This window comes from Heterodontus francisci, chromosome 40 (assembly GCF_036365525.1).
Source record: "Heterodontus francisci isolate sHetFra1 chromosome 40, sHetFra1.hap1, whole genome shotgun sequence".
Classification (NCBI taxonomy): domain Eukaryota; kingdom Metazoa; phylum Chordata; class Chondrichthyes; order Heterodontiformes; family Heterodontidae; genus Heterodontus; species Heterodontus francisci.
The window spans coordinates 2882895-3027073 of NC_090410.1; positions in this window are offsets into that span (position 1 = coordinate 2882895).

Genomic DNA, 144179 nt, shown 5'->3' on the forward strand with positions numbered 1-144179 from the left:
ATAAACTGCCAATTGGAGGTATAATATATAAAACAGAAAATGCTGGAAATACTCAGCAGGTCTGGCAGCATATGTGGAGAGAGAAACGAAGTTAACGTTTCGGGTCTGTGACCTTTCATCAGGTTATCGAGCGGAAACGTTAACTCTGTTTCTCTCTACACAGATGCCGCCAGACCTGCTGAGTATTTCCAGCACTTTCTGTTTTTATTTCAGATTTCCAGCATCTGCAGTATTTTGCTTTTTTATTTGTGCCAATCACAGGTAGCAAGTTGACATTTCAGGTTGGCCCAGCTGTGTTCTTTGCGAGATACGGCTTTGACCCCGATTAAACTACAAGAAGGTTGACAGTGAGAGAGGTCAAAGAGGACAAGATGATGGACGGAATTGTAAACTAATGGGAACAGTTATCTCACAGAGTGCTTCCCTCGGCCGTTAGTGTTTCTCTAAAGTCAATGTTTGGATTTGATGGGAGGTTTCCAGAGAGCGGGCAGGATGGGAATGAGAAAGAACAATCGGCTCTAACCCTATCTCTTGTCTCTTTGCACATACCCTTCCCTAATTGCTTTTCTGGAGGTGCTGACTGTCACTGGGGTACAGTTCCACCACTGCTGTTTCCTGCCTGAGCCTAAACTATTCATGTGAACAGACAATCCCACAGGCATCACAGCAACAGCCAACTATTCTCACCCAACATCCAAGGACACTGACTTACCGTCCGGATGAAGATCCGCAGCGGGAATCACCCTCAACTTTTTTCTCTCCTAATCCAGTTAATTAGGTGGGGAGGTGGAGGGGAGGCAGAGTAATCCCAGAGAAAGCATGGTTGATTAACTCTGCTCGCAAACCTGGCAATTTCCTGGTCTGAAGAGCTCAATACAGGAACGAGTTTAGAAGATTAACGGGAGATCTAGTCGAGGTGTTTAAGATGATTAAACAATTCGATAGGGTTGATAGAGAGAAACTATTTCCTCTGGTGGAGGGTGAGTCCAGAACAAGGGGGAATACCCTTAAAATCAGAGCCAGGCCATTCAGGGGTGATGTCAGGAAGCACCTCTTCACACAAAGGAGAGTGGAAATCTGGAACTCTCTCCCCCAAAAAGCTGCTGAGACTGGGGTCAATTGAAAATTTCAAAACTGAGCAAATTACTGCGATGCTGGAACTCTGAAATGAGAAGAGAAAGTACCAAAATACTCAGCAGGTCTGGCAACATCTGTGGAGAGAGAAACAAGGTTAACGTTTCAGGTCTTTGACCTTTCATCAGAAACACCCTTTTCCCTTCAGCGATAGATCGTGGGCTCCAAATTCCAATAATATTTGATTTACAGAATTAGGATCTGCAACCCTGAACTAGCCCTGGACTCACCATATACTCCTGTACACCCTCTGACAGAAAGGGAACTCATCTCTCAATGCTGGCGCTCAGCAATTCTCATGAAGGAATTATTGTGATATGAGGTCCCCTCTCACCAGATACACATTGTGCCCTCTGCCAATGTGTGTGTGCCTAGTTTGAATGTCCTTCATACCAACACACAACATGCCTATGTTGGGAGATGAGTTCTTATTGGTCGTTGTCATGCAGACCCCTACCTGCCAAGAATGAGGCACATTAATTTTGTCATGTGAACATTGATTTGAAAACTGTTGCTGAAGTGAAGACAGGACTTGTTTAAAAAAAGAAATCACCAGGCCCTTAGCTGGAAAGACATTTGCATATTAACAGACAGTGCTTGTGGAGACAAAGGGGTTACTTCACTTATCCAATTTAAATCACAATGGACTTTGAGCACCAGCCATTGAAGGTGAGGGAGCTCAAATTTCAGGATGACTGCTGGGATGGCCGAATCCATAAACAGACGTGGTCCGATCAGCTGGTCACGTGACTAGCCTGTTTGGCAACCTGGTTTTTCTGAATTGTACAAAGAGTTTTGAACAGAGAGATTGCAGTATGCCCCAGGACTGAAGATGACTTCTCCTATCTAGCTCTCCCTCTCTTTCTCACAGAACTCCAAATCCACTGAAGACACATGAACGCCAAGAGAGAAAGTCTCCTACAGCGAACAAGGTTTAAGAAGAATAATGGGCCCCAATGAAAAGCATGATCTACCTACAATCAAGGACTCTACAGTGAGCTTGAAGAACCGTAACAAAAACCCTCTTCAGAGATTGCCTCAAACTTTTCCACTATTTTCTTCTACTCTTTTCTGTCTCTATCTGCATGTGTGTATTGTGTATGCATGCTAGCATGGGCCGTCATGTATCCGTAGGCATTAACTGAATTAGAGTTTAAGTTTAGTTTAATAAATTTCAGTCTTTCTTCTTTAACCTAAGAAAGCCTGTTTGTGCTGGTTTCTTTGCCTTATAATTGGAAAGCAGTGAACAAGGATTTACCAAGGGGGAGCAAAAAACACTGTGTTTAAAATTAAACCCTGTTACGGTAAGACCAGGTGAAGGCTGAGAGGGAACCCTAGACCCCTTTCTCACCCGGTCGTTACACTCATACAAAGAACAGGTTTAAAATTTTGACTAGGCTGATTTAGACCCAGATTTATATAGATGCTCCAACTTAGGATGCTCCTTCACACCCACCTCTTTGACGAAGCTTTTGGTCACCTTTCCTAATCTCTCCTTTGGCTCAGTCCCTCTTTGCTTCTATTCTTCCTGTTCCTTTTTCCCAGACCTGCCAACACTCCTTTTTTTGGCAGGAGCCTCATGTTTGGGATCATGATCTGTCAACTTGGATTAGTGTATGGATAAGCTGCCTGGTACAACCCATGCGATAGATATAGGTTGGTGTTTTCATTCACAGAAAGGAAGGAAGGAATGTCCTCTGTTTATATATCAAAGTGTTTCATGTAGAGGGAGGTTTAATGACCAAAACATTGAGACTACTGAAAACTGAGCATGCTGACCTCCGTATGATTCCCCAATCCATGCTACCATCAGCCGACTGCACGAGGAACAGTAAGGATGATTTTAACTTGGAAGCAGAGATCAGGGGCGCGCAGGCTGCAGCAAGAGACAATCCATCGGGTCTCTCCAAGCCTCAGGCCCAGGAGATTTTAACTCCCAGGTGCAAAGTTACTCTAGGTGAGGAAGGGTTAAAATCACCCCCACAGTCTTTGAATATTTACCCTTACAGTGAATTATTCTGGAGTGCAGTCAGTCTTATGTAGAGAAATGCACCAGCGAGATCCAACAAGCACCAATCATAGCAATGTTTAGTAAATTTGGGATGGTTTGAAGAAGAATGTTGGCCAGATCCCCTCAAATTCTCCCTGCTCCTCTTTAGGAGTGACAACAGATGTCATGTGTACATAAGGATAAAGCAGTTAATGTAGTCTCGATGGACTTCAGTAAGACTTTTGATAAAGTCCCGCATGGGAGATTGGTTAAGAGGGTAAGAGCTCATGGGATCCAGGGCAATTTGGCAAATTGGATCCAAAATTGGCTCAGTAGCAGGAAGCAGAGGGTAATGGTTGAGGGCTGTTTTTGCGATTGGAAACCTGTGACCAGTGGTGCAGTGCAGGGATCGGTGCTGGGCCCCTTGCTGTTTGTAGTGTACATTAATGATTTAGACGTGAATATAGGAGGTATAATAAGTAAGTTCGCAGATAACACGAAAACTGGTGGTTCTGTAAAACTTGAGGAGGAAAGCCTTAGATTACAGGACGATATAGATGGGCTGGTAAGACGGGCGGAGCTGTGGCAAATGGAATTTAATCCTGAGAAGTGTGAGTTGATGCATTTTGGGAGGACTAACAAGGCAAGGGAATATACAATGGATGGTAGGACCCTAGGAAGTACAGAGAGTCAGAGGGACCTTGGTGTACTTGTCCATAGATCACTGAAGGCAGCAACACAGGTAGATAAGGTGGTTAGGAAGGCATAGGGGATATTTGCCTTTATCAGCCGAGGCATAGAATATAAAAGCAGGGAGGTTATGATGGAGCTGTATAAAACGCTAGTTAGGCCACAGCTGGAGTACTGTGTACAGTTCTGGTCGCCACACCATAGGAAGGATGTGATTGCACTGGAGAGGGTGCAGAGGAGATTCACTAGGATGTTGCCTGGGCTGGAGCATTTCAGCTATGAAGAGAGACTGAAAAGGCTGGGGTTGTTTTCCTTAGAGCAGAGAAGGCTGAGGGGGGATATGATTGAGGTATACAAAATTATGAGGGGCATTGATAGGTTAGATAGGAAGAAACTTTTTCCCTTAGCAGAGGTGTTAGTAACCAGGGGGCATAGACTTAAGGTAAGGTGCAGGAGGCTTAGAGGGGATTTGAGGAAAAAAATTTAACCCAGAGGGTGGTTGGCATCTGGAACACACTGCCTGAAGAGGTGGTAGAGGCAGGAACCCTCATAACATTTAAGAAATATTTAGATGAACACTTGAAATGCCATAGCATGCAAGGTTACGGGCCAAGTGCTGGAAAATGGGATTAGAATAGTTAGGTACTTGATGGCCGGCACGGATACGATGGGCTGAATGGCCTGTTTCTGTGCTGTATAACTCTATGACTCGATGACTCTAAATACCCATTGGCGTCAACACAAATCAATAATCTTTATCATTCAGATTTCCTAAATGAGGAAAAACTAAGGTACCCGGACTTCAGCTTCATGCAGAATGTTAAGACCATAGCTAAGGCTTTACGTTCTTTTGCATTGCACTGATACCTGAGATAAACCAAAGCCAGAGCACTGATAATAAAATGAGAGGGAGATGTGATGAAAGGAATGTTAGTTTTGCTGTGAGATGGTGTGACACTTACTATTACTGCAGGCTCTCATCATTAATTAGTTAGATTTATTAGATTTTAATTAATTAGACAAAACTGCAACATTTTAATAACCATTTGCAACAGTTCACTGTAACCACTCTGTAATTTAAATTGGTTAGTTCAGTTTTTAATTGTTTCCCATGCACTCTAGGCTGTATCAGAATAAATCCACTGAGTAAGATTTCACTTCCCAGCTGTCCTGTTACACAGTCAAGAACAATCAAATTAATTGAGAAGTAGTCCACCTCCCATCGTGTTGCTGAGAGGGAGTGTAGGCCAAGTGCAATATTCAGATGAGGCAGGGTTCGTGGTCAGGCCAATAATTGGATCAAGACGTACAGATTTAATTCACTTCCCATTTCAAATTCATACATTTTGCAATCATTTTTGTCATCCCATTAGGAATTCCATACTTATTATTGACATTCTCCAAGTAAACCTGTCACACTGCAATTACACCATCCTGCCAGTGGTGTCTGTGTAGCACCCCACTGGTGAGAATGTGTAATTACAGTGTTACATGTTTACATAGGCTGTTTCTATTATAAATTTGAGGAATTTGTACAGGGGAAAAAGTGACAAGAGGTGTGCACAGACATAAGGGGCTGGATTTTGTGTAGGAGGCTGGGCTCCCAGCGCCAGTCTGAAAAGGTGGAGGGAACCCCACCTCTGCACTTTCACAGCCCCCCAGTGCAATCCTCCGGTGTTTTTCAATTAAAGATTCATGAACCAGGCTCTTCGTCCCTTTAAAGATGGGGATCCTGCCTCAATGAGCTGCCAGCCAATCAGAAAGCTGGCAGTTCAGTAGTTTCAGCAGCGCCACTGGGAGTGGTGGCTGCTGCCAGTACTGCAGAGGCCTCAGACACAGGCCCAGCGTTGGAACCCCAGACAAGAGGTAGGCATGGCAGGATCGCCAGGGCCAGTCTGGAAGACCCTGGCGAGGGCAGTTGTGGTGGGGGGGGGGGGGGGTGCGGGTGGTCATGAGGTCCAAGGGAGTTGCCCACAAGTTGCCCAAGAAGGAGGGTCCCCCACCCCAAGACCAAAGGGAGGACGCCTCATGTTGCAAGACGTCCTCCCCGCATGGTGGAGGCCCTCCCACTCCCACCCCGAGTGGCGGCGGGACCAGGTCATTAATTGGTCATTGATAAGCCACTTGAAGGCCTCAGTTAGCCTCTCCCTCCCCCAGGAAGATCACTGGCTGATGGGCAGGTGACGGGCTTTCCCCCTGCCACCTGTCGCAATACTCCGTGTCCCCCCACTTCCAACCTCACCTTAGGTGGGCCCATAAAATCCCAGCCAAGATTTTTAATACATCTAGATATCTAGATATCTAGATATAAGCTGCCAGGGTCCAACACTGGTATGTGGAGCAGTGGTGAGGGAGGGGTCATCATTAGTATGTTGGGAGGGAGAGTAAGAAACCAGCCAATACCCCTGCAGCTGGTCACTGCTGTATTCTTATATTGAACCTCCTTTCAGGTTGACTGTACTCAAGTTTCAATTAAAAAGAATACATTCATTAACAATATGCATTTATAGAGCCCCTTTAACATAATAAAACATCCCAATGTGCTTCACAAGGGCGTTATCAAACCAAATTTTACACCGAACCACATAAGGAGATATTAGGACAGATGGCCAAAACCTTGGTCAAAGAGGTCGGTTTTAAGGAGCATCTTAAAGGAGGAGAGAGAGACGGAGGGGTTTAGGGAGGGAATTCCAGAGCTTAGGGCCCAGGCAGCTGAAGGCACAGCTGCCAATGGTGGAGCGATGGAAAGTACATCATACCCAGCATAAATACCATTAGCAGCAAAGACTGCTATTACATCAGCTAAAGTTAGGGATGCCAATTCCAGTTGGAGTTTTCCTGGAAGTCTGGTCACGTGAGATCTATAAACTTTATTGTATTTACAGTAGAACAGTTGAGTCACCTATAGTTGAGTATTTTTGTTTGTGGTCTTGTGCCAGCAGCTGCCATGTGACTAGTTCCAAAAATTATGAAGAGGTTTGATAGGGTAGACATAGAGAAGATGTTTCCACTGTGTGAGGGTGTCCAGATCTAGGGGGCATCAATAGAAGAGTCACTAATAAATCCAATAGAGAATTCAGGAGAAACCTCTTTACCCAGAGAGTGGTGAGAATGTGGAACTCACTATCACAGAGAGTGGTTGAGGTGAATAGTATCGATACGTTTAAGGGGAAGCTGGATAAACATATGAGGGAGAAAGGAAGGAAGGGTATGCTGACAGAGTGAGATAAAGAGGGATGGGAGGAGGCTCGTGTGGAGCATAAACACCAGCATGGAGCAGATGGGCCGAATGGCCAGTTTCTCTGCTGTACATGCTATGTAATTCTATGTAACCTCTTCACAAACGGTTAATTGAAGGAGCATTTGGATTGATTTCAGCTTGACCCACTCTCTTTCTGGCCTCAGGAGCACTCACTGTAAAGCAGCTAGAACCACACTGTGTAATCAAAGCCAAATCCCTTCCTTTCCCATCAAATCACTCTGGAAAGTGCACAATCTAAAGGTTAGTTCTGTGACAGGTGAGCTGTGCTATAAATGATATAATACACTCTGAGACAGAAAGACCCTCCAGTCATTCCAAGCAATAGGTTAATATTTTGAATTGTAGTTTAACTTTGGAGACACCCGCCTCTCACCGTTCCTCACAGACGCATGAGGTGTGTGGTAAACTGTCACCATCTACTGATGGCAGGAGAAGCCTCCAGAAAGCAATAAACAGTACGAGCCTAGACCTGAGCTCATCCGTCCTGCAATATGTTGTGTTAAACATAATCCCAGTTTACCCCCCCATCCCCATCCCCATCCCCAACCCCGGCCTCGATAGACCCTCCCCACCTGGGATACAGTCCTAAACCTGCCTTTCCGCCAGCTCATCCAGCTGGCCACTCTTCATGTGTAAGTGAGTATTCGACTGTGTAATCCATCAGAATTCAGCCCGAATTTACTCCCACCCGGCCCCTACACATAAGCACTGGCAGGCAGCAGTCACTAGAGGCAACCAGGGAGAGCTACCATTGCTGATATTCTCTCCTCGTTAGTCCATTGGTGCCGTCAGCTGGGGTATAACTGCAGTGCAGGACAAGGCCACAAGTGCAGGGTAATGTTGTGCATCGTGTGTTCTCCACTCCTCTGGTACTGGGATGTTTGAGAAACTACTCACCTTCCTAACTCCCTCTGACTCTCACTGCTGATCTAACTCCTCTCTGTATCTCTCCTGCTCGGTTCTTCCTAATTTGAATTCAGTAACAGGAGACAAGACTGAAATCAGAAGTTGGAAAGCATGCTGCTATTTACATCAGTGGTGTCTCCAGGTCAAGTCTGGCCCCCATGTTCCTCTTACCAGAGACTTCACCACAGAATCCAGGACAACACTGTCAATGCTGTACTGTGCCCAGGCCCGAGACTTCCCAGGGACACTCTCAGGCGGGTGAGCTGCCCATGTGTCCTGCTGAGCTCCCTCACCCAGGAGTTACAATTCTCCCTTCACTGTTTAGGCTCCTTCACGAAGAAAGGCCCCTTTGGAACTCAAGGCCTTGGGATCAGACAGTGTGTACCCCAATACCATACAGTATGAACCCCAATATCAGGCAGTGTGAACCCCAATATCAGACAGCATCCCGAGACTGGGGAACAGACAGTGTGAACCCCAATATCAGACAGCATGAACCCCAATATCAGACAGCATTCCGAGACTGGGGAACAAACAGTGTGAACCCCAATATCAGGCAGTGTGAAGCCCAATATCAGACAGTATGAACCCCAATATCAGGCAGTGTGAACCCCAATATCAGACAGCATTCCGAGACTGGGGAACAGACAGTGTGAACCCCAATATCAGGCAGTGTGAACCCCAATACCAGACAGTATGAACCCCAATATCAGGCAGTGTGAACCCCAATATCAGACAGCATCCCGAGACTGGGGAACAGACAGTGTGAACCCCAATATCAGACAGCATCCCAAGCCTGGGGAACAGACAGTGTGAACCCCAATATCAGACAGCATCCCGAGACTGGGGAACAGACAGTGTGAACCCCAATATCAGACAGCATCCCGAGACTGGGGAACAGACAGTGTGAACCCCAATATCAGACAGCATCCCGAGCCTGGGGAACAGACAGTGTGAACCCCAATATCAGACAGCATCCCGAGCCTGGGGAACAGACAGTGTGAACCCCAATATCAGGCAGTGTGAACCCCAATATCAGACAGCATCCTGAGACTGGGGAACAGACAGTGTGAACCCCAATATCCGGCAGTGTGAACCCCAATATCAGACAGCATCCTGAGACTGGGGAACAGACAGTGTGAACCCCAATATCAGGCAGTGTGAACCCCAATATCAGGCAGCATCCCGAGACTGGGGAACAGACAGTGTGAACCCCAATATCAGGCAGTGTGAACCTCAATGTCAGACAGCACCGCCTGACTGGGAAAAACATAAACCTGGACGTAGCTGCAGGACTTCCTCACATGTTCCATACATGGAAAACTGCAACAAATGTCTGCCAGCTCTGCTGAAATCAAGGAAGAGACAATTAAACTCTTACAGTGACCTTTTAGCCCCTTTCAGATAATTTGCCTAACATATCAAACCAGAGAGTGAATTCATAGTCGCCCTGATTGCTGATAATTCATTTTTTGACATCAAAAAAAGGCCTTTGGGTTGTGACTTGAGAAACAGTTTTGAGAAAATTAAATTATTCCTATCACAGCCTTGTTTAAAAGATGCTGAAGCATTGATTTAATGTCATTTCCACTTCATAAACCAGTGAGATAAAAACCGCTCTGATTCCTCACTCCAACCAGCTTTAATTTGCCATTCATCACAATTAAAGTCTTTTGATTGTGCTGATAAATCATTTGAATAAAATAAACACTTAAAAGTGAACAGACGGAAGACTTGAGATATCAGCAGGATCTAATCTGTGATGTAAAAGTGACAATGAAGTTGTTGGATTGTTGTTTTTTGAAAAAAACTTCATCAAAATTGTTAAAATACTTAGTGTTTCAGATAAAAGCAACGACTTGTAAAATAGTCTGTTGTGTAGCCATTTTGTACACAACAATATCCCACAAAACACATCCAGGCTGATACTCCCAATGCAGTACTGAGGGAGTGCTGCACTGTCGGAGGGTCAGTACTGAGGGAGTGCTGCACTGTCGGAGGGTCAGTAGTGAGGGAGTGTTCCACTGTCGGAGGGTCAGTATTGAGGGAGTGCTGCACTGTCGGAGGGTCAGTACTGAGGGAGTGCTGCACTGTCGGAGGGTCAGTACTGAGGGAGTGCTCCACTTTCGGAGGGTCAGTATTGAGGGAGTGCTGCACTGTCGGAGGGTCAGTACTGAGGGAGTGCTGCCCTGTCGGAGGGTCAGTAGTGAGGGAGTGCTCCACTGTCGGAGGGTCAGTACTGAGGGAGTGCTGCACTGTCGGAGGTGCCATCTTTCAGATGAGACAATAAGCTGAATGTGGCCTCTCAGGTGGGCGTGGCACTATTTGAAATAAGAGCAGGGGAGTTCTCTCTGGTGTCCCGGCTAATATTTGTTCCTCAATCAACATCACACAAACAGATGATCTGGCCATGATCACATTGCTGTTTGTGGGATCTTGCTGTGTGCAAATTGCCTGCTGTGCTTCCTACATTACAACAGTGACTACACTTCAAAAGCCCTTCATTGGTTATAAAGCACTTTGGGACATCCTGGGTTTGTGAACATCACTATATAAATGCAAGTCTCTCTTCCTTCTATCTCTGTCATAATTTAATTTCTCATAATGTCACAAGTTGGTCCTGTACTGTTGGAGTTTACAAGACAATGTGAGTGTGGGTTTTGATTCTGCTCTGTGTTACGTCTCTTGTCCCTGCACTCGCCTTAATGCAGTGGAGGGGCCATTGAGAATAGCCACTGCTGAGAGAGAGAGAGTGTGTGAGCTAACACTTCATCGATTAAAGCCTTGCTGTTTCCAAGGTAATTTCACAGAAAGAAAGCTGGTGCTACCTCTGAGCAGACAATGAGGAATCACAAATCTCGGCCGACAGTTTAGTGTTGCTTCAGGCAGAGCTTCCTTGCTGCCCGCTCCTTCATATCCAGCTCCAAGGCTCTGAAATTCCCACTAGTCCACGTGGTTCAGCAAGAAGAAATGAAGAGGAAATGGAAAGCTGGAGTGAAATGTAAATCATTCAATCATTTTCCTATATTCTCTAGTGCTCGAACCTCCCTCCAACCCTGACCACCGCCATCCCCTCCAACTCCCCGGCAGTTTCCTGGAGCCAGTTCACAGGAGAACACAGACCTGTCATACAGGCACTATCCTGAGCACACTCTTATCATAAATTCATAGAACTTTACGGCACAGAAGGAGGCCATTCAGCCCATCATGCCTGTGCCAGCTCTTTGAAAAAGATCTCCAATTAATCCCACTCCCCCTGCTCTTTACCTGTAACTCTGATAATTTTTCCTTTTCAAGTATTTATCCAATTTCCTTTTGAAAGTTACTATTGAATCTGCTTCCACCGCCCTTTCAGGCAGCGCGTTCCAGATCACAACAACTCACTGTGTAAAAACAAATTCTCCTCATCTCCCTCTCCGGATCTTTTGCCAATTATCATAAATCTGCACCCCTCTGGTTACTGACCCTCCTGCCATTGGAAACAATTTACTCTATCAAAACCCCTCATGATTTTGAACACCTCAATTAAATCTCCCCTTAACATCCTCTGCTCTAAGGTGAACAATCCCAGCTTCTCCAGTCACTCCACATAACTGCAGTCCCTCATCCCTGGAAAAATTCTAGTAAATCCCCTCCATACCTTCTCCAAGGCCTTGACATCCTTGGTGCCCAGAATTAGACTGAGGCTTAACCAGTGATGTATAAAGGTTGAGCATAACTTCCTTACTTTTGCACTCTGTGCCTCTGTTTATAAAGTCAAAGGTCCCCTATGCTTTATGACAACTTTCTCAGTGTGTCCTGCTACCTTTTAACAATCTGCAATTAAACCCCTAGGGTTTCCTGAACACCTTTTAAAATTGTGCCATTTAATTATTTTATATTATGTTACATGCAAATTAGGATACAGGCAACAATGTTTTGGATGGAGACTGGAAGATGAGAGGCCGACCAGGAGAGTCTGGAGTTAACAAAAGGATTAGGTTTTCAGCAGTAGGTGAGCTGAGGGAGGGGTAAAGATGGGTGATATTACTGAGGGAAAAGTAATAGATCTTGCTGGTGTTGAGGATTTGGCCCTCTGTTCTAAATATTTTTACATTTAACCTTCTACCAATTGATACTCGTCTTGACCCCACAGCAATTGGAAATAGTTTGCTTTTCTTCACCTTATCCCATCTTTAATCATTTTAAACAAGGAAGCCTGTCTGATTTTCCCCTCCCACTAATCACGAACTGTATCCCCAATCGACAACCTGACTAAGATTAGTTTATTCGCAGAGCCATGAACTTTTCTCATGGAGCTGGCTCCGTCTAACTCTGAGAAACACACTGACCGGGAACTGGCCCTGTGTTTGAAATTCTGTCTCACTGTAGCAGAGTTTGAAAGGCATCCGCGAACCTCTGAGAGTTGCGACTCAGCACTGAGCTGATTATACACGATGGATTAATTGTCTGCCAAAACGTGCAGTAGATGATCTGAGGACACTCTTTTGGAAAAGCAACTATTACTGAGAGTGCTCCAGAATCAAGCACACTGCAACAGGAACAAAACAAAACCAGTGGGAACCATGCCAATAGTTTCTTTTCAAACATAATCCCATGGGGAGATCTTGTAGGTAGAGGTGGTGTATGAGGTGTCATGGGGAAAGGCAATCAGGAGAGGTGGTCAGTTTTCTTCCTAATCATCATTGTTACCCCTCCACTGACCCCTCCCACTAGGTAGTTCCCATAATGGATAACACAGGATAATGGTAAACATTAAATTTGGATGACAGCTCCCAGATCCAATTCACAATGTGATCATGTTGTCTAATTCCAGCTGTCGCAGTAGTTTGGACAGTAGATTAGACTCACCACCCTTAGTTCAGAAAGGGAAAACATCAGCCAGAAAGAAAAAAAGAACTTGCATTTCTATCATCTTTCATAACCTCCGGATGCATCATGGCCAAGAAAGTACTTTTGAAGTGTCGTCACAAGGAAGGATATATTAGCCTTGGAGTGAGTGCATTGTAGATTTATCAGAATGATACCTGGACTCCAAGGGTTAAATTATAAGGGAGATTACACAAGTTCGGGTTGTATTCCTCGGAATTTAGAAGGCTAAGTGGTGATTTGATCCAAGTTTTCAGGATATTAAGGGGAACTGATAGGGTAGATAGAGAAAAACTATTTCCGCTATTTCTCAACTACTCTTCCTCACACGCTGCCTCCTGTAAAGGATTACATTCCATTCTCTCAGTTTCTCTGTCTCTGACACATCTGATTATGCAACCTTCCACAACGTGCTTCTGATATGTCTTCCTTTCTCCTCAACTAAGGGTTACACCCCCCACCCACTGTGGTCGACAGGGCCCTCAGCTGTGTCCAACCCATTTCCCACACTTCTACTCTCACCCCTTCCCCTCCTTCCCAGAATCACGACAGGGTTGCCCTGGTCCTCACTTTCAACTCCACCAGCCTCCACATCCAAAAGGCCATCGTCCTCCATTTCCACCACCTCCAGTGTGATGTCACACCAAAAACATCTTCCCCTCCCCTCCCTGTCATCATTCCAGTAGGACCATTCCCTCCGCGACACCATGGTCCACTCCTCTGTCACCCCGACACCTCGTCTCTTTCCCACAGCACCTTCAGATGCAATCACAGGAGGTGTAATACCTGCCCTTTTACCTCCTCGCTCCTCACTATCCCAGGCCCCAAACACTCCTTCCAGGTGAAACAGCAATTTACTTGCACTTCTTTCAATTTAGTTTTTTTTTATTCATTCATGGGATGTGGGCGTCGCTGGCCAGGCCAGCATTTATTGCCCATCCCTAATTGCCCTTGAGAAGGTGGTGGTGAGCTGCCTTCTTGAACCGCTGCAGTCCATTTCGGGTAGGTGTACCCACAGTGCTGTTAGGAAGGGAGTTCCAGGATTTTGACCCAGCGACAGTGAAGGAACGGCGATATAGTTCCAAGTCAGGATGGTGTGTGACTTGGAGGGGAACTTGCAGGTGGTGGTGTTCCCATGTATTTGCTGCCCTTGTCCTTATAGTTGGTAGAGCTCGCGGGTTTGGAAGGTGCTGTCTCAGGAGCCTTGGTGCATTGCTGCAGTGCATCTTGTAGATGGTACACACTGATACCACTGTGCGTCGGTGGTGGAGGGAGTGAATGTTTGTAGATGGGGTGCCAATCAAGCGGGCTGCTTTATCCTGGATGGTGTCGAGCTTCTTGAGTGTTGTTGGAGCTGCACCCATCCAGGCAAGTGGAGAGTATTCCATCACACTCCTGACTTGTACCTTGTAGATGGTGGACAGGCTTTGGGGAGTTAGGAGGTGAGTTACTCGCCTCAGGATTCCTAGCCTCTGACCTGCTCTTGTAGCCACGGTATTTATATGGCTGCTCTAGTTCAGTTTCTGGTCAATAGTAGCCCCTAGGATGTTGATGGTGGGGGATTCAGTGATGGCAATGCTGTTGGATGTCAAGGGGAGATGTAGATTCGCTCTTGTTGGAGATGGTCATTGCCTGGCACTTGTGTGGCACGAATGTTATTTGCCACTTATCAGCCCAAGCCTGGATATTGTCCAGGTCTTGCTGCATTTCTACACGGACTGCTTCAGTATCTGAGGAGTCACGAATGGTGCTGAACATTGTGCAATCGTCAGCGAACATCCCCACTTCTGACCTTATGATTGAAGGAAGGTCATTGATGAAGCAGGTGAAGATGGTTGGGCCCAGTTCACTACCCTGAGGAACTCCTGCAATGATATCCTGGAGCTCAGATCATTGACCTCCAACAACCACAACCATCTTCCTTTGCGCTAGGTATGACTCCAGCCAGCGGAGGGTTTTCTCCCTGATTCCCATTGTCCTCAGTTTTGCTAGGGCTCCTTGATGCCATACTTGGTCAAATGCTGCCTTAATGTCAAGGGCAGTCACTCTCACCTCACCTCTTGAGTTCAGCTCTTTTGTCCATGTTTGAACCAAGGCTGTAATGAGGTCAGGAGCTGAGCGGCCCTGGTGGAACCCAAACTGAGCGTCACTGAGCTGGTTATTGCTAAGCAAGTGCCGCTTGATGGCACTGTCAATGACACCTTCCATCACTTTACTGATGATTGAGAGTAGGCTGATGGGCGGTAATTGGCTGGGTTGGACTTGTCCTGCTTTTTGTGTACAGGACATACCTGGGCAATTTTCTGCGTTGCCGGGTAGATGCCAGTGTTGTAGCTCTACTGGAACAGCTTGGCTCGGGGCACGGCAAGTTCTGGAGCACCGGTCTTCAGTACTATTGCCGGAATATTGTCAGGGCCCATAGATTTTGCAGTAACCAGTGCCTTCAGTCGTTTCTTGATATCACGCGGAGTGAATCGAATTGGCTGAAGTCTGGCATCTGTAATGCTGGGGACTTCAGGAGAAGGCCGAGATGGATCATCAACTCAGCACTTCTGGCTGAAGATTGTTGCAAATGCTTCAGCCTTATCTTTCGCACTGATGTGCTGGGCTCCCCCATCATTGAGGATGGGAATATTTGTGGAGCCACCTCCTCCAGTTAGTTGTTTAATTGTCCACCACCATTCACGGCTGGATGTGGCAGGACTGCAGAGCTTCGATCAGATCCGTTAGTTATGGGATCGCTTAGCACTGTCTATCGCATGCCACTTACGCAGTTTGGCACGCAGATAGACCTGTGTTGTAGCTTCACCAGGTTGGAACCTCATTTTGAGGTATGCCTGGTGCTGCCCCTGGCATGCTCTCCTGCACTCTTCATTGAACCAGGGTATACTGTATTCGCTGCTCACAATGTGGTCTCCTCTACACTGGGGAGACCAAACGCAGATTCGGTGACCACTTTGCAGGATATCTCTGCTCGGTCTGCAAGCATGACCCCGAGCTTCCAGCGCCTGTCATTTTAATTCACCACCCTGTTATCATGCTCACATTTCTGTCCTTGGCCTGCGGCAGTGTTCCAATGAAGCTCAGTATAAACTTGAGGAGCAGTACATCATCTTCTGATTAGCTAGTATACAGCCTTCTGGACTCAAAATTCAGTTCAACTATTTCAGAGCACGACTTCCATTTACATTTTTTTTTAAATTGTTCTTATTTATTTTTATTTTTTTTTTAACCATGTGTCTTTAACCTGTTTGTGCTTTTGGAAAGAGCTGTTCATTATTCTGCCATTAACACTCTCCCTGGACACATGTTTTGTCTTTTACTACAAGTATTAGCACTCCCATTGTCTTTTATTCTGTGACATCTCTGTTGTTAATCTCTCCTGCCCTCTGCCTTATCACACAGCTTCCCTTTTGAACTTCTACACCCACCCACACCCCACCCCCCCCAACCCCCCGCAACCCCTTTCACTTGCTCAAAGCCTATTCCATTTCTAAACTTTGCCAGTTCTGATGAAAGGTCACAGACCTGAAACGTCAGCTCTGTTTCTCTCTCCACAGATGCTGCCAGACCTGCTGAGTATTTTCAGCACTTTCTGTTTTTATTAACTATTTCCACTGATTGGGGAGTCCAGGACCACATTTTGCAGTGATATGATGGCAAATTCTGGAGTCCGCACATGCGCAGCTAAATGTGGAAATCCAGAAGTTGCTGTCAGTGAGCCCCTGCTCCTCCACAGGGTGCACTGTTGAAGTCCTTGAAGATAGAAATCAATTAGAAATCACTGATTTGAAGTGAACATACAGTTGTTTACTGTTTTCGATGTAAAAAGCCTTGAAAAAGTTACACCTTGTTGAATGAAATGTAACTGGGTTTTTAACATTGTACTAAGTCATAGGTCTTGCTGAACAACCTCTCTGGCCTTGAAAAGCTAAATTTATATTTGTGGTATATCAAATTTCTCCATTTCTTCAAAAAAATTCTTGGAATTATTAAAATAAAAATGTACTTAAATAAATTGTTTCTGATATTTCAGCTTCTACCTGAATCACATTTGTACATCCCAATCTTTATTTCACTTTCTGTAAAATTATAAAAAGTGAATGATAAAACCTGCTTGTTATTTCCTGATTTGCTGTCTGTGAGAATTCTTCAATGTGATTGGTTGCTTAGCCTGTTTAATGACATCACTGTTGCTGAACATTGGAGATCCCTTTTAATTGATGCCAGAATGAAAGTAAGGTTGGGAAAGATAAAACACACACCACAGAGATCGCTAGATCTTTGTGGGCAGCTTCCTTCGAGGTCAGTGGTGAGCGTTGTCACTTTGCCACTGACCATCAAATCGGAGTCAATAAATCTGTTTTTGTGATGTTGGTTGAGGAATAAATATTGGCCAGGATACCAGGGATAACCCCCCACCCTCACCCCCACCCTCACCCCCACCCCCACCCTGCTCTTCTTCAAATAGTGCCACAGGATCTTTTACATGTATTTAAAGTCCCATCCAAAAGACAGCTCCTCCAACATTGCAGGACTCCTTCAGTAGGCAGTCCCGCTTGCCATTTACGGCATGGGTTCATACATCAAAGACACTCATTAAAGAGGCAACAGCACCTACATAACTTTCCGTTGGAATATGGGTACACTGACCCCAATAGGTACAGTTGCAAGGGTGCTTTTGATTGAAAATGACAATGGGTTGTTTAACACTCAGCTGCAATCTGTGACCCTCATCAACATCAACACATGAGCCCTTTCCAGCAAGACTCACTCTATCGATGGAAAACATCATTTCTGGTTACTGAAGGAGTGCTGCACTGTCAGCGGTGCTGCCTTTCAGATGAGACATTAAACCAAGGCCCCGCCTGCCTTCTCAGGTGGATGTAAAAATCCCATGGGACTATTCGAAAAAGTGCAGGGGAGTTCGCCCCAGTGTTCTGTCCAATATTTATTCCTCAACTAACATCAATAAAAAACAGTTACCTGGGCATTATCACATTGCTGTTTGTGGGAGCTTGCTGTGCACAAATTGGCTGCTGGATATCCTACATTACACCAGTGACCACATTCCATAAGTCCTTCATTGGCTGTAAAGCACTTTGGGATGTCCTGAGGTCATGAAAGGAGCTATACAAATGTAAGTCTGTGTTTTTAAACAGATGTGAACAGCTACATATACAGCAGGTATGCATATATAGCAGGAATACATATACAGCAGATATACATATACAACAGTTATACATATACAGCAGGTATACATATACAGCAGATATACATATACAGCAGATATACATATACAACAGGTATACATATACAGCAGGTACACATATACAGCAGATATACATATACAGCAGGTATACATATACAACAGGTATACATATACAGCAGGTACACATATACAGCAGATATACATATACAGCAGGTATACATATACAACAGATATACATATACAGCAGGTATGCATATACAGCAGATATACATATACAGCAGATATACATATACAGCAGGTATACATATACAGCAGATATACATATACAGCAGGTATACATATACAACAGTTATACATATACAGCAGATATACATATACAGCAGGTATACATATACAGCAGATATACATATACAGCAGGTATACATATACAACAGGTATACATATATAGCAGATATACATATACAGCAGGTATACATATACAGCAGATATACATATACAGCAGGTATACATATACAACAGGTATACATATACAGCAGATATACATATACAGCAGGTATACATATACAACAGGTATACATATACAGCAGATATACATATACAACAGGTATACATATACAGCAGATATACATATACAGCAGGTATGCATATACAGCAGATATACATATACAGCAGGTATACATATACAACAGGTATACATATACAGCAGATATACATATACAGCAGGTATACATATACAACAGGTATACATATACAGCAGGTATGCATATACAGCAGATATACATATACAGCAGATATACATTCACAGCAGGTATACATATACAGCAGATATACATATACAGCAGGTATACATATACAACAGGTATACATATACAGCAGATATACATATACAGCAGGTATACATATACAACAGGTATACATATACAGCAGATATACATATACAACAGGTATACATATACAGCAGATATACATATACAGCAGGTATGCATATACAGCAGATATACATATACAGCAGGTATACATATACAACAGGTATACATATACAGCAGATATACATATACAGCAGGTATACATATACAACAGGTATACATATACAGCAGGTATGCATATACAGCAGATATACATATACAGCAGATATACATTTACAGCAGGTATACATATACAGCAGATATACATATACAGCAGGTATACATATACAACAGGTATACATATACAGCAGATATACATATACAGCAGATATACATATACAGTTGGGAGAGCCAACTGTGTGACAGCCCCGACAAACAAATTTTTTTGCAGCACCTGTGGAAGAGTCTGTCACTCTGGAATTGGCCTTTCTAGCCACTCCAGGCGCTGCTTCACAAACCACTGACCACCTCCAGGCGCGTATCCATTGTCTCTCGAGATAAGGAGGCCAAAGAAGAAAGGACATATACAGCAGGTATACATATACTGCAGATATACATATACTGCAGATATACATATACAGTAACTGACAGGACCGCCAACTCATACACCTCATTTTCTGGTTCAGCTTTGAACTTGGAAGTTTTTCAGTAACAAAACAGCAAATCACAGCAAATCCTCTGCCACAATAATGACATTAATGATACTCTCCACCTGGCAGCAGTGAGAGCTCCCCCATTACCTCCACCTTGTAACTGTCTATGAGTGATTCTGACAAACCCAGGTATTCCACTCCCTGTAGCTAAACTTGGTGGCAAATCCCAGCTACAGTATAAGAACAAGCAAATAAAGGAGATCTTCCAATGAAAAATTAATGAGGCAGCAAAATACATCATCCCCACAAGCAGTATTTAAGACATTAGATACCCCAATTAATGCTCTCATTCTATATGGATCAAAACCAGAGACTGCCTGAAGCAGTTTGAGAGTTTACTGCAGGTTGTGATCAACAGACTACACTTCCAACATATGTACTTTGCATGATGTAGAATAATTTAATCTAATTTTTAAAGATGCAGTTTATGCAGCCCTCAAAGATAATATTATAATACAATTTAAGCATTTATTAAATGTGTTAAACAGTGTTATCTCTAAAATATTTCACCTGTGCAGCAGTGGGGGCCCTCTTTGAAAACAATTCTACAACAGCACATGATCTGAATCGTCTTGGCTCATCTATAATTTCCTTGTCCTAGCTCCCTCTTTCAATGCTTGATCCACATGTTTATGCTGGGTCAGGGAATTTGTTTCAATGGGAATCACTGACTCTAGATTCGACTAGTCCAATATTCTGTTTCCAGCCTCCGACCTTCCACACTCTGTAAACTTCAGCTCATGCAGAACTCTGCGACTGGTATCATCCATTACCCCTGTACTTGCTGACCTACACTGGCTCCCACCTGCAATGCCTCGCTTTTAAAATTCTCACCTTGCGTACTTACTCGACCCAAATATTATGTATATTTCTGTGACCTGATTTCTCAGTAAGAATTACCACCTTCAGAAAAGGAGGGAAAAATGTCAAACTTTAACAACTTCTCCCTTAACTGAAAAATAATGTCAATATCTTCTCACCACTACGAATACAAAAGGTTGACGAGGAAAAGCAGGGCTGATAGAAGTAAACAGCACAGGATAATAAACTTGGAATTGACACTATGTGAAATATCATTGCTGTGGAAGGAGAAATTTGCATTGAGAGTTATGCTTTGACATGTGATCCAAGGCACTGAAAGCAATTTAATGGCACTCCATAGTCTAAGGGCATCAAGATAATGGACTGTGAAATTGGGAGGTTATTTAATCGTTAGTGTTAATAATAAGTCGAGGGAGCTGACACTGTGCCCATTGACCCTCCATCTGATTTGTTACAGCCGGTTGTTAAAAGGACAGAAAAACAATCAGACACACAGCAGGTTTGATTTCCTCTTTGTGAAATTTGTGCTCATCAAGCTGAAGACATCAGTGCGGGGGAACGGAATGCTTTCCAATTTCAACCACCCAGTCTCCCCATCAAACACTCCCAGGACAGATACAGCACAGGGTTTTAATAAAGTTATTTTAAAACTGTAAATATGTATATAAAGGGAGCCTGAGGAATAAAGGCCCCCTCGACGTGAAAAATATAAAAGGGGCCTGGGGTATAAAGGCCACCAAAAAAACAAAAACAGGGTTAGATACAGAGTAAAGCTCCCTCTACACTGTCCCCATCAAACACTCCCAGGACAGGTACAGCACGGGGTTAGATACAGAGTAAAGCTCCCTCTACACTGTCCCCATCAAACACTCCCAGGACAGGTACAGCACGGGGTTAGATCCAGAGTAAAGTTCCCTCCACACTGTCCCCATCAAACACTCCCAGGACAGGTACAGCACGGAGTTAGACACAGAGTAAAGCTCCCTCTACACTGTCCCCATCAAACACTCCCAGGACAGGTACAGCACGGAGTTAGACACAGAGTAAAGCTCCCTCTACACTGTCCCATCAAACACTCCCAGGACAGGTACAGCACGGAGTTAGACACAGAGTAAAGCTCCCTCTACACTGTCCCCATCAAACACTCCCAGGACAGGTACAGCACGGAGTTAGATACAGAGTAAAGCTCCCTCTACACTGTCCCCATCAAACACTCCCAGGACAGGTACAGCACGGAGTTAGATACAGAGTAAAGCTCCCTCTACACTGTCCCCATCAAACACTCCCAGGACAGGTACAGCACGGAGTTAGATACAGAGTAAAGCTCCCTCTACACTGTCCCCATCAAACACTCCCAGGACAGGTACAGTACGGGGGTTAGATACAGAGTAAAGCTCCCTCTACACTGTCCCCATCAAACACTCCCAGGACAGGTACAGCACGGAGTTAGACACAGAGTAAAGCTCCCTCTACACTGTCCCCATCAAACACTCCCAGGACAGGTACAGCACGGAGTTAGATACAGAGTAAAGCTCCCTCTACACTGTCCACATCAAACACTCCCAGGACAGGTACAGCACGGAGTTAGACACAGAGTAAAGCTCCCTCTACATTGTCAAAGTAACTCATTCTGTGAAACACTTTGGCATTTATGAGCTGTGAATGGCATTATACGAATTATTAAATCTTACTTGATGGCACTAGGTTGTAATGCCCAGATTATTGATTTTAGTGCTAACTTGTGGAGAAAGAGCTGCACTATTAAAGTGTTTAATCACATCTCTCAAGAACTCTCCAAGATGCTTTGTGTAATGTTTCCTTTGAAATACAGTGACTGTTGGTGTGTTAGGAAATGTGGCAGCCATTTTGTGCACAGCAGGATGCAACAAACTGCACTGAGGGAAACGACGAGTTCATTTTATGTAAATGTTGGGGAAGGAAAACTCCTTACGCTATTTTAAATTGTTCCAAGGAGTCTTTATTACAGGCCTGAACCAGTAGAGCAGGGAGACATTACAACAAGGGCCACATTTCACCTAGTTCTTTGTAGGCTGTAAAGCACTTCAGGACATCCTGAGATCATGAAAGGCGCTATATAAATGCAATTCTAGATAAGGTCTGAGTTTACCGTCTCATTTGGAGGAAAGCATCTGTGACATTGAGGCACCCTCTCAGTACGACACAGCTGTATCTCACAGTTTTATGTGTTCAAGGGATATGGGGATAGTGGGGGAAAATGGCATAATGGGAGTTGATCAGCAATGATCTATTTGAATGGTGAGCAGGCACAATGGGCTGAATGGCCTACTCCTGCTCCTATTTCCTGTGAAATCCTGGAGTGGGGCTTGAACCCACAGCTTCTTTACTCAGAGGTGTAATTGTTGCCACAGAAACTTGCTGATTTGTGTTGAGTCTATTTGCCCATTCAGAACTGGATTGGGGACTGACAAACTGTCATTAAACAGAGAGGTGACTGTACACGACTTCTCTAAACCTGATTGTAATTGGTGTAATTACAGGTCCAAAGAGGGATAGCCGTTTCCCCGTTTAGCAGAGGCAGTTTGAAACTCAAGTCTCATTTCAAACACTAATAAGGACAGGTCATCAGCTATTCTGCTCTTCTCCTGGTTGAGCTGTTTGGAGGCTGTGACTCACAGAGACAAAGAACTCCTGGGAAAGATCATTATCAGACATTGAATGTAAGTTCAATGTCAGTCTCACTAACCCTGCACCAAAGGTGGGCAATTACACCTCTAACTGATGCTTCAAATAGTATCATCTCCACATGCCCGAAACATGCAGTTACTTTGCTGCCTTAGTGTGTTATTTACCTATTTAAGGGAACAGGCTGACATCAAACCAGATGTGTGGGCTGGGAAATTTCAATCGGGTAATGTTGCAGAGAAGGTATAAACAGGGATGCAATGAGATCATAATTCATCTAAATGAATGAGGTGATGACCTGATAGAAGTCCTTAAGATTATGAAGCAGTTTGATAGAATAGATGTCGAGAAGTTGTTTCCACTTGTGGGGAAGATCCAAACCAGAGGATTATGAATATAAGACAGTCACTAATAAATCCATTAGGGAATTCAGGAGAAACTTCTTTACCCAGAGAGTGGTGAGGATGCCACATACCACATCAAGTGGGTATGTTGATAGGGTGAGATGAAGAGGGGTGGGAGGAGACTCCTGTGGAGCATAAACACCAGCACAGACCAGTTGAGCCAAATGGCCTGTTTCTGTACTGTTAACTCGATGTAACTCAATTTGAAACTGGTCATTGCTCCATTATCACATGTGTAAATATATATATAAATCACCAAAATTCCAACAATCGCAAAGTGAGCATGGTGTCTCAAATTCTTCCAGTTTGCCCCCCTTCTATCAACGCTCTTTCTGCTGGGACCCAGTTCTGTTTTTTTTAATTCCATTCATGGGATGTGGGCGTCGCTGGCCAGGCCAGCATTTATTGCCCACCCCTAATTGCCCTTGAGAAGGTGGTGGTGAGCTGCCTTCTTGAACCGCTGCAGTCCGTGTGGGGTAGGTACACCCACAGTGCTGTTAGGAAGGGAGTTCCAGGATTTTGACCCAGCGACAGTGAAGGAACGGTGATATAGTTCCAAGTCAGGATGGTGTGTGACTTGGAGGGGAACTTGCAGGTGGTGATGTTTCCATGCATCTGCTGTCCTTGTCCTTCTAGTTGGTAGAGGTCGCGGGTTTGGAAGGTGCTGTCTAAGGAGCCTTGGTGCATTGCTGCAGTGCATCTTGTAGATGGTACACACTGCTGCCACTGTGCGTTGGTGGTGGAGGGAGTGAATGTTTGCAGATGGGGTGCCAATCAAACGGGCTGTTTTGTCCTGGATGGTGTCGAGCTTCTTGAGTGTTGTTGGAGCTGCACCCATCCAGGCAAGTGGAGAGTATTCCATCACACTCCTGACTTGTGCTTGTAGATGTTGACAGGCTTTGGGGAGTCAGGAGGTGAGTTACTCGCCGCAGGATTCCTAGCCTCTGACCTGCTCTTGTAGCCTCGGTATTTATATGGCTACTCCAGTTCAGTTTCTGGTCAATGGTAACCCCTAGGATGTTGATGGTGGGGGATTCAGCGATGGTAATGCCGTTGAATGTAAAGGGGAGATGGTTAGATTCTTTCTTGTTGGAGATGGTCATTGCCTGGCACTTGTGTGGCGCGAATGTTACTTGCCACTTACCAGCCCAAGCCTGGATATTGTCCAGGTCTTGCTGCATTTCTACACAGACTGCTTCAGTATCTGAGGAGTCACGAATGGTGCTGAACATTGTGCAATCATCCGCGAATATCCCCACTTCTGACCTTATGATTGAAGGAAGGTCATTGATGAAGCAGCTGAAGATGGCTGGGCCTGGGACACTACCCTGAGGAACACCTGCAGTGATGTCCTGGAGCTCAGATGATTGACCTCTAACAACCATAACCATCTTCCTTTGTGCTAGGTATGACTCCAGCCAGCGGAGGGTTTTCCTCCTGATTCCCATTGACCTCAGTTTTGCTATATTCGGTCAAATGCTGCCTTGATATCAAGGGCAGTCACTCTCATCTTACCTCTTGAGTTCAGGCCTTTTGTCCATGTTTGAACCAAGGCTGTAATGAGGTCAGGAGCTGAGTGGCTCTGGTGGAATCCAAACTGAGCGTCACTGAGCAGGTTATTGCTAAGCAAGTGCCGTTTGATGGCACTGTTGATGACATCTTCCATCACTTTACTGATGATAGAGAGTAGGCTGATGGGGCAGTAATTAGTCGGGTTAGACTTGTCCTGCTTTTTGTGTACAGGACATACCTGGGCAATTTCCCACATTGCAGGGTAGATGCCAGTATTGTAGCTGTACTGGAACAGCTTGGCTAGGGGCGCGGCAAGTTCTGGAGCACAGGTCTTCAGTACTATTGCCGGAATATTGTCAGGGCCCATAGCTTTTGCAGTATCCAGTGCCTTCAGTCGTTTCTTGATATCACACGGAGTGAATCAAATTGGCTGAAGTCTGGCATCTGTGATGCTGGGGACTTCAGGAGGAGGCCGAGATGGATCATCAACTCAGCACTTCTGGCTGAAGATTGTTGCAAATGCTTCAGCCTTATCTTTCGCACTGATGTGCTGGGCTCCCCCATCATTGAGGATGGGGATATTTGAGGAGCCACCTCCTCCAGTTAGTTGTTTAATTGGCCACCACCATTCACGGTTGGATGTGGCAGGACTGCAGAGCTTCGATCTGGATCCGTTGGTTATGGGATCGCTTAGCTCTGTCTATCGCATGCTGCTTACGCAGTTTGGCCCGCAGATAGTCCTGTGTTGTAGCTTCACCAAGTTGACACCTCATTTTGAGGTATGCCTGGTGCTGCTCCTGGCATGACCTCCTGCACTCTTCATTGAACCAGGGTTGGTCTCCTGGCTTGAATGTAATGGTAGAGTGGGGGATATGCCGGGCCATGAGGTTACAGATTGTGGTTGAGTACAATTCTGCTGCTGCTGTTGGCCCACAGCGCCTCATGGATGCCCAGTTGTGCATTGCTTGATCTGTTCGAAATCTATCCCATTTAGCACGGTGATAGTGCCACACAACATGATGGAGGGTATCCTCAATGTGAAAGCGGGACTTCGTCTCCACAAGGACTGTGCGGTGGTCACTGCTACCAATCCAGTTCGACAGATATTAGTCACTCTCTAGTACCTCACACATGTGTGAACCCCAAAACAGTGCATCTTTGGGTTGGGGGGAGGCGATGAGATTTCACAACCATATACACGCAGTTCCCAGACGGACTCATAAGGACATAAGAAACAGGAGCAGGAGTAGACCATACGCCCCATCGAGCCTTTTCCATCATTCAATACGATCACGGCTGATCTTGGATTTAAATTCCATTTTCCCGCCTGCTCACCATATCCCTTAATTCCCTGAGAGACAAAAACCTATCTATCTCAGCCTTAAAGATATTCAATAATGATGCATCTACAACACTCTGGGCTGGAGAATTCCAAAGATTCACAACCGTTTGAATGAAGAAATTTCTCCTCATCTCAGTCCTAAATGATCAGCCCCTTATCTTGAAACTGTGCCCTTGTTCTAGATTCCCCAGCCAGGGGAAACAACTTCTCAGTATCTACACTGTCAATGCCCTCCTTAATCTTGAATGTTTCAATGACATCACCTCCCATTCTTCTAAATTCCAGAGAACTTACTCAGCTTCTCATCATAGGACTACCTTCTCATCCCTGGGACCAACTAGTGAACCTTCGCCGTACAGCCTCCACTGCAAGTATATCCTTCCTTAAATATGGAGACCAAAATTGCATACAGTACTCCAGGCGTGCTTTCACCAAAGCCCTGTACAATTGCAGCAAGACTTATTTATTCCTGTACTCCTATCGTCTTGCAATAAAGGCCAACATGCAATTTGCTTTCCTAATTGCTTGCTGTACCTGCATGATAAATTTTTGTGTTGTGTAACTTGTGTCTTCTACTGTGAAGGCAGTATTCAATCTTCAATTATTCAATCTTCCTGTCATTTCCTCATTCCCCGTGATAATTTCTCCTGCCTCTGCCTTTGATGGATCAACATTTACTTTAGCTACTCTCTTCCTTTTTATTTATTAGTAAAGGATTTTAATGCAGAAAAACATTCTCCACACCTCACAGAAGTGTAATCAGAAATAAGCTGAGCCAAAGAATAAGATATTAGGAGGGGTTGATAAAAGCTTGGTCAATCTGTTTTTATATTCCTGGCTAGTTTACTATCATATTCTATTTCTTCCCTTCTTATCGACTTTTTGTGGTCCTTTGCTTGTTTCTAAAACACTCCCAATCCTCAGACTTACCACTATTCTTTGCAACATTATAAGCCTCTTCTTTTAATCTAATACTATCCTTAACCTCCTTAATAAGCCACAGATGGATCTTTCGCGCTGAGTTTTGTTTTTCAATGGAATATATTTTCGTTGAATATTTCAGATGATCTCTTTAAATATTTCCCACTGTTTATTTACCGCCATACCTTTTAGTTAATTTACCCAGTCAACCTTAGCCAGCTCTCCCCTTGTAACTATGTAATTGGCTTTGTTTAAGATTAAGATTCTTGTTTATGATTGATGTATGTTGTTTTAAAACTTCATGTGGAATTCAATTGTTTTATGATCACTCTTTGCAGTAGATCTTTTACTATGACATGATGAATTAACCCTGCCTCATTATACAATGCTAGCTAGCTGACAGTGACGAAGAGATCTGAGCACCGTATCCTTTCCCAATGGCACTGAAGACAATTACAGGACGCTAAACACCAAAGCAGCTGATTCAGCATAGGTCAAACAGATTCACACAACATGCACGCCACGCAAAATGACTTACATTTATACGAGCACCTTTAATGCAGAAAAACATTCTCCACACTTCACAGAAGTGTAATCAGAAATAAGTGAATGCTGAGCCAAAGACTGAGATATTAGGAGGGGTTACTAAAAGCTTGGTCAAAGAGGTATGCTAAAGGGAAGGTCTTAAAGGAGGAATAGGAAATACAAAGCCCAAGGAGCGAATTCCAGCATGTGAGGCCTGAACAGCTGAAAGCACAATGAGGCGAAAAAAGGTGGAATGCACAAAAGACTAGAATCGGACCAATAGGGAGTTTCAGGGTGTTGTAGGGCTGGAGGAGGTTAGGCCATGAGGGATTTCAACTTGAGGATGAGAATTTAAAATTTGAGGCATTGAGAGATCAAGAGCCAATGTTGGACAGCAAAGACAGGGGTGATGGGTGAACGGGACTTGGTGTGGGTTAGGATAAGGGCTGCAGAGTTTTGAATGACTTGAAGTTTATGTCAGTAGAAACTGGGAGGCCGGTCAGGAGAGCATTGAAATAATCAAGTCTGGGGGGTGACAAAGACATGGGTGAGGGTTTCAGCAGCAGATGAGCTGAGACAGGGGCAGAGACAGGCAATGTTATAGAGGTGATAGTGGATAGTCTTTGTGCTGGTCAGGATATGTGTTCAGAAGCTCAGCTTGGGGTCAAAACAACACTAAGGTTACAAAAGGTTTGAGTCAGCCTGGGACAGCTGGTAAAGGGGTGGAATTGGTGATGAGGGAATAGGGTTTGTAGCTGTGAGAAGGTGATGACTTTGGTCTTCCCAACAGGGCAAGAATTATAGCTGGGGGAAAGGAAATTATGATGCGATTAGGCAAGATTTAGGATGCGTAGAATGGGGAAGGAAACTGCAGGGGATGGGCACAATCGAAATGTGGAGCTTATTCAAGGAGCAGCTACTGCGTGTCCTTGATAAGTATGTACCTGTCAGGCAGGGAGGAAGTTGTCGAGCGAGGGAGCCGTGGTTTACTAAAGAAGTTGAAGCGCTTGTCAAGAGGAAGAAGAAGGCTTATGTTAGGATGAGACGTGAAGGCTCAGTTAGGGCGCTTGAGAGTTACAAGCTAGCCAGGAAGGATCTAAAGGGAGAGCTAAGAAGAGCAAGGAGAGGACACGAGAAGTCATTGGCGGATTGGATCAGGGAAAACCCTAAGGCTTTCTATAGGTATATCAGGAATAAAAGAATGACTCGAGTTAGATTAGGGCCAATCAAGGATAGTAGTGGGAAGTTGTGTGTGGAATCAGAGGAGATAGGGGAAGTGTTAAATGAATATTTTGCGTCAGTATTTACAGTAGAGAAAGAAAATGTTGTCGAGGAGAATACTGAGATTTAGGCTACTAGGCTAGATGGGATTGAGGTTCACAAGGAGGAGGTGTTATCAATTTTGGAAAGTGTGAAAATAGATAAGTCCCCTGGGCCAGATGGGATTTATCCTAGGATTCTCTGGGAAGCTAGGGAGGAGATTGCAGAGCCTTTGTCCTTGATCTTTATGTCGTCATTGTCGACAGGAATAGTGCCGGAAGACTGGAGGATAGCAAATGTTGTCCCCTTGTTCAAGAAGGGGAGTAGAGACAGCCCTGGTAATTATAGACCTGTGAGCCTTACTTCGGTTGTGGGTAAAATGTTGGAAAAGGTTATAAGAGACAGGATTTATAATCATCTTGAAAAGAATAAGTTCATTAGCGATAGTCAGCACGGTTTTGTGAAAGGTAGGTCGTGCCTCACAAACCTTATTGAGTTTTTAGAGAAGGTGACCAAACAGGTGGATGAGGGTAAAGCAGTGGATGTGGTGTATATGGATTTCAGTAAGGCGTTTGATAAGGTTTCCCATGGTAGGCTATTGCAGAAAATACGGAAGTATGGGGTTGAAGGTGATTTAGAGCTTTGGATCAGAAATTGGCTAGCTGAAATGGCAAATGTTCATCCTGGAGTTTAGTTACTAGTGGTGTACCGCAAGGATCTGTTTTGGGGCCACTGCTGTTTGTCATTTTTATAAATGACCTGGAAGAGGGTGTGTACAAGGGTGGGTTAGTAAATTTGCGGATGACACGAAGGTTGGTGGAGTTGTGGATAGTGCCGAAGGATGTTGTAGGGTACAGAGGGACATAGATAGGCTGCAGAGCTGGGCTGAGAGATGGCAAATGGAGTTTAATGCGGAAAAGTGCGAGGTGATTCACTTTGGAAGGAGTAACAGGAATGCAGAGTACTGGGCTAATGGGAAGATTCTTGGTAGTGTAGATGAACAGAGAGATCTTGGTGTCCAGGTGCATAAATCCCTGAAGGTTGCTACCCAGGTTAATAGGGCTGTTAAGAAGGCATATGGTGTGTTAGCTTTTATTAGTAGGGGGATCGAGTTTCGGAGCCACGATGTCATGCTGCAGCTGTACAAAACTCTGGTGAGACCGCACCTGGAGTATTGCGTGCAGTTCTGGTCACCGCATTATAGGAAGGATGTGGAAGCTTTGGAAAGGGTGCAGAGGAGATTTACTAGGATGTTGCCTGGTACAGAGGGAAGGTCTTACAAGGAAAGGCTGAGGGACTTGAGGTTGTTTTCGTTGGAGAGAAGGAGGAGGAGAGGTGACTTAATAGAGACATATAAGATAATCAAAGGGTTAGATAGGGTGGATAGTGAGAGTCTTTTTCCTCGGATGGTGATGGCAAACACAAGGGGACATAGCTTTAAGTTGAGGGGTGATAGATATAGGACAGATGTCAGAGGTAGTTTCTTTACTCAGAGAGTAGTAGGGGCGTGGAACGCCCTGCCTGCAACAGTAGTAGACTCGCCAACTTTAAGGGCATTTAAGTGGTCATTGGATAGACATATGGATGAAAATGGAATAGTGTAGGTCAGATGGTTTCACAGGTCGGCGCAACATCAAAGGCCAAAGGGCCTGTACTGCGCTGTAATGTTCTAATTCTAATTCTAATTTAACTGGAGGAAACTGCAGCTCATTCAAGACTGGACACTGGACAAGCAGTCATCTAGAACAGCGGCAGTGGAAGGATCAAGACAGGTGATGGAGAGGTCATTATTCCATTCTTCTTGTCCCTTTTCCACATGTTTCTATTTGATTATCTCTCCAAAAGGCCGGTGTCTTGCAATTGAGATCTGTAACCAAGAATGTCAGGGAAAGAGCTACAAGGCAAATGAACTAGTGGTGCTGAGAATTCTTGCCCAATAGGATTTGAGCTGAGAAAAACCAAACCTATTTTACATGGGACTCTTAAATGTGAGAGAGAAAGGAGATTCTCATCCCATTAGACTGTGCTGAATTCCAAGCCAAGTTTCACACATAAAAGCTCAGTGTTGTTAGCAATAAATGAAATAAATTTCAACAATGAAAAACCAGCCCATTGTCAAGGAAACTGTTTGCAGTGAGTTAACACAATGAGACATGTCAGAAACCTTTCACAATAAAGTTGCAGGAAAATAGGCAGGAAAGAAGTTGAGGTTTGGAAGGACAGGGTCAGGGGCTGTGATGATCAATGTGAGTGCCACGGTCCAGGTTCAAATGTCAACTCTGTTCTTCCCAGGAACCAAAGCATTTTAAATCAGTTGCTGAGCTTCAGTCTAGGAGCAGAAGGAAATGAAGATCTAACTAACTCGAGCTGCTGGCTCCCAGTTATCCGTGGGTCATGTGCTACATGATGGATGATTGCTCCTTGAACTTTCACTGCAGGTGAACAATATAATTACAGCAGGAATGTTACACACCAGTTAACCAGTTAGTTAGCTGCAGCTCTATTCTGATTTTCACTGTCTATTTCACCAAATATAGCCTTAAACCTCAGTACTTCACTAAAGCCAGCAATACATTTGTCCCTCTCCATGTACTCCACTTCTCTCCAGAGACATCAGCACACAACTCAGGCTAACACCTCAAATCCAGTACTGAGAGAGTGCTGCACTGTCAGAGGTGCTGTCTTTCAGATGAGAGGCCCCGTCTGCCCCCTCATGTGCACGTAAAAGATCCCATGGTCACTATTTTAAAGAAGAACACAGGAGTTCTCCCCAGTGTCCTGGCCAATATTTATCCCTCAACAAACATGGGTGAAAAAACAAATGATCTGGTCATTTTCACATTGCTGCTGGTGGGATCTTGCTGTGTGCAAATTGGCTGCAGTTTCCTACATTACAACAGTGACTACACTTCTAAAAAGTGCTTCATTGGCTGTAAAGCGCTTTGGAATATCCTGAGGTCGTGAAAGGCGCTATATAAATGCAAGCTCTTTCTTTTCTTTGTGAAGATAGAACTTTGTTAATGATTTCTAAATTATTAAAGGATTCCTACTAGGTGAAATCCCAATATTAGACTTTGATCAGAGTTCGACATTCAACAATCACCTCTTTATTAAATGAACAGAACTATTCTTGGGCAGAAGCTCTGGGATGCCATTCATCGTGGCAGTGGGACAGACTTTGGAGAGTAACATTCATCAAAAACACAGTTAAACAATTTTGAAAAGAACACAAGAATTATAGGCTTTTTATTATTTTCAAGATTACTGTGTGTTTGTGAACCATTGCATATGAATATATGCATCAGAATACTGAACACACTCAGACCTGCTGTGCATTTCCAGCATTTTCTGTTTAGATTTCAGATTTCTGGCATGTGCAGATTTTTATTATTTGTATTGTTTTGCTTCTGAATAATTAACAATTTTGTAAATAAATTTGACTAACAGTTTTAACCTGAATGTTGTAGTCAAACAGTATGGATCTTGCCAGCTTTTGGGATGGACAAGAGCGCATGATGGACATCTTTCGCTGTTGCTTTACACTTTGGTGCCTCACTATCCCACTCACAGTGTGAAGGTTAAAGGGGAGGGAGATCCACCATTAGAAACTGCCTTTAGTGCGAGGCTGTGTTATGAGAGTTGGCAGGAAGACCCCTGTCTGGACTGAGCATATTTCAGCCACTAGACCAAAGGAGCATGTGTAACCACCTGTATCTGTCAAATAGAGCATTAAACATGGTAAAACAGGAGATTTTTCATCCAAGATTAGATGACAAAATCCATTTTGTTCCTCTCATAACACTGAAAACTTTCATTTATTCCCTCACTGTTAGCTATAGGGTAACGACATTCCCAGTGTTATTCAGCGGCAGTGCAAGTTCAGCCCCACATCAAAAGGCTTCTCACAAACTTTCAGGGTCATTATTTCCAGTTTGGTTGGCCTTTACTGTTCTGCTGAAGGGATTTCTAATTTCTTTCCTCTCTTTCCTTAAAAATAATCAATCAGAGCGCTTACTCTGTCTCGAACCTCAATAACCCCTCTCATCAGATATCAATCCTGCTCCTTTGTAATGGTGTCAATCGATTCAGAACCAAATCCTTTCTCTGGGTGGCTATTCCACCTCTCTCTCAGGGTTCAAAATCATCAATTTTGATTGAAAGTCAATCAAAGCCCAGGAAAATGTCCCATAAAATTGGCCAAATTTTCATCTAATGCACAGAAACAGAACTTGAATCTTGAAGCTGTCGAGAAGCAGGCTGTTGATGAAACAATTAACTTTGAGCTGTGTATCCAACGGGATCAGAAAGAAACCCTGATGCTCATCACAGAACATGTTGTCTGTGTAACAGCAAAGTTCATCTCCGAGTCACTGCAGATGCTGAGCACGAAGAGACAGAAATGGATTAATCTTGAACAGCAGGCAGTTTGCACACTCCTACTGATCGAAGCATGCATAGTCCAAGGTCACAGCACAACTGACTGCTTTTTACCTCTCTAAATAGATAAATATGACACTGCAATAGTCATTTAAAATTGGTTCAGTGTTTCTGGAGTAAGATTATCATGGAGGCCTCTGTGACATTACATCAAATTAAATAGAAATTACAATTCAGAAATCTGTTTGATGGGGACAGTGTAGAGGGGGCTTTACTCCGTATCTAACCCAGTTTTTTTTCAGTCTCCTGTCTCCACTCTCCAGTCTCTACAGTCGCCACACTCTCCTCTCTCCAGTTACTCCAGTCTCTACAGTCTCCACACCCTCCTCTCTGCACTCTCCAGTTACACCAGTCTCCACACTCTTCTCTCTCCACTCACCAGTTACTCCAATCTCTACAGTCTCCACATTCTCCTCTCTTCACTCTCCAGTTACACCAGTCTCCACACTCTCCTCTCTCCACTCTCCCGTCTCTACAGTCTCCACGCTCTCCTCTCTCCACTCTCCCGTCTCCACTCTCTCCTCTCTCCACTCTCCAGTCTCTACAGTCTCCACACTCTCCTCTCTCCACTCTCCACTCTCCAGTCTCTACAGTCTCCACACTCTCCTCTCTCCACTCTCCAGTCTCTACAGTCTCCACACTCTCCTCTCTCCACTCTCCAGTCTCTACAGTCTCCACACTCTCCTCTCTCCACTCTCTACAGTCTCCACACTCTCCTCTCTCCAGTCTCTATGGTCTCCACACTCTCCTCTCTCCACTCTCCAGTTGCTGTTGAAGCAGCACAAGTACAACTGCTCCCACTGATTGCACACAGGAGGTGCTCCACAAACTGCCCAACCAATCCCATTTTTTTTCTGCCCTGGGAGTGTTTGATGGGGACAGTGTAGAGGGAGCTTTACTCTGTATCTAATCCATTATTTTTATATAAGGTGACCTTTATACCCCAGGCCCCTTTTATGTATTTTATGTCAAGGGGGCCTTTATTCCTGAGGCCCCCCTTATATACATTTTAAATAAATAACTATTAAAAACAGTTAAATAAAACAAAACTCAAATTAAAATTTCATTCTCGGCATCGATAATGCACTTCAGTCCCTGCGGTGCCCACTGGTCGTGGAAGGCCTCAAGCGAACCAGCAGACACCGCATGCTCCTTCTCCAGGGATACCCAGATGAGAACGTAACCTCGGAAGAGGGGGTGGACGAACCCCACCCCACCCCCACCCCCTTCCCGACGGCCCACAGCATGGACCTGTAAATTGCCACGTTGGCCAGGCCCAGGAGCAGAATGATGAGGAAATCCTCCTCCCGGCCCATGCCCCTCCGCACCAGGTGCCCAAAGATCAGGAGTGTGGGGCTGAAGTGCAGCCAAACCTTGCAGAGCAGCCCTTTTAAATACTCAAGCAGGGGATGCAACCTCACACACTCCATATATACATGGAACACGGAATCGTCCAGGCCGCAGAATTTACAGGCGGCCTGGGAGTCCGTGAACCTACTTAAAAGTCTATTGCACGGGATTGCCCTGTGCAACACCTCCACCCCAGGTCCCCGATATAAAGGGGGAGGACTCCCGCATAGAGAGACCTCCATCAGAGTTTCCCCTCGCCGCCAGATGGCAACTTGGACCGCCAGGGCGTGTCCGGGTGGCTGACGAGGGCGAGGAAGTGAAGAGTGTGTAGGAACAGCCCGTACAGAAAACCCCTCTGCGCCATTTGGAATGGCACGGAGGGCATTTCCAAGAGGTGGCTCAGGTTGTGCGGGACCGGCTCCCAAGGAGGGTTTTGGGGCAGACAGATGTCCGATGAGCAGTTCCAGCCAAGCGGGCGTCAGATCAGCTGGGAGCGCTCCGCACTCCCGAGCCACCTCGTCACCTGCAGTGAGGGGCGTCCCGGGAGCTTCGGCTACTCCTCCGCCCGTCGGTCCGTCCCTGGAGCTGGCCGCCCAGACAGCCAGGGCGCTCTCCTCTGCCGGCGAGGGAGCCCTGACTGGAGGCAACCATGTTCCAGACTATGAATAGATCCCGGTAAAAGACAGGCAACTCCCTCAGAGAGGCGCGGCTAACGGACTCCACCGGGAGCTGCGCGTCGTCTTGAAGGCAGTGACGCTGGTGGAAAAAATATGTCGCCAGTGCACACCATCTGGGAGGATGCTCGACATACAGGTATCTCTGCAGGGTCCGAAGGCGGAGAGTCGCAGCCTGGGTGCGGACGCACACCAACGACTGTCTGCCCTCCTTGATCAGGAGACTCAGGACCGCAGCAGAGACCCAGTGTTTCCTCTTGCCCCAGAAGAAATCGACGAGTTGCTTTTGGATGTTGGTGGCAAATACAGGGGGTGGGGCCAAAGTGACCAACCGGTACCACAGCATCGAGGCCATCAGTTGGTTTATGACCAGCGCTCGGCCCCTGTAGGAAAGCAGTCCTGTCCAGCGCCCCAGCCGAGCGGTGACTTTCACCTCCAACACCTGCCAGTTTGCCGGCCAGGCTTCCTCAGCAGGGCTAAGGTGGACTCCCAGATAGAGGAGGTGCGTGGTGCTCCACGTAAAAGGTGTCATCTCCTCCGGCAGGGAGTCCACCCGCCACTGACCCACCAGGAGACCGGAACATTTCTCCCAATTGACCCTCGCAGAGGACGCGGCAGAACAGGTCTGCTGGCAGTCGCGCATACTCCGCAAGTCAATGGGATCTGTGACCGCAAGGAGTACGTTATTGGCGTAAGCCGAGAGGATGACCCGCATGGTCGGCTCGCGCAGAGCCAATCCCGTCAACCTCCTGCGAAGCAGGCACAGGAAGGGCTCCACGCAGATGGTATACAATTGGCCGGACATGGGGCATCCCTAACGCTCTCCTCTCCCAAAGCGAAGAGGCGCAGTCAAGGACCCGTTAACCTTGACTAGACATTCTGCAGCAGCGGCGTATAAAAGTCGGTCCCAGGCCACAAAATGCGGCCCGGGTCCGAAAGCGCACAGAGTCCCGAAAAGGTATTCGTGATCCACCCTGTCGAACGCCTTCTCCTGATCGAGGGAGAGAAAAGCGACTGACAGACCAGTCCTCTGGAAAAGATGGATCAGGTCCTGGACCAGGTGGATGTTGTCCTGGATGGACCAGCCCAGGACCGTGTACGACTGGTTGGAGTGGATCATGTGGGCCAGCACGGAGTCCAGGCGGGTAGACATAGCCCGGGCAAAGATCTTATAATCCGTGCTGAGGAGGGAGACCAGACGCAGTTCTTAAGCAAACGGAGATCGCCCCTCTTTGTCAGCAAGACGATGACCGCCCTGCGCCATGAGAAGGGCATCTCCCCGGTCGCCAGGCTTTTCTCCAGGACCCGCACGTAATTTTCCCCCAGGGCATCCCAGAACACCCTGAGGAACTCCACGGTCAGCCCGTCCAGCCCCAGGGATTTGCCCCTCGAGAGCTGGTGGAGGGCGCCGGTTAGATCTACCAATGTGAGCGGAGCCTCCAATCCTTCGGCGCCCTCCAGGCTGACCTTCGGCAGGTCCTCCCACAAAACTCTGCGCACGTCCTCACTGGACGGATTCGGAGAGAGCAACGCACTGTAATAGGTACAAGTGTTGAGGCCCATTCCCTCCGGATCCGTGATGGAGGATCCATCATCGTCAAGCAGCTCAACAAGCTGCTTACAGATCCCAAGCCATTTTTCCAACGAGTAGAAGAAGGGTGAGGCGCGGTCCAAATCTTCCAGGATCTTGATCCACAACCTCACATATGTGCCTCGGGACCCTATGAGCTGCAGGTCCCTCAGCCCACCCTTCTCTTTGTACGCCTGTCACAGGGCCAGGTCCACGTCAGCCTCACCTAGACAGGACTCCAAGTTGAGCACCTCCCTCTCTAGGTGCCTGATCTCAGCTGCCCGCCTCTTGGTTGACATCTTCGCATACTCCTGACAGATGAGTCTTGCCCACATCCCCCCTTTGCCGCAAGGAGGGGAAGCTCCCCTGCTTCCTTCTCCAGTCGGCCCAGAATTAACGGAACGAGTACCGGAATCACTGTTTGTTAAAGTGAACTCCTCCTGCACCAGGCGGTGGTCCGAGCACAGCACCAGCCACATGGAGGCTTCTGAGACGTAGGAGACGTACACCTGCGAAATGTAGATGCGGTCGCTTCAGGACCCTCCTCCTCCAGACCTCCAGGTGAAGGCGCTGGAGTCCGGATGAAGATTCCGCCAGATGTCCACCAAGTGAGGGAGCTGATCAGTTCCCTCAACCTCTCCACCTTTGGGGCGGCACAGTGGCGCAGTGGTTAGCACCACAGCCTCACAGCTCCAGCGACCCGGGTTCAATTCTGGGTACTGCCTGTGTGGAGTTTGCAAGTTCTCCCTGTGTCTGCTTGGGTTTTCTCCGGGTGCTCCGGTTTCCTCCCACAAGCCAAAAGACTTGCAGGTTGATAGGTAAATTGGCCATTATAAATTGCCCCTAGTATAGGTAGGTGGTAGGGAAATATAGGGACAGGTGGGGATGTGGTAGGAATATGGGATTAGTGTAGGATTAGTATATATGATACTGCCGATACTTCAATCTCCGATCCTGCTGTCTTCACAGTCCAGAGTGTCTGCAGCCACGGCATGCGGTAAGTCCATTGAGGTGAAGAAGGAGCTGCGGGACCCGAGAGAAGTCCTGTGAAAAGGTGCCCCGAACACCCAAAACATCCACGAACGGCCCCCCCGGCCGCAACTTCAAAGCGCCCGCGGGAGATGGCTCGGAGAGCATCTGCAGCGCACTGTCGGCAATGCTGCATGCCTTTATTTAAACCACTGCAGAAAAAAACCCCTTAGCAAATGTAATCACCTCTAAGTCTGCCAAATGATGCTTCACCTCCCGAAGGACATGGATGAGCTTTCCGGACGTCGATGGTGGGCACTGAGGAAATGGCTTATTACCTGCACCAGATTCCACCCCCCCTCCCCCCCCTTTACCCCCCTTCCACCACCCCCCCCACCCCCGTCCCCTTCCCTGCTCCACCCTCTCAGCTCACCCCCTCACAACCCCGTCCCAGCCCGCCCCCCCCTCGCACCATCTTCACCCCGCACCCCCTTCCCCTGCACCCCCCCCCCACCCCCTCCCTCTACCCCTCCCCCTTGCATCCCCTCCTCCCACCGGCACCATCCTACACCTGTGTAGGGGCCCCAACAATCCCACTGCCTTGTGGGCGTCTCGGGAGAGACCAAGGCTAAGGGAGTAAACCCTAACAGAAAATCCGGAGCGGAACCCCGTAGGCGGTCATGTGTCACCTTTGGCATGTTTCCGGCAGTTCCTGCAGCCATACTGGTGCCAAACGTCGTGTCCTGCACTCCTTTGGACCCCACCAGAAAGGCCGAGAGGGGGGTTTTGACGACTGGGCAACTCTCAACCTCCATAAATTTGCCCAGGCATGCGCCATGGAGAGGTCACTCCATAGTTGCCTCACAGCGACTAAAACAACACGGAAGATACTTGGCATCAGGTGGCAGGACTATATCTCCAACACAGAAGTCCTTGAAGCGGCCAACACCCCCAGCTTATACACACTACTGAGTCAGCGGCGCTTGAGATGGCTTGGCCATGTGAGCCGCATGGAAGATGGCAGGATCCCCAAAGACACATTGTACAGCGAGCTCGCCACTGGTATCAGACCCACCGGCCGTCCATGTCTCCGTTATAAAGACGTCTGCAAACGTGACATGAAATCGTGTGACATTGATCACAAGTCGTGGGAGTCAGTTGCCAGCATTCGCCAGAGCTGGCGGGCAGCCATAAAGACAGGGCTAAATTGTGGGGAGTCGAAGAGACTTAGTAGTTGGCAGGAAAAAAGACAGAGGCGCAAGGGGAGAGCCAACTGTGCAACAGCCCCAACAAACAAATTTCTCTGCAGCACCTGTGGAAGAGCCTGTCACTCCAGAATTGGCCTTTATAGCCACTCCAGGCGCTGCTTCACAAACCACTGACCACCTCCAGGCGCGTATCCATTGTCTCTCGAGATAAGGAGGCCCAAAAAGAAAGAAAGAGTATATATGAGTGGTTGATGGTCGGCACAGACTCGGTGGGCCGAAGGGCCTGTTTCAGTGCTGTATTTCTAAACCAAACCAACGTTTGGCCGCGCTGGGGACCAGAGCAATTCCTCACCTCGAGGGTACAGTTAAATTATTAGCCGAGACATAGAATATAAGAGCAGGGAGGTTATGATGGATAAATAAAAGCAAAATACTGTGGATGCTGGAAATCTGAAATAAAAACAAGAAATGCTGGAACCACTCAGCAGGTCTGGCAGCATCTGTGGAAAGAGAAGCAGAGTTAACGTTTCGGGTCAGTGACCCCCCTTCGGAACTGACAAATATTAAAAATGTCGCAGGCTATAAGCAAGTGAGGTGGGGGTGGAGCAAGAGATAACAAAGGAGAAGGTGTAGATTGGACCAGGCCACATAGCTGACCAAAAGGTCATGGAGCAAAGGCAAACAATATGTTAATGGTGTGTTGAAAGACAAAGACAAAGGGAGGTTATGATGGAGCGGTATAAAACACTAGTTAGGCCACAGCTGGAGTACTGTGTACAGTTCTGGTCACCACACTATAGGAAGGATGTGATTGCACTGGAGAGGGTGCAGAGGAGATTCACCAGGATGTTGCCTGGGCTGGAGCATTTCAGCTATGAAGAGAGACTGAAAAGACTAGGGTTGTTTTCCTTAGAGCAGAGAAGGCTGAGGGGGAACATGACTGAGGTACACAAAATTATGAGGGGCGTAGATAGGTTAGATCGGAAGAAACTTTTTCCCTTAGCGGAGGGGTCAATAACCAGGGGGCATTGATTTAAGGTAAGGGGCAGGAGATTCAAAGGGGATTTGAGGAAAAATCTTTTCACTCAGATGGTGGTTGTAATCTGGAACGCACTGCCTGAAGAGGTGGTAGAGGCAGGAAACCTCACAACATTTAAGAAATATTTCGATGAGCATTTGAAACGCCATAGCATACAAGGCTACTGGCCAAATGCTGGAAAATGGGATTAGAATAGTTAGGTACTTGATGGCTGGCACAGACACAATGGGCTGAAGGGCCTGTTTATGTGCTGTATCACTCGATGACTCTATGTCCCCATCAAACACTCCCACGACAGGTACAGCAAAGGGTTGACTATTGCTTGATTGGAGGTGCTGAGTGCTGATTGCAGCAATGAGCCTCAGCTGACAGTGCTAGTGGCAGTTGGAGGTTGCAGAGGTGGAGAGAGGAGTTACACTGAGCAGAGGGAAATCTTGAACAAAAATCAGCTTTACAGTGAAGAAGAGACTTTATTTTGGAAACAAGGCTTTGTCTGGAGGTGGCTGCTGAACATCAGATGTTTGCTTTGCTTTGGACTGTTAGGGGAGGAACAAGTGGCAGAACAACAAAGGGTGAGGCTGCCAATTCTGTCAGGATCCGTGCTGCACACAGGGAAGCTCCCTCCCCCACCCCAATTGCCCAGCCTGGGTCAGCTGCAGCTGCCCGGCTAAAGAGACAGAATGGGATAGCGAGTGCCTGGGCTGACCCAGGTGAAGACACCTCTCCCAACCAGAAGATCAGAAGACAGGAAGACCAAGAGTGCTGGCAAAGACTGTTTTCAGTGCACCACCTCCGGAAAGCAAGTCATCCCTCACAGCCTGTCTTTCCCTCTCCTCTATACCCTCAGCCTCTCCCCAACCTGTTGTTTGTTTGTTTTTTTCAGTATTTCTTGTGAACCTTTCACTTTGTTCGATTTGCAATCCTGCAATTCGGGGTCGATTTAGCCCTTGGACCCATGGCAAGCCCTTCATCACTGATGGTGGGGCCCTCTACTACCTATGCAGTAGCAGCCTCGTGGCTGCCCATGTGGTCCCATCACCTTTTAAATTAATATCATCCAACCATGGGGCGAAGAGTTATCCCTACCCCAACATGTCCATTAAGGCCTGTGAAAAGGCATTGGCCGAGGTTGTCGGCCCCTCGACCATTGTTGCAGCCTCGAAGATGTATGGGAAAGCTGTGTTCTTCCTGAAGATTGAGCGGGCGATGTCCCTGGCCCTGAGTAAGTGGCTCACTGTGGGGGGGACCTTCCTGCTGGTGGACCCTCTGGGGGCCACTGTGCAACGGATCATGTTATCAAATGTCCCGCCCTTCATAGAATATAAGAGCAGGGAGGTTCTGATGGAGCTGTATAAAACACTAGTTAGGCCACAGCTGGAGTACTGTGTACAGTTCTGGGCACCACACTATAGGAAGAATATGATTGCACTGGAATGGGTGCAGAGGAGATTCACCAGGATGTTGCTCCAGGTGAGCTCCTCCTCCCCCATCTGCACCATCTGAGGGAGGTGAGGTCGGGGATCACCCCAGTCCTGCTCGGTCTTCGGGAGAACAGCCTCGGCATGTCTACTCCTTCCACCACCAGCTCTTTATGCAGCTGGCGCGGGAGGAGGTCGTGGAGGGCCACTTCAAAGTGGAGTTTCAGGGATGGACTACCGCGTCTTCCGGACCTCAGACAGGTACCTTGCATGCCTGCAAGGGGGTGGGGCATGTTCGTAAGAACTGCCCCAACCTCCTGGCCACCAACTCCACCTCGGTGGCTCAGGGTGGCACTGCTGCACCTCCTCCCACTCCCCCCACACCTTCATCAGACACCACTCAGGGGGTTCCGGACACTGTGGTCTTCATGGCCTCCTGTGTGGAGGTGGAGACCGTCCAGGTGGAAGAAGGTGCGGTGCAAAACAAAACACCTGATGGTGCGCTCCCTGAACACGGAAAAAAGTCCTGAGCCTGAACTCAGCCCTACGGCTGATCAAGAGGAGCCCACCTGCCCCACGGCTGAGCTAGGACCCAAGAAACCTGGGCAAGGGGGCACGGAGGGAGAAGCAGAGGCCTCTGTTGAGATGGAGGGCTTTGAGCTTCTGTGTCCCTCCCGAAATAGGAGGAGGAGATGTCCCTCGTTTGAAGAGGGCAGTGAGTTGCAGGGTCCATCTCCTGGCGTGGGTCCTCAGGCTTCCCGCCACCACCAGCACCATGAGGGCCTCGAGCCCTGGGCGGGAACCCTCTGCTCCTTGAAATGGAATGGGGGGGGAGATGCCCCTGTAATCACGGCAACTACTGAGGTGGAGAGACCAGACATGGTGGGGAGCCTGTGGACCCACCGGGTGAAAGTTTTCCATCTGCCACTGGGTCGGGTGTGATGGGTGGGGGCGAGCCCTGTGAGGGTCAACCCTCCCAGCAGCCTGATGTTGCTGCCCAGGATGTGCCCAACCCAGAAGGCAATTTGTGTAATTCCCCATCTGCTGGGTCTGTGGGCGCTGGCGGGGCATGAGATGGCCTCCTTTCTCTACCTCCGGTCCCAGCTCCGGCTGGATTTCCGGAGTCAGGAACTACTGTCTCCCCTGGGCTGCTCATTGTCCTGGGGACGGAGGGGGAGGGGAGTCCTGAACTGCTGGCGCCCATGTGCTCCAGTTCCATTCAAGAACCCAGAGATGACTCCTTTGCCATCAGTCCTGGGGGTGGGATCGTGACAGAGGTGGGACCAGCTGGTGCAGCCGGGGTGTCCGCCCCACACTGTGGTGGGTGTGTTAGCCACTGGCGGTCAGAATCACAACCCGGAGGAGGATGGGGACTCGGTGTAGGGCATGGAGGATAATCGTTAATTCATCACCAGTGAGGCGGTGGACTCCCTCGTGCCTCCCACCAAGTCTCCTCTTATTTCCACGGCGCAACTCCGGGACTTCCTCGCGGCGTGCAGGGGTTGCTGCAATAAAGTTCAGCTGGCTCTCGGCCAGTGGTTGAATCTGGCGCTAATTATCCAGTCTGTCCGTGCCGCCCTCAAGAAGGTGGAGAACAGCGCAGGCGTGAAACTGGTGGAGAGGCGCTGGTTTAACCCGGTTCCGAAGAAGGGTCACTGACCCGAAACGTTAACTCTGCTTCTCTTTCCACAGATGCTGCCAGACCTGCTGAGTGATTCCAGCATTTCTTGTTTTTATTTCATGCTGTACCTGTCCTGGACGTGTTTAATGGGACAGTGTAGAGGGAGTTTTACTCTGTATCTAACTCCGTTTTTTTTTCTTTTTTTTTCTGGCTCCCAAATCAGACAGCAGCCAATCCCTGTGCTGTACCTGTCCTGGGAGTGTTTGATGGGACAGTGTAGAGGGAATTTTACTTTGTATCTAACCCCGTACTGTACCTGCCCTGGGAGTGAGACTTGAACATACAATCTTCTGATTAAGAGGTGGGAGTAGTACTACTGAGCCACAGTGTATGGAATCACTAGCCTGTTTGGAGGTGCGTCTGGAGAGAGAAGGGAGTGCGGGATGAGAAGAAGCAGTGGTCAGGGTTTTTTTTGAGGTCTAACATCCCTTCCTATTCCTGAAATGTTTTATGCTCTTTTATGAAAGACATTCATCACATTTAAAAACAGAAATATCTCAAAGCATTTTCCATAAAATAATAACTCAGAAATTTGGTGGTGAGGCAATTTAGCTATCTTGTTCACAGGAAGATGCCGGTAACACAATGGCCATTAATTTTTTTTAAATTCATTCATGGGATGTGGGCGTCACTGGCTAGGACAGCATTTATTGCCCATCCCTAATTGCCCTTGAGAAGGTGGTGGTGAGCTGCCTTCTTGAACCGCTACAGTCCATGTGGGGTAGGTACACCCACAGTGCTGTTAGGAAGGGAGTTCTAGGATTTTGACCCAGCGACAGTGAAGGAACGGAGATATAGGTCCAAGTCAAGATGGTGTGTGACTTGGAGGGGAACTTGCAGATGGTGGTGTTCCCATGCATTTGCTGCCCTTGTCCGTCTAGTTGGTAGAGGTCGCGGGTTTGGAAGGTGCTGTCGAAGGAGCCTTGGTGCATCGCTGCAGTTCATCTTGTAGATGGTACACACTGCTGCCACTGTGTGTCGGTGGTGGAGGGAGTGAATGTTTGTGGATGGGGAGCCAATCAAGTGGGCTGCTTTGTCCTGGATGGTGTCGAGCTTCTTGAGTGTTGTTGGAGCTGCACCCATCCAGGCAAGTGGAGAGTATTCCATCACACTCCTGACTTGTGCCTTGGAGATGGTGGACAGGCTTTGGGGAGTCAGGAGGTGAGTTACTTGCCACAGGATTCCTAGCCTCTGACCTGCTCTTGTAGCCATGGTATTTATATGGCTACTCCAGTTCAGTTTCTGGTCAATGGTAGCCCCTAGGATGTTGATAGTGGGGGATTCGGCGATGGTAATGCCATTGAATGTCAAGGAGAGATGGTTAGATTCTCTCTTGTTGGAGATGGTCATTGCCTGGCACTTGTGTGGCGTGAATGTCACTTGCCACTTATCAGCCCAAGCCTGGATATCGTCCAGGTCTTGCTGCATTTCTGCACGGACTGCTTCAGTATCTGAGGAGTCACGAATGGTGCTGAAATGTGTTTGGTGATGCTGGTGGGGAGAGGAATGTTATCCAGGATCTTCCTACTCTCTTTTAAGCAGGGGCACAGGGTCTGTTATATCTGCCTAAAAACCACCACCCCCCCCACCCCCCCCAACCCCCTTCAACTTCAGCCTGTGGTTTAACATCATCACAAACAGCAGCATTTCCAACAATACAGCCTTTACTCAGGAATAGAGTGAAATGTCAGCTTCGTTTCTTGCTGAAAATCCTAGGCTGGGGTTCAAACCCACAGTCACCTGCCTTTGAGCTGAGAGTGGCATCAACAGAGCCAAACTTTAGTTCACCAAAACACATCATTGAACCTATTAATCTAACACTTGAGTGAATTTTGTAAATGTGGGATGCAGTGCGTCTCAAACACTGTCTAATGAAGTTCTGTCAGAAAAGTTCTGTCAATTCATGGGGTTATATCAAATACCAAATGAATGAGTAATCTTCCTCAGTTCACAGATCCTGAGTGTGTTGTACTGTGAATGTTGTGGGAATGTAGTGACCATTGTTACGTCAGTAAATGCAGCCTCGCTCAGTCACTGTCCAAATCATACGAACTTACAGGATGGTGCAGCTCAGCTCTGTGTCCATTCAAACGTTAACAACTGAAAATGAAAATTTTTAAACAGTTCTCTTGATGGAAAGAGAGACAGAATGAGAGAGAGGGAGAGAGAGAGAGAGGAAGAGAGAGAGAGAGAGAGAGGGAGATGCCTCAGTTTGTTAATGTAGGTGCTTCCGAGCTTTCATCCCGGTCTGTGTTATTACCAGTAGTGGGTTCAGTGTCGCTCATTAGGGTGGCTATTAAAAACCTAATATAGTACAGTTCACTTGTGTGCGTATGTGTGTCAGGGTGTGTGTGTCTGTGTCAGGATGTGTGTTTGAGTGTCAGTGTGTGTCCAGATGTGGGTGTGTGTGTGTGTGTGTGTGAGGATATGTGTGCCAGGGTGTGAGTCAGTGTGTGTCCGGATGTGTATGTTTACGTCTCTATGTGTGTCAGGGTGTGCGTGTGTCTCAGTGTCAGGGTATGTGTATTGGAGTATGTGTGTGGGTGGGTGGGTGTGTGTCAGGGTGAGTTTGGGTAGTGCACGTGTGTGCCAAGTGGGGACAGAATTAGGCTCATGTGTGATGCCCCCTGTGGTTAAATAGCCTGTTGGCGCTGACCTGGAGAAGCAGCAATTTGGGGCAAACATGCCAATGGGAGCCATAAACCATCAAGGAGAGGAGGAGAGAAATTAGAAAATAAATACAAACAGCAGTTAAACAAGTAAAAGCCAGGAGCTTCCCTTAAATCCCACTCACTGGACATCTCCACATTCCTGGAAGCTCGTTCAACTAAATGCCTGTTACATTCTCAGATATCTGATGGCCCACTGCAGCAGTTAGATACACTCTTCCTGCTCATATCTCGATGCAGTAGCGCTGGTCGCAATTTGGGTTTAAGGTCGAATCAGTTTGTTCTCGATTTCTGAGATGCAGCTTGGTTTCGAAACGAGGGACTCCTACCTCTGGTAGTGGGGACTGGGGAGGGCGGAGATGGTGAGGGGGGTCCTGATAGAGGGAGGAGGTTACATGGGAGGGTCAGGGGCAGGGTTTCTTCTGGTTCTGGAGGAGAGGTTGTACAGAGTGAGCCTCCAGCCTCTCAGTCAATCTCAGAGATGCTAGCATACCAACACCCAATCCCTCCCTACCTCCGTCCCTCTCTCTCTTTGCTCTGTCAATGGAGGCAGTAACCCAGTTACTTGTGAGAAGAATTCGATACAAAATCATTAATGGCTCCTTCAATAAAATCAGCTCCAGACTCACAACTGCAACAAGCAAAGAATCTAATGGAGCTCAGAATTAGTCCTGAGGCTGCATGACATTTTTCTCATGTATTGCATCAAACAATCATCTTTGTTCTTTTCAAAAGAAAACCCTTTTTTTCATATTGTTTCTTCTCTTTGACATTTCCATCTAGTTTTGTCTCAGGCACGTTTGACCTATTTTAATGTCAGGCCACTCACTCTCGGAATCTCGGTCTCTAAGCAGCTGAACTGGATGTCAGTCTAACCTTTACTATCTTATACTTCAATCCTCCAGACTGTTTCTGACCTCAGCCTCTCCCTATCCCATGATGTGATCTAAACCCAGGACTGGGAGGAAACCAGAGTGAGTTTTTTAATTATTACTTTTAAAGGTCCAACGACAATGAAAACAAATTAAATTATTAATCGGTTGTAATGAGGAAAAGAACTCATGTTGGAAAACAGCAAGATCGATGTTGCTAAACATCAAATCTCTGTGCAGAGTTGTACCCAGTGTTATGACCAAGGCAGGAGCGATATACTGTCAATTCAGTCCCGTCACTCCACAGGTTGCAGCATATTATTAAAGTTTTCCAACCCAACCAGAAAACAGCTGAATTAAACATTCTAGTAACCCCCAGAATAAAACAAACCAAACAAGGCATCTTTAGACAACAACAAATTAACTATTTATTAAAACAAAATCGTAAACACTATTAAGATAAACTTATGTCTAAAGATCTTATAACTTCTTATTTTAACCCAATTCCCCCATTCACACACATACACTCAAAAATCACGGTTAACTGGTTTCCTTCTTTAAAAAAAGTGATGTTTTATAAATTAGCTGTTTCTTAAGAATAAATAAATACATGGCATATAAGTCTTTGTGGGTTACGTTCCTGATGGGTGAGGTATTCTAATGTGAAAATAATCAAATGCCACTTGAAGTCCCCAGGCAGATTTGATGAAAAAGTCTCTTAGTTGATAGGCATTCAAAACACTTCGGCTGCAGCAAGCATCAAACAGTTCTTTCAACGATGAGCACAGCAATAGGTTGGCTTGAATTTTAAAACCAACAGTCTCTCAGTTGAAACTTTACTTCATCCATACAAGCGGTCTCTTTAAAGGGTTCTTTCCTCCTTAGACAATTAAGTCAGCCTGTAGCTCCTTGTAGAATTTTTGCTGAGAGGAAAAGACAGCTCTTTTCTTCAGTAGTGAGATGTGGGAGGTCCGTGACGCTTCCAGCGTTACAGACGACTACATCTGCAGGAAGTGTACCCAGTTGCAGCTCCTCACAGAGCGCATGGATTGGTTGGAGCAGCAATTGGATGCACTTAGGAGCATGCAAGTGGCAGAAAGCGTCATAGACAGGAGTTTTAGAGAAGTGGTTACACCCAAGGTGCAGGCAGATAGATGGGTGACCGCTAGAAGGGGCAGGCAGTCAGTGCAGGAATCCCCTGTGACTATCCCCCTCTCTAACAAGTATACCATTTTGGATACTGTTGGGGGGGATGGCCTATCAGGGGAAAACAGCAGCAGCCAGAGCAGTGGCACCACAGCTGGCTCTGTTGTTCAGCAGGGAGGGACAAAGCGCAGAAGAGCAATAGTTATAGGGGACTCTATAGTCAGGGGCACAGATAGGCGCTTCTGTGGACGTGAAAGAGACTCCAGGATGGTATGTTGCCTCCCTGGTGCCAGGGTCAAGGATGTCTCTGAACGGACAGGGGGCATTCTGAAGGGGGAGGGTGAACAGCCAGAGGTTGTGGTACACATCGGTACCAACGACATAGGTAGGAAGAGTGATGAGGTCCTGCAGGGGGAGTTTAGGGAGTTAGGTAGTAAGTTAAAAAACAGGACCTCTAGGGTTGTAATCTCAGGATTACTCCCTGTGCCACGTGCCAGTGAGGCTAGAAATAGGAAGATAGTGCAGCTGAACACGTGGCTGAACAGCTGGTATAGAAGGGAGGGTTTCAGATATCTGGACCATTGGGATCTCTTCAGGGACAGATGGGACCTGTACAAGAAGGACGGGTTGCATCTAAACTGGAGGGGCACAAATATCCTGGCTGCGAGGTTTGCTACCGTCACTCGGGAGGGTTTAAACTAGTGTGGCTGGGGGGTGGGAACCAGAGCAGTAGGACAGCAAGTGAAATAAATGAGGGGGAACTAGTAAATAAGGCCAGTAAGACTAAGTGGAAGAGCAGGCAGGGAGATGTTGCAGAGCACAGCGGGACTGGTGGTCTGAAGTGCATTTGTTTCAATGCGAGAAATATAACAGGTAAAGCAGATGAACATAGAGCTTGGATTAGTACTTGGAACTATGATGTTGTTGCTATTACAGAGACTTGGTTGAGGGAAGGTCAGGATTGGCAGCTAAATGTTCCAGGATTTAGAAGCTTCAGGCGGGATAGAGGGGGATGTAAAAGGGGTGGGGGAGTTGCATTACTGGTTAAGGAGAATATCACAGCTGTACTGCGGGAGGACACCTTGGAGGGGTCATGCTGACATAACGACTGTTAATTATTCAGTAACTGTGACCCACCCACGTTAGAAGCAAATGCACTTCCCCCCCAAACCCCCACCAATGCACTTTTAATTTCACCGCTGATCACAAATTCCAGCTGGGTTATTCACAGCAAACACCGTGGTGTTAGTATTTGCGAAGTGTGAAGGAATCCCTCTTCGAAGCTTCAGCCTGTGGTGTTCACTGTCTGGATTTCCCTGTCAGGTGTATCTGCAATAAGCACAGGGTTTGCAGTCAGAGTCTACCCACGCACTGTGCCAGCTATTAGCATTAGTTAGAAAGGATTTATTTTAAACGCCATTTTTTAAGAAGTGTTGTTGATAATGATTCGGTTCTCAGTTAATTAATCAGTACAGTAAGAAAATGGTGCTGACACCTTTTGGACCACCAGTCTGAGCCAATGGTAGCATTTCTAAGCTCTTTAGTGTGATTGAAATCTCTCTGTCAGATAATATCCATCAGGACTTTGGACTGAATTCCCAAATCCTCCTGTTCTGAACTTCCATACCCTTTCCAGTGATTGTCACCAATTCCATGTGATGCTGAGTTAATCCCAAATCATCCTAACAATCCCAACCCATTCACGATGACCTTCCCATGTGTTTGGGCATTAGACATTCATCGGCTAAGCTCCTCTGCTCCTCGTGCCTGATGCTGCACCCACGATGATTTATTTAACATTCAAACACCAACACTGGGATCAGCAAAAGGCTTTTTTTAAACACAGTTCTTCCCCATTTCCAGTCTGCAATTAAAAAATAAGTCAAGACTCTTTCCTTTTCATTAATAAACTTAATTGCCATCCTCTTTTGGGCCTCCTTATCTCGAGAGACAATGGGTAAGCGCCTGGAGGTGGTCAGTGGTGTGTGGAGCAGCGCCTGGAGTGGCTATAAAGGCCAATTCTAGAGTGACAGGCTTTTCCACAGGTGCTGCAGAGAAATTTGTTTGTTGGGGCTGTTGCACAGTTGGCTCTCCCCTTGCGTCTCTGTCTTTTTTCCTGCCAACTACTAAATCTCTTCAACTCGCCACATTTTAGCCCCATCTTTATGGCTGCCCGCCAGCTCTGGCGAACGCTGGCAACTGACTCCCACGACTTGTGATCAATGTCACAGGATTTCATGTCGCGTTTGCAGATGTCTTTATAGCGGAGACATGGACGGCCGGTGGGTCTGATACCAGTGACGAGCTCGCTGTACAATGTGTCTTTGGGGATCCTGCCATCTTCCATGTGGCTCACATGGCCAAGCCATCTCAAGCGCCGCTGACTCAGTAGTGTGTATAAGCTGGGGATGTTGGCCGCCTCGAGGACTTCTGTGTTGGAGATACGGTCCTGCCACCTGATGCCAAGTATTCTCCGGAGGCAGCGAAGATGGAATGAATTGAGACGTCGCTCTTGGCTGACATACGTTGTCCAGGCCTCGCTGCCGTAGAGCAAGGTACTGAGGACACAGGCCTGATACACTCGGACTTTTGTGTTCTGATGCTGCACACACGATGATTTATTTAACATTCAAACACCAACACTGGGATCAGCAAAAGGCTTTTTTTAAACACAGTTCTTCCCCATTTCCAGTCTGCAATTAAAAAATAAGTCAAGACTCTTTCCTTTTCATTAATAAACTTAATTCCCAAAGCAATGCCATAGAAAGATAAAGGTCAGGCGTAATCCCCAATGGAAAGCAGCAGGCGATTTAACTAGCAACAGTGAGACATGCTACAAATATCGCTGTGTAAGGGCATTTATGAAAGTGTTTGGGAGTTGTGAGCTGTTTTTCCCATTAACCTCTGCATTAATTGCTCCTATTGCCAGCAGTTTATGACACTGTTCTGCTCCTACTCATTACGTTTTGAGTCTCAGAGAGTTCAATAAAACCAATTCAGCAAAAGGCAGAACTGAACTTCAATTCCGTTTTCTTCTCCCATGGAGGTTGAGGGATGTCAGTGCTGAGAATGGAACATGTATCCGTTTCAATCCCTCTGCCCACACTTTCTGCCCAGGTGAAATCCCAAATGGAAACCCAATGGAACATGATTCACAATCCCCACCCAGAGGGCCACTGACCTGTCTGATGTTTCTGGGACCAACCTAATTACTAAAGGACACCAAGCTTTGGACATTAGAAATACCAGACAATAGGAGCATGCCATTTGAAGAGTGGGATGGGCAGTGGGATGCAGAGCCAGCATACTACTGCAGCATTTAAAGGGCTACATCAGTTTAAAAGGATGACCAAACAAAAGACCTGTTGGATTGCATTGTGAAAATCTCAACTTTAACCCATCTCCATTAACTTCAATGACTTATAAAATCAGGTTGGTGAAAAGTGGTATTTGCTCCAAATCCTCCCTGTTCCTACTGGTGGGTTAGGTTAAAATTGTCCCCAAAATGTTTGCATTTCCATTGAAAAAATGTTAGGCAGAGTACCTAGGTTCACAGACAAAGGAATCTCTATCAGTGAAGATCCCACATGAAACATTGTCTTTTTCAAATCCTAACTAATGAACATTTGGAGTACTGTGCACAGTTCTGGTTTCATTTCTGTAAAAAGGACATAGAAGCACTGGAGAAAGTGCAGCAAAGATTTACAAGATGGCACCAGAAATGAGAGATTCCAGCTATCAGGAAATATTAAATAGGTTCGGGCTTCCTTCTGAAGAAAATAGAAGACTTTGAGGAGGACCTGATAGAGGTTTTAAAATTCTGAATGGGATGGACAAGGTAGATGTGGAGAGAATGTTTTCATTTATGGGAGAATCCAGAATTGAGGGATTATAAATACAGGACAGACACTCATAAATCCAACAGGGAAATAAGGAGAAATGTCTTTACCCAGAGAGTGGTGAGAATGTGGAACTCGCTATCACAGGAAGTGGTTGAGGCAAATAGCTTAGATGCTTTCAAAAGGAAACTAGAAGAGTACAAGAGAGAAAAGGGAATAGAAAGATAAGCTGAAAGGCTGAGATTAGGTAGAGGGAATGAGAGGAGATTTGTGTAAACACCAGCATAGTCTGAGTGGGCCGAATGGCCTGCTTCTAAGCTTTATAATGGATATAATTTGCTGCATTTTCCAGTATTGTTTCACATTTCCAACATCGCTTTCATTTTCCTCCCTTTCCTTCTCTCCCTCATTCTCTCCAGACTTAAATTACACTCATTTATTTTCTTCGCACTCAATGCTTCCCTCTCACTCTCATTCATTCCCTTGAAACTGTGAACAAATCCTTGCTCCTTCTTTTCCCTGTATCACTGCCTGACTCTGCTCTTCATTAGTTTGCGTCTGAACACGGGCTTCTGTAAACTAAAAATTTTCCATAAAAGTACGTTGAATTAAGTTGTTTTGTTCCACCCTGTTCCTCCATGTGGTTTATAGAAGCCTGTGTTTAGGTAACATCTGTCACTGGTAGGTGTAACAATCCCAGACTTGTGTCATAGTGTTTCGTTTAAGTCACACGTACTACATTGGGACCACGGCCAACAGCAAAACAGGTTTCTCAGATACCTATTGATCCCCAAGGTATCTGAGCAGCTACAGATGGCTTCTGATTAATGATAAATGAGACAATTTCAATCCCAGACAATCTCAATTAAGAGGCTTCAGCAGTAATAGATAGCTGTACTCCTGTTTTATGGCCTCTGAAAAATTACTCACTCAGACAAGTTTGCCAAGTTGACAAAGTGAATAAAGAAGGATTTCAGCATTTAAAATGTTGCAGGGTGAACAGCTGATTAGCAACAACTTAATGAGCAGGAGTTGAAGAATCTGCACTTTGGAAGCAGAACAGAGAAAAACATTTGTCCCTTGCAGAGGTTCTGCCTCTATCCCCACATCTTTACTTTAAATTTACCCAGAAAATCCCTAATGTCAAGTCAAGGGCAACCTTTCAGGTGTAAACTTCAACATGGAGTCATGATCAATGTTAACTGTCGGTCCTCACATACGCAATACAAACTAAAGATTGATACAAATCTCAAATCCAACAGCCACCAACTCCAATCTCGTTCAACCCTAATAATGACAAAATATAGGGAATATAGGGACAGGTGGGTATGTTGTAGGAATATGAGATTAGTGTAGGATTAGTATAAATGGGTGGTTGATGGTCGGCACAGACTCGGTGGGCCGAAGCACCTGTTTCGGTGCAGTATCTCTGAAAAAAAAAGCAAAGCTCAGTTTCCCCACCCCTAACCCCAATCTCAACTGATTTCACTTGTTACCTGACTCTGATTCCTAAAACAACTGCATGGAACATTGGAACAGGAGTAAGCTATTCAACCCCTCAAGCCTGTTCTACGTTAATACTCAAATGGCAGTATTCAGATGAGAACCGAGACCAGCTGTCACATTACAGGAGACAGGAGTTAATCTATAGGAATGGGTCATTCAGTGAGACTAGAATTAGTTACTCCAGAATCATTGATTTTTCTGTAATGTTACAATTGTAAAATCAGCAAAAATATGTGAGTCCCTCTTGTGGAAATTGATAGGTGCACATTAGAAGTCATGGAGAGATACAGCACTGAAACAGGCCCTTCAGCCCACCGAGTCTGTGCCAACCAACAACCACCCATTTATACTAATCCGACATTCCCTACCACCTACCTACACTAGGGGCAATTTACAATGGCCAATTTACCTATCAACCTGCAAGTCTTTGGCTGTGGGAGGAAACCAGAGCACCTGGCAGAAACCCACGCGATCACAGGGAGAACTTGCAAACTCTGCAGAAACAGTACCCAGAACTGAACATGATCGGTGGAGCTGTGAGGCTGTGGTGCTAACCACTGCACCACCCTCCATTCAGCTAAAGTTGCATTGATGTTTCCACTATCCACTATAAATCTCTGCTTACTGGTCATAAAGAGATTGTTCCTGTGGATAAATGTACATGTGTAAAGAGGTGAACTTTCCCCTTTCCCTTTTTGGGTACTCCTCTACTTTTCCCATCTCTCCGTTTGTTAAAAGGGTTGTGTTGCTTTTCAGAGATAGAAATGTCAAAGACCGCAATCTGGCAGAGTGCGGTGTGACGACAGTCACTAACAGACCAATCTGGAGGGTACCGCAATCACAGGAGAGAACCATACCTCAAAACAGATACCCGGGAGTGATGTACACGCTGGAATCTAATTGAGGGGTTCGGTGTGGGGGCAGAGTTTATATATAGAATAACAGATACCCAGGAATGAGTTACAGACTGGAATCTAATCGAGGGGTTTGGGGGGTTTACATATAGAATAACAGATACCCAGGAGTGAGTTACAGACTGGAATCTAATCGAGGGGTTTGGGTGGTTTATATATAGAATAACAGATACCCAGGAGTGAGTTACAGACTGGAATCTAATTGAGGGGTTCAGGTGATTTATCTATAGAATAACAGATACCAGGGAGTGAGTTACAGACTGGAATCTAATCAAGGGGTTAGGATGGTTTATATATAGAATAACAGATACCAGGGAGTGAGTTACAGACTGGAATCTAATCAAGGGGTTAGGATGGTTTAAATATAGAATAACAGATGCCAGGGAGTGAGTTACAGACTGGAATCTAATCGAGGGGTTCGGGTGGTTTATCTACAGAATAACAGGTAGACGGGATTAAGTTACAGACTGGAATCTAATTGAGGGGTTTGGATGGTTTATCTCTGGAATAACAGATACCCGGGAGTGAGTTACAGACTGGAATCTAATCGAGGGGTTCAGATGGTTTATCTCTGGAATAACAGATACCCAGGAGTGAGTTACAGACTGGAATCTAATCGAGGGGTTCGGGGGGGTTTATATATAGAATAACAGATACCCAGGAGTGAGTTACAGACTGGAATCTAATCGAGGGGTTCGGGTGGTTTATCTACAGAATAACAGATACCCGGGAGTGAGTTACAGACTGGAATCTAATCGAGGGGTTCGGGGGGTTTATCTCTGGAATAACAGATACCCAGGAGTGAGTTACAGACTGGAATCTAATCGAGGGTTTCGGGGGGTTTATATATAGATTAACAGATACCCGGGAGTGAGTTACAGACTAGAATCTAATCGAGGGGTTCGGGTGGTTTATATATAGAATAACAGATACCCAGGAGTGAGTTACAGACTGGAATCTAATCGAGGGGTTCGGGTGGTTTATATATAGAATAACAGATACCCAGGAGTGAGTTACAGACTGGAATCTAGTCGAGGGGTTCGGGGGGTTTATATATAGAATAACAGATACCAGGGAGTGAGTTACAGACTGGAATCTAATCGAGGGGTTCGGGTGGTTTATATATAGAATAACAGATACCCGGGAGTGAGTTACAGACTGGAATCTAATCGAGGGGTTCGGATGGTTTATCTCTGGAATAACAGATACCCAGGAGTGAGTTACAGACTGGAATCTAATCGAGGGGTTCCGGGGGTTTATATATGGAATAACAGATATCCGGGAGTGAGTTACAGACTGGAATCTAATCGAGGGGTTCGGGTGGTTTATATATAGAATAACAGATACCAGGGAGTGAGTTACAGACTGGAATCTAATCGAGGGGTTTGGATGGTTTATATATAGAATAACAGATACCAGGGAGTGAGTTACAGACTGGAATCTAATCGAGGGGTTCGGATCATTTATATATAAAATAACAGATACCAGGGAGTGAGTTACAGACTGGAATCTAATCGAGGGGTTCGGATCATTTATATATAAAATAACAGATACCAGGGAGTGAGTTACAGACTGGAATCTAATTGAGGGGTTCGGGTGGTTTATATATAGAATAACAGATACCCGGGAGTGAGTTACAGACTGGAATCTAATCGAGGGGTTCGGGTGGTTTATCTACAGAATAACAGGTAGACGGGATTAAGTTACAGACTGGAATCTAATTGAGGGGTTTGGATGGTTTATCTCTGGAATAACAGATACCCGGGAGTGAGTTACAGACTGGAATCTAATCGAGGGGTTCGGGGGGGGGTTTATATATAGAATAACAGATACCCAGGAGTGAGTTACAGACTGGAATCTAATCGAGGGGTTCGGGTGGTTTATCTACAGAATAACAGATACCCGGGAGTGAGTTACAGACTGGAATCTAATCGAGGAGTTCGGGGGGTTTATCTCTGGAATAACAGATACCCAGGAGTGAGTTACAGACTGGAATCTAATCCAGGGGTTCGGGGGGTTTATATATAGAATAACAGATACCTGGGAGTGAGTTACAGACTGGAATCTAATCGAGGGGTTCGGGGGGTTGAACTCTGGAAAAACAGATACCCAGGAGTGAGTTACAGACTGGAATCTAATCGAGGGGTTCGGATGGTTTATCTCTGGAATAACAGATACCCGGGAGTGAGTTACAGACTGGAATCTAATCGAGGGGTTCGGGTGGTTTATATATAGAATAACAGATACCCAGGAGTGAGTTACAGACTGGAATCTAATCGAGGGGTTCGGGTGGTTTATATATAGAATAACAGATACCCAGGAGTGAGTTACAGACTGGAATCTAATCGAGGGGTTCGGGTGGTTTATATATAGAATAACAGATACCCAGGAGTGAGTTACAGACTGGAATCTAATCGAGGGGTTCGGGGGGTTTATATATAGAATAACAGATACCAGGGAGTGAGTTACAGACTGGAATCTAATCGAAGGGTTCGGGGGGGGTTTATATATAGAATAACAGATACCCGGGAGTGAGTTACAGACGGGAATCTAATCGAGGGGTTCGGGTGGTTTATATATAGAATAACAGATACCAGGGAGTGAGTTACAGACTGGAATCTAATCGAGGGGTTCGGGGGGTTTATATATAGAATAACAGATACCAGGGAGTGAGTTACAGACTGGAATCTAATCGAAGGGTTCGGGGGGGGTTTATATATAGAATAACAGATACCCGGGAGTGTGTTACAGACTGGAATCTAATCGAGGGGTTCGGGGTGGTTTATATATAAAATAACAGATACCAGGGAGTGAGTTACAGACTGGAATCTAATCGAGGGGTTCGGGTGGTTTATATATAGAATAACAGATACCCGGGAGTGAGTTACAGACTGGAATCTAATCGAGGGGTTCGGATGGTTTATATATAGAATAACAGATACCCAGGAGTGAGTTACAGACTGGAATCTAATCGAGGGCTTCGGATGGTTTATATATAGATTAACAGATGCCCGGGAGTGAGTTACAGACTGGAATCTAATCGAGGGTTTCGGGGGGGTTTATATATAGAATAACAGATACCAGGGAGTGAGTTACAGACTGGAATCTAATCGAGGGGTTCGGATCATTTATACATAAAATAACAGATACCAGGGAGTGAGTTACAGACTGGAATCTAATCGAGGGGTTCGGGGGGTTTATATAGAGAATAACAGATACCCGGGAGTGAGTTACAGACTGGAATCTAATCGAGGGGTTCGGGTGGTTTATATATAGAATAACAGATACCAGGGAGTGAGTTACAGACTGGAATCTAATCGAGGGGTTCGGGGGGTTTATATATAGAATAACAGATACCCGGGAGTGAGTTACAGACTGGAATCTAATTGAGGGGTTCGGGTGGTTTATATATAGAATAACAGATACCCAGGAGTGAGTTACAGACTGGAATCTAATCGAGGGGTTCGGGTGGTTTATCTACAGAATAACAGGTAGACGGGATTAAGTTACAGACTGGAATCTAATTGAGGGGTTTGGATGGTTTATCTCTGGAATAACAGATACCCGGGAGTGAGTTACAGACTGGAATCTAATCGAGGGATTCAGATGGTTTATCTCTGGAATAACAGATACCCAGGAGTGAGTTACAGACTGGAATCTAATCGAGGGGTTCGGGGGGTTTATATATAGAATAACAGATACCCAGGAGTGAGTTACAGACTAGAATCTAATCGAGGGGTTCGGGTGGTTTATCTACAGAATAACAGATACCCGGGAGTGAGTTACAGACTGGAATCTAATCGAGGGGTTCGGGGGGTTTATCTCTGGAATAACAGATACCCAGGAGTGAGTTACAGACTGGAATCTAATCCAGGGGTTCGGGGGGTTTATATATAGAATAACAGATACCTGGGAGTGAGTTACAGACTGGAATCTAATCGAGGGGTTCGGGGGGTTTATATATAGATTAACAGATACCCGGGAGTGAGTTACAGACTAGAATCTAATCGAGGGGTTCGGGTGGTTTATATATAGAATAACAGATACCCAGGAGTGAGTTATAGACTGGAATCTAATCCAGGGGTTCGGGGGGTTTATATATAGAATAACAGATACCCGGGAGTGAGTTACAGACTGGAATCTAATCGAGGGGTTCGGGGGGTTTATATATAGATTAACAGATACCCGGGAGTGAGTTACAGACTAGAATCTAATCGAGGGGTTCGGGTGGTTTATATATAGAATAACAGATACCCAGGAGTGAGTTACAGACTGGAATCTAATCGAGGGGTTCGGGTGGTTTATATATAGAATAACAGATACCCAGGAGTGAGTTACAGACTGGAATCTAATCGAGGGGTTCCGATGGTTTATATATAGAATAACAGATTCCTGGGAGTGAGTTACAGACTGGAATCTAATCGAGGGGTTCCGATGGTTTATATATAGAATGAAGGATATTGATCTATCATTTTTCTTTGCTCCCTCTTCCAAAGTCCTTCAACCGAGGTACACCTTTGCTTAAATCCTCGCTCTTCCCTCATTCTCCTGCCAGTTCCTGCCCAGTGTCTGTTTCCTCCTCCCTTTGCCCTCTCCTGTTTTGTGAGGTCCTGCCAGATGTCTCACTCTATAAAGGCACAATGTTAGTACAAGCTGTTATTAGGTGACAGCAAGTTGCACAGGACTGGAGGTAATTGAACACAGATTAAAGCAAAATTGGCCACATCACTGACAAAGAGCAGAGAGGCAGGGAGCCGGGGAAATGGAACTGTCACTCAGATGCAGTGTAGAATGTACTTGTGAGTCTCAGTTTATTGTGTATGATTAGTGATAAACTTTGCCCTATGTTAAACCTGATTTGTGGCTGCACGCTCCAAAACCTGGCTATCAAAAATTCCATGGCAGCTTTCATTCCCACGCCTTTTCCATCCCTCATCCTGAAGAAAGTAAACTGGAAATGAAACCAAGTTGCGATGTGGAGCATTACTGTACACATTTCAGGGGCTTGCTGCTGAATTTGGGGCCAATTACTGGGGTATCATCAATGATTACCCAGGGTCACATATTCTCAAGTACTTGAAGTAACAGAGGTGTTGCAATGATGTAATCTGAGCGGAGACATTGTGCCTGTTCTCTCTGTGGAGGGTGTGAGCCGAGAGTTTACATCACTCAATAAAGTTCCTATGATAGACACTGGATACAGTTTATTTCACTGCTCTCCTCCTCTTTCCCTCCCTTTTCCTCCTCTTCCTCCTTTCCTTTCTCCCCTCCTCTTCTCCCTCCTTGCCCACTCTCCTTCCCCACTTTTAAAGGGATTCTGGGATAAAATCAGGAGCAGGACCCTCTTAGATAATTTTCACCCTAGGTTCACTAATCCAAGCTGCCACTCCTCCCACAGCCCAGGTTAACTCATCAGATCAGGAAAGACATTCGATATCTATTCCCTGCACAATCACAGAATTTAGGATACAAATTCTGGAGAGTGCCTGAACTCTTATTTCTATCCTGCCTCCCAGCGACCAACCACTCCTCCAGCTTTGTTTGATTGGGTCCTTGGTCATGTAGACCAGGTCTGATCCTTGGCCCGTAGTGAATTAGCCTTTCTCAATAGGAAAAGCTGTGAGGTGGTCTCGATGTCTCAGGGGCAGGGAGCGAAGACTGAGACCCCACTCCTGAATGGGCTGGAAGACAGGACTGAGTCAGCTGTGATGGCCCCACAGTTGAATAACTAGCTAGTGCTCCAAACTTACATGGAGAATAGTCACCAGGTGAAATTCTGGAGCCTCCTGGTCCTCCATGTTGCACCATTAGTTACCACCAGGCAGATAGAGCAGAAAAAGGAAGAAGGCAGGAACAGTTATTATAGGGAGAGAGACAAAGAGGTGGAGGGAGAGAGGGTAGAAGAGGGAAAAAGAAAGAGGGAGAAGGAGAGAGAAAGAGGGAGGGGGAGAGGCGGAGAGGTGCAGGGTTGGAGGCTAGAGACAAGAGTACAAATGCTCATCAGCAGAGAAGGTGGGTTTCAAAGAGGAAATCCCTTGAGCCCATTTGACCTTATCTTTCTGATCCAAACCTTCATCCCATTTCACCATCCAGCTGTCTTTTTTTAATGACTCCAGTGTCCTGGACTCACCCATCCTTCCTGACAACTCGTTCCAGCCTCGGACAGTCGAGCTCACTGACTATCACGCCGGGGTGTAGCATTTTACAGATCCCAGATATCTAGAGAAATACTTACATTGTGTCAGAATCCATGTAAACATTGACTCAAATGATAATACTTTATCACTTGTCAATATTTATGAATGCTGATATAATGTTGAAATGAATGATACATATTTCTTTAATAAATTATGCCTTTTAAGATCTGGAAGGAACTTGTCTGTCAGCGCATTTATTGAGGTAATAGCGATGGAGTTAAATAATAGACTAAGGGTGTGCTTCCTACTGGATTTCACAATAAATATGGCAAAAGGGGCTTCTCCACATAGCTCTGCAACTCTTTTATTGGGTGAATTTTATGTTTATCAAGGTGAGGGACCATCATTAATCATCATTAATTATCATTAGTCGATGCCATGAGTTAACGAGAGGTAAAAGGACAAAGGCAGAAATGGTTATAATGGGGAGAGGGAGCAAGTAAGAGCAAGTGCACTGTGAATTTGAACACTTAGCAAGTATGTTCCATGGTCAGTGAGCACTCCCAAGCGAGTTGTAGCTCAGGTTAGATGTTGACTGAAGCTCCCTCTCCTCCACGACAACAAACTGTCTCAGACCCCACTTCAGAAAAGCAGGCCATATACACCTGTATCCACTAGGACCTGGGCTTGAGGGCTGCACAAACTCATTTCATGTAGATATCTCACAGTCAACAGACACAGAGAATTTCTACCCCCTCGTTATTGAATCTAGGTCCTGTAAATGAAACAGGAACCCAGTTCTCATGAAATGTCACTGACCTGAAACATTAACTCTGTTTTTCTCTCTCCACAGGTGGTTCCAGACCTGCTGAGTGTTTCTAACATTTTCTGTTTTTATTTCAGATTTCCAGCATCTGCCATATTTTACTTTTGACCCATTTCTACGAGATGTCTTTGATCTGCTGAAGTTCTCTGGTCCTGGCTGGGGGCAGGTGTTCCCAGGTCTTCCCCCAGTACCAGTTGCTAAGAGGTACGTGAGTGGCCTGAGCTGAGATCAAGAGTTCAGAGTCTTGAGACCACTGAGCATGGCCATTGGTTCCTTTAATCTGTAGGGTCGTAGGTTGATACATCGAAGCTTTGTATTCTTGACTTCAGATACATTTTGAATTTTCTTTTCCCATTTTCCTCTTGGTTTCCCCATGATGAGAAGCTGGACAGGAACTGCCACCTCAATGGTGATCTTTCTCTCTTCTCTGGCCTCCAACCTTTCTGTCTCTCTCTCTCAGAATCTTCCTCTGTCTTCATTTTATTAATTGATTGTGCTGTGGTCGATTCTCCTCTGAACGTTTTTCCTTTCTTCCTCCTAAGCTCCAGATACCTTGTCCATACAATTGCATTTAACATCGGAACAGGAGTAAGCCATTCAGCCCCTTGAGCCTATTTCACACTCAAGACACATTGCACCATCTTCTACTCTAACTCGAACTCATTCTTTCACAACTCAACTCTGACATCTCACCTACAACCAAAGCTCAAGGTCAACTATTTGTCTCCTCAAGTACTATTCCTCATCTTGCTAATGACCTGCTCTGTGGGCGTTGACTTGTTATCTACTATTTGACAAAAGGGGTTTTGAACCAATTGAAGACTCTGCCTTCTGGTGGAGGAGAGGAGCTCAAATTTCTTTCTGGTTTTTTTGGTTTTATGTCCACGAGCCTCCCAGTGATGTATCGGAGGTCAGGACTTTGCAGTATGGGTGTTCAGAACCAGGCATCTCATCAGACATCGGGCTGGAATCCCATAAAGCTGCACCATAGCAAGATCCAGACACCTCTCTCTTCACTTCGGAACACTGACCCGAAACGTTAACTCTGCTTCTCTCTCCACAGATGCTGCCAGACCTGCTGAGTATTTCCAGCATTTCTTGTTTTTATTTCAGATTTCCAGCATCCGCAGTATTTTGCTTTTATCTCTCTTCTCTTGCCCTGACTTCAATGCCCCTGGGTTTGAGGCGGGGGTGTCAGAGTGGGCTGGATCAGTCAGGATTGCCATTACAGACTGATACCCAGAGGAACTTGCTGGGAAGTGTGTATGCTTGCACATTGTACAAAAACAGGCTCATGTTCAGCTATGATGCCTTCCATTGTTGAATAGCCAGCCTTGTTGTGGACCGTGGCTCAGTGGGAACACTCTCACGTCTGAGTTAGAAGGCTGTGGGTTCAAGTCCCACTTTAGAGATTGGAACATATAATCTAATAACACACTCCCAGTGCCAGTTCTGAGAGAGTGGTGCACTGTTGGAGGGTCAGTACTGTGGGAATGCTGCACTGTGAGAGAAGGAGTACTGAGGGAGCACTGCACTGTTGGAGGTGCAGTCTTTCAGATGTGGCATTAAAATAAGGGTCCTAACTGCCCTTTCTGGTGGATGTAAAAGATCCCACAGACACAATTCAAGTGAACAGTAAGGGAATTCTCCCCAGTATCCTGCCAATACTTAACCCTCAGTCAACATCACTGAAAACAGAATATTGATTGCCACGTTTCCTACATTTTTTAAAATAGTGGCCCTGGGATCTTTCATCTGTAACAATGCAGGACTTCAAAAAAGTATTTCATTGGCTGTAAAGTGCTTTGGGACATCCTGAAGTGGCGAAAGGTGCTGTAAAAATGTAGGTTTATTCTTGTTTTATTAACAACCTCATTCTGGGTTCAGTCATGAAGGCTGAACATTTGGGAGACGTTCTATCGGGATGCTGGTATCTGAGGATATCAGCTTCAGGAATCAGTCACTTCCTTTGGGAATAGGGGAAAATAAAAGGGGATTGGGTCAGTGTACCAGTCATGGTGTTCAAATAACTGCCTGATATGAAAGATTTATTCGCAGGCACTTTAGTCGCAAATTGCTTTCTTGAAAAGTTAAGTTGTGTACATTCTGGCAGGACTTGTAAATCAAAACACACTTTGCAACGATGAGAGAAAAATCATCTTTCTCAAGTACAGCAGCTAAATTATCCCAGCATCACATATTTGAGTGCGATTGATTTTTCTTTGGAAAATCTGATTTCATTCTTTCACGAGGCGCTCTTTAGGACATTGCTGATGACCACCCATCGATTGGCTCGGTACTGCATTGCTCTCAGCATTCTGCATCTCGTCCCTTCCCTCAGCCTATCATTAACCACTTAAAAAACTGCTCTTCCAATCAGAGAATCTGAGGAGAATCAAACATCCTGAATATCAGATAAATACACACCTCACAGCACCGTTAGGGAGCAGCGTGGGTTGGACACGAGGGAATAGAAATTGCCCCCCATTGCACCCATTTTCTGAGTGCAGTGCAGACCAATTTTAGGCAACAAGGTCCCACACATGATCAGGGCCTGCCTTCCAAACGGCGCCATATTAGAAGGCAGCTCGGCAGGTATACCGAGCCACCACCGACAACAAATGTTAGTCCCCTTGCGTACATTAATTAAAGGTTGAATTCCTATAGAAGGACCGAACCCTAACCCCAACCCTAACCCTGCATGAGCCGAACAAAAGTGGCAGCTGCAAAACTCAAGAAATGAGTACATGAACATAAGAGGGAAAGCTTCCCCTGCTCCCTGAATACCCTACCCTAATTCTAACCCTAACCCTAACCCTAACCCTAACCATAACCCTAACCCTAACCCCTAATCCTAACTCTAACGCTAACCCTAACCCCTAACCCTAACACCTAACCCCTAACCCTAATTCTAACCCTAACCCTAACCCTAACCCTAACCCTAACCCCTAATCCTAACCATTAGTCCTAATTCTAACCCTAACCCCTAATCCTAACTCTAACCCTAACCCTAACCCCTAACCCTAACCCCTAACCCTAACTCTAACCCTAACCCCTAACTCTAACCCTAACCCTAACCACTAGTCCTAATTCTAACCCTAACCTTAACCCCTAACCCTAACTCGAACCCTAACCCTAACCCCTAACTCTAACCCTAACCCTAACCACTAGTCCTAATTCTAACCCTAACCCTAACCCCTAACCCTAACCCCTAACCCTAACTCTAACTCTAACCCTAACTCTAACTCTTACCCTAACCCTATCAGGTGTAATTACATCATTCGGAAGATAAAAGAAGCCGAATGGAGATGGGCTGGGCAGCTTTCTCAAAGAAATGATAACAGGTGGACAAAAAGGTCAATGGAGTGGCGAGCAAGAACTGGAAAAAGAGAGACCGAGAAGACGATGGAGAGATGACATAAAATCATACCTAGGAACCACATGACTGAGAGCAGCAAGGGATGGAGATAAATAGAAAAGGTATGAGGAGCAGTACACCCTGCAGTGGATGGACACAGCCTAAATGACGTTAATGATGACAATGAAATAAAGCAAAACACATCCTGCAAAGCCAGATCCACAGTCACAATTTTCTCAGATACATTCCCTGCTCCACCCCCACTCCCTCCTTCCTGGGATGTACCTTCAGGTTGATGACGGAAAGGCAAGTGTCCGTACTTTTGGTCTTTGTGATGCGTGGGTCACCTGTGCAGGCGCGATCAGTTCACGCTTGTGATGTCACTGAGACCTGAGGCCCAATATTGGACTGGCCAATAGCCTTCTCAGTTGGAGCCTGCGCAGTACTGAGTTCAGGTCCAAAAATGGGTCCAGTCAAATTTCTGCCCTCAGATTTTCAGCTCTGAGTTTAAATCTGTCCCGGAGTGATGGAGTGAGAGGGTCATTCACTCTCAGTTATCTGGCTCAAATCACCAGACATAAAGATCAGCAGAGATGTAAAACAAGCTGCTGATTCACTATCACCTGCTCTACACAATCACACTCAGTCAAAATTATTGATTATTCATGGACTTCCAGTGAGGAGAGAGTGGGATCAAGATCAGAATCGGGAATTAGAATGGTATCAGAAAGGGGATTGGAAATGGGATCAGAAATGGGATTGGAAATGGGATCAGGAGTGTGATTAAGAATCGGAAAAGAGTTGTGATTGAGATTGGGTTTTGGGATTGGGATCAGCAATGGGATTGGGATAGAGAATGGCATCAGGATCTAGATCATGTTTGCATTTTGAGATCGGGATCTAGATTGGGATTGGAATGGGATCAGGATTGGGACCAGGAGAAGGATTGGGTTTTGGAATTGGGATCAGGATTAGGAATGGGATTGGGATCAGTGTGAACTTTGATGTGCCAGTCTGGGTTATAACCAAACCCATGTCCCAGCAGTGAGAGGACAGAGTTTTAAACCAGGAACAGTTCCCACTCCACATTGATGTCACTCTGTGCTCACAGAGATGTCTATAATTCTATTTTCCAATAGTAGTTTATAGAAAATCATTTCTGCAAATGAAATAATGTGGACAATAGCTGTTTTCCTTGGCACTCTAACATGGGGGCAAAGTACTGAGAAAATTAAAGGGGCCATGCTATCCAGAGGGGATTTGTTTATTCATTCATGAGGTGTGCACGTTGCTGGCTGGGTCAGCATTTATTGCCCATCCTTAATTGCCCTTGAGAAGGTGGTGGTGAGCTGCCTTCTTGAACCACTGCAGTCCATCTGGTGTAGGTACACCCACAGTGTTAAGAAGGGAGTTCCAGGATTTTGATCCAGCGATATAGTTCCAAGTCAGAACGGTGTATGACATGGAGGGGAACTTGCAGATGGTGGTGTTCCCATGCGTCAATGCCCTTGTCTGGCTGGGTGGTAGAGATCGCGGGTTTGAAAGGTGCTGTTGAAGGAGGTTTGGCATGATGCTGCTGTGCATCGTGTAGATGGTACACACTGCTGCTACTGTGTACTGGAGGTGGAGGGAGTGATTGTTTAAGCTGGTGGATGAGGTGCCGATTGAGCAGTCTGCTTTGTTCTGGATGATGTTGAGCTTCTTGAGTGTTGTTGGATCTGCATTCATCCAGGCAAGTGGACAGTATTCCATCACACTCCTGACTTGTGCCTTGTAGCTGGGTGGACAGGCTTTGGGGATTCAGGAGGTGAGTTACTTGCTGCAGAATTCCCAGCTTCTGACCTGCTGTTTTAGCCACAGTATTTATTTGAATGGTCCAGTTAAGGTTCTGGTCAATGATAACCTCAGGATGTTGATGGTGGGGGATTTAACAATGGTAATGCCATTGAATGTCAAGGGGAGATGGTTAGATTCTCTTTTGTGTGGCACGAATGTTACTTGCCACATATCAGCCCAAAGCTGAATGTTGTTCAGGTCTTTTTGCATATGGACACGAGCTGCTTCAGTATCTGAGGAGTTGCAAATGGTGCTGAACATTGTGCAATTTTCAGTGAACATCCCCACTTCTGACCTTATGATGGAGGGAAGGTCACTGATGAAGCAGCTGAAGATGGTTGGGCCTTGGACACTACCCTGAGGAACTCCTGCAGTGATGTCCTGGAGCTGAAATGTTCGGCCTCCAACAACCACAACCATCTTCCTCTGCGCTTAGTTTGACTCCAACCTGTAGAGTTTTTTCCTCCTGATACCCATTGAGTTCAATTTTGCTCGGGCTCCTTGATGCTACACTCAGTCAAATGCTGCCTTGATGTCAAGGGCAGTCACTCTCACCTCACCTCTTGAATTCAGCTCTTTCCTCCACGTTTGGTCCAAGGCTGTAATGAGGTCTGGGGCCCAGTGACCCTGACAAAACCCAAACTGAGCATCAATGCATAGGTTATTGCTGAGCAAGTGCTGCTTGATAGCACTGGTAATGACACTTTCCATCACTTTCCTGATAATAGATAATAGACTAATGGAGCAGTAATTGGCCAGATTGGATTTGTCCTGCTTTTTGTGGAAAGGACATACCTGAGCAATTTTCCACATTGCTGGGTAGATGCCAGTGGTGTAATTGTACTGGAACAGCTTGGCTCGGGACACAGCTAGTTCTGGAGCACAAGTCTTCAGTACTATTGCTGGAATGTTGTCAGGGCCTATAGCCTTTGCAGTATCCAGTGCCTTCAGCCATTGCTTACTATCACATGGAGTGAATAATCCACTCGGCATTTCTGGCTGAAGATGGATGCAAATGCTTCAGCTTTATCTTTTGCACTGATCTGCTGGGCTCTGCCAACATTGAGGATGGGGATGTTTGTGGTGTCTCCTCCTCTGGTTAGTTGTTTAATTGTCCACCATCATTCACGACTGGATGTGGCAGGACTGCAGAGCTTTGAATTGATCAATTGGTTATGGGATCGCTTAGCTCTGTCTATCGTATGCTGCTTCCACTGTTTGGCATGCAGTCGTGTGTTGTAGCTTCACCTGGTTGGTACCTCATTTTGAGGTATGCCTGATGCTGCTCCTGGCATATCCTCCTGCACTCTTCATTGAACCAGGGTTGAACCCCTGGCTTAATGGTAATGATAATATGAGGGCTATGTCAGGCCATGAGGTTACAGATTGTAGTAAAATACAATTCTGCTGCTGATGATGGCCCAGAGCACCTCATAGATGCCCAGTTTTGAGCTGCCAGATCCGTTCCAGTGAATGAACAGTGTACAAGGGATGTTCATTGCTCCACATTATCAGAAGCAGACAGGATGGTGGAGTAGGTTAACACATCCCTTGGGCTTGAGAATGAGTCTGGCCTCGACTGATGGGAATGAAAGCCTTTTCAATTTGCTAACAGAAAGAGTTATATTGGATTTGGGGTAGCCTGGCCTGGCTGGGTGACAACCCCCAGTGCAAAACTACCTGGCATGTGACACTGAGTATTGCAAAGATGTAACTGTCGCTCGGGGAAGTCAAACTGGGGCAATAGGATAGCTTTTTGGGGTTCAGATTAAAGTAAGTCATTGGGAGAATGAGGGGAACTTTATTCTGCACCGAGCCCAATGCTATGGCTCCATCCTGACCTGCTTCTGCATCCGCGTCTGTTAACTGAATGTCTGAACTCACATCCAGGCCTCACTTTTTCTCAAAGGAATGGGCAAAAGTAAAAGGGAAAAATATATTCCTCCCTAGTTTTGTCAATCTAGCAACAGTACTGACCCACAGTGCAGGGCACCATGATGAAGTTTGCAGTGGTAACGCTCCCCCTAATGTGAATAAGCCATTAGATCATGAGATGTTTGTCCAGAGAGCTTAACCTATAGTGCGTGTGGCTACAGAGTGCAAAGTTTGATGAGGTAGCAGCTCTTAAATGGTTGCAGCAGCTCAGCTCGAAAAAGTAAGTTGCAGTTATCGCTGGAGAGTTGGCTAATTGTACACTATGGCACCAGGAGAGATGTGAGCAGCACTGCTCCCTCTGACACCAAGGAGTTTGGAGGTACTGCTGGACGTGGTGTACTGAAGGAGGGTGACCTGAATTGAGGTTGAAAGGCATTCTCCAAGAGCCCACTGCAAGGGAAAGAATGTTCTCCACTTTTATCCATATTTCTTGTCGGACTTATCCACCAGGTGCAAACATAGAATGGGAGCTCCAACATCCACTGGGATGTACCATTTCAAGAACTGTGCACAACCATTGCCCTTTAACACACAACCTCTCGTTGTTCCAAAGTTGGACAGTAACTGCTTTCTTGCAAGTGGATGTGACAGTTGAGGAGAAGGAATAATAACTTGCATTTATATAGCACCATTAACAGAGGAAATGATCCCAAGGTGCTGTGCAAGAGGAGAAAGTTTGATTGGAGGGATTCAAACAGGAAGTTGCTAGAGAGATGGCATCAAATAATCAAGGACTTTGGGAAAGGGAAGATAGAGATTGGACAATAGCAAGAACAGGGAGTTTGAGGGTGGACAGTTGATTAGCTCCACAAACCCCAAATGGCACACGTCAAGAGTGGCTATCTTGAAGCTGGTACCAGGTGCCACCTGTGAAACTGTGCCCAGACAAGACAGTGCCTTAAGGAGCAAAGGGGAGCAAACTGGAATGAACAGAAAGAAACAGAGAGATTGGATTAATCTAATTATGGAAATGTGGCAACCGTTGCAAAGTTTTAATGATTTCCTGCCTCAGGACAAAAGATCTGAATCAAAGATTTCAACCATTTAATCAATGCCCAGAGAACATCACAAGGATAAAATTAAATCTTGGTTGTGTTTCCGCTGCCCTTACAATTAATCCCCAAAAATGGATTTCTCCCTCCTGATCTACAATCAATAGGAGTGCTTTGGAAAGTTGATTTTCTCTCATATTTCAGGAACAACCAGGAAACAGACAGGGCACAGCTGCTGCACAGCAAGGAGATTTGAGTTACCAAGATCAAATTGCTCAGGGAGATTTATAAGTAATGGCAGGAGTTCGGGAGCAGTTGGCAGGTTGTGGCAGAGTGTTTGAGGACCAGGCAGTTTACAGTGAGTTTTGGAATTCTAACTCCAGAAAGGTTCACTGGGGTCAATCACTTCCATCACCAAAACAATACCCAGCTCCCTCCTGAATCTGCTGACCCGATTTCACCCATTTTCCCCATCCCCAGCTGCCTCCTGCCTCCCTGGACAGTCTGCACTACACATTCTTTATCCTCTGAACTTATATGTAAACTCTCTTCTCCTTTTCACTCCTCTGGGCTCTCCCCTGGTTACAGTTTGTGCTTGTGTTTGACAACTTATTAGAATTCCATTCACCCCAACACTCATGGGGTAATTTTAACTTAATTCCTCCGGCATGAAACTGGCAGGATCGGAGCAGGTGCCCATTGTACAAGCCAATGGAAAATAAAATTGGGTGCGCACTCAATCCAAAGCTGTCAGCTCCCAGCCTGGGAGGCGAGCTTAAAATGACCCCTTCTATTTCAAGAGGATTGTGTCTGCCCTGGTGCTTTCTCCTCTGAGTCAGAAGCTTGTGGGTCTAAACAGCACTCCAAAGACTAGAGCGCATAATCCAGGTTGACAATCCCAATGCAGTACTGAGGGGGTGCGGCACTGTCAAAGGTACTGTCTTTCAGATGAGACACTAAACTGCAGCCCGGTCTGCCCTATCAGGTGGACTATTAATATCCAAGAGGCTATTGAAGGGCTTGTAAGGGTAGATGCTGAGAGGTTGGTTCCCCTGGCTGGAGAATCGAGAATTAGGGGTCACAGATTCAGGATGAGGGGTCGGCAATTTAGGACCAAGATTACTTCACTCAAAGGTTTGTGGACCTCAGAGAGCTGTGGATTAAAGCCAGGCTCGAGTATAAAATTAAAACCCGACCCGGGCCCGAGCCGACTACAGCCAACCAGACCTGGGCCTGAATCCTTTATCTTTTTTAAATGCCCGACCTAACCTGGAAATAACAAACATATCATTGAAACAGATAAAAATTGTAGATTAAAACGAAAACAATACAAAACAAAACAGTACAGTCCAGCCCGACCCGGCCCGAGCCTGAATGCTGGACGGAGCTACAGACCCGACCCGACCCGAACCAGACACACATAGTCAGGTTTGGTTGAGTTCAGGTTGGGTAGCCAGGCTTTACTGTGGATGCTCAGTTGTTGAGTATTCTCAAGACAGAGGTCAATAGAGTTTTGGATACTAAGGGAGTTAAGGGATATGGGGATGGTGCAGGAAGGTCGAGTTGAGGTAGAAGATCAGCCATGCCAATATTTACCCCTCAACCAAACATCACTAAAAACAGATTCTCTGGTTGTTATCACATTGCTGTTTGTGGGATCTTGCTGTGTGCAAATTGGCTGCTAGGTTTCCTACATTACAACAGTGACCAGACTTCAAAAAGTACTCCATTGACTGTAAAATCCTTTAGGACATCCTGAGATACTGAAAGGCGCTATAGAAATGCAAGTCTTTCTTTCTGTTTATCTTTCTGTTGACCTGAAAGAACATCTCACTGAGTGGCTTCAGATTAAAGCTTTAAGTAAACAATCCCAATTAATTATGTTGATAATTAACAATTAAATATTCTGATCAGAAGCAAAGTAGGAAAATAATTTGTCCCAATTTGGAAACATAAAATGCCATAGAGAGCCTGGGTGAATGGAAGGGACTGGGGTGAAGGCTTTGAATTATTGGGAATGGTTGCAACAAACCGGGAGCACTGAGTGGGAGCTAAGAGAGTTGTTCAAAATGATCAAAAGAAATAAACAAGGCTAAAGATCATTAGATCATCCCCATTGTTGGATAAAATTAACAAGAAGGCAGGGGGCATGGAGGGGTTCGGGGGAGGATCGGAGGCAGAGTAGGGGGTGGGGCAGAGACTAGAGAGATTAAAGTCTGGGGGAAGGGATCAGAGTCAGACTGTGGGAAAGATCAAAAAAGCTGGGGTGGGATTGGAAAAACTAGAGACAGGAAAAGCTGAGGTGGGGCTCGGAAGGGTCGGGGAAGATCAGAAGGGTTGGGAAGGGGATATTGTGGTTCAGGGTTGTGGGCCCAGATCGTGGGTGGGTGGGGGGTATCAGCCAATCATGGGAGTGTTTAACAGGAAGGATTGAGGGTCTGGGGGAAATATTCCTGCTCCTCATGGTCCACAAGCAGTGCTGGAAAAGCATTTATCTGCTGCACCCAGCAGTCCTCCCTTCCCTTTAGCTGCCGGGTTTCTCCGAGGCACAGCTGGTCAGGGTTAAACCTAAAAGAGAAAGAATGTGAGTCACCCACCACCTGGGAGCAGGTTGCTCGACCACCCTCCCTTCCCGCCTTTCATACAAATGGTTGTGGGTGGGTTTGGTCCAGGTTTGAGATCCTGAACATTTTAACATCCCACCCAACCCAAACCCACCCACTTTTCGGGTTTAAAATTCCCCCCATTGTTCCTTTAAGATGACCTCCTTTATAATTCATATATTATAATTACAGCAATAAAAATCGATATTCAATTGACGCCAGTTAATGGGTTCAAACACACCATTGATTTCCAATATCTTTCACTCAATTTTGATTTGTCTTCAGGAAAAAGTCTTTGGCCAAACTTTTTGTTCATTGTGGAGCAAGGAGAGCTATATTTCATGGTGATGAGGGTTAAGTGGAGATTTAATAAAGGTGTTCAAAAACATGAGGAATTTTATAGAGCAATTAAGGAGAAACTGCACCATTGACAGGAGGGTCAGTAAGCAGAGGACACAGATTAAAAATAATTGCTAAACGAACGAGAGCGGAGATCAGAAGAAATTATTTTTAACGCAGTGAGTTGTTGTGATCTGGAACGCGCTGCCTGAAAGGGCAGTGGAAGCAGATGCAATAGTAAATTTCAAAAGGGAATTGGATAAATACTTGAAGGGAAACATTGGCAGGTCGATGGGGAAAGAGCAAGGGGAGTGGGAATAATTGGATAGCTCTTTCAAAGAGCCAACACAGACACGATGGTTTTGGATTGGGGGAGAGCGAATTTTAGTAAAATAAGGCAGGATCTGGACGAGGTAGTCTGGAAAGAGTTACTTGTCGGGAAATCTACAGAAGAGCAGTGGGGGGCATTCAAAAAGGAAATGGGGAGGGTACAGGCCCAACATGTTCCCTCTAGGGTAATAGGTAGGAGCAACAAGCCCAGAGAACCATGGATAACCAGAAACATTCAGGGAACGATGAGAAGGAAAAGAGAGGCTTTTAGCAAATACAAGGAGAGCAAATCAATGGAAGCATTAGTGAAGTACAGAAAGTGTAGGATGGAGCTTAAGAAAGCAATTAGGAGAGCAAAGAGGGGATATGAGAAAGCTCTGGCTGGTAAAAGTAAGGAAAATCCCAAGATATTCGATAAGTATATCAATGGGAAGAGGATAACCAGGGAAACAGTAGGACCCATTAGGGACCAAGGGGGAAATTTGTGGGTGGAGCCAGAGGACATTGGTAGGGTGTTGAACGAATACTTCACATCTGTCTTCACCCAAGAGAATGAGGATGTAGATATGGAACTTAGAGAGAGAGACTGTAAGGTTCTTGAGCAAATTGTCATCGGGAGTGACAAGGTATTGGAGGTTTTGGAAGGCTTAAAAGTGGACAAATCTCCAGGTCTGGACGATTTGTGTCCCAGGATGCTGTGGGAGGCGAGGGTGGAGATTGCAGGGGCTCCGACCCTAATTTTTAATTCCTCTCTGGCCATGGGGGAGGCGCCAGAGGACTGGAGAACAGCTAATGTGGTCACACTATTTAAGAAAGGTTCTAGAGATAACCCAGGGAACTATACACGTCAGTGGTAGGGAAACTATTGGAGAAAATTCTGAAGGAGAGAATCTATCTCCACTTGGAGAGGCAAAATTTGATTAGGAATAGTCAGCATGGCTTTGTCAGAGGGAGGTCATGCCTAACAAATTTGATTGAATTTTTTGAGCATGTGACCAGGTGTGTAGATGAGGGTAGTGCAGTTGATGTAGTTTACATGGATTTCAGCAAAGCCTTTGACAAGGTCCCACATGGGAGACTTATCAAGAAAGCAAATGCACATGGGATACAGGGTAACTTGATAAGGTGGATTCAAAATTGGCTTAGCTGTAGGAGACAGAGAGTGATGACAGACGGCTGTTTTAGTGACTGGAAGCCAGTGTCCAGTGGCGTACCACAGGGATCTGTGCTGGGTCCCCTATTGTTTGTAATTTACATAAATGACATAGATGACTATGTGGGGGGTAGGATCAGTAAGTTCGCGGATGACACAAAGCTTGGCCAAGTGGTTAACAGTGAGGTGGAGTGTCTTAGGTTACAGAAAGATATAGAGGGGATGGTCAAATGGGCAGAAAAGTGGCAGATGGAATTTAACGCTGAAAAGTGTGATGTGATACACTTTGGAAGGAGTAATGTGACATGGAAGTATTCAATGAATGGCCTGGCATTGGGAAATTACGAGGAACAAAGGGACCTTGGCGTGTTTGTCCATAAATCTCTGAAGGTAGAAGGGCAGGTTAATAGGGTGGTGAAAAAGGCATATGGGACAGTTGCCTTTATCAATCGAGGCATAGATTACAAAAGCAGGGAGGTCATGTTGGAATTGTACAGAACTTTGGTAAGGCCACAGCTGGAGTACTGTGTGCAATTCTGGTCGCCACATTATAGGAAGGATGTGACTGCATTGGAGGGGGTGCAGAGGCGATTCACCAGGATGTTGCCTGGGATGGAACATTTAAGCTCTGAAGAGAGGTTGGATAGGCTTGGGTTGTTTGCGCTGGAGCAGAGAAGACTGAGGGGTGACCTGATCGAGGTGTACCAGATTATGAGGGGCATGGACAGGGTGGATAGGGAGCAGCTGTTCCCCTTAGTTGAAGGGTCAGTTACGAGGGGTCACAAGTTTAAGGTGAGGGGCAGGAGGTTTAAGGGAGATTTGAGGAAGAACTTTTTTACCCAGAGGGTGGTGACGGTCTGGAATGCACTGCCTGGGAGGGTGGTAGAGGCGGGTTGCCTCACATCCTTTAAAAAGTACCTGGATGAGCACTTGGTACGTCATAACATTCAAGGCTATGGGCCAAGTGCTGGCAGATGGGATTAGGTAGACAGGTCAGGTGTCTTTAATGCATCGGTGCAGACTTGATGGGCTGAAGGGCCTCTTCTGCACTGTATTATTCTGTGATTCTGTGATTCTGTGATTCTGTGAAGGCATGGCCTCCAATGGTGGTTCAAAGGGAAGGAGAATGCACAACAAGTAGCAGTCAGAGGAAGAGAGTTCAGAGACAGGGTTGTAGAGGCAAAAAGAGATTAGAGAGATAGGGAGGGGTGAAACCACAAAGGGATTTAAACACAAGGGTGAGATTTCTAAATTTAAGGCATTGCTGCACCGAAAGCCAATGTAGGTCAGTGAGCACATGGGCGATGAGTGAACAGGACTTGGTGCGAGTTAGGATACAGATGGCAGAGTTTTGGATGAGTTGAAGTGTGCAGAGAGTGGAAGATGAGAGGCTGGCCAGAAAAGCATTGCAATATCAAGTCTGGAGGTGACAAAGGCACGGATGAGAGGGTTTAAATTGTTAGGTATGGCTCTAGTGACCAGACTGAGATATTGAGGGGGATTTGAGAGATGTGTCCAAAACAATAAAAGGAAGATTCCTCATGATGATGGCTAGTTCTTCGCAGATGAAGATGAAGGGAAGATCCTGTCCTATGGATGCTGGCACGCTGTTTGGCAGCTAAACAATCCAATTCGAGATCTGCAGGCTCTTGAGCATTTGGGACACAGGAATTCTTGACCTGGGGGAGCCCTGGCACAAGTAGCTTACTTCCATTTTTGATGATTTTCTCCTACAGCTTCATATCTTAAAGATTCAAACCTGAAAGTAGCATTCCTGATTTTTGATGATTCTCTCCTACAGCTTCATATCTTAAAGATTCAAACCTGAAAGTAGCATTCCTGATTTTTGAGCGCCAGATTACTTAGATTGGTGAATAAATTCACAAGGCATGATCTTGAGATAAGCGGCTGGTCTATGAAGGCAGAAATCGCAGAGAATGTTTTCGCATTGAGAACAGTTGGGATGTGGAATATGTTGCCAAAAATGACGATCATTGCTAATCAGGACATTGCTGCAGGGGTTCCTCAAAGTGATGCCCGAGGCCCAACCATCTTCAGCTGCTTCATCAATGACCTTCCCTCCAACGTAAGGTCAGAAGTGGGGACATTTGCTGATCATTGCACAGCGTTCATTACCATTTGCTGAAGTGAATTGTAAACCGAGCCCCTTTTTGGGACTATCCGGATCAGGTGTACTCCCCAGATGATCACTCTCACTTAAGGTTGAGAAAGACAGATCTCACAGACATTTGAATGTATCAGAAGAACTGCTCGAACTTTCTCCAAAGGAAAGGAAGCAGCTGAAAATATTATCGTCCTCCAGGAGTCCTTTTTAACAAGTTTCAGCCAGATTATAACAACCCGGATATTACAAGGGTCTGGGCATCTCTCCTCAATAATGTCCCTCCCCACTGAAGAGTGTACAGAGATGGGTTCTCAAGTTTGCGATACAGAAGACTATATGAGATAATATCATTTCTAAATTATATAAAAGTTTATTAAAGAACTGAACATGCAATTCACATTTTGTGGGAAAGTCAATCGCAATATTAATAGTTCTAGGGAAAAAAAAGTGTAATCTTGTTCCTAGTAGAGAATCCAATTATTAAGTCTAAATATTCTTACAGTAAAATATTTAAGATATCCATCAATATTTAAAGTAACATTTACCTTAAATCCCCGAGTAGAAAGCGAAAGGGGAGAACTATTGTCCCCGCACCATAGTAGCAGAGCCTTCACCATGAGAAACACTGGAGTGAATCCAATGAATCTAAAGATCTACTGTGTGGTTCCAATATTTATACTGTTTCTAAGCTGCATAACTCTTTTTTTGTTACATATGGGGGTGTTACCTCTTTGCAAGTAAGTTCGTCCCCCTTTATTTCCCAAATAAGGCTGTTTAACAGTGAATTTCTAGTTAAAATCCACATTGTTTAATTTCTAAGAAAAGGCTAAGCCAGAAGGAAGCTGTGAGCAGGATGCTGGAAGTTGCAAATGGTGGTACACTTCTCAGTCACCCAATTAAGTTTTAAGATTAGTACTCTGTTTCCCAGAGTCAGTTGACAGACGATTTAAGTCCATCCGTAGAAATTCATGTTATCCATTGTTAAACTGTAGTAACTTACAACGATTATTATCAGTGCCTTCTGAGATAATGATACTCATGACTAATGCCCTTGTGTTGTTTGGAAGAGGCAATTATTCTGTATCCTTAACCACAGGGTGTAAGAGGCCTTGGCTACAGGCGCATGTTACAGGCATGCCTATGAAACCTTTTTTTTTAACCTTCCAGGCAGATCAACCCTGCTTTTAATCTGTTTAATCCCTAATTCAAAGGAAAATAACTATTTTAACCTTGTAACCGGAATGGCCCACTCCTGTTCCTATGTTCCTGTTATAGCCGGATTCTTTCACAGCACAACACCTCAGATACTGAAGCAGTCCGTGCCTGCATGCAGCAAGACCCAGACAACATTCAGGCTTGGAATGATAAGTGGCAAGTAACATTCACACCACATAAGTATCAGGGAATGACCATCTTCAACAAGAGAGAATCTAATCATCTCCCCTTGACATTCAACTGCATTACCATCGCCGAATCCCCCACGAGCAACATACTGGCGGTTATCACTGTCCAGAAACTTAACTGGCTACAAGAGCAGGTCAGAGGCTGGGAATTCTGTGGTGAGTAACTCACCTCCTGACTCCCCAAAGCCTGTCCACCATCTACAATGCACAAGTCAGGAGTGTGATGGAATACTCTCCACTTGTCAGTATGGATGCAGCTCCAACAACACTCAAGAAGCTCGACACCATCCAGGACAAAGCAGCCCATTTGATTTGCACCCCATCCACGAACTTAAACATTTACTCCCTCCACCACCGACGCACAGTGGCAGCAGTGTGCACCATTCACAAGATCCAAACCCGTGACCTCTGCCACCTAGAAGGACAAGGGCAGCAGACGCATGGGAACACCACCACCTGCAAGTTCCCTTTCAAGTCGCACACCATCCTGACTTGGAACTATATCGCCGTTCCTTCACTGTCACTGGATCAAAATCCTGGAACTCCCTTCCTAACAGCACTGTGGATGTACCTACACCACATGGACTGCAGCAGTTCAAGAAGGCAGCTCACCACCACCTTCTCAAGGGCAATTAGAGATGGGCAATAAATGCTGGCCTAGCCAGCGATGCTGACATCCCACGAACACATAAAAAAAACAATGACAGTATTCAAACAGAAATTGGATAATTACTGAAAGAACAAGAATATATTGTAATTACAGCAATAATAATGGGTATTCAGTTGACGCCAGTTAATGGGCTCAAGTGTAACATTGATTTCTGATATATTTCACTCACTGTCCATGGTTGGTCTTCATGAAAAAATGTTTTGGCTAAACCTTTTGTTCATTGTGGAGAATTGAGGAGGTGGGTATGCAGGGTGTGAACATTACTTGCCAGTTATCATCCCAAACCTGAATGTTGTCTGGGTCTTGCTGCATGCAGGCACGGACTGCTTCAGTATCTGAGGAGTTGTACTGTGAAAGAATCTGGCTATAACAGGAACATAGGTGACATGACTGCAGTTGGAGAGGTGAGAGTGAAACAAAGTGAGGGCAATGGAGGAGAGGCATTGGAGGGTGTGATTGAGGAGGATGGGGTGGAATAGTGCAGCATGTTCACAGTCATTGAAAATTTGGTGAAGGCTACGTCGGTGCTGTGGAAGGGGCTGGAGAGTTTCAAAAACACATACGCAAATCTTACATAGACAACATATAAAGATAGAGACAGACACTGACACTATACACACACACAATGGCATTATATGCACACAATTATTATACAACCTTTTCTGACTGGACTTCTATCCTGCATGACCCCTGTACTATTCCTGTAAACTGATGTTGTTTGGGAATTAGGCGGGAATTTCCTGAGGCACAATCTATCATTAGATTTGGACACAGGAAGATCAGAGACTAGGCACATTCTTTTACTGCGCAAAGCTCCAGTAATATTCAAATAATCAAATATTTTCAAACTTTGTAGCACAGTTTATGTGCTTTCAGTGTCTTTAATCCATCATAGTAGTTTCCAGATGTAACAATGTGATTAATGGGAGTTTCAGCCTCCTTTATTTTTAATTTGATTTTCTTTTCACTCAAATCCTCTAGCAAAGAGGTTCCCGCAATAATACATTTTGATGGCACAAACTTTAGGACTTAAACCATAAATCATTAAAAGAAACAATAATTTCACTGATTGAGAAGTTGGAAAAATAAATTAAGCACAAACCAGACTTTTTAATGCAAAGGTCTTTGGATCCACAGGCTTGAAGAAGATTTTAAAATTCAGGAAATGTTGTTTCAAAGTTCCGGGAAAGGGGTCAGGATCAAAATGCACCCGGAAAATTGTGTTAAGAGTATTTTAAAGTGGTTAAATGGGTAAAGTATCTCAGCTTAATTAGCTTTAGCATTTTTGCCGGAGAGCAAATGCAGAGGAAAGGAGAAGTTAAATTGTGTCTTTGTGTTTGGAAACTCAGAAGAGAGAGCAATAAGACCCAGGTCAAGAGATGGCCCAGACCTCAATAAGGGGCTAGTTGCTCAGACACCACATGCCTACAGTACAATGAACAAAGATTGTAGATCAGAGCTGGGGGCTAAAAAAAAAGTTAGAATGTGAGGCCAACACCTCAACATGGCCTCAGCAAATGTGCACCCACAAATATTGTTATCTGTCGGTGCAGCCCAAGGTATAACATGAGAATGGGACCTTCTCCCTCCAAAGGTTAGAGCATTCTTGGAACAATTCATTCACTGTGACAGTGACCCACAAAAGATTGGGCCTGATTTTAACTCTGTGTAAGCAAATGGGTTTTGAGTGGGTTAAATTGGGCCGTAAAAAATCTGATCAGCTTGACTGAGACTGCAAAGAGGAAAAGGTTGTATTAACTGCACCATCATTTAATGCAATGCTGTTTTTAGTCCATGTATATTAAAACTTGATGTTTAAAACTACTCGGGTCTCAATCAGACAGACGGTATTGTTGCAAAATAAAATCCACCATTAAATCAGAACAGCTACGAGCTTAGAGTGACAAATATCTGTGAGCATTAATGTTGGGGAAGAAAAGGCATTATGCTCAGAAGGTAAAATCATTCCACATCCTGTTTTACTGACCAGAATTGTTTTAATTTATTAAAGCTCTGCTATGACTGCAGCTTCAAGTTAGAGTAAAGGGGACAAGTTGTCTCCAGGGATATATGTTAGGAATCCGCAGCCGTTATTTTACATGGACCTGGTGAATGGAACGGCTGTGAGATTGTAGGATTTGGATGGTCACAGAAGTGTTCTATGTTTCATTTCCAATAACTAAGGGAAGCAGAAATTGCCAACCACACATATGCCGCACTCCAGTTTTCACCTTCTGAAGGACAGGAGATTGATGATAACAACAATGAAATCAGAACTGGGAAGTCTCTGACTTCTCCATCTCCTCTTCTCTCACCCTTCAGCAGCAGCATGAGCTTTTACTATCATTTCAAGACTTGACTGATCTTACTAGGACTGATTGGTAACAAATATGAAAGCATGTCCTACAGGGGTGTGATGAAAGGCCCACATTCTACACAATATCCATGATGTGAAAGAATAAGTAATTGACTTCCCTACCTGAAACAGCGAGGAAGATTATAATTCACTTCTGACGTTACTATGAGGGAACTATAGAAACTAACTTTTATTAGAAGCCTCGGAAAATACCAACAGAGATTAGGAAGATCACTCCAACTGATTGAATGCATTTTGGCTCAAGGTGGAGCTGGACGTGACCTCGCCCTAGACGAGCCCGACTGAATCAGTATTAATATCATTCTTGTCTGTTGCTGCGAAAGGAACTCCGAGTTAGCCTCCGAGTTAGCCTTACTTGGATGGCAGAGTCTGCCTGGAGTCAGATTTAAGGTTTTGACTGTTTTCTGTTCAACGGACACGGAGATTCATTTCTTGACCTGACAGACAGCAGTGTGAGCCACATATACAATGGGAGATTCATGAGTTACCTCATCTCAGTGAAGCCTCCACTAGCAATTAGCTTCAGCACTCCTGTGTCCTGGTCCTATTGGGAGTGATGCATGTGTAACGGGGACGTGATTGGACTGGTTATGATGCTTCTACAGTTCAATTGCCTGCTGACTTTCTCTTGCGGAAGAGAGAAACAGAGCTCACGGAGAGCAGCACCTTCAGGAGGTGAGGAAATGGGAAAATAAAATTCCTGTTTCAGTGGCAGTTTAACTCCCCTGTTCCCAAAAATATAATTCTGCCAGCACAGCAGGGGCATTTAATGCAATAAAACCTCATTGGACATCATGTGAAAAGTGATATATTGGCCTTGATGTTCTTTGTACCTCAGGCTCGAACTTAAATGATTGCAATATTTGACAGTCAAAAGCAGACAGTAACCATGGCAATTCTTCTTTATACCCATGAAGTGTAAACTCCTGTCTTATTAGAGAGCAGGGAGATGAATAGAAGGGGTGGTGATGTCATTGCTCGGGCCACTCAAAACATTCAGAAATGATTTGGAGATTTCTGAGGATCAGGAAGCCCAAATATTTGATAATACCTCTTAAAGTTTAAACTACTGATGAGGCACGCTCCTCCTTGTCCCATCCTCAAATATTGTTCTTCCAACTCTTCCCCACATACAGAAGTAAAGAGTAAGCTTTGCCCAAACTGAGAATCTGTGCAAAGGGCCTTCAGAATCACATTCTGATCAATGGCCTCGTCTGTGGATTGGAGTTTGGAGGAGATTGTAGAGAAACATATTCACTTGATCACCGCCTGCCCCAATGACTCAACAAAGAACACTGGATTTAATCAGTTAATTGTCTGCACCTCAAACAGGAACTGAGGGAGAGCTGCACTGTCAGTGGGTCACTACTGAGGGAGTGCTGCATTGTCGGTGGGTCAGTAATGAGGGAGCGCTGCACTCTCAGAGGGTCAGTACTGAGGGAGTGCTGCACTGTTGGAGGGTCAGTACTGAGGGAGCGCTGCACACTCAGAGGGTCAGTACTGAGGGAGTGCTGCACTGTTGGAGGGTCAGTACTGAGGGAGTGCTGCACTGTCGGAGGGTCAGTACTGAGGGAGTGCTGCATTGTCGGAGGGTCAGTACTAAGGGAGTGCTGCACTGTTGGAGGGTCAGTACTGAGGGAGTGCTGCACTGTTGGAGGGTCAGTACTGAGGGAGCGCTGCACTGTCGGAGGGTCACTACTGAGGGAGTGCTGCATTGTCGGTGGGTCAGTAATGAGGGAGCGCTGCACTCTCAGAGGGTCAGTACTGAGGGAGTGCTGCACTGTTGGAGGGTCAGTACTGAGGGAGCGCTGCACACTCAGAGGGTCAGTACTGAGGGAGTGCTGCACTGTTGGAGGGTCAGTACTGAGGGAGTGCTGCACTGTCGGAGGGTCAGTACTGAGGGAGTGCTGCATTGTCGGAGGGTCAGTACTAAGGGAGTGCTGCACTGTCAGAGGGTCAGTACTGAGCGACTGCTGCACTGTCTGTGGGGCAGTACTGAGGGAGTGCTGCACTGACGGAGGGGCAGTATTGAGGGAGTGCTGCACTATCGGAGGGGCAGTACTGAGGCAGTGCTGCACTGTCGGAGGGTCACTACTGAGGGTGCGCTGCACTGTCGGAGGGTCTGTACTGAGGGAATGCTGCACTGTCGGAGGGTCAGTACTGAGGGAGTGCTGCACTGTCGGAGGGTCAGGACTGAGGGAGTGCTGCACTGTTGGAGGGTCAGAACTGAGGGAGTGCTGCACTGTCGGAGGGTCAGTACTGAGGGAGTGCTGCATTGTCGGAGGGTCAGTACTAAGGGAGTGCTGCACTGTCAGAGGGTCAGTACTGAGCGACTGCTGCACTGTTTGTGGGGCAGTACTGAGGGAGTGCTGCACTGACGGAGGGGCAGTATTGAGGGAGTGCTGCACTATCGGAGGGGCAGTACTGAGGCAGTGCTGCACTGTCGGAGGGTCACTACTGAGGGTGCGCTGCACTGTCGGAGGGTCTGTACTGAGGGAATGCTGCACTGTCGGAGGGTCAGTACTGAGGGAGTGCTGCATTGTCGGAGGGTCAGTACTGAGGGAATGCTGCACTGTCGGAGGGTCAGTACTGAGGGAGTGCTGCACTGTCGGAGGGTCAGGACTGAGGGAGTGCTGCATTGTCGGAGGGTCAGTACTAAGGGAGTGCTGCACTGTCAGAGGGTCAGTACTGAGCGAGTGCTGCACTGTTTGTGGGGCAGTACTGAGGGAGTGCTGCACTGACGGAGGGGCAGTATTGAGGGAGTGCTGCACTATCAGAGGGGCAGTACTGAGGGAGTGCTGCACTGTCGGAGGGTCACTACTGAGGGTGCGCTGCACTGTCGGAGGGTCTGTACTGAGGGAATGCTGCACTGTCGGAGGGTCAGTACTGAGGGAGTGCTGCATTGTCGGAGGGTCTGTACTGAGGGAGTGCTGCACTGTCAAAGGGTCAGTACTGAGCGAGTGCTGCACTGTTCGTGGGGCAGTACTGAGGGAGTGCTGCACTGTCGGGGAGTCAGCACTGAGGGAGCGCTGCACTGTCGGAGGGTCAGTACTGAGGGAGTGCTGCACTGTCGGAGGGTCAGTACTGAGGGAGTGCTGCATTGTCGGAGGGTCAGTACTAAGGGAGTGCTGCACTGTCAGAGGGTCAGTACTGAGCGAATGCTGCACTGTTTGTGGGGCAGTACTGAGGGAGTGCTGCACTGACGGAGGGGCAGTATTGAGGGAGTGCTGCACTATCGGAGGGGCAGTACTGAGGGAGTGCTGCACTGTCGGAGGGTCACTACTGAGGGTGCGATGCACTGTCGGAGGGTCTGTACTGAGGGAATGCTGCACTGTCGGAGGGTCAGTACTGAGGGAGTGCTGTGCTGTTCATAGGGCAGTACTAAGGGAGTGCTGCACTGTCAAAGGGTCAGTACTGAGCGAGTGCTGCACTGTTCGTGGGGCAGTACTGAGGGAGTGCTGCACTGTCGGGGAGTCAGCACTGAGGGAGCGCTGCACTGTCGGAGGGTCACTACTGAGTGTGCGCTGCACTGTCGGAGGGGCAGTATTGAGCGAGTGCTGTACTGTTCTTGGGGCAGTACTAAGTGAGTGCTGCACTGTCAAAGGGTCAGTACTGAGGGAGTGCTGCACTGTCAGAGGGTCATTACTGAGGGAGCGCCGCACTGTCGGAGGGTCAGTACTGAGGGAGTGCTGCATTGTCGGAGGGTCAGTACTGAGGGAGTGCTGCATTGTCGGAGGGTCAGTACTGAGGGTGTGCTGCACTGTCGGAGGGTCACTACTGAGGGTGCGCTGCACTGTCGGAGGGTCAGTACTGAGGGAGTGCTGCACTGTTGGAGGGTCAGTACTGAGGGTGTGCTGCACTGTCGGAGGGTCACTACTGGGGGTGCGCTGCACTGTCGGAGGGTCAGTACTGAGGGAGTGCTGCACTGTTGGAGGGTCAGTACTGAGGGTGTGCTGCACTGTCGGAGGGTCACTACTGAGGGTGCGCTGCACTGTCGGAGGGTCAGTACTGAGGGTGTGCTGCACTGTCGAAGGGTCTCTACTGAGGGTGCGCTGCACTGTCGGAGGGTCAGTACTGAGGGAGTGCTGCACTGTTGGAGGGTCAGTACTGAGGGAGCGCTGCACTGTCGGAGGGTCACTACAGAGGGTGCACTGCACTGTCGGAGGGTCTGTACTGAGGGAGTGCTGCACCGTTGGAGGGTCAGTACTGAGGGAGCGCTGCACTGTCGGAGGGTCACTACTGAGGGTGCACTGCACTGTCGGAGGGTCTGTACTGAGGGAGTGCTGCACTGTTGGAGGGTCAGTACTGAGGGAGTGCTGCACTATCGGAGGGGCAGTACTGAGGGAGTGCTGCACTGTCGGAGGGTCACTACTGAGGGTGCACTGCACTGTCGGAGGGTCTGTACTGAGGGAGTGCTGCACTGTTGGAGGGTCAGTACTGAGGGAGCGCTGCACTGTCGGAGAATCAGCACTGAGGGAGCGCTGCACTGTCGGAGGGTCAGTACTGAGGGTGTGCTGCACTGTCGGAGGGTCAGTACTAAGGGAGTGCTGCACTGTCAGAGGGTCAGTACTGAGTGAGTGCTGCACTGTTTGTGGGGCAGTACTGAGGGAGCGCTGCACTGTCGGAGAGTCAGCACTGAGGGAGCGCTGCACTGTCGGAGGGTCAGTACTGAGGGTGTGCTGCACTGTCGGAGGGTCAGTACTGAGTGAGTGCTGCACTGTTTGTGGGGCAGTACTGAGGGAGCGCTGCACTGTCGGAGGGGCAGTATTGAACGAGTGCTGCACTGTTCGTTGGGCAGTACTAAGTGAGTGCTGCACTGTCGGGGAGTCAGCACTGAGTGAGTGCTGCACTGTTTGTGGGGCAGTACTGAGGGAGCGCTGCACTGTCGGAGAGTCAGCACTGAGGGAGCGCTGCACTGTTAAAGGGTCAGTACTGAGGGAGTGCTGCACTGTCGGGGAGTCAGCACTGAGGGAGCGCTGCACTGTCGGTGGGTCACTACTGAGTGTGCGCTGCACTGTCGGAGGGGCAGTATTGAGCGAGTGCTGTGCTGTTCTTGGGGCAGTACTAAGTGAGTGCTGCACTGTCAAAGGGTCAGTACTGAGCGAGTGCTGCACTGTTCGTGGGGCAGTACTGAGGGAGTGCTGCACTGTCGGAGGGTCATTACTGAGGGAGCGCCGCACTGTCGGAGGGTCAGTACTGAGGGAGCGCTACACTGTCAGAGAGAGCAGTACTGAGGGTGTGCTGCACTGTCAGAGGGGTATTATTGAGGGAGTGCTGCACTGTCGGAGTGTCAGTATTGAGCGAGTGCTGCACTGTTCGTGGGGCGTACTGGGAGAGTGCTGCACTGTCGGAGAGTCAGTACTGAGGGAGTGCTGCACTGTTGGAGGGTCAGCACTGAGTGAGCACTGCACTGTCGGAGGGCCAGTACTGAGGGAATGCTGCACTGTCGGAGGGGCAGTATTGAGGGAGTGCTGCACTGTTGGAGGGGCAGTACTGAGGGAGTGCTGCACTGTCGGAGGGTCAGTACTGAGGGAGTGCTGCACTGTCGGAGGGGCAATTCTGAGCGAGTGCTGCTCTGTCGGAGGGTCAGTACTGAGGGAGTGCTGCACTGTTGGAGGGTCAGTCCTGAGGGAGCGCCGCACTGTCAGAGAGGCAATCCTGAGCGAGTGCTGCACTGTCGGAGGGTCAGTACTGAGGGAATGTTGCACTGTCGGAGGGTCAGTACTGAGGGAGTGCTGCACTGTCAGAGGGTCAGTACTGAGGGAGTGCTGCACTGTTGGAGGGTCAGTCCTGAGGGAGCGCCGCACTGTCAGAGAGGCAATCCTGAGCGAGTGCTGCACTGTCGGAGGGTCAGTCCTGAGGGAGCGCCGCACTGTCGGAGAGGCAATCCTGAGCGAGTGCTGCACTGTCAGAGGGTCAGTACTGAGGGAATGTTGCACTGTCGGAGTCCCAGTACTGAGGGAGTGCTGCACTGTAGGGGATGTTGTCGTTTGAATGTAGGGTTGACAACTCTCGCTGTATGTAATGCTGAAAGTTTTATCAACCGCTTTTCAACTGCCCCCCCCCACTACTAAATAAATGTACTGAAAGAAAATGTTTTTTTTTAATGCCGCTTTGATCTTTCTCCTGGGTTTTGATTCCAGCAGCACTCTGGAGATCTCTCTTCATTTCCAGAACAATCCTGGAGGATTGGCAACCCAAAGAAGATGTTACAAGAATATACAGCACAGAAACAGGCCATTTGGCCCAACCAGTTGCTGCCAGTATTTATACTCCACTCAATCCTCCTCCCATCTTTCCTCATCTCACTCCATCAGCATAACCCTCTCCTCCCTTCCCCCTCATGTTGATGTGAGGATCTGTTTATGTCGTTGGTTCTCTATGCTGCCACCATATGGAGTCTAGCTCGAGAAGTTCTTAGGCTGTACTGTTTAAACATTAATCTTTATTATATGGTAACTAAATACACGTCACACTAGGCTGTGTGTCGCCTTCAAAAGCCACACTGTAACTTCTCAAGTCTCTCCCACATGATCTCTTCCATCATCATGGTGGGTGGTTCCTTTATACTCTCTCAAGATTAACCCTTATACTACATCTCCACCACCTCCCCCTCCCGCCCTAAGTCTTTATCCCAATATATACTTACATACATTCACTCTTTTATTTACATGCTACCCCATCTCCCCCCAAGTCTTTGACTTCATAGATTCAACCTATCAGGAGGCTTCACAACTCCCCCTGATCTTGTTGCCGTCAGATGCGGAAGATTGGTCATCTTTCTCTGATCTCTTCTTTCTTGACTTAGGCGGCCCTTCATTGAAGTTTGTAGCATTCTGTGCTTTTTGAATTCTCGGTTCTTCATTTGAGTTGTCTAAATGTATGGCCGTTTGACGTAAAGGAATAAGATTCCTTCTATTTCTCTGTCTCGAGCCTTCTTGAGTTCATATCACATAAGATTGCTGTTGATTCTCATCTTTCTGGAGAATTACCCCTTCTTTATTTTGGTCTCGTACCCATACCTTTTGCCCTTCTGAGAACTTTGTTAGGTTATTTATTATTTATTTTATTTTTTATTTAGAGATACAGCACTGAAACAGGCCCTTCGGTCCACCGAGTCTGTGCCGACCATCAACCACCCATTTATACTAATCCTACACTAATTCCATATTCCTACCACATCCCCACCTGTCCCTATATTTCCCTACCACCTACCTATACTAGGGGCAATTTATAATGGCCAATTTACCTATCAACCTGCAAGTCTTTGGCATGTGGGAGGAAACCAGAGCACCCGGCGGGAACCCACGCAGACACAGGGAGAACTTGCAAACTCCACACAGGCAGTACCCAGAATTGAACCCGGGTCCCTGGAGCTGTGAGGCTGCGGTACTAACCACTGCGCCACTGTGCCGCCCTGGTACGGTATCTTCTGTTGTAACTATGGGTCTCTTTGTTTCATTACGATGTTTCTTTGTCTTGTACTTTCTGATAATCCTTGCTTTGCAATCCTGGAAGTAATTTCTTGGTATAATTGTAAGTTGCGTTCAAAGTTTTCTTCCCATTAAGAGTTCTGATGGTACCACTCCTGTACAGTACAATAATGGAGTAGTTCTGTATGCCAGCAGTTTTAATGGATCTGACTGTTCACTCAGCTTCTCCATTTCATTAGGGATAATTTGTTTCGGTGAACAAATCCACATTCTTCCGCAAAGTGTGTGAAGTAATTGTTTGCAAATTTTGGTCCATGATCAAATACTATCTGATCAGGTATACCATGTGTTGTGAAAACTTCTTGTAAAACCCTGATGACTGCTTTAGTTGTTGTTGTGTACATCAGCTTAACTTTGATGCACCTTGAGAAGTAATCAACTTTAATTAGATAGGATCTTCCATCAAAGAAGAATAAATCCATCGCCAATCGTTCCCACGGTCTGGTTAGGAATTGGGTATTGGTTGTCTTTGACCTTGTCTGTTTACCTGACAATTTTGTTGGACTTGCTTCTTCCCGGGTTCTCTGTCCGTGTAGCAGTCCTGTAGGAATTTGCTCTATTTCTCTTTCTTGCTCTGGTAGTCTTTGAGCAATAGGGTGGGCTGTGCTGTGTTGTGCGGGTTCTCTCTGGCTGATTCCGGACACTCTGCAGTGCTCAGGTCAGGTTGGGGGACTCTCCCTCTCTCCTAACTCCTGAATTCTTCTTGTTTATCTTCTTCAACTTTCTTTCTAAGATGAAGGTCAATACAAGCTCTTCTACTTAAGAGTGAGAACTCCTGATTTCTTTGGAAATACACTGTTTCTAATATCTGCTTTCCCTAATATTGAAGTGTTGCTTGTAACTTCCCCTTTACTTCAAGTACAACACCTCCTGAGCCATCTAACTGAGTTTCTGTTGGTTGCAGAATGTGTGTGGAAAGCCACGGCTCTTTATCTGACAGGACCGTCACACTTGCTCCTGTGTCGAGTTTGAAATTAGTGATATGTCCATTGACATATAAGTGTGCTGACCAAAATGCTTGTTTCAGATCATTGATTTCGCCCAGAAAATATTTCAACTGGTCTGCTGCAGGAGTTCTTTAACTTCATTTATCTCTCTATTAATAACTACTTTTCCTTTAGAGGTTGAGGTTGTCAAGATTTTATTTTGGCACATCTTACTGAAATACCTATTTTTCTGCAATAAAAGCATTCTGCTCTATTGCGGGACATTGTTCACAGCTGTGAGAAGTTTTTGCACCACAGCGTTGGGTTTAAAGACATCTTTCACTCTCCCCGCCTCCCCCACCCCCCCCCCCCCCCCCCCCCCAACAGTGTACCTTTTTTCCTGGTGCTTCTTGTTCAGTCTCTGGTGAAGGAATTGAACAGTTGCAAGAGGTTTCCTGAACCAAGGTCTTTACTCACCTCGTAGGATTTATCTGGTATTGCTGCACCAATTGAAGTAGGAATCGCAAGCGTGTAAGACTTCATCAAATTTTGCTGATGTTTCATCAATATGTTGTCTTGCTATTATATCATCAGCTACAACACCAATTAAATATAATAATATATTCACTCGCACTGTTTCAGACTTGCTGTCCAATTTCAGTGCAATTCTGTAGCTGAAGGACCTTTCCCTCCATAGTACCCAGTTTTGAGTCTGATTGGATCCCTCATAACTTTTGAAACTCTGGCACTCTCAAATTTTGAAACTTTTTTTATAAAATATAGACTTTTTCAAGTGTTCTCCTTTATAAAACTCTTTTTTTACAGGCTAGCTTGCTTTGATGGAGTGTAGCAGTGCAGCAGGTGCTTGACAGTGTTCCCTGTTTTGTTTTTTTATAAGCTTCTGGTAGGGACTCCCCCTTTCTTTCAGCAGTTCACTGAAATATTTACACAGCTGTCTATTGGACTTGGCAGTGCTGCTCAATAAACAGTTCAAGTTGCTTCTTTTAGCTGGAGTTTATTTATTATGTTCAAGCTTGACTGCTTTAATGATTTTTTTTCTTCCACTTAGCTACGTTAATGGAGACTCTGCTGTGTTCGGGGGTTTCCCACACTTTTTTCCCACTATTAGACATTTTTTTCAGTTCATGCGCTTTTCAGGGTTTTTCCACTCCTCGTCCTCATGTTCAGCCCAAGTGAGGGATTGGGTTTTCCCCTTTTTTTCTCTCGCTCACACGGAGCCTTTAGAAAATTAATTTTTTAAGCTCTTCAAAGGCATTTTTTTGCCAGGATTTCTCAATCGTCAACACAATGACTCACGCAATCACTTGCTTTTCAGTCATACTTCCATTCTGTGGAGCTTTTCTCTGCCTTCTATGGTATGTAGTTTGTTTTCTCTCTTCAGCTAGTTCTGGCTGAAGGATGTTGGTTGCTTCAAATTTTCTCTTGGGCATAGGACTTCGATCCCAGCACTGTTCACCATGTTATATATTTGGTTCTTTATGCTGCCACCATATAGAGTCAAACAACACAATGAGGTACGTGGATTCCAGTTCCTTGAAGATCTCTAGAAGGTTTATTAACAGCTAAACTAATACACACAATGCAGAGCAAACCATATACAGAACCTTTGTCCAGGATGTTACAGTGCAGAGTGACAATTGCTTCTAGTCACATGTCTACATCCTGGTACTTAGCTCATTATCATACTGAGTTCTTAAAGGGATATCACTCTTAAAGCGATCATACAACAGAGTCCAGCCTTAGACAGATTCTTAGACTGTATTAAACAATAATCTTTATTGCATAGTAACTAGATACACTCCGTATTAAGCATTAATCTTTATTGTATAGTAACTAGATACACTCCACACTAGCCCGTGTGTCTCTTTCAAAAGCCACGCTGTAACTGTTCTCAAGTCTCTTCAACATGATCCCTTACCTCATCATGGCGGGCGGTAATCTTTACTTTCTCTCAAGATTAACCCTTTGATACCCTTATACCACATTGTTCTGATGGTTGCTGAAGCTATTATAAAGACACTTCAGCAGAGCATTTAGAAAAATTCAAGGTAATCAGGCAGAGTCAACATGGTTTTGTGAAAGGAAAATCACGTTTAACCAGTTTATTGGAGTTCTTTGAGGGTGTTACGTGTGCTGTGGATAAAGGGGAACCGGTGGATGTATTGTACTTAGATTTCCAGAAGGCATTTGATAAGGTGCCACATCAAAGGTTATTGCAGGAAATAAAAGCTCATGGTGTAGGAGGTAACATATTGGCATGGATAGAAGATTGGCTAGCTAACAGGAAACAGAGAATAGGCATAAATGGGTCATTTTCTGGTTGGCAAGATGTAACGAGTGGTGTGCCACAGGGATCTGTGCTGGGGCCTCAACTTTTTACAATTTATATAAATGACTTGGATGAAGGGACTGAAGGTATGGTTGCTAAATTTGCTGATGACACAAAAATAGGTAGGAAAGTAATTTGTGACGAGGACATAAGGGGGCTACAAAGGGATATAGATAGGTTAAGTGAGTGGGCAAAGACCTGGCAAATGGAGCATAATGTGGGAAAGTGTGAAATTGTCCACTTTGACAAGAAGAATAAAAAAGAAGCAAATTATCTAAATGGTGAGAGATTGCAGAGCTCTGAGATGCAGAGGGATCTGGGTGTCCTAGTGCTTGAATTGCGAAAGCTTAGTGTGCAGGTACAGCACGTAATTAGGAAAGCTAATAGAATGTTATTGTTTCCCACAAAGGGAATTGAATACAAAAGTAGGAAGGTTATGCTTCAGCTATACAGGGCATTGGTGAGACCACATCTGGAGTACTCTGTACAGTACTGGTCTCCTTATTTAAGGAAGGATGTCAATGCGTTGGAGGCAGTACAGTGAAGGTTTACTAGATTAATACCTGGAATGGGTGGGCTGTCTTACAAGGAAAGATTGGACAGGCTAGGCTTGTATCCACTGGAATTTAGAAGAGTAAGAGACGACTTGATTGAAACATAAGATCCTGAGGAGTCTTGACAGGGTGGATGTGGAAAGGATGTTTCCCCTTGTGGGAGAATCTAGAACTAGGGGTCACTGTTTAAAAATAAGGGGTCACCCATTTAAGACAGAGATGAGGAGAAATGTTTTCTCTCAGAGGGTTGTGAGTCTTTGGAATTCTCTTCCTCAAAAGATGGTGGGAGCAGAGTCTTTGAATATTTTTAAGGCAGAGGTAGATAGATTCTTGATAAGCAAGGGGGTGGAAGGTTATCGGGGTTAGGTGGAAATGTGGAGTAATCAGTTCAGCCATGAACCTATTGAACGGCGGAGCAGGCTCGAAGGGCTGAGTGGCCTACTCCTGCTCCTAATTCATATGTTCGTATGGTCGTAGACCCTGACTTCAGTCAACCGGCACTGACTCCAAAATATGTGATTGGGGCCTGTATTTGGCAGGTGTATTTGATCCTTTACACCTTCATGAAAGCAAGTTCTTACTCCATCACTTGGCTCCCTCTGCTGCACACATGCTCAATTACACAATTCACTGACGCTGCAATTGAAAGGACTGTCAGTCCAATTGAGGGATTCCATCCGTCCTGTATTGTGCAGGAGCCTCCAGGAATGAATGATGAATTTCCGCAGGCACTGCTCTGAGCAACCCCGGGAGAAACGTACAATTTGAGTCTCCTGGTTCGTGCCTGACGTTGGCGTCTATCTTTGGTTGCTCGTGGATTCCATTTGTGCTTAACTATTGATGCTACTCTATTCGACTGGAATGAAACAGGATACACTTCCCACCGCTGATAGGGAATGCGACGGTGGCAATGACAATGCCTGTTATACATGTTAGAAGCAAAACAAAATAGGTAAGGAGTCAACAACAACAACAACTTACATTTATATAGTGCCTTTGATATAGTAAAACATCCAAGACGCTTCACAGAAGCGTAATCAAACAACATATGACACTGAGCTACATAAGGAAACAATAGGACAGGTGACCAGAAGCTAGGTCAAATAGGCCAGTTAGAAGGAGCATTTTAAAGGAGGAGAGAGAGAGGGAGGGAATTCCAGAGCTTAGGGCCCAGGCAGCTGAAGACACGGCCGCCAATGATGGAGCGATGGAAATCGGGGATACTCAAGAGGCCGGAATTGGAGGAGCGCAGAGATCTTGGAGGGTTGTGGGGCTGGAGGAGGTTACAGAGATAGGGAGGGGCAAGGTCAGGGAGGCGTTTGAAAACAAGGATGAGAATTTTAAAATCAAGGCTCCTCTTAACCAGGAGTTAGTGTCAGTCAGCGAGCACAGGCTGATGGGTAAACAGGACTTGGTGCGAGTTAGGATACAGGCAGCAGAGTTTTGGATGACCTCAAGTCTATGGCTTTACTTTTTTTCAAAAAAAAGGAAAATCGCTCCATTGCAACTCCTTCTGCTAATAGTGAACAGTCGATCAGCCTCTGATCACTGAGATTATTCCTCTTTAACTGGGTACATAAAGCTGATCAAACTGCTCAAAAACCCAACTTTGACATAAATTGGCTGCCTTGTTTCTGACACTGTAACAAGGTCTACACTCGGAAAATAACCAAATTGGCCAGAAAGCACTTTGGGACATTCTGCATTTATGAAAAACGCTCTATAAATACAAATCTTTCTTTCTTTACATTACAATAGTAACTGCAGCTCACAAAAAAAACTCTTCGAGACATTCAGATGGGATTGTGGACCTGCGCTACTTATTCCTGTCCATCAGGAGCCTCGGCAGAAGATCGGTACCTGACACAAATCAAATCAATGACCAGGAAACTCCAGAGTTAAACAGTCATTTACAGACCATTACCGCACTAATCTATCTTAACAAATTTCCTCTTTTACTGTTGTTAAGATCGAGCCAGAAAAGATCAATTTTAGTTGTAACTGGACTTTAGTTTGCATAGAGTAAACGTTAAAGACAGTTTGAGCAGGAGGTTAGCTGATCTGAGTTAGGACAGCTGTGGAAACACTGCACTCTGGGGGGGTTCATGCCGCCCACTTGTGGGCACAGTTTGTGACCCCTCTTCAAAACCCAGAACTTCCCCTTATGCCACCTCATCCCTGCCAGCCCAGTCTTTCTTTTTGTGCCCATGGAATGCAGAGTGAGGGAATCAGCCACAGGCTCCCATTCCGGATCACGGTCTTGATTTGAAGAATTTTCTAGTTACACTCGACCCTCACTCTCTACGAGACCCTCACTCTCAGTGAGGCACATTCGGTCATTCCTATGGGTGATGAAGCTGCTACATTCTATGCATTTTACAAATTAAGACTTGTTATTTGGCATTTGCCAGACTTACTCCCCTCCGCCTCCTTCAATCCCCCGCTAACAAAGGCCCTGAGCTGCTACATGTCACTAATATGGCAGCAAACTGACAATCAATGATATGAAGCCAGCTGAAAATGACAGTGCCTGTCAGAATAATGAAATGGCTGGATGCTCACCAAGTGTCATTTCTATCCGGGACAGACCCTATTAGTGGGAATGTGGAGAAGCAGACAGACAGACCAGCGTGAAGGCCATAACTATGCATCAGGAATCCAGTGACTATTAGTATTCTTGATGTGTTTGTTCAATAGCCTGCCCTCCACACACCAAGCGATCTTTCCCCATTTCTAATTTACTCTCCTTCCCCCCAACCCTGAGGATGTCGGATCGATTAAGGGATAGTCCCGCAAAGTGGCAATTTAGCAAGCACACGGATTATTGGCAGGATATTTAACCGTATTCAAAACCTAGTCCCGGGCTATGAGTGTCACTGGCAAGGCTGGCATTTATTGTCCTTCCCTAGTTGCCCTGTTTGATACAACCCAGTGGCTCCCTAGGCCACTTGAGAGGGCAGTTAAGAGTCAACAACATTGGTTTATGACTGGAGTCACACAGAGGCCAGACTGTATAAGCCCGCCTCACCCAGCTTGGAGTTTGTGACAACCTCCAACATAACTGGGGTTCAATTTATTAATTCTCTTTTTGGTTTGTTAGGACAGTGCAAAGGGAGTTTTATCTGTATCTAACCCTGTTTTTTTTTTCTTTTTTCTTCTTGGAGTGTAGAGGGAGCTTTACTCTGTATCTAACCCCTTACTGTACCTGTCCTGGGAGTGTTTGATGGGGACAGTGTAGAGGGAGCTTTACTCTGTTAGGCCAAAATCATTGCAGGCAGACGCAAACCTGTCGATGAGACTCTGCAGGCACTCTTCAGTGTGAGATGTTAAAGCAGCATCGTCAGCAAAGAGGAGTTCTCTGATGAGGACTTTCCGTACTTTGGACTTCGCTCTTAGACGGGCAAGGTTGAACAACCTGCCCCCTGATCTTGTGTGGAGGAAAATTCCATCTTCAGAGGATTTGAACGCATGTGAAAGCAGCAGGGAGAAGAAAATCCCAAAAAGTGTGGGTGCGAGAACACAGCCCTGTTTCACACCACTCAGGATAGGAAAGGGCTCTGATGAGGAGCCACCATGTTGAATTGTGCCTTTCATATTGTCATGGAATGAGGTGATGATACTTCGTAGCTTTGGTGGACATCCGATCTTTTCTAGTAGTCTGAAGAGACCACGTCTGCTGACGAGGTCAAAGGCTTTGGTGAGATCAATGAAAGCAATGTAGAGGGGCATCTGTTGTTCGCGGCACTTCTCCTGTATCTGACGAAGGGAGAACAGCATGTCAATGGTCGATCTCTCTGCACGAAAGCCACACTGTGCCTCAGGGTAGACGCGCTCGGCCAGCTTCTGGAGCCTGTTCAGAGCGACTCGAGCAAAGACTTTCCCCACTATGCTGAGCAGGGAGATTCCACGGTAGTTGTTGCAGTCACCGCGGTCACCTTTGTTTTTATAGAGGGTGATGATGTTGGCATCGCGCATGTCCTGGGGTACTGCTCCCTCGTCCCAGCACAGGCATAGGTACATTTACTCTGTATCTAACCCCGTGCTGTACCTGTCCCTGGGAGTGTTTGATGGGGACAGTGTAGAGGGAGCTTTACTCTGTATCTAACCCCGTGCTGTACCTGTCCTGGGAGTGTTTGATGGGGACAGTGTAGAGGGAGCTTTACTCTGTATCTAACCCCATGCTGTACCTGTCCTGGGAGTGTTTGATGGGGACAGTGTAGAGGGAGGTTTACTCTGTATCTAACCCCATGCTGTACCTGTCCTGGGAGTGTTTGATGGGGACAGTGTAGAGGGAGGTTTACTCTGTATCTAACCCCATGCTGTACCTGCCGTGGGAGTGTTTGATGGGGGACAGTGTAGAGGGAGCTTTACTCTGTATCTAACCGCCTTACTGTACCTGTCCCTGGGAGTGTTTGATGGGGACAGTGTAGAGGGAGGTTTACTCTGTATCTAACCCCCGTGCTGTACCTGTCCCTGGGAGTGTTTGATGGGGACAGTGTAGAGGGAGCTTTACTCTGTATCTAACCGCCTTACTGTACCTGTCCCTGGGAGTGTTTGATGGGGACAGTGTAGAGGGAGCTTTACTCTGTATCTAACCCCCTTACTGTACCTGTCCCTGGGAGTGTTTGATGGGGGACAGTGTAGAGGGAGGTTTACTCTGTATCTAACCCCGTGCTGTACCTGTCCCTGGGAGTGTTTGATGGGGACAGTGTAGAGGGAGCTTTACTCTGTATCTAACCGCCTTACTGTACCTGTCCCTGGGAGTGTTTGATGGGGACAGTGTAGAGGGAGCTTTACTCTGTATCTAACCCCCTTACTGTACCTGTCCCTGGGAGTGTTTGATGGGGACAGTGTAGAGGGAGCTTTACTCTGTATCTAACCCCGTGCTGTACCTGGAATAGAAAGTGTTCCGTGCTCTCAGCACTGACATCCATCAGTTCCACAAACACAAAATTCTCAAAAGGACAAGTGACGTTGACTGTACTGATTTCTGGTGACTGGGAGTTCACATTCAATCAGACTATCAATGATGTGACAGAGATCCCATCCTTGGTTTTTGGGTGACCGGCAGGCAGGAAAGTGAAGTTAAGGCCACAATCAGACCAGTCATGATCTTATTGAATGGTGGAGCAGGCTCAAGTGGCCGAATGGCCTGCTCCTGTTTCTTATGTCCTTATGGGCAGTGGCTCTTCTGTTGTTGAGGAGCTATACATTATCCTGAGCTCTGCACCCAGTGAAGGTGCCACCTAAAGGTGCCATCATTGCTCAATAACAACAAATAATGTCCTGTGAATAAACCTCGGAATAGGATCATCTGAGATCACGGTGCTGCATGTGACTTATAACTTCAATAATTATGAGAAAGTCTTTTTCTTACACCTCCTCTCCACCTAATCCATTACTCTGCTGCCCTGTATCCTAACTCATTCACCAATCACCCCTGTGCTTGCTGACCCACATAGGCTCCCAGTCCAGCAACCCCTCGATTTTAAAATTCCGATCCTTGTTTTCAAATCCCTCCATAGCCTCCCCCCTCCGTCTCGCTGTAACCTCCTCCAGCCCCACAACCCTCCCTGGTATCTGCGCTTCTCTAATTCCGGCCTCTTGAGCATCCCAGATTTTAATCGCTCTACCATTGGTGGCCGTGCCTTCAGCTGCCTGGGCCCTGAGCTCTGGAATTCCCTCCCTAAACCTCTCCACCTCTCTCTCCTTCTTGAACACGCTCCTTAAAACTGACGTCTGACCAAGCTTTTGGCCATCTGCCCTAACATCGCCTCATGTAACTCTACGTCAAATTTTTCTTTATATCACTCCTGTGAAGCAGCTTGGGATGCTTTATTATGTTGAAGCCGCTATATAAATGCAAGTTGTTGCTGTTGTTGCTGTTAATCTTTAAGGACAATTTGCTGATTTGTGACTAAATAACGTGTGCCTTCTACTCTAACATTAATTATTGCCTGTTTTGTGGCCATTGATTAGATCATTATTGCTCCTTCCTCATTGATTAAATGATTTGTTTCCTTTCAAGTTGCAGTCAATGTCTGATCTGCTAACGTGACGGATATCACATATTTAATAGAGAATCCAGTATAACATCCCCAGTACCTTCCTCCCTCACAGCCTCAGAAGGTTCAAATCTCCTCCGCCACTCAGCGATTACTGCCTGTTGTGGAAGGCCATTCAAGGAAATGGCGAGAGGGCTGTAGAAGGTGGAGGATTTATTGGATTGACTGGCTGTGTAAATAACGAGTCTGTGTTAGCAAATCGCGAGCCGCCCTTTTGCATCTCTCATCGCGCCTTGCCTGTGCTTCGTCGGGGTCTTCATTCTGTTGCGCCTGGTCACCATCCCCCTCCATATCCTCATCCTCGGAGGATGCATCGCACTCCAGGATGTCGTCATTGTGCAAAGCCTCTCTCCTCTATAGCATCAGATTGTGCAGAGAACAGCACACCCCCACGGTAGGCGAGACCCTTCCTGACATATATTGAAGGGCCTCACCAGATCTATCCAGGCATCTGAATCTCATCTGCAGAAGGCCTATGGCCTGCTTGATGGTTACTCATGGCGCTGTTGTATCTCTCAACTGCAAATGTGCTTGGGGCATCAGCAACCATCTCTTCAGTGGGTATCACCCAGTAGCCATCCTTGAAGATGAGAGCGGGGGGAGTCTGTAATGTTCGGGCACTTGGGATTGCCTTAGTATATAGGCAGCGTGGCTACTTGCTGAGGAAGTTGCACAGACCTGAAGGATCCGTTTGCAGTGGTCGCAGACCAGTTGCACATTGAGTGAGTGGAAGCCCTTCCTGTTGATGAAGGCTGCCACCTGGTCTGTGGGAGCCTTGATGGCCACATGCACATAGAATCCAGTGATGGCCCTGAATCCTGTAGCCCTCTCAGCCTGACTTTCTGGATCAGTGCGAAAGTGCACCTACCGGCTGGTCCTCTTGAACATGGATTGGTGACCATATTGATGCAGCAATGAACTGCACATATCCCCAGAAGTCCTTGGAATGATCCTGAGGTGTAGAAATTCAGTGCCACGGTGACACTAGAACACCAGAAATAGGAGCAGGAGTAGACCATTCGGCCCATCGAGCCTGCTCTGCCATTCAATATGATCATGGCTGATCTTGGGCTTCAATTCCACTTTCCAGCCCACTCCCCATATCCCTTTATTCCCAACGAGACCAAAAATCTATCTATCCCAGCCTTAAATGTATTCAGTGATGAAGGATCCACAACCCTCTGGGGGTAGAGAATTCCAAAAATTCACAACCCTTTGAGTGAAGTACTTTCTCCTCATCTCAGTCCTGAATGATCGGCCCCTTATCCTGAGACTGTCACCGTGTTCTAGATTCCCTGACCAGTGGGAACAATCTCTCAGCTTCTACTCTATCCTTTCAGAATCATGTCCGTCTCAATTAGATCGCCTCTCATTCTTCTAAACTCCAGAGAATATAGGCCCAATTTACTCAGCCTCTCATCATAGGACAACCCCCTCATCCCAGTGACCAATTTAGTAAATCTTCACTGCACTGCCTCCAGTGCAAGTCTATCCTATCTTAACTGTGGAGACCAAAACTGCACACATTATTCCAGGTGCGGTCTCACCAAAGTCCTGTACAATTTTAGTCAGACTTCTTTATTCCTGTACTCCAATCCCCTTGCAATAAAGGCCAACATGCCATTTGCCTTCCTAATATCCTGCTGCACCTGCATGTTAACTTTGTGCATTCCTTGTACGAGTACCTCCAAGTCTCTCTGAACATCACCAATCACCAGTTTCACACCTTTTAAAAAATATTCTGCTTTTCTATTTTTACAACCAAAGTGAACAACCTCACACTTCCCTACATTATACTCCATTTGCCATCTTGTTGCCCACTCACTTGATCTGTTTGTATCTCTTTGCAGCCTCTCTACATCCTCCCCACAGCTTACCTTTCCACCGAGCTTTGTATCATTAGCAAACTTAGATACATTACTCTCTGTCTCTTCATCCAAGTCATTAATATAGAGTGTAAATAGCTGAGGCCCCAGCACTGATCCTTGTGGCACCCCACTATTCACTGCCTGCCAACTTGAAAATGCCCCATTTATGTCCACTCTCTGCTTCCTCTCTGTTAGCCAATCCTCGACATGACAGGCATTGGGTACCTGGCCCTCCCCATAGGGCTCAGCGCTCAGGATAGGTACAAGACTGCTGCTCAAACATTGGTAGCAGGTTGAGCCTCCAATGGTGGGACCTCTTGGGGGTGAGGGGTATCGTCGTCTGCGCACATGTTGCTGGTTGCGTGCCCCTCTGTGAGCTCCTCCTCCCTTCCAGGATCCTATTCCTTCTGCCCCACAGGTTACTGTTGTCCCACTGCAGCTCTCTCCCTCTCTGATGCTCCTCCTCACTGGAGATCTCAAAGCCTGAGTGAATGAGGCCCATAGCAAATAGTTGCACTCAGTTCTCAGGGCCTCCCACACCCACCCCCTTGCTCCGTAGATACAGGTACTAAATCTGAAAGGGCACTGAAGTGCAAAGCCCCCGCTACACTGGACATGTCAGCTCCTGCTCCTGATTGCTATTTCTGCTATCCAACGAGCTCCACCCTCTCTGCCAAGTTCGCAATGGCTCCCAAATGCAGCCAACACTGATGCAAAGCCAAAGCCTTCCCCTTGCTTACGGCTCACTAGGCTCAGAAACTCCAATCTTCCCGCACAGCAAAAGAAAAACTTTTCAAACCAGGTAACTTCACTGCTAAATGCCAGTTTAAAATGTTTTACTCTACCTTGGTCCAGCGCTGCCGCCTTTTGTAATGACCAGCAACTGCGTGAAGGCATCAAAACAAATCCAATTGGTTGGCAAAATCCAGCCCGATGTTTCAGGTTTGTGATGTTTCATCAGGTGAAACTATCTCTGCAACAGACATTGGAAGGTGAAACTCTCTATGCAACAGACATTGGAAGGTGAAACTCTCTATGTAACAGACATTTGAAGGAGAGTCACTCTCTGTAACAGACACTGGATGGTGAGAATCTCTCTGCAAAAGACATTGGAAGGTGAGACTCTCTCTGTAACAGCCATTGGAAGGTGAGACTCTCTCCGTAACAGACATTGGAAGGTGAGACTCTCTCTGTAACAGCCATTGGAAGGTGAGATTCTCTCTTTAACAGACATTGGAAGGTGAGACTCTCTCTGTAACAGCCATTGGAAGGTGAGACTCTCTCTGTAACAGACATTGGAAGGTGAGACTCTCTCTGTAACAGCCATTGGAAGGTGAGATTCTCTCTGTAACAGACATTGGAAGGTGAGACTCTCTGTAACAGCCATTGGAAGGTGAGATTCTCTCTTTAACAGACATTGGAAGGTGAGACTCTCTCTGTAACAGACATTGGAAGGTGAGACTCTCTATGTAACAGACATTGGAAGGTGAGACTCTCTCTTTAACAGACATTGGAAGCTGAGACTCTCTCTGTAACAGACATTGAAAGGTGAGACTCTCTCTGTAACAGACACTGGAAGGTGAGACTATCCCTGTAACAGACATTGGAAAGTGAGACTCTCTCTGTAACAGACACCGGAAGGTGAGACTCTCTCTGTAACAGACGTTGGAAGGTGTGACTCTCTCTGTAACAGACGTTGGAAGGTGTGACTCTCTCTGTAACAGACACTGGAAGGTGAAACTCTCTCTGTAACAGACAATGGAAGGTGAGACTCTCTCTGTAACAGACACTGGAAGGTGAAACTCTCTCTGTAACAGACAATGGAAGGTGAGACTCTCTCTGTAACAGACACTGGAAGGTGAGACTCTCTCTGTAGATGAGAGTCGAAGGCGTGACTCTCTCTGTAACAGACATTGGAAAGTGAGACTCTCTCTGTAACAGACACCGGAAGGTGAGACTCTCTCTGTAACAGACGTTGGAAGGTGTGACTCTCTCTGTAACAGACATTGGAAAGTGAGACTCTCTCTGTAACAGACACCGGAAGGTGAGACTCTCTCTGTAACAGACGCTGGAAGGTGTGACTCTCTCTGTAACAGACGTTGGAAGGTGTGACTCTCTCTGTAACAGACACTGGAAGGTGAAACTCTCTCTGTAACAGACAATGGAAGGTGAGACTCTCTCTGTAACAGACACTGGAAGGTGAAACTCTCTCTGTAACAGACAATGGAAGGTGAGACTCTCTCTGTAACAGACACTGGAAGGTGAGACTCTCTCTGTAGATGAGAGTCGAAGGCGTGACTCTCTCTGTAACAGACATTGGAAAGTGAGACTCTCTCTGTAACAGACACCGGAAGGTGAGACTCTCTCTGTAACAGACGTTGGAAGGCGTGACTCTCTCTGTAACAGACATTGGAAAGTGAGACTCTCTCTGTAACAGACACCGGAAGGTGAGACTCTCTCTGTAACAGACGTTGGAAGGTGTGACTCTCTCTGTAACAGACGTTGGAAGGTGTGACTCTCTCTGTAACAGACACTGGAAGGTGAAACTCTCTCTGTAACAGACAATGGAAGGTGAGACTCTCTCTGTAACAGACACTGGAAGGTGAAACTCTCTCTGTAACAGACAATGGAAGGTGAGACTCTCTCTGTAACAGACACTGGAAGGTGAGACTCTCTCTGTCACAGACACTGGAAGGTGAAACTCTCTCTGTAACAGACATTGGAAGCTGAGACTCTCTCTGTAACAGACACTGGAAGGTGAAACTCTCTCTGTAACTGACAATGGAAGGTGAGACTCTCTCTGTAGATGAGAGTCGAAGGCGTGACTCTCTCTGTAACAGACATTGGAAGCTGAGACTCTCTCTGTAACAGACATTGGAGGCTGAGACTCTCTCTGTAACAGACACCGGAAGGTGAGACTCTCTCTGTAACAGACGTTGGAAGGTGTGACTCTCTCTGTAACAGATGTTGGAAGGTGTGACTCTCTCTGTAACAGACATTGGAAGGTGAGACTCTCTCTCTAACAGACACTGGAAGGTGAGACTCTCTCTGTAACAGACACTGGAAGCTGAAAGTCTCTCTGTAACAGACATTGGAAGGTGAGACTCTCTCTCTAACAGACACTGGAAGGTGAGACTCTCTCTGTAACAGACACTGGAAGCTGAAAGTCTCTCTGTAACAGACATTGGAAGGTGAGACTCTCTCTGTAACAGACACTGGAAGGTGAGACTCTCTCTGTAACAGACACTGGAAGGTGAAACTCTCTCTGTAACTGACAATGGAAGGTGAGACTCTCTCTGTAGATGAGAGTCGAAGGCGTGACTCTCTCTGTAACAGACATTGGAAGCTGAGACTCTCTCTGTAACAGACATTGGAGGCTGAGACTCTCTCTGTAACAGACACCAGAAGGTGAGACTCTCTCTGTAACAGACGTTGGAAGGTGTGACTCTCTCTGTAACAGATGTTGGAAGGTGTGACTCTCTCTGTAACAGACATTGGAAGGTGAGACTCTCTCTCTAACAGACACTGGAAGGTGAGACTCTCTCTGTAACAGACACTGGAAGCTGAAAGTCTCTCTGTAACAGACATTGGAAGGTGAGACTCTCTCTCTAACAGACACTGGAAGGTGAGACTCTCTCTGTAACAGACACTGGAAGCTGAAAGTCTCTCTGTAACAGACATTGGAAGGTGAGACTCTCTCTGTAACAGACATTGGAAGGTGAGACTCTCTCTCTAACAGACATTGGAAGGTGAGACTCTCTCTGTAACAGACACTGGAAGGTGAAACTCTCTCTGTAACAGACATTGGAAGGTGAGACTCTCTCTCTAACAGACATTGGAAGGTGAGACTCTTTCTGTAACAGACATTGGAAGGTAAAACTCTCTCTGTAACAGACATTGAAAGTTGAGACTCTCTCAGTAACAGACACTGGAAGGTGAGACTCTCTCTGTAACAGACACTGGAAGCTGAAAGTCTCTCTGCAACAGACACTGGAAGGTGAGACTCTCTCTGTGACAGACATTGAAAGGTGAGACTCTGTCTTTAACCGACACTGGAACGTAATGCTCGCTCTTTAACAGACATTGGAAGGTGAGACTTTCGCTGTAACAGACACTGGAAGGTGAGACTCTCTCTGTAACAGACACTGTAAGGTGACCCTCTCTCTTTAACAGACACTGAAATGTGAGACTCTCTCTGTGACAGACATTGGAAGGTGAGACTCTCCCTGTAACAGACATTGGACGGTGAGACTCTCTCTTTAACAGACATTGAAAGGTGAGACTTTCGCTGTAACAGACACTGGAAGGTGAGACTCGCTCTTTAACAGAAATTGGAAGGTGAGACTCTCTCTGTAACAGACATTGGAAGGTGAGACTCTCTCTGTAACAGACATTGGAAGGTGAATCTCTCTTTGTAATAGACACTGGACGGTGAGACTCTCCCTGTAACAGACATTGGACGGTGAGACTCTCTCTTTAACAGACATTGAAAGGTGAGACTTTCACTGTAACAGACACTGGAAGGTGAGACTCGCTCTTTAACAGACATTGGAAGGTGAGACTCTCTCTGTAACAGACATTGGAAGGTGAGACTCTCTCTGTAACAGACATTGGAAGGTGAATCTCTCTTTGTAATAGACACTGGACGGTGAGACTCTCTCTGTAACAGACATTAGAAGGTGAGCCTCTCTTTGTATATTTTAATGAACCATGTTTCTTTGAATTAATTGAGATTGAAGCCTGTTTCCTCTCACTGAAACAGCTCCAGTAAACATCAAAGTGAAACGCCTGTAAATGACTCAAACTGCCCCTCAACATCTGCAAATCAGCCGGTCCAAGTTTGAGGCTGTGAGAGATAAACACTCTTAATTATTTAGAATGATCTGCCTTATGTTTGCCGCAGCTTTGGGTCCGCTTGGGATTTCAAAGCCTATAAGGAAGTGATATCCTCTGAACTCTGATCCCTTTCATTCTGTTTAAATTCTACCCAACGTCTGCACAACAAACATAACTCACCAATCAATCTCATCATCCGACTCAAAGAACAAAGAACAAAGAACAGTACAGCACAGGAACAGGCCATTCGGCCCTCCAAGCCTGCGCCGATCTTGATGCCTGCCGAAACTAACACTTTCTGCACTTCCGGGGCCCACATCCCTCTATTCACATCCTATTCATATATTTTCAAGATGTCTGTTAAACGTCACTATCGTATCTGCTTCCACCACCTCCCCTGGCAGCAAGTTCCAGGCACTCACCACCCTCTGTGTAAAAAACTTGCCTCGCACATCCCCTCTAAACTTTGCCCCTCGCACCTTAAACCTATGTCCCCTAGTAACTGACTCTTCCACCCTGGGAAAAAACTTCTGACTATCCACTCTGTCCATGCCGCTCATAACTTTGTAAACCTCTATCATGTCGCCCCTCCACCTCCGTCGTTCCAGTGAAAACAATCCGAGTTTTTCTAACCTCTCCTCATAGCTAATGCTCTCCAGACCAGGCAACATCCTGGTAAACCTCCTCTGTACCCTCTCCAAAGCCTCCACGTCCTTCTGGTAGTGTGGCGACCAGAATTGCATGCAATATTCTAAGTGTGGCCTAACTAAAGTTCTGTGCAGACTCAACCTTAAAGCTTCAGAATTATGGAGCTCCTTGCCTTCACATCAATGGGTAACACTCTTGCCTCTTTGTCCCTCTCCAGATACTTGAGCATGTACTACAGACTGAGTGAGTGCTGCACTGTCAGAGGTGCAGTCTTTTGGATGAGTCTTCAAACCGAGATCCCGTCTGCTCTCTGAGGTGGACGTAAAGGACCCCATGACATTGTTTCGAAGAAGAGCAGTTTCCCCGATGCTATGGCCAATATTTATTGCTCAACCAGCTCCTAAAACAGATGATCTGTTCATTTATTTCATTGATGTGCACAAACTGGCTGCTCCATTTACAATATTACAAGAGTGACGACATTTCAAAAGTACTTCATTGAATGTAAAGAATTTTGGGATGTCCGGAGGGTATGAAATGTGCTGTAAGTTGGTTAAAAGACTGGCTCAACACCGACTGATCAGAACTCACTCATTCACCTCAGTTGCTTTCCTTGGTGATGTCCCAGGTTTCACTTGGATCTCGGAATAACAAGAAGCACGAGTTAATCTCCCGTAGCATTGTGTATGGAGATTCCAATTGGTGGGGTTAGAGGGCAAGGAATAATTGCACCAGGCAAATGAAACAAAGAGCAGCAGAATTCCCCACTGCAGCTGAGAGGCTGAAAGTTATAATTTTATACTTTTTAAAGCAGTATACCAGGCAGTTCAAACCTGCCAAGATTCCTTGAACGACATGGTCATCCTTCAGGCATATCTAAGACAAACATCAGTCCCATAGGTCAACTGTGTGCCTGACTGAACACAATAATAGGGGCTAGGTTCAGGGCCCGGACCAGCACTAGCTGGAGCACAGCTTTCTAAACTCCTGCATCAACAATAGAAGGCAGGAAAGGTCAGTCAGCACATCAACAGGCCATATACAATCAGCTCCATTATTAACGTTGTTGGCCTCTCTCAGTGAGGTGATTTCAATGCCTGATCCAGTACTGGAGTGAGCAGAACCAGTGTGATCCCTGGGCTGTGCTGACTTCGCAGATTGTAACATGTGACACATCAGTAACGTTGCTTCATGAATTCCCAGGGTCCGACCTGCGGAATGGGGAATTTCCCTTGAATTTGCTCAGACTCCGACGCACTTCTCGCGAAGTTACAATGACACATTGGAAGCAGCTCTTATGAAATTCCTACCCTATTGTTGTTGTCTAATGTGTTGAACCAGAGAAAACCAGTTGGAACCAGTTCTACAGTAAACGTAGACACGTGTGGATCTCCCAGAACCAGCCACTCACTGTAGATTCCTCAAAAGCAACAACAACTTGCATTTATATAGTGCCTTTAACATAGTAAAATGTTACAAACTGCTTCATATTAGTGTAATCAGCCAAAGTTTGGCACCAAGCCATATTAGGACCAGGTGACCAAAAGCTTGGTCAAAGATCAGCCTGTACTTGCGTATCACGAGGTTCGCAGGGAGTAGCGGCAATCAGATACCCCAAGGTCGGAAGCGAAGATCTGGGCTGTATGGTGGGGTAGGAAGCTGTTAGTGAAGATGTCGGATGATGAGATTCAGTTGATGTTGGACCTTGGTGAAGTGAGTGGGAGGAGAGGACTGAGGGGTGAAAGCTTGAGCAGAAAGGCTGGAAGATAAAGATGGGGGAAATGCTGACACAGCATGGTAGTCAGTGGTATTCCCCAAGGGCCAGTGCTGGGACCACTGCTTACTTTGCTATATATAAATGATTTGGATCTTGGAATATAGAGTAGAATTTCAAAATTTTCCGATGACACCAGCAATAGGACGTAGATAGACTGGCAGAATGGGCAGACAAGTGGCAGATGGAATTTAACGTAGACAAGAGTGAGGTGATGCATTTTGACAGAAGGGATAGAGTGAGGCAAGATAGACTTAATAGCACAGTTCTAAAGAGTGTGCAGGGCCAGAGGGACCTGGGGGGTGCATGTGCATCGATCTTTAAAGGTGGCAGGACATACTGAGAGAGTGGTTAGTAAAGCATATGGGATCTTGGGCTTCGTAAATAAAGGCATTGAATACAAAAGGAGGGAAGTTATGCTGAAACTTTATAAAGCTCTGGTTAAACCCGAACTAGAATATTACATCCAGTTCTGGTCACTACACTTTAGGAAGGATGTGAAGGTCCTTGAGAGGCTGCAGCAGAGATTTACCAGAATGGTTCCAATGATGGGGGATTTTGGTCACAAGGTTAGGTTGGAGAAGCTGGGGTTATTTTCCCTGGAGCAAAGGAGATTGAGGGGAGATTTGAAAGAGATTACAAGATTATGACAGGTTTGGATAAGATAGACAAGGAAAAACTGTTCCCATTAGCTGATGGTACAAGGACTAGGGGACACAGATTGAAGGTTTTGGGCAAGAGATGCTGAGGGAATATGAGGAAGAAATTTTTTTACACATTGACTGGTAATGAGCTGGAACTCACTGCCCACAAGGGTGGTGGAAGTGGAGACAATGATTTCAAAAGGAAGTTGGATGCCACTTGAAGGGAATAAACTTGCAGAGCCACAGGGACCAAGTGGTGAAATGGAACTGACTGGATGGCTCCGTGGACAGCCTGCATGGACCTGATGAGCCGAATGGGTTCCTTCTGCGCTGTAAATGACTCGATCATTCTATAACATGGAGATCATTGAGGGCACAGAGTTAGATCATTGGTGAGGGCCAAAGAGGAAGAGACGATCTGGTAACAAAGAGAAAGGCAAGGTGAAGGATGCAGAGCAAAGGAAAGTCTGATGGTGGTGATTGTTTGGTAATAAATAACAGTACCTACCCCCACTCCAGAGACATCAACGCAGAAATCAAGGCTGGCACTTCAGTGTATTACTGATGGAGTGCTGCACTGTCAGAGGGTCAGTACTGAGGGAGTGCTGCACTGTCAGAGGGTCAGTACTGAGGGAGTGCTACACTGTTGGAGGGTCAGTACTGAGGGAGTGCTGCACTGTTGGAGGGTCAGTACTGAGGGAGTGCTGCACTGTCAGAGGGTCAGTACAGAGAGAGCGCTGCACTGTTGGAGGGTCAGTACTGAGGGAGTGCTGCACTGTCAGAGGGTCAGTACAGAGAGAGCGCTGCACTGTTGGAGGGTCAGTACTGAGGGAGTGCTGCACTGTCAGAGGGGCAGTACCGAGAGGGCGCTGCACTGTTGGAGGATCAGTACTGAGGGAGTGCAGCACTGTCAGAGGGTAAGTACTGAGTGAGTGCTGCACTGTCGGAGGGTCAGAACTGAGGGAGTGCTGCACTGTCAGAGGGTCAGTACTGAGGGAGTACTGCACTGTTAGGGGATCAGTACTGAAGGAGCGTTGCACTGTCAGAGGGTCAGTACTGAGGGAGTGCTGCACTGTCAGAGGGTCAGTACCGAGGGAGTGCTGCACTGTCGGAGGATCAGTACCAAGGGAGCACTGCACTGTCGGAGGGTCAGTACTGAGGGAGTGCTGCACTGTCAGAGGGTCAGTACCGAGGGAGTGCTGCACTGTCGGAGGATCAGTACTGAGGGAGCGCTGCACTTTCGGAGGGTCAGTACTGAGGGTGCACTGCACTGTCAGAGGGTCAGTACTGAGGGTGCGCTGCACTGTCAGAGGGTCAGTACTGAGGGTGCGCTGCACTGTCGGAGGGTCAGTACTGAGGGAGTGCTGCACTGTCGGAGGGTCAGTACTGAGGGTGCGCTGCACTGTCAGCTGACAGTACCGAGGGAGTGCTGCACTGTCGGAGGATCAGTACTGAGGGAGCGCTGCACTTTCGGAGGGTCAGTACTGAGGGTGCACTGCACTGTCAGAGGGTCAGTACTGAGGGTGCGCTGCACTGTCAGAGGGTCAGTACTGAGGGTGCGCTGCACTGTCGGAGGGTCAGTACTGAGGGAGTGCTGCACTGTCGGAGGGTCAGTACTGAGGGTGCGCTGCACTGTCAGCTGACAGTACTGAGGGTGCGCTGCACTGTCAGCTGACAGTACTGAGGGAGTGCTGCACTGTCGGAGGGTCAGTACTGAGGGTGCGCTGCACTGTCAGCTGACAGTACTGAGCAAGACCTGTAGTGTCAGAGGGTCAGTACTGAGGCATTCTTGGAGGTGCCGTCTTTCTGATGAGACATTAAACCGAGGTACATCTTTCCTCTCAGGTGTATGTGAAAAATGCCATGGCACTATTTCACAGAATGGGAGGGGGAGATATCTCCGGTGTCCTGAGGGCAATATTTATCCCTCAATCAACATCAATAAAAAAAACAACAGACTATCTGGTCATGATCATATTGCTGTTTGTGGGAGCTTGCTGTGTGCAAATTGAGTGCCATGTTTCCTACATTACAACACATCACATTTCAAAAGTACTTCATTGGCTGTAAAACACTGATGTTGTGAAAGGCACTATATAAATCCAAGTTCTCTCCTTTTTACATTTGTTTATTCTGAATGTCTTAGTTTGGATGATATTTATCTAATTGTGATTTGGAGGATGAGCAGCTGAAAAGGGGGAGCATCATCAGCTTTTCCTCCTGACCTCTACTTATATGAAACATCTGAGCCTCTGAGAGAAGCATCGAAAATGTGTGTGCTGTAAACACATTTAAAATGTGATGTGCTGTGTAAGAGACTTCTAATTACACTGAAGATTATTCAGCAGTGAGTGGCTGTATTAACTCACAGGCAAGCTGCTGATTGCAGTGCAACCTGTAGTCATCTCTCCAATCATCAATCCATTTCAGAAACAGCCGTCCAGACACTCTGGTATTTTGAAGAGTTTAATCAGCCCTATGTTTGGTTGGAGTTTTCCCTAATCTCTCGTCTTGCTTCAGTTTTGCTAATTTTGTATTCAAGTCCTGCAACCACAGTTTAAATATATTCACTTTGTGTACACCTACATATCCATGCCTTACAGCATTCCATCCCCCTCTCAATCAGCTTCTCTCTGATTAGAACAAGCTTAACTTTCCTCATAAGTTGCATTGGTTCAATTCTGGAATTATTCAAGTTGCCTTTCACCCAGCCTTCTTGGACAGTCTTCTGAAGATTAGAAACTGGGGAACTGTGTCCTCACCAATGAGTCAAACCATGCTGAAACATACCACAAACCAAATATCCTGTCTCAACAGACCATGTTCCCAAGAATATTTCCTTCCTCTTCTAATCTTTTCCAACTCGTGCTGAGATAATGTTCTATCGAGCAATTCCACTCTCCTTGGCATTTATATAATGGAGTGTATGATAGCCAAACCTTACATCCTCACAAATACACAAACAAGTAACTGGATAGGGATCAGGAGTGGGATGTCTGACCTATATATCCACTGAGAACTGAGGCTAATTATTGTACTTGGCACACTCACACAAAGAGAAATTATGAACTATAAAATGAACTGAAGAACTGAACTCAAAACGGAAACCTTTTACTGCAAAACAAGATGGAGTAAGAAATCAGGCGACCTCTCCTGTACTGTGAATACACACGGTAACTGCTGGAACTCTGAACAAATCATCACGTCTGGTCAAGTGTTGAAGGAAGTATTAGAAATGTAAATGGCCCATTCAATGTTAATGGCCAGCCCTCTTCACATGTTGGGGCTAACAATGACTTGGCAAACTCCAGACTCAAACTCAGGCTTATGGCTGTGAAAAACACCACTTTATCAAGATGGCAGAGAGATGAGTAACATCCAAACCCATTATCTAACAATGATCACACCATCAAACATCATTCATGAAAACACAATGGGAGAGAAACCTGGGTCACCTGACAGAAGCCATAAGGAGTTTTTAATAAGAGACTTTTCTGGTGCAGAAAGCCAGAAGCTAGAAGGAAGAGAGGCCCATCCCAACAAGAAGAAGGGCCCTGCCAGAATACCACCTTTAAACTACCTAGAACAGAAATGAAAGGTGACCTTGAAATTCCCTACCTGGGGAACTGTAACAGGATTTCTGCCATTTTAATGTGACTGAAATTTAACCAAAGAAGGTAAAAGGAAAAACATGCCTGCACCGTCTTTAAATCTTCCTCCCAGGGAAACAAACAAGGTTTCACAACGAACTCTTTGTTAACATCATCAGACCTAAGTGCATGCTACCTTTTAATCTCTATCTTTTCTGTGCGTGTCCCAACAGGGGATGTTGCGAAAATCTTCGGGTATTTAATAAATATTTATCGTTCTTTAAACCTACAAGAAAACGTGTCACTTGTCTGTTCATTGACCATTAAAGCGCTCAAGGGTTAAAACACAATTCTAATAAAAAACGTTTTCTTCAGTCAGTTGAGAGGTGAAAAGTGGAAATCGTCTCTATCATTTCCCACCTGTCTGTAACATACTGGTCGAACTGCGATCCGTTAGCTCAGCAGACTGGGATCCTTCACCAACCGACCCACCAGGAAAACCTGACAGCATTAACCCACAACTCTGGCCTTGATTTTGAATCTTTGCCTATAAACTTTCTGCACTATGGGCTGGCTTAGTTTGCCACCTGGACAATGTGCCCTTCAGAGAGCCAGAAAGGCCACAACTTCCATTCCCAGTCTGATCCCAATCTGGGCAGGAATTGCTGTACAATTGTCCCCACAGGTCCTTTACTGGAGGGGAAGAAACAGCCAAGACCTGGCCCCTAAATACGACACATTGACTCCTACTGGACAGAACAGGCATGTGGTCATCAGGTGCGGCCAGCACTGTGACCCTTACCCCTACATCGGTCAACATCTGTGGAACACACAGCCCAACATCAGTCAACATCTGTACCCTAAGATGAAACTGCATCTTCAGAAAGGAAGGGAAAACAGTTTGTGACTTGGGAAGAAGAGACAGAAGCCAAATGCCCTTTAAGAAAATAATAAGAAGGCGTTGAAACTCGTGTCCGACTCCTACCACCAGCCTGACATTACAATTAAATATAGCGGGAGAGGGATTCTCTAATTGACAAGTTATCTCCCTGTATTATAATGAGACAGTACACTTCACCCTGTTAAACAAACTGATGTTAATAAACTTGTCAGCATGAGCTGATAGGAAGCTTAAGGAGACACTTTATAACATCAAACAGTTCTGTCTTTTCACCAGACCCCATGGAGTGCAGGCATTGATGCTACAGAGCCTCAGATTACTCGCAATAATAGCCCACTAAATCACCTGAGAAAATGTCTCCTTTTTATTCATCTTCCACTCACAAGTTTCGATCATTTTACAGCTATAAAATTTGGGGAGTATTCATGGTGCCCTTCCATATCCTGGGCTCCCAGTGTTAGCACCGACATCCAGCTCAAGCACAACAGTTCAGGATGAGTTAGGGAGCATCTTCATTCATTACACCCATACCCCAGTGAGAGTCAGTGTCTGTAGAACCCGAATCCCAACATCATCACCACCTGTGGAAACCATATCCCAACATCAGTCAGTGTCTATAGAACCCGCACCCAAACATCAGTCAGTGTCTATAGAACCCGCACCCAAACATCAGTCAGTGTCTATAGAACCCGCACCCAAACATCAGTCAGTGTCTATAGAACCCGCACCCAAACATCAGTCAGTGTCTATAGAACCCGTACCCCAACATCAGTCAGTGTCTATAGAACCCGTACCCCAACATCAGTCAGTGTCTATAGAACCCACACCCCAACATCAGTCAGTGTCTATAGAACCCGTACCCAAACATCAGTCAGTGTCTATAGAACCCATACCCAAACATCAGTCAGTGTCTATAGAACCCATACCCCAACATCAGTCAGTGTCTATAGAACCCGTACCCAAACATCAGTCAGTGTCTATAGAACCCATACCCAAACATCAGTCAGTGTCTATAGAACCCATACCCAAACATCAGTCAGTGTCTATAGAACCCATACCCAAACATCAGTCAGTGTCTATAGAACCCATACCCCAACATCAGTCAGTGTCTATAGAACCCATACCCAAACATCAGTCAGTGTCTATAGAACCCATACCCCAACATCAGTCAGTGTCTATAGAACCCATACCCAAACATCAGTCAGTGTCTATAGAACCCATACCCAAACATCAGTCAGTGTCTATAGAACCCATACCCCAACATCAGTCAGTGTCTATAGAACCCATACCCAAACATCAGTCAGTGTCTATAGAACCCATACCCAAACATCAGTCAGTGTCTATAGAACCCATACCCAAACATCAGTCAGTGTCTATAGAACCCATACCCCAACATCAGTCAGTGTCTATAGAACCCATACCCAAACATCAGTCAGTGTCTATAGAACCCGTACCCAAACATCAGTCAGTGTCTATAGAACCCATACCCCAACATCAGTCAGTGTCTATAGAACCCATACCCAAACATCAGTCAGTGTCTATAGAACCCATACCCAAACATCAGTCAGTGTCTATAGAACCCATACCCAAACATCAGTCAGTGTCTATAGAACCCATACCCCAACATCAGTCAGTGTCTATAGAACCCATACCCAAACATCAGTCAGTGTCTATAGAACCCATACCCCAACATCAGTCAGTGTCTATAGAACCCATACCCAAACATCAGTCAGTGTCTATAGAACCCATACCCAAACATCAGTCAGTGTCTATAGAACCCATACCCCAACATCAGTCAGTGTCTATAGAACCCGCACCCAAACATCAGTCAATGTCTATAGAACCCGTACCCCAACATCAGTCAGTGTCTATAGAACCCGTACCCCAACATCAGTCAGTGTCTATAGAACCCGTACCCCAACATCAGTCAGTGTCTATAGAACCCACACCCCAACATCAGTCAGTGTCTATAGAACCCACACCCCAACATCAGTCAGTGTCTATAGAACCCGTACCCAAACATCAGTCAGTGTCTATAGAACCCATACCCAAACATCAGTCAGTGTCTATAGAACCCATACCCAAACATCAGTCAGTGTCTATAGAACCCATACCCAAACATCAGTCAGTGTCTATAGAACCCATACCCCAACATCAGTCAGTGTCTATAGAACCCATACCCAAACATCAGTCAGTGTCTATAGAACCCATACCCCAACATCAGTCAGTGTCTATAGAACCCGCACCCAAACATCAGTCAATGTCTATAGAACCCGTACCCCAACATCAGTCAGTGTCTATAGAACCCGTACCCCAACATCAGTCAGTGTCTATAGAACCCGTACCCCAACATCAGTCAGTGTCTATAGAACCCGTACCCCAACATCAGTCAGTGTCTATAGAACCCACACCCCAACATCAGTCAGTGTCTATAGAACCCATACCCAAACATCAGTCAGTGTCTATAGAACCCGCACCCAAACATCAGTCAGTGTCAATAGAACCCGTACCCAAACATCAGTCCGTGTCTATAGAACCCATACCCAAACATCAGTCAGTGTCTATAGAACCCATACCCAAACATCAGTCAGTGTCTATAGAACCCATACCCAAACATCAGTCAGTGTCTATAGAACCCATACCCAAACATCAGTCAGTGTCTATAGAACCCATACCCAAACATCAGTCAGTGTCTATAGAACCCATACCCAAACATCAGTCAGTGTCTATAGAACCCATACCCCAACATCAGTCAGTGTCTATAGAACCCGTACCCCAACATCAGTCAGTGTCTATAGAACCCGCACCCAAACATCAGTCAATGTCTATAGAACCCGTACCCAAACATCAGTCAGTGTCTATAGAACCCGTACCCCAACATCAGTCAGTGTCTATAGAACCCATACCCAAACATCAGTCAGTGTCTATAGAACCCATACCCAAACATCAGTCAGTGTCTATAGAACCCATACCCCAACATCAGTCAGTGTCTATAGAACCCATACCCAAACATCAGTCAGTGTCTATAGAACCCATACCCCAACATCAGTCAGTGTCTATAGAACCCGCACCCCAACATCAGTCAGTGTCTATAGAACCCGTACCCAAACATCAGTCAGTGTCTATAGAACCCGTACCCAAACATCAGTCAGTGTCTATAGAACCCATACCCAAACATCAGTCAGTGTCTATCGAACCCATACCCAAACATCAGTCAGTGTCTATAGAACCCATACCCCAACATCAGTCATTGTCTTTTGAACCCGCACCCAAACATCAGTCAATGTCTATAGAACCCGCACCCAAACATCAGTCCGTGTCTATAGAACCCGTACCCCAACATCAGTCAGTGTCTATAGAACCCATATCCCAACATCAGTCAGTGTCTATAGAACCCGTACCCAAACATCAGTCAGTGTCTATAGAACCCATACCCCAACATCAGTCATTGTCTTTTGAACCCGCACCCAAACATCAGTCAATGTCTATAGAACCCGCACCCAAACATCAGTCCGTGTCTATAGAACCCGTACCCCAACATCAGTCAGTGTCTATAGAACCCATACCCCAACATCAGTCAGTGTCTATAGAACCCGCACCCAAACATCAGTCAGTGTCTATAGAACCCGCACCCAAACATCAGTCAGTGTCAATAGAACCCGTACCCCAACATGAGTCATTGTCTATAGAACCCGTACCCCAACATCAGTCAGTGTCCATAGAACCCATACCCCAACATCAGTCAGTGTCCATAGAACCCGCACCCAAACATCAGTCAGTGTCTATAGAACCCATACCCCAACATCAGTCATTGTCTTTTGAACCCGCACCCAAACATCAGTCAATGTCTATAGAACCCGTACCCAAACATCAGTCAGTGTCTATAGAACCCGCACCCAAACATCAGTCAGTGTCTATGGAACCCATACCCCAACATCAGTCAGTGTCTATAGAACCCGCACCCAAACATCAGTCAGTGTCTATAGAACCCATACCCCAACATGAGTCATTGTCTATAGAACCCGTACCCCAACATCAGTCAGTGTCTATAGAACCCATACCCCAACATCAGTCAGTGTCTAGAGAACCCGCACCCAAACATCAGTCAGTGTCTATAGAACCCATACCCCAACATCAGTCAGTGTCTATAGAACCCGTACCCCAACATCAGTCAGTGTCTATAGAACCCGCACCCAAACATCAGTCAGTGTCTATAGAACCCGCACCCAAACATCAGTCAGTGTCTATAGAACCCATACCCCAACATGAGTCATTGTCTATAGAACCCGTACCCCAACATCAGTCAGTGTCTATAGAACCCGTACCCCAACATCAGTCAGTGTCTATAGAACCCGCACCCAAACATCAGTCAGTGTCTATAGAACCCATACCCCAACATCAGTCAGTGTCTATAGAACCCGGACCCCAACATCAGTCAGTGTCTAGAGAACCCATACCCCAAACATCAGTCAGTGTCTATAGAACCCATACCCCAACATCAGTCAGTGTCTATAGAACCCGGACCCCAACATCAGTCAGTGTCTATAGAACCCGCACCCAAACATCAGTCAGTGTCTATAGAACCCGTACCCAAACATCAGTCAGTGTCTATAGAACCCATACCCCAACTTCAGTCAGTGTCTATAGAACCCATGCCCAACATCAGCCGGTGTCTATAGAACCCGCACCCCAACTTCAGTCAGTGTCTATAGACACCGTACCCCAATATCAGTCAGTGTCTATAGAACCCATACCCCAACTTCAGTCAGTGTCTATAGACACCGTACCCCAATATCAGTCAGTGTCTATAGAACCCATACCCCAACTTCAGTCAGTGTCTATAGATCCCATACCCCAACATCAGTCAGTGTCTATCGAACCCATACCCCAACATCAGTCAGTGTCTATAGAACCCATACCCCAACATCAGTCAGTGTCTATCGAATCCATACCCCAACATCAGCCGGTGTCTATAGAACCCGTACCCCAACATCAGCCAGTGTCTATAGAACCCATGCCCCAACATCAGTCAGTGTCTGTGGAACCCATATCCCAACATCAGACAGTGTCTGTAGAACCCGTACCCCAAAATCAGTCAGTGTCTGTCTAACTCGCACCCCAACATCAGTCAGTGTCTGTGGAACCCATATCCCATCATCAGTCAGTGTCTTTTGAACCCATACCCCAACATCAGTTAGTTTCCATAGAACCTATACCCCAACATCAGTCAGTGTCTATAGAACTCGTACCCCAACATCAGTCACAATCTGCTCCCTAAGATGAGACTGGATCTTCAGGAAGGAAGGGATTGTATCAGGGGCTGGGGGTGGGGATGGGGATGGGAGGAGAGGGAAAGGAGGGGCAGGGGAGATTTTGAGGGAATAGGAATAGGAGAGGATGTAGGAGAGGTTGGGGAGAGGAGAGAATGGGAGGGGAAGAAGAGGGCGGTTGGAGGAATAGGTGGAAGATAGAGTTGGGGAGGCTGGAGGAAGGGGGAGGAGAAGGGAGCGTTTGGGAGGGGAAGGAGGGGAGGTTAGGGGAGTAATGGAGGGTGGAATGAGGGGAGCGGAGGTATTGAAGTCTTGGCTGGACACGATCTGGACAAACCTTGTATAAAGTTGAAATTCAGTCCGATGCAATGAAGACTGATGAGTTGAGGATTTTACCTGAAGTGATTTATGACTTTAACTCCTTATAAGGACTAAACCAAATCAGGAGTACATCCCTATGAATCTCCTTTAGCTAAGTTCAAACCAGACCAACTCTTATAGACACTTATTTGGGTCCAAAGAATTGAACTAGTTACCCCTCAAAGAAAGAAAACTAACAGAGAATATTACCATCTTTCGGACAGCCTATTTTTTAATGATTATGGCTAAGTCATAAATATCCCAGATATTATAAGGGTCTGGGAAAGTCTCTTTAATGTGTATCTCTCCACTTACAAAGAGGGGTTCCTGCAGTTGTACACAGAATGCTACATGAGACGATTTATTAACTTTTATATATTTATTCAAGAATTTAACTTGCAATACACTTTTAAGTGGATAAGTATATTACAATAGCAAAGATTACTAAGAGATGTAAAACATAATCTTATTTCTAAAATAGAATCCAAAATTTCAACCTTGACAATGTTACTGCAAAATATCTTCGAATATCCTCAAAATTCAAAGTAAACTGTTACCTTAAATTCCCCGAGTAATCCTCCTGCCTAACAAGACAAAACACTCTCAGTTAAGAGCAGAATTCTCTTGTCATGCAGTCAGCTGTTCTTACCATAGGTTGAGAAGCATTGATGAGGAATTTCAATACCCCTGATTTTTCGATTCAAAACTCTCACGTTTATACTGTTTCTAATCTATTAACTCATCTTTTGGAATGTAGGTGTTACCTTTCTGTCAATGATTTTCGTTATCCATATATGGTAATATAATTAGCTACTTATTCCCAATTAATTATCTGCTGAGAATTCCCTTCTCATGAAGTTATGAGTTTTTATCTGGTCAAAATGTTTGTAGTGTTTTATAATAACACTAAGACTTAACTTTATAAATGTGTTTTAAACTTAAAAGATTTTTAATTAAATTTGTACAGTCACTGCTTTTGCCTTTTTGGGTTAAATTGGGTTTACGTGGCATCTGTGTTTTGGCAGGTAACATTCCATTTTGTGATTGATGATACCTTGTACCATCTCCTTAAGTCAGTCTGTCTATATCATTAACATTATTAACTAATTAGGATTATAGTTATCAGTACGGAACATGTATAGCCTGTCTCATTTAACTTAAAAGGTGTTTCTGGTTCACATTCCATTGTAATAGGGATGTTCATGGATTTTTAACTTTGCCCTGAAAGGGAATTTCAGTGAGTCTTGAAAACTGACCATTTATTCAATCTTTAATTCTAAAAGGTATAATGTATTAATTATATCTAAATTCTACCTAATTAAGCCTATTATACCTATATTTCACCATATACCGCCTGCGGGTAACTGAATCCCAGGTCCGTGCATGGGGAACGGAATCTGAAATGGTTCAGCTGGGAGAACAATGAAAAAGTCAGCATTAAAATTTCAAACATGCAGCTTGCATTGCAGGTAATTATGAGCTTCATGTAATATCATGAACTCCAGGAGCAATGGGTGAGTGGAGAAATGGCCTGTGTTTATAGACTGACTGTGACAGCTCACCTCACCTCTGCCCCTCATTTCATTGTAACCAGTTTTAAAATGAGATTTTTCTGTGTGGACTTTCTCAATCCCCAGAGGCAATAAGGTTTACCCCACTAGAAGTCACTAATTCTCAATGGGGCATAGACACCACAGGCAGAGAGGAAAGAACAAGGAGAGGCTGTAGATAGTAGAGGGGGAACAGTGTTTACTGCGCTCTGTATGGGGAAAGAAAGCAAGACTTGCAAAGACTCACCTTAGACAAAGTCAGGACAAATCCCTTTATAGCCAATGAATTATTTTTGAAGTGTAGTCACAGTTGAACAGGGAACCATGGCAGCCAATTTGCACACAGCAAGCTGCCACAAACAGCAATGAGGTAATGGCCAGTTAATCCGCTTTTGAGTGATATTGGTTGAGGGAAAATGTTGGCCCAGGACACTGGGGAGAACTCCCCTGCTCTTCAAAATCGTGTCACAGGATATTTTATGCCCATCTGAGAGGGTAGAAGGGGTCTCGGTTTAATGTTTCATTGGAAAGACATAATCTCCAACAGTGCAGCACTCCCTCAGTACTGACCCTCCGACCGTGCAGCACTCCCTCAGTACTGACCCTCCGACAGTGCATCACTCGCTCAGTACTGACCCTCCGACAGTGCAGCACTCCCTCAGTACTGACCCTCCGACAGTGCAGCGCTCCCTCTGTATTGAACCTCCGACAGTGCAGCGCTCCCTCAGTACTGCCCCTCCGACAGTGCAGCGCTCCCTCAGTACTGCCCCTCCGACAGTGCAGCACTCCCTCCGTACTGACCCTCCGACAGTGCAGCACTCCCTCAGTACTGACCCTCCGACAGTGCAGCGCTCCCTCAGTACTGACTCTCCAACAGTGCAGCACTCCCTCAGTACTGACCCTCCGACAGTGCAGCGCTCCCTCAGTACTGACTCTCCAACAGTGCAGCACTCCCTCCGTACTGACCCTCCGACAGTGCAGCACTCCCTCAGTACTGACCCTCTGACAGTGCAGCGCTCCCTCAGTGCTGGCAATGGAGTGTTCATCTGGATTGTATACTCACATCTGTGACTCCGTGGCGAAAGTGCCTCCACTGAGTCACAGTTGACATTTTTCGGGTCAATATTGGGGCCTCAGGGAGGGGACAGCCCAGATTCACTAGGATACTGCATGGTGTGAGAAAATACAAAGTAAGACCAGGAGGGCTGTGTCTGTGCTGTAATTTCTATGCAATTGTGTGAGAGGGTGTCTGGTCACCAGTTTATTGTATATGGAACTGAAACAGGGCCTTATGTACTAAAACAAAAACAAGAAATGCTGGATTCACTCAGCAGGTCTGGCAGCATCTGTGGAAAGAGAAGCAGAGTTAACGTTTCGGGTCAGTGACCCTTCTTCGTGAGTTCCGAAGAAGGGTCACTGACCCGAAACGTTAACTCTGCTTCTCTTTCCACAGATGCTGCCAGACCTGCTGAGTGAATCCAGCATTTCTTGTTTTTGTTTCAGATTTCCAGCATCCGCAGTATTTTGCTTTTACCTTATGTACTAAAGCTTTGTTTCATGGTCTCTGAAACCAGGAGTAGGTTTCACAGATGGAGACAATCTCTGTATTGTTCGATTATTTAAACAGTACAGTACAAAATAGGGCAATTTAGCTTGATTGCAGTAACTTCAAAACACAACACTTAACATTTCACCTGAACTGATTGAGAGCTTCAAACAGTTAAATATCGTCCTTGTCTGATGCAGTATCCAGGGAGCTGATCCTAAATGTGTTTATGCTCATTATCTTCTGTTTCCAAAATCTGTTTATATTTTGCACAGGTACTCTCCCCTCCCTCTCCCGCCTCCACACTTTGCTGATGCTCATTGCACCATCTCACAGTCTCAGTGTGCATTAGCACAGCTTTAGTCAGTGCAAAGCGGGTTCACTTCACACAAGTGCTGCAGTTACAATCCCTGATTATCTGATCCCAGGTCTCATGCACTGTTAACGCAGGGTGGGGCAAGACGGGGAAGATTTACAAAACTCCACCTAGTCCCTCGCTTCCCACATTTTCTCCCTACAGAGAATCGGCCCTGCCAGCTGATTCACTGCAACATTGGTCAATCAGCCGGTATAAAAGGCAAAAATGCTTGCTCTTAAAGGAGAGGCATTTTTATTTACTTGCCAAAACAATGTTTGAAATGGAATACAATGGCTGCAAGAAGCAATGGGACAAATGCTGTGAGACAGTCAGGGAGCTCAGGAGGTGCTGCACTGGGGGAGGGGCTGCACATTCACTCCCTCCTCCACCAACGCACAGTGGCAGCAGTGTGTACCATCTACAAAATGCACTGCAGCAACTCACCAAGGCTCCTTAGACAGCACCTTCCAAACCCGTGACCTCTACCAACTAGAAGGACAAGGGCAGTAAATGCATGGCAACACCACTACCTGCTGAGGGAGGGGTTGCTCCAGGGGAGTGGCTGCCAAAGGACAGCAGCTCTTTTTAAGGAAGTGAACCTGCTCTGGGAGGAGGTGAGCACCCATCGTAACCTTCATCAAGGCACTACAGCCCCCAAGAGAATGAGAGAATCAGAGGTCTCCCTGGATAGCGGGCGTTTATGTGTGAGACATTATTGCTGGGGAATTATTATTTCACACACAAACCAACACATAAACCCATACACACTCATCCATACTCTAACACTCACACTCTCACTTACCCTTCACACCCCTTCACATACACTCATCACTCACATACCCCCATACGCACTCAAACACTCACGCACTCACACACACACACACACACACCCATACTCACTCTCATACACGAACGTCTTCTTCTTTGGCCTCCTTATCTCAAGAAACAATGGGTAAGTGCCTGGAGGTGGTCAGTGGTTTGTGGAGCAGCGCCTGGAGTGGCTATAAAGGCCAATTCTAGAGTGACAGGCTCTTCCACAGGTGCTGCAGATAAAATTTGTTTGTCGGGGCTGTTACACAGTTGGCTCTCTCCTTGCACCTCTGTCTTTTTTCCTGCCAACTGCTAAGTCTCTTCGACTCGCCACACTTTAGCCCCGCCTTTATGGCTGCCCACCAGCTCTGGCGATCGCTGGCAACTGACTCCCATGACTTGTGATCAATATCACAGGACTTCATGTCGCGTTTGCAGACGTCTTTAAAGCGGAGACATGGACGGCCGGTGGGTCTGATACCAGTGGCGAGCTCGCTGTACAATGTGTCTTTGGGGATCCTGCCATCTTCCATGCAGCTCACATGGCCAAGCCATCTCAAGCGCCGCTGACTCAGTAGTGTGTATAAGCTGGGGATGTTGGCTGCCTCGAGGACTTCTGTGTAGGTGATACGGTCCTGCCACCTGATGCCAAGTATTCTCCGGAGGCAGCGAAGATGGAATGAATTGAGACGTCGCTCTTGGCTGACATACGTTGTCCAGGCCTCACTGCCATAGAGCAAGGTACTGAGGACACAGGCTTGATACACTCAGACTTTTGTGTTCCTTGTCAGTGCGCCATTTTCCCACACTCTCTTGGCCAGTCTGGACATAGCAGTGGAAGCCTTTCCCATGCGCTTGTTGATTTCTGCATCAAGAGACAGGTTACTGGTGATAGTTGAGCCTAGGTAGGTGAACTCTTGAACCACTTCCAGAGCGTGGTCGCCAATATTGATGGATGGAGCACTCATGCATACTGGCACACTGATACACTCAAACACGTTCACATACTGCTACACAAACACAGGGACACGTGGGGCCAAATGGCCTGATTCTGTACAGTATCTTTTCTATGTTACTATGGTACACACACACAGCGCTTACCCATTTCCTGACTCCTCAGCAGCTTCTGTCATTTAAAAAAAATGTGAAGCCATAGTGAACCATGAGATGTGTCTTTTTGCCACAATTTTGCTGCGTTATTGCTCATTGTAATACAATTAAAGTCTATCAGTGCGGAACATTTCTGTGCACTTGGAATCGATATAGTTGTGAATGAATACTGTGTTCCTAGCCTCTCTTACAAAGACTGATTGTTTTGCTTATCTTCAAATTACCAGGTGCCTTTGTCAAAGCTGTAAAATCAATCCAATAAAACTGCAATCATGTGAACACAATCACATTTTATTCTCCAAATGATAGCTGGCACCATGCGGTGAGCTGTTTCAAGGTGCTTGTCTGAAAGATCGATCACTCCCTGTCTCTGCATCTTCAGAGGGTAACTTCCCCACGTGACTGACCCAGAGAAACCCGGTTTGTAACAAGGCATCTAACATTGAAGTCAGAACAGAAATCAGAATCCACATTAGATGAAAAGATCTCAATTTACAGCTCATTATTTACCAAGTTAGTTATATTGTGATTGATTTGAATCAATTATTTGATGGGCTGAACTGATTCCAGAAGCAATCATTACCAATGCTTTAACCAGTCAGGTGGCGATCCTCTCTCTGTGTATAAAGCCAGTTAAAATTCCTATCATTCTTAAAATAAAAGGGTTTTCACTGAATAGATGCCAATGTAAATGAATTTCGAGAGGGTGGATACCAGGCAGGTGAATCAATATTGCCCCATTATACACCAAAGTCACAATTCCTCCTATTGACTCCAGAGTCAATGAGGGCAGAGGCTGAGGAAATACTTTCATTCATCGTTAATACCTCTGCAACAATCATTGTCAGCTTTGGGGAACAGTGAGTAAATGCTCATTGTAGAAATTGATCTTTGTACAACCCACAATCTCCCAATGAATGAAGTTGAGAGCTAAATCAAGCTGAGAAAATGGCTACATATAAATGAAGTAAGACTTCTCTGCTTTAATATTTAATACGTTGTGATGATGTTTAGTTTCTTTGATTACTCCTATACCCATCAGGTAGTTTTCAATGACATGTATCTGGCCCTTGAAAAGTCTTAATTCATTACTTCTCTGCCCAGCTTCAGCTTTTCCACTCTCTTTCCTGGAAAAGGTTTTGCTAATGATTCTAATCCATTTGCAAGTTGTTCTTTTTCATGCTGCCCCTTCACCCTCATTCGAGAATGATTGTCCAGAGTGGTCGTAAACAGAGTGCAGTGGGACCCAAGGCTAAATGTTGGGAATTCAGTACAGAGGGGGAGGTACTGCTGCTTTTTGCCTTCAATATTTGCAATGGTTCATGAGAGATTGAGACAGTAAGTACTTAAAAATGTTCTGTAATGTTTTAGTGCAAGATACTATGCAGAAAAAAAGATTTAGAAGAAAGTAAGAAGTAGATATAAATAATATAAATAATCTAGATTAAGGTATGGCAGAGCAGGTGGTGTGTCTGGATTGCAGTATGTGGGAGTGTGTGGACAATGGGATAGATGCAGTAGATGTCTCTGTTTTAGATCTCTGCAGGTCCTAACCTCTGACCTGCTCTTGTAGCCACGGTATTTATATGGCTACTCCAGTTCAGTTTCTGGTCAATGGTAGCCCCTAGAATGTTGATAGTGGGGGATTCAGCGATGGTAATGCCGTTGAATGTCAAGGGGAGATGGTTAGATTCTCTCTTGTTGGAGATGGTCATTGCCTGGCACTTGTGTGGTGCGAATGTTACTTGCCACTTATTAGCCCAAGCCTGGATATTGTCCAGGTCTTGCTGCATTTCTACACGGACTGCTTCAGTATTTGAGGAGTTGCGAATGGTGCTGAACATTGTGCAATCATCAGTGAACATCCCCCACTTCTGACCTTATGATTGAAGGAAGGTTATTGATGAAGCAGCTGAAGATGGTTGGGCCTAAGACACTACCCTGAGGAACTCCTGCAGTGATGTCCTGGAGCTCAGATGATTGACCTCCAACAACTGGTGGCACGGTGGCGCAGTGGTTAGCATTGCAGCCTCACAGCTCCAGTGACCCGGGTTCAGTTCTGGGTGCTGCCTGTGCGGAGTTTGCGAGTTCTCCCTGTGACTGTGTGGGTTTCTACTGGGTGCTCCTGTTTCCTCCCACAGCCAAAGACTTGCAAGTTGATAGATAAATTCACTATTGTAAATTGCCCCTAGTGTAGGTAGATGGTGGGAATATGGGATTAATGTAGGATTAGTATAAATGGGTGGTTGTTGGTTGGCACAGACTTGGTGGGCCAAAGGGCCTGTTTCAGTGTTGTATCTCTCTATGACAGTCACTCTCTAACCACAGCCATCTTCCTTTGCACTAGGTATGACTCCAACCAGCAGAGAGTATTCCCCCTGATTCCCATTGACTCCAGTTTTGCTAGGGCTCCTTGATGCCATACTCGGTCAAATGCTGCCTTGATGTCAAGGGCAGTCACTCTCACCTCACCTCTTGAGTTCAGCTCTTTTATCCATGTTTGAACCAAGGCTGTAATGAGGTCAGGAGCTGAGTGGCCCTGGTGGAACCCAAACTGAGCGTCACTGAGCAGGTTATTACAAAGCAAGTGCCGCTTGATGGCACTGTTGATGACACATTCCATCACTTTACTGATGAATGAGAGTAGACTGATGGGGCAGTAATTAGCCGGGTTGGACTTGTCCTGCTTTTTGTGTACAGGACGTACCTGTGCAATTTTCCACATTGCCGGGTAGATGCCAGTGTTGTAGCTCTACTGGAACAGCTTGGCTAGGGGTGCGGCAAGTTCTGCAGCACAGGTCTTCAGTACTATTGCCGGAATATTGTCAGGACTCATAGCTTTTGCAGTATCCAGTGCCTTCAGTCGTTTCTTGATATCATGTCGAGTGAATCGAATTGGCTTGAAGTCTGGCATCTGTGATGCTGGGGACTTCAGGAGGGGGCCGAGATGGATCATCAACTCGGCACTTCTGGCTGAAGATTGTTGCAAATGCCTCAGCCTTATCTTTTGCACTGATGTGCTGGGCTCCCCCATCATTGAGGATGGGGATATTTGTGGAGTCACCTCTTCCAGTTAGTTGTTTAATTGTCCAACACTATTCACGACTGGATGTGGCAGGACTGCAGTTTGGCACGCAGATAGTCCTGTGTTGTAGCTTCACCAGGTTGACACCTCATTTTGAGGTATGCCTGGTGCTGCTCCTGGCATGCCCTCCTGCACTCTTCATTGAACCAGGGTTGGTCTCCTGGCTTGATGGTAATGGTAGAGTGGGGGATATGCCGAGCCATGAGGTTACAGATTGTGATTGAGTACAATTCTGCCGCTGCTGATGGCCCACAGCGCCTCATGGATGTCCAGTTTTGCATTGCTAGATCTGTTCGAAATCTATCCCATTTAGCACGGTGATAGTGCCACACAACACGATGGAGGGTATCCTCAATATGAAGGCGGGACTTCGTCTCCACAAGGGCTGTGCGGTGGTCACTCCTACCAATACAATCATGGACAGATACATCTGCGGCAGGCAGATTGGTGAGGACAAGGTCAAGTATGTTTTTCCCTCGTGTTGGTTCCCTCACCACCTGCCGCAGACCCAGTCTAGCAGCTATGTCCTTTAGGACTCGGCCAGCTCGGTCAGTAGTGATGCTACCGAGCCACTCTTGGTGATGGACAAAGAACAAAGAACAAAGAACAGTACAGCACAGGAACAGGCTATTTGGCCCTCCAAGCCTGCGCCAATCATGATGCCTGTCTAAACTAAAACCTTCTGCACTTCCAGGGACCGTATCCCTCGATTCCCATCCTATTCATGTATTTGTCAAGATGCCTCTTAAACGTCACTATCGTACCTGCTTCCACCACCTCCCCCGGCAGCAAGTTCCAGGCACTCACCACCCTCTGTGTAAAAAACTTGCCTCACACATCCCCTCTAAACTTTGCCCCTTGCTCCTTAAACCTATGTCCCCTAGTAACTGACTCTTCCACCCTGGGAAAAGATTTCTGACTATCCACTCTGTCCATGCCACTCATAACTTTGTAAACCTCCATCATGTCGCCCCTCCACCTCCATCGTTCCAGTGAAAACAATCCGAGTTTATCCAACCTCTCCTCATAGCTAATACCCTCCAGACCAGGCAACATCCTGGTGAACCTCTTCTGTACCCTCTCCAAAGCCTCCACGCCCTTCTGGTAGTGTGGCGACCAGAATTGCACGCAATATTCTAAGTGTGGCCTAACTAAGGTTCTGTACAGCTGCAGCATGACTTGCCAATTTTTATACTCTATACCCCGACCGATGAAGGCAAGCATGCTGTATGCCTTCTTGACTACCTTATCCACCTGCGTTGTCACTTCCAGTGACCTGTGGACCTGTACGCCCAGATCTCCTTGCCTGTCAATACTCCTAAGGGTTCTGCCATTTACTGTATACTTCCCACCTGCATTAAACCTTCCAAAATGCATTACCTCACATTTGTCAGGATTAAACTCCATCTGCCATTTCTCCGCCCAAGTCTCCAACTGATGTATATCCTGCTGTATCCTCTGACAATCCTCATCACTATCCGCAACTCCACCAACCTTTGTGTCGTCCGCAAACTTACTAATCAGACCAACTACATTTTTCTCCAAATCATTTATATATACTACAAACAGCAAAGGTCCCAGCACTGACCCCTGCGGAACACCACTAGTCACAGCCCTCCATTCAGAAAAGCACCCATCCACTGCTACCCTCTGTCTTCTATGACCGAGCCAGTTCTGTATCCATCTTGCCAGCTCACCTCTGATCCCGTGTGACTTCACCTTTTGTACCAGTCTGCCATGAGGGATCTTGTCAAAGGCTTCACTGAAGTCCATGTAGACGCCATCCACTGCCCTTCCTTCATCAATCATCTTCGTCACTTCCTCAAAAACTCAATCAAGTTAGTGAGACACGACCTCCCCTTCAGAAAACCATGCTGCATCTCGCTAATAAGTCCATTTGTTTCCAAATGGGAGTAAATCCTGTCCCGAAGAATCCTCTCCAATAATTTCCCTACCACTGACGTAAGGCTCACTGGCCTATAATTTCCTGGCTTATCCTTGCTACCCTTCTTAAACAAAGGAACAACATTGGCTATTCTCCAATCCTCTGGGACCTCACCTGTAGCCAATGAGGATACAAAGATTTCTGTCTAGGCCCCAGCAATTTCCTCCCTTGCCTCCCTCAGTATTCTGCGGTAGATCCCATAAGGCCCTGGGGACTTATCTACCTTAATGTATTTCAAGACGCCCAACACCTCCTCCTTTTTGATAACGACATGACCCAGACTATCTACACTCCCTTCCCTAGACTCATCATCCACCAAGTCGTTCTCTTGGGTGAATACTGATGCAAAGTACTCATTTAGTACCTCGCCCATTTCCTCTGGCTCCACGCATAGATTCCCTCCTCTGTCCTTGAGTGGGCCAACCCTTTCCCTGGCTACCCTCTTGCTCTTTATATACGTATAAAAAGCCTTGGGATTCTCCTTAATCCTGTTTGCCAATGACTTTTCATGACCCCATTTAACTCTCCTGACTCCTTGCTTAAGTTCCTTCCTACTTTCTTTATATTCCTCAAGGGCTTCATCTGTTCCCAGCCTTCTCGCCCTTCCGAATGCTTCCTTTTTCTTTTTGACTAGGCTCACAATTTCCCTCGTTATCCAAGGTTCCCGAAACTTGCCAAACTTATCCTTCTTCCTCACAGGAACATGCCGGTCCTGGATTCTAATCAACTGACGTTTGAAAGACTCCCACATGTCAGATGTTGATTTACCCTCAAACAGCCGCCCCAAATCTAAATTCTTCAGTTCCCGCCGAATATTGTTATAATTAGCCTTCCCCCAATTTAGCACCTTCACCTGAGGACTACTCTTCTCCACAAGTCCCTGAAAACTTATGGAATTATGGTCACTGTTCCCAAAATGCTCCCCTACTGAAACTTCGACCACCTGGCTGGGCTCATTCCCCGATACCAGGTCCAGTACGGCCCCTTCCCTAGTTGGACTATCTACATATTGTTTCAAGAAGCCCTCCTGGATGCTCCTTACAAATTCTGCCCCATCCAAGCCCCTAGTACTAAGTGAGTCCCAGTCAATATAGGGGAAGTTAAAATCACCCACCACAACAACCCTGTTGCTTTTACATCTTTCCAAAATCTGTCTACATACCTGCTCCTCTACCTCCCGCTGGCTGTTGGGAGGCCTGTAGTAAACCCCCAATACCGTGACTGCACCCTTCCTATTCCTGAGCTCTACCCATTTGCCTCGCTGCATGACCCCTCCGAGGTGTCCTCCCGCAGTACAGCTGTGATATTCTCCTTAACCAGTAATGCAACTCCCCCACCCCTTTTACATCCCCCTCTATCCCGCCTGAAGCATCTAAATCCTGGAACATTTAGCTGCCAATCCTGTCCTTCCCTCAACCAAGTCTCTGTAATAGCAACAATATCATAGTTCCAAGTACTAATCGAAGCTCTATGTTCATCTGCTTTACCTGGTATACTTCTCGCATTGAAACAAATGCACTTCAGACCACCAGTCCCGCTGTGTTCCGCATCATCTCCCTGCCTGCTCTTCCTCTCCGTCTTACTGGCCTTGTTTACTAGTTCCCCCTCAGTTATTTCACCAGCTGTCCTACTGCTCTGGTTCCCACCCCCCCTGCCACACTAGTTTAAACCCTCCTGAGTGACGCTAGCAAACCTCACAGCCAGGATATTTGTGCCCCTCCAGTCTAGATGCAACCTGTCCTTCTTGTACAGGTCCCACCTGTCCCGGAAGAGATCCCAATGATCGAGATATCTGAAACCTTCCCTCCTACACCAGCTGTTTAGCCTCGTGTTTAGCTGCACTATCTTCCTATTTCTAGCCTCACTGGCACGTGGCACAGGGAGTAATCCTGAGATTACAACCCTAGAGGTCCTGTTTTTTAATTTACTACCTAACTCCCTAAACTCCCCCTGCAGGACCTCGTCATTCTTCCTGCCTATGTCGTCAGTACCAACGTGTACCACAACCTCTGGCTGTTCACTCTCCCCTTTCAGAATGCCCCATGTCCGTTCAGAGACATCCTTGACCCTGGCACCAGGGAGGCAACATACCATCCTGGAGTCTCTTTCACGTCCACAGAAACGCCTATCTGTGCCCCTGACTATAGAGTTCCCTATAACTATTGCTCTTCTGCGCTTTGTCCCTCCCTGCTGAACAACAGAGCCAGCCGTGGTGCCACTGCTCTGGCTGCTGCTGTTTTCCCCTGATAGGCCATCTCCCCCAACAGTATCCAAAATGGTATACTTGTTAGAGAGGGGCACAGCCACAGGGGATTCCTGCACTGACTGTCTGCCCTGTCATAGCCGCTAAGCGCATTGCACTTTTGAACTACAAGAAAGCCCCCAGCGATTTAACATCCGCAGCACTTAAAGCAGCCAGAAGTACTGCACAAAGAACAGCTAGGCGTTGCGCAAACGACTACTGGCAACACCTATGCAGTCATATTCAGCTGGCCTCAGACACCGGAAACATCAGAGGAATGTATGATGGCATGAAGAGAGCTCTTGGGCCAACCATCAAGAAGATCACCCCCCTCAAATCTAAATCGGGGGACATAATCACTGACCAACGCAAACAGATGGACCGCTGGGTTGAGCACTACCTAGAACTGTACTCCAGGGAGAATGCTGTCACTGAGACTGCCCTCAATGCAGCCCAGCCTCTACCAGTCATGGATGAGCTGGACATACAGCCAACCAAATCGGAACTCAGTGATGCCATTGATTCCCTAGCCAGCGGAAAAGCCCCTGGGAAGGACAGCATTACCCCTGAAATAATCAAGAGTGCCAAGCCTGCTATACTCTCAGCACTACATGAACTGCTATGCCTGTGCTGGGACGAGGGAGCAGTACCCCAGGACATGCGCGATGCCAACATCATCACCCTCTATAAAAACAAAGGTGACCGCGGTGACTGCAACAACTACCGTGGAATCTCCCTGCTCAGCATAGTGGGGAAAGTCTTTGCTCGAGTCGCTCTGAACAGGCTCCAGAAGCTGGCCGAGCGCGTCTACCCTGAGGCACAGTGTGGCTTTCGTGCAGAGAGATCGACTATTGACATGCTGTTCTCCCTTCGTCAGATACAGGAGAAATGCCGTGAACAACAGATGCCCCTCTACATTGCTTTCATTGATCTCACCAAAGCCTTTGACCTCGTCAGCAGACGTGGTCTCTTCAGACTACTAGAAAAGATCGGATGTCCACCAAAGCTACTAAGTATCATCACCTCATTCCATGACAATATGAAAGGCACAATTCAACATGGTGGCTCCTCATCAGAGCCCTTTCCTATCCTGAGTGGTGTGAAACAGGGCTGTGTTCTCGCACCCACACTTTTTGGGATTTTCTTCTCCCTGCTGCTTTCACATGCGTTCAAATCCTCTGAAGAAGGAATTTTCCTCCACACAAGATCAGGGGGCAGGTTGTTCAACCTTGCCCGTCTAAGAGCGAAGTCCAAAGTACGGAAAGTCCTCATCAGAGAACTCCTCTTTGCTGACGATGCTGCTTTAACATCTCACACTGAAGAATGCCTGCAGAGTCTCATCGACAGGTTTGCGTCTGCTTGCAATGAATTTGGCCTAACCATCAGCCTCAAGAAAACGAACATCATGGGGCAGGATGTCAGAAATGCTCCATCCATCAATATTGGCGACCACGCACTGGAAGTGGTTCAAGAGTTCACCTACCTAGGCTCAACTATCACCAGTAACCTGTCTCTAGATGCAGAAATCAACAAGCGCATGGGTAAGGCTTCCACTGCTATGTCCAGACTGGCCAAGAGAGTGTGGGAAAATGGCGCACTGACACGGAACACAAAAGTCCGAGTGTATCAGGCCTGTGTCCTCAGTACCTTGCTCTACGGCAGCGAGGCCTGGACAACGTATGCCAGCCAAGAGCGACGTCTCAATTCATTCCATCTTCGCTGCCTTCGGAGAATACTTGGCATCAGGTGGCAGGACTATATCTCCAACACAGAAGTCCTTGAAGCGGCCAACATCCCCAGCTTATACACACTACTGAGTCAGCGGCGCTTGAGATGGCTTGGCCATGTGAGCCGCATGGAAGATGGCAGGATCCCCAAAGACACATTGTACAGCGAGCTCGCCACTGGTATCAGACCCACCGGCCGTCCATGTCTCCGTTATAAAGACGTCTGCAAACGCGACATGAAATCGTGTGACATTGATCACAAGTCGTGGGAGTCAGTTGCCAGCATTCGCCAGAGCTGGCGGGCAGCCATAAAGACAGGGCTAAATTGTGGCGAGTCGAAGAGACTTAGTAGTTGGCAGGAAAAAAGACAGAGGCGCAAGGGGAGAGCCAACTGTGCAACAGCCCCAACAAACAAATTTCTCTGCAGCACCTGTGGAAGAGCCTGTCACTCCAGAATTGGCCTTTATAGCCACTCCAGGCGCTGCTTCACAAACCACTGACCACCTCCAGGCGCGTATCCATTGTCTCTCGAGATAAGGAGGCCCAAAAGAAAAAAAGAAAAGAAAGAGAATACTTGTTAGAGAGGGGCACAGCCACAGGGGATTCCTGCACTGACTGTCTGCCCTTTCTAGCGGTCACCCATCTATCTGCCTGCACCTTGGGTGTAACCACTTACCTGAAACTCCTGTCTATGACGCTTTCTGCCACCTGCATGCTCCTAAGTGCATCCAGTTGCTGCTCCAACCGATCCATGCGCTCTGTGAGGAGCTGCAACTGGGTACACTTCCTGCAGATGTCGTCGTCCAGAACGCTGGAAGAGTCACGGACCTCCCATATCTCACAGGTGAAGCACTTCACCCCTCTAACTGTCATTTCTAGCACTAATTAATAAATTAATTTAAAATAAATACTTATTAAATCCTTACTAAATTAAGTTCCTTTTGGGCCTCCTTATCTTGAGAGACAATGGATACGCGCCTGGAGGTGGTCAGTGGTTTGTGAAGCAGCGCCTGGAGTGGCTATAAAGGCCAATTCTGGAGTGACAGGCTCTTCCACAGGTGCTGCAGAGAAATTTGTTTGTAAATTAAGTTACAATTAACTATATGGTCCCTAGCTCTAGGTTTCGACTATAAATATTAAATGCTAAATACAGTAATCTCCTCCCTCTGGTTTAGTTACTCCTCTACTTATTAATTAATTAGTTAATTAGGGTTAATTAGTTTATCAATGTTTTATTTTCAAATTCAGTGCAGATTCCCTACCAGCCAATCGGGTCACAGCTTTCCTGTGACGTCACTTCTTCAGGTTTTTTTCCCACCCGAGGTAACTGACTCTGTATACTCACCGCTCCGCCCTCCGAGTCTTTGTTTAGTTTAGTTTAGTTTAGAGATACAGCACTGAAACAGGCCCTTCGGCCCACCGAGTCTGTGCCGACCATCAACCACCCATTTATACTAATCCTGCACTAATCCCATATCCCTACCACATCCCCACCTGTCCCTATATTTCCCTACCACCTACCTATACTAGGGGCAATTTATAATGGCCAATTAACCTATCAACCAGCAAGTCTTTGGCATGTGGGAGGAAACCGGAGCACCCGGAGGAAACCCACGCAGACACAGGGAGAACTTGCAAACTCCACACAGGCAGTACCCAGAATTGAACCCGGGTCGCTGGAGCTGTGAGGCTGCGGTGCTAACCACTGCGCCACTGTGCCGCCCCTAATTCTCCCAACCAATCTCCTTGCAGCTCCCCTCTGACGTTACTGTTGGCTTTATTTTTTCAAAACTCCAGCGCGCTGGAAGAGCTCCTCTCCTCGCCGCTCCCAGAAGGTAAGAGACTGGGCCTCGATCCTCGGGGTCGATTTATAGGCTCTGCTCTCGGCGTTCTCCCCACAGGTCCGCTCCACTCCCGGAAGGTAAGAGGGCATTGAAGTCCCCCACCCAGAGTACACTTTGTGCCCTTGCCACCCTCAGTGCTTCCTCCAATGGTGTTCAACATGGAGGAGTACTGACTCATCAGCTGAGGGAGGGCGGTAGGTGGTAATCAGTCGGAGGTTACCTTGCCCATGTTTGACCTGATGCCCTGAGACTTCATGAGGTTCGGAGTCAATGTTGAGGACTCCCCGGGCAACTCTCTCCCTTCTGAGACCGCTGTTCTGCCACCTCCGCTGCGATTGCAGTGTCTGGGACATTGTCTGTAAGGTATGATTCCGTGAGTATGACTATGTCAGGCTGTTGCTTGACTAGTCTGTGGGACAGCTCTCCCAACTTTGGCACAAGCCCCCAGATTTTAGTAAGGAGGACTTTGCAGGGTCGACAGGGCTGGGTTTGCCGTTGTCGTTTCCAGTGCCTAGGTCGATGCCGGGTGGTCCGTCTGGTTTCATTTATTTTTATTGACTTCGTAGCGGTTAGATACAACTGAGTGGCTTGCTAGGCCATTTCAGAGGGCATGTAAGAGTCAACCACATTGCTGTGGGTCTGGAGTCACATGTAGGCCAGACCAGGTAAGGACAGCAGATTTCCTTCCCTAAAGGACATTAGTGAACCAGATGGGATTTTACAACAATCGACAATGGTTAACTCCATCATTAGACTAGCTTTTAATTCCAGATTTATTAATTAAATTCAAATTCCACTTTCTGCTGTGGTGGGATTCGAACCCATGTCCCCAGAGCAATACCCTGGGTCTCTGAGTTATTAGTCCAGTGATAATACCACTACGCCACCACCTCTCAGTATTTAGGAGGACAGATATAGTCCTTTGTTTATAAGCTCAAGATTCCCACAGTATACGATGCCCACTTGGTGCCAGGGCAAAGGACATCTCAAGCCAGTTTGAAAGGATATTGTAGAGGGAGAGGAAGAATCCAGTTATGGTGATCCATTTTGGGACCAACAACATAGGGAAGTCTAGGCATGAGGTTCTGTTTGGTGAGTGCCAGGAACTAGCAGCTAAATTAAAGAGCAGGATCTCAAGTGTTATAATCTGGATTATTACCTAAACCACATGCAGATTGGTGTAGAGATAAGAAGATTAGGGAGATGAACATGTGACTAAAAGAGTGGTGTGAGAAAGAGAGACTCCATTTCATGGGATACTGGCACAGGAAGGAACTGTAAAGTTTGGACAGGCTTCACCTGAACTGGGCAGGGACCAGGGTCCTAGCAGAAAGGATAAATAGGACAGTCACAAGGACTTTAAACTAGTAAATCGGGGCAGGGCTCAAGTGAATAGTTTGAAAACAAACAAAAGGGGAAAGATTAGATTAACAGTCAGAAATTGTGCTCTAGGCACCACAGGAGCGGGTAAGACTAAAAGATGTAAAGTAATTAAACCAGGAGAGAGAAATAAGAAATGTATCAGGAAAACATTAGAGCACAAGGACAGCTCAGAGTTTGTGGGTCAAATAAGCATTCTTTATATAAACATGGGGAGTATAAGGAACAATTTGAATTGCAAATTCAATGTGGAAGGTATGACATGGGAGCCATTATTGAGACATGGCTACAAGACGATCAGGACTGGGAACTAAATATACCAGGTTATAAAGTCCACAGGAAAGATGGAGAAAATGGTCAAGGGTAGGAGTACTTATTGAATAAAGATGAAATCACTTCAATTGTATAAGAGGATATAACGAGAGGTAAGCAGGCAGTGGAGACTTTATGGACAGAATTAAGAAATAGAAAAGAATATAAGAATGTAGTGGGGGTTGTGTATCAGCCCCCCCCCCCCCCTCCCCCCGGTAGCAGCTGTGAAGTTGTAGATTGTATAAATGCAGAGATTAGACAACAGTGTAGAAAAATCAGTGGTTTTAATGGGGCATTTTAAATTTCTCATTGGGAGAAGCAGACTAGCACATGTCAGAAAGCTAGTGAATTTCTGGATATTTTTCTGCAACAATAAACAATATATTTTAGAACCAACAAGAGGACACTGCAAAGTGTGGTGGAGGTTTGGAACTCACTTCTGAAAATGTCACTGGATGCTAGATTTTAAATCTGTGATTGATAGATTTTTGTTATCCAAGGGTAGTAACAGGTTTGAAGCAAAGGGGGGTGTAAGAATTTAGATCAGCCATGATCTCATTGAGTGACAGAACAGGCTCAAGGGGCTGAATGGCCTCCTCCGGTTCCAATTATTTTCTCAATCACTTAAGATTTACGTTGTTTTTGCTCCTGATCCTTTGCTCTTAACCAAACCCTCTTGCTGGTTAATATTGACCCTAACCACTCCCTCAGACCAGATCTCGCCACACAGGTACCTCTTTCAGTTTTCAGAGGAGAATAGTTGGTTAACTATCTGCTAATTTCTCCATGAATAGATTCCACTGACTGGAATGTCGGTGGAAGCAGATTCAATGATAACTTTCGAAAAGGAATCCGATAAATATTTGAAGGGAAAAATGAGCAGGGCTGTGGGGAAAGAGCAGTGGGGAGGATAATTGGATAGCTCTTTCAAAGAGCTGACACAGGCACAATGGGCTGAATGGCCTCCTGCTGTGCTCTATTGTTCTGTGATTACAAATCAAGGAAAACGCAGAAAAAAACACATTGCAATGCAGTTCTGCAAGCCAATCAATAGCCCACGAAATACTTAGCAACCACAAAACTAACTGACTTCAGTGTCCTGACAGGGAGAAAGCATTGAGTCCAATCTAATGGCTGTCTCGAGGGCTAAGGGTAAAATAGCAGACCTGCATTATTCATGCACAGAATTAGCATCATAATTTCCAGCTGCGGATTTGACTGTAAGATGTAGAAGGATTTCATATTGAAAGTATTAGCAATTGCAAAAGGCATCTGATAAAAGAAGAAAGGTCAGCTGGAGATAAATGTGAATTCAGGCTCATTTTTCATGTGTGTGTAATGCAGGTTTGATCAGTTGATTTTTTCCATTAAGCTGATCTTGTAAACATTATTCCGACATTGCATCTGCATGAGTATTTTCTTCCATTGGTCCTTGCTGCTCGCCAAGGTGGGGGCTGATTGAGAAACCAAGGGCATATCCTGGGTGTGAAATCTCCAATCGTGAGCCAATCACCTGAGGCATCACCTCACAGCAACATAAAACCACAAACAAGGTTAAAAGCAGCGAGGGAAAGCTACAGGCGCCATCCCACATCTGTGGCGAGTCATCTGTTCACACCTGGGCACGATGGAAAAGCCTGAGTGTCCCTGGGATAGGGAATGTCGGGGACAGAGTGAGGAATCAGCCAGGGCCTGCCAGACCTGGGCACCATCCGCGTGTTGGACATTGGATGAGGACAGGATTGGGCTCAGCTGTGATGCACTCCATGGTCAAACAGTCTGCTGACTCTCACTGGCTCAACCCCAATCAATGAAGGTCCTGGAAGGCACCAGTGGTTATTGAAATAGATCCCAGCTTGGGATCAGCATTGTTTCCGGACAGGAGGAGAGAGATTTTTAAGAAAAGATTAAAAAGTTTAACAAGAGAGACATGGAGCTGCGTTTGTCAGGAAAGGGTGTTAATCCTGGATGGATAGTGTTGTATGTTTGTTTGGTATGCTGCCACCTTAGTTAGTCTAGCTTAGAGATATTCTTTAGGCTGGAGTAATTAACATTAACCTTTATTACATTATAACTATGTACAGGTTTACACCAGTCTGTGTGACTCCTCTAAGCCATGCTGCATCTATCTTCAAGTCTCTCTCACATGTGATCTCTTACATCATCATGGTTGGAGGTATTCTTTACACTTTCTCAACATTAATCCTTTCAGACCCGAATACTACAGATAAGTCTTACTGATGCAGCAGCTGGAAAATAGGAAATTAAGAAAGAGTGAAAGAGAGAGAGAACGAGAGGAAGTAAGGGAAAGGGAAAGAGCACAAAACATGCCTGCCTTACCAGCGACACGCACATCTTGAGAAAGATTGTTTGAAAAAGTATGAGTAATAAATTTTGGCTTTTCAAAATTAAACTTGCAACTCGCATTTTTATATCATCTTTCACATGTTCAGGATCCGAAAGCGCTTTACAGCCAATGAAGTACATTTTGAAGTTTGGTCACTGTTGTAATGTGGCAAACACAGCAACCCATTTGCGCACAGCAAGATCCCACATATAGTCATGTGATAATGACCAGTTAATCTGTTTGGGTGATGTTGATTATGGGATAAATATTGGCCAGGACACCAGGGATAAATCTCCGGCTGTTCTTTAAAGTAGCGTCATGGAAACTTTTACGTCCACGTGAGAGGGCAGACGGGGCCTCAGTTTAACAACTCGTCTGAAAAATGGCACCTCCAACAGTGCAGCGCTCAGTAGGAATGTCAGCCTAGATTTTTGTACCCAAGTCTCTGGCTGGGAGCTTGAACCTACAATGTTCTGACTCAGAGGTGAGAGTGATACATAAAGTTGTTGCTGTCCTGCCCAGCTTGCAATCTCCTACCCTCCGTAAACATAAAGTTCATCCAAAACTCTGCTCTCCGTACCCTAATTCTCACCATCACACCTGCGCTCATTGACCTACATTGGTTCCCAGTCTGGCAACCCCTCAATTTTAAAATTCACATCCTTGTTTTCAAATCCCACCATGGTTTCGCTCTTCTGATCTCTGTACCCTCCTCCAGCCTCGCAAACCTCCGAGATCTCTGCACTCTTCTAATTCCGGTCTCTTGCACATCCCCAATTTTCTTATCTCCACCATTGGCGACCGAGCCTTCAGCTGCCTGGACCGTTAACTCTGGAATTCCCTCTCCATCTCTCTACCTCCTTTACTATGCTCCTTAAAACCTTTTGGTCACCTTATGTGCCTTTGAAATAATGGCCATGGGTTACGTCTACCTGAGAGGGCAGACGGAGCCTCAGTTTAATGTCTCAGCCAAAGGATGGCACCTCCGACAGTGCAGCACTACCGATCACCGGGAGTGTCAGTCTAGTCAAGTCCTGGTGCAGGTATTAGAGCCACAGCTGTCTGACTAATGAAGCCAAATGAATGTTTAAATTCTTTGCTTTTTCCACTTTGGGGTGTGGTTTGAAGCAGTGTCTTTGGTCAGGTGCTTGCAAACAAACAAAAGCTTTGCCCCAACTCGAGTCAGCACTGTCAGGGAAGAAAGGGCAGAAAAGGGGAATGAGAAAACTGTCCTGTGTAAGCAAATCCCATCAACATAACTTAATGAAGACTTTAACCTTTTCAGGTCAAATTCCATTCAATAATAAGCAACTGCAGCCAGGTGAAGAGCCCAGGCAGCTTTCCAATTACTATGCAGCAATAATAGCCACTTTTCAAATAGACTAGGGGGATTGTGCGGCCTACGCAATAATTGGCTTTTTGTTAATGGGCAGGAGTAGCAAACGCCAAATAAGGGATTAGTATTGTTCTCAATCTAAATCCCTTTACAGCTTCACCATATTTCCTAATATTGAGAGCTTTAAAGGCATCAGATATATTCAAGCGTAAAGCTCATCAGCTTTGTCAAACACAGAACACAGAAAGTGGAATAAAAATATTGGGCAGTGTTATGTTTATGCCAGGTTGTTGGATATATTGTGTATATCTGATTTATCTCAGAGCAATGCAGATATCACACTTGTATTAAAACACCAACAAATTTATTTATAGCACTTTAAAATAGCTCAGCTGTACAAGATCTCTCAGTACAACATCTTCTTCAGAACAGTCTCTGCTCAGTAAAACATTTTAGCTCTGGCTCTTTTTAGTTTGTTACGACCAAGGCAGGAGGAGTGCTTTGTTAATTCAGTCCCACTTCTCCACAGGTCACAGCATGTCAATAAATTTTCCCACCTACCGAAAAACAGCCAATCACTTATTCTATTTGTCCCCCAGAATAAAGCACACCAACCAGGTTTCTTTAATCAACAACAAAATTAACTATTCATTATAAAACTAAGTCTTAACCAATAATGAGATCAATCTATAAATGGAAAGTTCCTTATTTCCCTAGCCCTCATGCACATACACATACATTCAAGAAAATTGATTAAGTGGAGAACAAAAGGATTTTTGTTTACAGCTGTTTCATAGGACTAAAAGGAATATTAAACTAATGTAGTTTTTCACGTTCTGGTAGGAAGTTCTTTGGATTGGTGAGATGTTCCAGAGTCGAATAGTCGGAAGCCACTCTTACCTTCCGGAAGCGGAGTGGAGAGGAGAGAAGCGGAGCGGAACTGTGGGAAGAACACCGAGAGCGGGACCTATAAATCCAACCCGAGGATCGAGGCCCAGTCTCTTACCTTCCGGGATTGAAGTGGAGAGGAGATCTTCCAGGGCGCCGGAGTTTTGAAAAAAAAAAGCCAACAGTGACGTCAGAGGAGAGGTGCAAGGTGATTGGTTGGGTGAGTAGCAGCTGTTAATGCATTTAAATATCTTTAAAAATTAAAGGGGAAAAGTTTTTTTTATTGAAAAAACCCTCTGGTGATATGGTGGGTACTACTAAAGTGTTTTTTTTTTAAGGACTTTAGATTGGAGTGGGTAGAACAAGGCCCCTGGTGTAATTAGTATTTTTTAATTAAGGGAATAACTAATTAATCTAAGGGTAAGTCATGGCAGGAGAGTTCAGCCCTGTGATATGCTCCTCCTGTGCTATGTGAGAAATCAGGGACGCTTCCAGTGTTATTACAGTGCATTACAGAGCTGGAGCTGCGGGTAGATTGACTGTGGAGCGATGCTGAGGATGTGCCAGTGACACGCACATCTTGAGAAAGATTGTTTGAAAAAGTATGAGTAATGAGCAATGCTGAGGACGTCGAGGATAGCACATTTAGTGACCTGTACAAGAAGAACAGGTTGCATCTGAACTGGAAGAGGACCAATATCCTTGCAGGGAGGTTTGCTAGTACTACTCGGCAGGGTTTAAACTAGTCTTGCAGAGGGGTGGGACCCAAAGTAGTAGTCTCTCTGATGAGATAGTTGAGGCAAATGCAGAGGTTAAAGCAAGCAAGTCCAGAACGCAGGCCGGGCAGGGGCAGGACAGGGAGCGTGGAAGGTCTGGTAGGCTAAACTGCATTTACTTTAATGCAAGAAGCCTTACAGGTAAGGCAGATGAACTCAGAGCATGGATCGGTACATGGGATTGTGATATTATAGCGATTACGGAAACGTAGTTGAGGGATGGGCAGGACTGGCAGCTCAATGTTCCGGGGTACCGATACTTCCGGCGTGACAGAGGTGGAGGTAAGAGAGGAGGGGGAGTTGCACTATTGATTAGGGAGGACGTCACGGCAGTACTTAGAGAGGATATCCCGGGGGGAATGTCCAGCAAGGCCGTATGGGTAGAACTTAGAAATAAGAAATGGGTGATCACTTTGATGGGATGAGACTACAGCACCCCCCCAATAGTCAGAGGGAAGTGGAGGAGCATATATGTAGGGAAATTACAGATAGGTGTAGGAATTATAGGGTTGTAATAGTAGGTGATTTTAACTTCCCTAATATTGACTGGGACTGCCTTAGTGCCAAGGGATCAGATGGGGAAGAATTTGTTAAGTGTGCCCAGGATAGTTGTCTGAAGCAGTATGTGGATGGCCCTAGAGAAGGGGCTACACTCGACCTCCTCTTAGGAAATGAGGATGGGCAGGTGATTGATGTGTCAGTGGGGGAGCACTTTGGGACCAGTGACCGTAACTCTATTAGCTTCAAAATAGTTATGGAAAAGGATAGGACTGGTCCTCAGGTTGAAGTCCTAAATTGAGGGAAGGCTAATTTCGATGGCATCAGACAGGAACTCTCAAACGTTGAATGGGAGAGGCTGTTTACAGGTAAAGGGACGTCTGGCAAGTGGGAGGCTTTGAAAAGTGAGATAGGAAGAGTTCAGGGCTGGAATGTTCCTGTTAGATGGAAGGGCAAGGCTGGCAAGTTTCGGGAACCTTGGTTGACAAGAAATATTGAGGGTCTGGTCAGGACAAAGAAGGAGACATATGTCAGGTATAGGCAACTGGGATCAAGCGAGTCCCTCGAGGAGTATAGGGGATGAAGGAGTATATTTAAGAAGGAAATTAGGAGGGCGAAAAGGGGCCATGAGATTTCCCTGGCAGATTAGATAAAGGAGAATCCTAAAAGATTCTATAAGTATATTAAGAATAAAAGGGTAGCTAGGGAGAGAGTAGGTCCCCTTAAGGATCAGTATGGTAATCTATGTGTGGAGCCACGGGAAATGGGCGAGGTTTTAAATTAATACTTCTTGTCTGTATTTACCGTGGAAAAGAGGTCATGGAAGCAAGTGAGTTCAAGGAAGGGAACAATGATATCCTGGAGCATATCAACATTACAAAGGAGGTGGTGTTGGAGGTTTTGAAGCGCATTAAGGTGGATAAATCCCCAGGGCCTGACCAGGTGTATCCTAGGATGCTATGGGAAGCAAGGGAGGGGATTGCTGGGGCCCTGGCAGAGACTTTTCTATCGTTAGCCACGGGTGAGGTACCGGAAGACTGGAGGATAGCTAATGTTGTGCCTTTATTTAAGAAGGGCAGCAGGGATAAGCCAGGGAACTACAGGCCAGTGAGCCTTACATCAGTGGTGGGAAAGTTATTGGAAGGGATTCTGAGAGACAGGATTTATATGCATTTGGAAAGGCATGGTCTGATTAGGAATAATCAGCATGGCTTTGTGCATGGGAAATCATGTCTCACGAATTTGATTGAGTTTTTCGAGGAGGTGACCAAGAGGATTGACGAGGGCAGGGCGATGGACGTTGTCTAAATGGACTTTAGCAAGGTCTTTGACAAGGTCCCACATGGTAGGCTGGTCCAGAAGGTTCGAACACATGGGATCCAGGGTGAGCTAGCCAATTGGATACAAAATTGGCTTGGTGATAGGAGGCAGAGGGTGGTAGTGGAGGGTTGTTTTTCTGATTGGAGGCTGGCGACCAATGGTGTGCCACAGGGCCCTCTGTTGCTTGTCATATATATTAATGACTTGGATGTGAATGTAAGGGGCATGATTAGTAAGTTTGCAGATGACACCAAAATTGGTGGTATAGTGGACAGTGAAGAAGGTTGTCTAAGGTTACAACAGGATATAGTTCAACTGGGAAAGTGGGCACTAGAGTTGGGACGTCATGTTACAGTTGTACATAACGTTGGTTAGGCCGCATTTGGAGTCCTGTGTGCAGTTCTGGTAGCCGCACTACAGGAAATATGTGATTAAGCCAGAGAGGGTGCAGAAAAGATTCACAAGGATGTTGCCTGGTTTGGAGGGCTTGAGTTATCAAGAGAGATTGGATAGGCTGGGTCTGTTTTCCCTGGAGCGAAGGAGGCTGAGAGGGGACATGATAGAGGTATATAAAATTATGAGAGGCATAGATAGGGTAGATAGCCAGAGTCTGTTTCCCATGGTAGGGGTGACTAAAACTAGAGGGCATAGATTTAAGGTGAGAGGGAGGAGGTTTAAAGGGGATCAAAGGGGTAAATTTTTCACACAAAGAATAGTGGGTATCTGGAATAAGCTGCCTGAGGAGGTGGTGGAGGCAGGAACAGTTGCAACATTTAAGAGGCATCTGGACAGGTACTTGAATGAGCAAGGCATAGAGGGATATGGAATTAATGCAAGCAGGTGGGATTAGTATAGATAGGCATTATGGTTGGCATGGACACAGTGGGCCGAAGGGCCTGTTTCTATGCTGTACGACTCTATGACACCTTTCCAGGCGAGGTTGATGAACAGTCTGTGTTGGGTAGGTGTTCAAGGCAATTCAACTGCAGCATCAGGGGTGCAGCAACAGGTCTGCTTAGGTCTTACAGCAGCAGTACAGCAGTCGAAGATTTCTTCAGATTTCAGGTTTTCTTAAAACACCAGAGGCAGCAGGAACCACACGATGCAGGAATCCTTCAAACACAGGAGGAGGCAATAGGAATCTGCCACCTTTGAAATACAGAGTTTCTTCTCAAGAGATGCAGGATTCCTTTACAGAGAGGTAACACTTTCTCTGTGTCGTCCTCTCCAAGCAGGTCAAAAACAAATTTCAAATGCCTGCTCTTTGTTCAACTCACTGTTTTTTTGAAGGATCCAAAGTGAAGGCAAAACCTTCCTAAACAGATCACATCTCCAGACTTAAAGTCTCCCTTGTCATTCAAAGTGCAGCTCTGACGAGG